The sequence below is a fragment of the Cynocephalus volans genome, chromosome X (assembly GCF_027409185.1).
Source record: "Cynocephalus volans isolate mCynVol1 chromosome X, mCynVol1.pri, whole genome shotgun sequence".
NCBI classification, from domain to species: domain Eukaryota; kingdom Metazoa; phylum Chordata; class Mammalia; order Dermoptera; family Cynocephalidae; genus Cynocephalus; species Cynocephalus volans.
In genome coordinates, this window is record NC_084478.1 from 143,793,582 (window position 1) to 143,937,760 (window position 144,179).

At 38.2% G+C, this 144,179-nt stretch overlaps 1 pseudogene; it reads left to right on the top strand.

Moving 5' to 3' along the window:
* Positions 1-18,229: 18,229 nt before the first annotated feature.
* Positions 18,230-96,651, top strand: LOC134368433 (olfactory receptor 10A7-like; annotated as a pseudogene).
* Positions 96,652-144,179: the final 47,528 nt, after the last annotated feature.

Here is a 144,179-nt window from a genome sequence, read left to right on the forward strand (position 1 = left end):
CCATTTTGAGTTGATTTTAGTATACGGTGAGAGGTATGGGTCTAGTTTCATTCTCCTGCATATCGATATCCAGTTATCCCAGCACCACTTGCTGAAGAGGCAGTCCCTTCCCCAGTGAATAGGTTTGGTGCCTTTGTCAAAGATCAGATGGCAGTAAGTGTGTGGGTTGATTTCTGGATTCTCTATTCTATTCCATTGGTCAGTGTGTCTGTTTTTATGCCAGTACCATACTGTTTTGGTTATTATAGCTTTGTAGTATAGCTTAAAGTCAGGTAGTGTTATGCCTCCAGCTTTATTTTTTTTGCTGAGCATTGCTTTGGCTATTCGTGGTCTTTTATTGTTCCATATAAATGTCTGAATAGTTTTTTCCATTTCTGAGAAAAATGTCTTTGGAATTTTGATGGGGATTGCATTGAATTTGTATATCACTTTGGGTAGTATGGACATTTTCACTATGTTGATTCTTCCAATCCAAGAGCATGGAATATCTTTCCATCTTCTTGTATCCTCTCTAATTTCTCTCAGCAGTGGTTTGTAGTTCTCATTATAGAGATTTTTCACCTCCTTGGTTAACTCAATTCCTAAGTATTTTATTTTTTTGGTGGCTATTGTAAATGGGCAGGCTTTCTTGATTTCTCCTTCTGCATGTTCACTATTGGAGAAAAGAAATGCTACTGATTTTTGTGTGTTGATTTTGTATCCTGCTACTGTGCTGAAATCATTTATCAATTCCAACAGTTTTTTTGCAGAGGTTTTAGGCTGTTCGATATATAGGATCATGTCATCTGCAAACAGGGACAGTTTGACTTCATCTTTTCCAATCTGGATGCCCTTTATTTCCTTCTCTTCTCTGATTGCTCTGGCTAGTACTTCCAACACTATGTTGAATAGGAGTGGTGAGAGTGGGCATCCTTGTCTAGTGCCTGTTCTTAAAGGAAAAGCTTTCAGCTTTTCCCCATTCAGGATGATATTGGCAGTGGGTTTGGCATATATGGCTTTAATTATGTTGAGATACTTTCCCTCTATACCTAACTTATAGAGGGTCTTTGTCATGAATGAGTGCTGAACTTTATCAAATGCTTTTTCAGCATCTATAGAGATGATCATATGGTCCTTGTGTTTGAGTTTATTAATATGGTGTATCACATTTATTGATTTGCGTATGTTGAACCAACCTTGCATCCCTGGGATGAATCCCACTTGATCGTGATGAATAATTTTTCGTATGTGTTGCTGTATTCTGTTTGCTAGTATTTTAGTGAGGATTTTTGCATCTATATTCATCAAGGATATCGGCCTGTAGTTTTCTTTTTTGGTTATATCTTTACCTGGTTTTGGTATCAGGATGATGTTTGCTTCATAGAATGAGTTTGGGAGATTTGCGTCCGTTTCAATCTTTTGGAATAGTTTGTAAAGAATCGGTGTCAATTCCTCTTTGAATGTTTGGTAAAATTCTGCTGTGAATCCATCTGGTCCTGGGCTTTTCTTTGTTGGGAGCCTTCTGATAACAGCTTCAATCTCCTTTATTGTTATTGGTCTGTTCAGATTTTCTACGTCTTCACGGTTCAGTTTTGGGAGCTTGTGTGTGTCCAGAAATTTATCCATTTCCTCCAGATTTTCAAATTTGTTGGCGTACAGTTGTTTATAGTAGTCTCGAATGATTCCTTGTATTTCAGATGAATCAGTTGTAATATCGCCTTTTTCATTTCTAATTTTTGTTATTTGAGTCTTCTCTCTTCTTTTTTTTGTTAGCCATGCTAATGGTTTGTCAATTTTATTTATCTTTTCAAAAAACCAACTTTTTGATTCGTTGATCTTTTGAATTGTTTTTTGGTTTTCAATTTCGTTCAGTTCTGCTCTGATCTTAATGATTTCTTTCCGTCTGCTAACTTTAGGATTGGATTGTTCTTGTTTTTCTAGTTCTTTAAGGTGAAGTGTTAGGTTGTTCACTTGCCATCTTTCCATTCTTCTGAAGTGAGCATTTAATGCAATAAATTTTCCCCTCAATACTGCTTTTGCAGTATCCCACAGGTTTTGGTATGATGTATCATTGTTTTCATTAGTTTCAATAAACTTTTTGATTTCCTGCTTGATTTCTTCTTGGACCCATATGTCATTAAGTAGAATGCTGTTTAATTTCCATGTGTTTGTATAGTTTCCAGAGTTTTGTTTGTTATTAATTTCTAGTTTTAATCCATTGTGGTCTGAGAAGATACATGGGATAATTCCAATTTTTTTGAATTTACTGAGACTTGATTTGTGACCTAATATGTGATCTATCCTGGAGAATGATCCATGTGCTGATGAGAAGAATGAATATTCTGAGGTTGTTGGGTGGAATGTTCTGTAGATATCTGCCAATTCCAATTGGTCTAGAGTCTTGTTTAGATCTTGTGTTTCTCTACTGATTCTTTGCCTAGATGATCTGTCTAATATTGACAGTGGAGTGTTCAGGTCCCCTGCTATTATGGTATTAGTGTCTATTTCCTTCTTTAGGTCTAATAGAGTTTGTTTTATAAATCTGGCTGCTCCAACATTGGGTGCGTACATATTTATGATTGTTATGTCTTCTTGATGGATCAGTCCTTTTATCATTAAGTAGTGTCCCTCATTGTCTCTTTTTATGGTTTTTAGTTTAAAGTCTATTTTGTCAGATATAAGAATAGCTACTCCAGCTCGTTTTTCTTTTCTGTTTGCATGGTAAATCTTTTTCCATCCTTTCACTCTTAGTCTGTGTGAATCTTTATGGGTGAGGTGGGTCTCTTGTAGGCAGCATATAGTTGGGTCCTGCTTTTTGATCCAGTCAGCCAGTCTGTGTCTTTTAATTGGGGAATTTAAGCCTTTAACATTAAGAGTTGTTATTGAAAGGTGTTGATTTATTCCTAGCATTTTATTGGTTGTTTGGTTGTCTTAGGTGTCTTTTGTTCCTTGCTTTCTGATTTACTGTTTGGTTTCTTTGTTTGTTGGTTCCTTAGGTTGTAGATAGTGTTTTTGTTAGCTTGTTTTCTCTTCATGAATGCCATTTTTATTGTACTAGCGGGTTTAGATTTTTCTTAGGTTTTTATGGCAGTGGTAGTTATTTTTCAGGAACCAAACCCAGTACTCCCTTGAGGATTTCTTGTAAGGGTGGTCTTGTGGTAGTGAACTCCCGCAGTTTTTGTTTGTCTGAGAAATATACTATTTGCCCCTCATTCCGGAAGGATAGCCTTGCAGGGTAGAGTATTCTTGGCTGGCAATCTTTGTCTTTTAGTATTTTGAAAATATCATCCCATTCCTTTCTAGCTTTTAGGGTTTGTGATGAAAAGTCTGATGTTAACCTGATTGGGGCTCCCTTATAGGTGATTTGACGCTTCTCTCTTGCAGCTTTTAAGATTCTCTCTTTGTCTCTGAGTTTTGCCAATTTGACTATGACATGTCTTGGAGAAGGCCTTTTTGGGTTGAATACGTTTGGAGATCGTTGAGCTTCCTGGATCTGAAGATCTGTGATTTTTCCTATACCTGGGAAGTTTTCTGCCACTATTTTGTTGAATATGTTTTCAATGGAATCTCCATTTTCCTCCCCTTCTGGAATACCCATGACTCGGATATTTGAGCGCTTGAGGTTGTCTGATATCTCTCTCAGATTTTCTTCCATGTCCTTGATTCTTTTTTCTTTCTTTTTGTCTGCTTGTGTTATTTCAAACAGCCCATCTTCAAGTTCAGAGGTTCTCTCTTCAACTTCGACAAGCCTGCTGGTTAAACTCTCCGTTGTGTTTTTTATTTCGCTGAATAACTTCTTCAGTTCAGCAAGTTCTGCTACATTTTTTTTCAGGACATTGATTTCCTTGTATATTTCCTCTTTCATATCCTGTATACTTTTCCTCATTTCATCATGATGTCTAGCTGAGTTTTCTTGTATTTCATTCAGTTTCCTTAGAATTATCACTCGAAATTCCTTGTCAGTTATTTCAAGGGCTTCTTGTTCTATAGGATCTAGAGTATGAGATTTATTAACTTTTGGTGGTGTACTTTCTTGATTTTTTGTATTTCTGGTGTCTTTTTTTTGCTGTTTATTCATTGTTGCAGGGGGTTTCACAGTCCACCGGTTTAAGACTAATGGCTAACTAGGATGTTGCTGTGGTTGCCAATTTGGTATGGCTCCCGTCGTGACTGCTCAGTTGGCCTCTAGTGTCTTGTGTGTGTGGTTGCCTCGGGTCTTGGGCTTCTCCGGGGATCCACCTTTCTGGTCAGCTTGTACTCTGCTGGGCTGGTGGATCACGTACCACAGGGTGTGTGATCTCTGTTGAGCTTTCACTTTCTGTACAGGACTTCTCCCTGTTCCGTGTGCTCTGGCCCAGGCTGTTAGATCGTGCAGTGGCGACCCCACCGGGTGTGTGGTTTCTGTCGAGACTCCGCCTCCCTGGCCGCACGTCTCCCCCCTCTGTGCACACTGTGCTGGGCTGGGGCGTGTCTTCTGCACCCCTCGTCTATCAGCTGGGCCTTCAAGACCCTGCTCAGCACCGCCTCGCCCAGGAAGTCTACCAGGTTTCTGCTAGGCACAGACGACCGGTCTCTCTGGGTGCCTTTGTAGCACTGTGTAGATCTTTCTCGGGTCTTGTTCACCTTTGTATCCCCCCGGTATAAACCGAGTCTAGTGCCCGCCTGCAGCCTGCTCTCCGGCAGGTTCAAGCGGACCTGGGAACTCTCCTACCACACACTATTCCCAACCAGAAATTCGTTAGGCTTTTTTCCAAACTGGTGGTCGCAGAGATGGTATCTGCCTCCCAGTAACAGGAAGTTTGCCGGGCCGGAGTCCAGGGTGTGGTGGAGTGACAGTCGGCCCGCCCGTACTTCCTAGCCCTCCCAAAACTGGTCGGGACGCCCCACACCCCCAGTCCTGCCAGAGAACCGTGGAGGGAGTGGGAGGGGAGGTCGGCCCGCAGGGTCCGGAAAGCCCCGCGACAGGCCAAGCAAATGGGCTCAGTGATGGCCGAGCAGGGCGGAGCTGCCCGCACCTGGGAAAATGGAGGCAGCACCGGGGCAGTGAGTGGCCTGGTGGTGCAGGCGTAAGCCGCGTGGGCATTCACCCCCCGAACAGAGCTGTGCCAGGGATCACTCACAGTGCTGTGCCAGGTCGGGCGCTCACTCTGTCTCTGGTTTGTTGCCTTCCGTGTTCTCGGCGCTGCCGCCTCGGGCTGTTCAGTCGCGGCGCCGCTCGGGCGCTCCCAGGAATCTTCTTTAATGCCGGCCTGAAACCTCAAATCCTGAATAGGGCAGCTGGCCGCCTTCAGTGCGGCCCCAGCCTCCGGGATCCTGGCTGCATCCACAGCAGCCCTGGGGCCGTGTTCCCTGTTTCAAGACTCGCTTTTGCAGCTAAGAATCAGTTCTTTTCCTGCTCCACACTTCAAAGCTGTTGCCTGTAAATGAGGCAGTCTCTCCTGCCGGGGGCAAAGTGGCGTTGAGCCCCCACGACCGGCCAGCAGCAGCAGTCCTCCCTTAAGAGATGGCCAGAGGAAGGTCCACAAGTTTCCTGGCTGCCTGAGGCCCAGTGGCCACCTTTTCCACCTCAGCTACTCCGCGCCAGCCGCCGCAGCCGCCGCCATCTTGAAACTCCCCGTCTCTTTACTTTTTGATTGTGTCCCTTGCTATGCAGAAGCTTTTTAGTTTGATGTAGTCCCCATATGTCTGTTTTTGCTTTTGCTGCCTGTGCTTTAGAAGACTTCTCTATCAATATTTGCCCAGACCAATTTCTTGGAGTGTTTCCCATATCTTTTCTTCTAGTAGTTTTACAGTGTTGGATCTTACATTTAAGTCTTTATAGATTTTTTTGTTATCGTCAATAAATATTATATTTTATGGACATACTATATTTTATTTATCTCTTCATTAGCTGTTGGGCATTTGGACTGTTTACACTTTTGGCTGTTATGAATAGTGGTACTATGAACATTTTCGTATGAGTTTTTTTGTATATGTTTGATTTCTCTTGGGTAGATGACTAAGAGGAATTTCTGAGTCAAATAGAAACTCTGTGGTTAATATTTTTAAAAAACATCACACTGTTTCCAAAGCAGCTGCACCATTTTCCCATCCCACCAGCAATGTATGAAGGTTTCAATTTCTTTATATCCTTGGAAGTACTCATTATTTTTTGTCTTTTTGATTATAGCCATTCTGGTGGGAGTAAAGTGGTATCTCATTGCGCTTTTGACTTACATTTTGTTAATGAGTCATGATATTGAATATATTTTCATGTGTACATTGGCCATTTGTGCATCTTCTTTAGAGAAATGTCTATTCAGAGACTTTGCCTATTTTTATATTACATATATTTGTCTCTTTATTATCGAAATTCACATTCTTTATAAATATTGGATACAAGTCTTATACCAGAGGTATAATTTTCAAATATTTTCTCCCATCTTGTGGGTTGTCTTTTCACTTCCTTTATGATATTCTTCATAGTACAAAAGTTTTTAATTTTAACGAAGTTCATTTTATCTTTTTTTCTTTTATCACATTTATCCTGTTTTTTTCTTTTATCACTTGTATTTTGATTTTATATTAAAGAAACCACTGGTTATTACTAAAGTCATGAAGATTTACCGCTATGTTTTCTTATAAGAGTTTCATAATTTTAACCTTGCATTTATATATATGATTCATTTTGAGTTAAATTTTGTGTATGGTGTGAGGTAGGGGCTCAATTTAATTGTTTTGCATATGGGTATTCAGTTGTTCCAGGACTACTTGTTGAAGAGACTATTCTATGTCCATTACTTTGTCTTGGCACCCTTGTTGAAATCAAGTGACCATACATATAGGGTTTATTCTATTTCACTGATCTATATGGCCGTAAACATATCCATCACTTCCCAAAGTTTGCTCCTTCCCCCTCTATTGTTATTTTTTTTAGGAGGGTTTAAAACACTTAACATAAGATCTACCCTCTTCAAATTTTAAGTTTACAATATTGTATTAGCTATAGACACATGCTGTATAGTAGATCTCCAGAACTTATTTATCCTACATAACATAAACTTTGTAATATTTGAACAACTTATTTCCACCTCTTCCCTAGACCCTGGCAAGTACTATTCTATGCTCCGATTCTATCAGTTTGACTATTTTGGATTCTGCATATAACTGACACAATACAGTATACGTCTTTCTGCATCTGGCTTATTTTGTTTAATATAATGGCCTCCAGATCCACACATGTCACAAATGGAAGAATTCCATTTGAATCCTTCATTTGAATCCTTCATTTTTAAGGCTGAATAGTATTCCATTGTATGTATGTACCACAGTTTCTTCATTCATTCATCCATTGATGGACAATTAGGTTGGTTCCAAATTTTGGTGATTATAAACAATGCTGCAATGAACATGGAAGTACAGATATCTCTTTGAGATCCTAATGTCAATACCTTTGGAAATATACTCAAAAGTGGAATTGCTGGATCCTATGTGCTATGGTTTGAGTCTACCCATTGAATTTTAACTCCCATTGTAAAAGTGTTAAGAAGGTGGGAAATTAGACTATGATATTTGAAAGGTGGGCCTTTAGGAGGTGGTTGGATTCTGAGGACTCTGTCCTCGTGGATGTATCAATCCATTCATGGAGTAATAGGCTAGTGGTTTAATGGGTTATCAGGGAGTGGTTCTGATGGCTTTACAAGGAGAGCAAGTGAACATGTTAACTTTCTTGCTCATGCCATGCTCACCATGGGATTGCCTGCATCAACATGGGACTTTGTAGAGAGTTCCCACCCAGAAAAGGGACCTCAACACATGTGCCCCCTGGGCCCTGGACTTCCCAGCCTCTCAAACTATAAGAAATAAATTTCCTATAAATTACTTAGTTTCATGTATTCTATTATAAGCAACAGAAAATGGACTAATACACTATGTTAGTTTTATTTTGAATATTTTGAGGAAACTCCATGCTTTTTTCCATAATGGATGTACCAATTTACATTCCCACCAACAGTCTATAAAGGTTTCCTTTTAAACACATCCTCACCAGCATTTGTTATCTTTTGTCTTTGTGATATCAGCCATTCTGACAGGTGTGAGGTGATATCTCACTGTGGTTTTGATATGCATTTCCCTGATGATTTGTGATGGTGTAGACCTTTTCATGTATCTGTTGGCCTATATGTCTTCTTTTGAGAAATGTCTAATCAGGTCCTCTGCTCATTTTTAAATCAGGTTGTTTTGGTTTTCTGCTATTCAGTTGCATAAGTTCCTTAAATATTTTTAATATTAACTCCTTATCGTGTTCATGGTTTTCAAATATTTTCTCCCTTTGTGTAGGCTGCCTTTTCATTTACTTGTTTTCTTTACTGTGCAGATGAGTTTTAGTTTGATGTATTCTCACTTATTTATTTTTGCCTTTGTTGCGTGTGTTTTTGGTGTCATATCCAAAATATAATTGCCAAAACCAATGTCAAGGAGCTTTTTGCTTATGTTTTGCTCTAGGAGTTTTATAGCTTCTGGTCTTATGTTTAAGTCTTTAATACATTTTGACTTTATTTTTGTGTATGATGTAAGATAAGGATGCACTTTAACTCTTTTACATGTGGATATTCAGTTTTCCTGACATAACTTACTGAAGAGACTATCGTTACCCCATTGTGTATTCATGACACCCTTGTCGAAAATTGGTTGACCTCATATGTGTGGGTTTATTTCTCGACTGTAATATTCTACTGGCCTATACATCTGTTTTTATGCCAGTACCATATTGTTTTGATTACTATAGGTTTGTTATACAATTTGAAATCAAAAGGTGTGATGCTTCCAGCTCTGCTCTTTTTTCTCAAGATCACTTTGGATATTAGGTGTCTTTGTGCTTCCAAATCAGTTTTAGGATTATTTTGTCAAAAAAATGCCATTGGAATTTTGAAAACTCCTAGAAGAAAACACAGGAGAAACATTCCAGGATGTAGGAATGGGCAAGGACTTTATGAATAAGACTCCAAAAGCACAGACAACAAAAGAAAAAAAATAAACAAAAGATATTTTATCAAACTAAAAAGCTAATGCACAGCAGAGGAAACAATAAACAGTAGAAAGACAACTACCAACTGGGAGAAAATATTTGGAAACTCTACATCTGACAAGGGATTAATATCCAGAATATATGAAGAATTCCACCAACTGTACAGTAAAACAAATAAAAACAAATAATCCAATTAAATATGGGCAAAAGATCTGAATAGGCATTACTCAAAGGAAGACATACGACTGGCCAACAGGTCCATGAAAAAATGGTCAACATCACTAGACGTCAGGGAAATGCAAATTAAAACCACATTGAGATATCATCTCACCCCAGTTAGACTCGCAGTTATCAAAAAGACAGAGAATAACAAATGCTGGTGAGGATGTGGAGAAAGGGGAATGCTCCTACACTGTTGGTGGGACTGTAAATTGCTTCAGCCATTATGGAGAACAGTATGGAGTTTCCTCAAACAACTATAGGTAGAACTACAACATGATGCAGCAATCCCACTACTGTGTGTATATCCAGAGGATTGGAAATCATCATGTCGAAGGGATATCTGCACTTCCTTGTTTATTGCATCTCTATTTACAATTGCCAGGCTATGGAACCAATCCAGATGTCCACTGATGGATGACTGGGTAAGGAAAATGTGGTATACATACACAGTGGAGTACTACTCAGTCTTAAAAAAGAATGAAATTCTGCCATTTGCAGCAACATGAATGAGCTTGGAGAAAATTATGATAAGTGAAATAACCCATTTGCAGAAAGAGAATTACCACATGTCCTCACTCATAAGTGGGAGCTGAATCCATAAATATACAAATAAACAATAAAGAGAGACAGAGAGAGAAATAAAGAAACAACGATCACAATAATATGCTGAACTTTTAGGAGAGAAAAGAACTGTGGTTACTAGATGTGGAAAAGGGGAGCAGAGGGAGAGAAGGAGGGGGTTAATGAGAAATTGGTTAATGGATACAAAGAATGATTATATATTGTAATGATGAATAAGCTAATTATCCTGATCTGACCATCACACAGTATACACAACTATTGGAAGTCAACTTTGTACCCTGCATACACATATAATAAATTATCTTTAATAAAATAAATAAATTATTGCTATAAAAAAGGTATGGATTGAATTGAATCTATATATTGCTTTAGATAGTAGGTACATTTTAGCAATAATAATTTTTCCAATTCACGAGCATGGGACATCTTTTCATTTGTTTGTGTCTGCTTAAATTTTTCTCCTCAAAGTTTTATAGTTTTCAATTTATAGGGCTTCCACTTCCTTGGTTAAATTCCTACCTAAGTATTTTATTCTTTTTGACACTCTTATAAATTGTATTCTTTTCTTAATTTCTTTTTTGGATAGTTTATTGTTAGTGTATAGAAACACAGCTGATTTTTGTGTGTTGATTTTTTATCCTGCAACTTTATTAAATTTATTTATCAATTCTAAGAGTATTTTGATGAAGTCTTTAGGGTTTTCTGTCATCTGCAAGAAGAGACAGTTTTACTTCTTCCTTTCCAATGTGGCTGATTTTATTTTTCTTGCCTAATTGATTCAGCTAGAACTTCCAGTACTATGTTGAACAGAAGTGACATGAGGGAGCATTCTTGTCTTGTTCTTGATCTTGGAGGAAAAGCTTGTAGCTTTTCATTGTTGAGTGCGATGTTACCTGTGAACTTGTTGTATATGGCTTTTATTATGTTGCAGTACATTCCTTCTATACCTAATTTGTTGAGAGTTTTTATTAAGAAAAGATGTTGATTTTTTCAAAATTTTTTCCTGCATCTGTTGAGATGATCATATGAGTTTTATCTTTCATTCTCTTAATGTGGTGTATTAAGTTTATTGGTTTGCATATGCTAAACCAACCTTGCATCTGAGGGATAAATCCCAGTTCATCATGGTGCATGATCCTTTTAATGTGCTGTTGAATTTGGTTTGCTAGTATTGTGTTGAAGATATTTGCATATATGTTTATTAGAGATATTAGCCTGTAATTTTTTTTCTTGTAGTGTCCTTGTCTGTCTTTGGTATAAGAGAAAAGCTGGCCTCACAGAATGATTTTGGAACTGTTCCTCTTTAATTTTCTGCAAGATTTTGAGAAGGATTGGTGTTAATTCTTCTTTAAATGTTTGGTAGGATTGACCATTGAAGCCATGTGCTCCTGGGCTTTTCTTTGCTGGGAGATTTTTGATTACTGTTTGAATGTCCTTACCTGTTATTGGTCTGTTCAAATTTTTTATTTCTTCAAAGATTGAAGAGTTTTTGTAGGTTGTATATTTCTAGGAATTTATTTATTTCTTCTAGGTTATCCAGTTTGTTGGTGTGTAGTTGTTTACAATAGCCTTTTACGATCCTGTGTATTTCTGTGGTATCAGTTGTAATGTTTCCTCTTTCATTTATAATTTTATTTAGATGAGTTTCTTTTTTTCTTAGTCTATCTAAAGGTTTGTCAATTTTGTTTATCTTTTCAAAAAAGTACCTTTTAGTTATGTTGATCTTTTCTATTGTTTTTCTAGTTTCCATTTCATTTATTTCTCCACTATTCTTTATTATTTCCTTCTTTCTGCTAACTTGGATAGGAAGATTGAAATCACATCAAGTATCTTTTCTGACCATAGTGGTATGTTTTTCAAAGCCTCTTAGGAACATTTCATCTCACAGCTTTTCCTTTGAAGTTATTTGGTCTGCTCTTTCTTTGCTCTGTCTGTTATCATCATCTCAGGCAGTTGAGATGTTGAACAATTGCCACTGATTGTTTTTGAGAAATGCCTCTAGAGAAAAACCTGTTTGCACTGGGAGAGCCCTGAGTTAGGCCGGTCACATAAAGACAAGCACTGTGAGTAATGGTTCCAGGGAACTACCAGTCAGGTCAAAGAATGGCATTTTTCTGGGAATGGTGCTTTTAGGATGCATGAAATCTCTACTGCCCCTCTCCCTGAGTGGTTGATAGCCTGCTAGTTTTCATCTTGATTGCAGGGCTGTTCATTTGCAACATTATTACATGGCTGTTCTTACTGAGAGTCACTCAATTTTTTTAAATGAATGTTTTTTGGATTGCTGTAAGCTTTGGTTAATTTCCAAAATATGAATTCTAAATTTAGTATTGATTCTGAAACCTATTATTGATTCTGAATTCAGAAAATTTTGATTCTGACTATTTTTGCCTACATTTTTGTTACTTTTATGAAGAATCAGATGTTTGAAGGTCCTAACTGCATCATGCTCTCTGACTAATACTATTGGTTCTTACATTTTATTCATTTTATTTATTTTTTATTGCAACATAGTAGATTGTACATATCTGTGGGATGCAGAGTTGAATATCAATAACTGTGTGCAATATGTTGTGCTCAAATCAGAATAATTAGTATATTCAACATTATACAGTGTAATCATTTTTTGCATCCCTTTATTAATTCCTCCCTACCCCCACTCCACATCCTCCTTTCCCACCTCTGGTAACCTCAGTTCTGTTCTCTCCTTTTGAAAGCTCAATGTATTATTGTGATTGTTGTATCTTTCTTTTAAAATTTATTTGTTCATTTTTTAGCTCCCACTTATGAGTGAGGACATACACTTTTCTCTTCCTGTGCCTGGCTTAATTCACTTAACATGATTTTCTGTAAGTTCATCTCTGCTGCTGTGAATGGCAGAATTTCATTCTTTATTTATGGCTGAGTAGCATTCCATTGTGTACATATACTACATTTTCCTTACCCAGTCTTCTGACGATGGACATTTAGGTGGGTTCCAACTCTTGGCTATTGTAAATAGAGCGGCAGTAAAACTGGAGGTGCAGATGTCCTTTCAACATGATGATTTACATTCTTTTGGGTATATACCCAGCACTGGAATTGCTGGATCATACAGCAGTTCTATCTGTAGTTGTCTGAGGAAACTCCATACCATTTTCCATAATGGCTGCACCAATTTACAGTCCCACCAACAGCAGTGTAGGAGGGGTCCCCTTTCTCCACATCCTCACCAGCCTTTGTTATTCTCTGTCTTTTTGATCATAGCCAGTCTAATTGGGGTGAGATGATATCTCAATATGGATTTGATTTGCATTTCTCTGATGATTATTGATGTTGAGCATTTTCATGTGTCTGTTGGCAATTTCTATATCTTCCTTTGAGAAATGCCTATTCAGCTCCTCTGCCCATTTTAAAATTTGGCTCCTTTTTTTTTCTTTTCACTGTTAAAGCTGTTTGAATTCTGTGTATGTTCTGGATATTAGTCCCTTGTTGGATGTATAGTTTGCAAATATTTTCACCCATTCTGTAGGTTGTCTTTTCACTTTCTTGTTTCTTTCTCTGTGCAGAAACTTTTTAGCTTGAAATAATCCCACTTGTTTATTTTTCCTTTTGTAGCCTGTGCCTTTGGAGCCATATTCATAAAGTCTTTGCCCATTCCTACTTCCTGAAGTGTTTCCCCTATTTTTGTTTCTAGAAGATTTATAGTTTCAGGACATATATTTAAGTCTTTAATCCATTATGAGTTGGTTTTGGTATATGGTAAAAAGTACAGGTCCAGTTTCATTCTTCTGCATATGGATGTCCAATTTTGCCACCACCATTTATTGAGGAGGCAGTCTTTTCCCTCATGTATGTCCTTGTTGCCTTTGTCATATATCAGTGGGCTGTAAGTCTGTGGGTTGATTTCTGTGTTCTCAATTCTGCTCCTCTGGTCTGAATGTCTATTTTTATGCTAGTACCATGCTGTTTTTGTTACTATAGCTTTGTAGTATAATTTAAAGTCAGATAGTGTTATGCCTCAGGTTTTATTTCTATTTTTTGGCTCAGGATTGCTTTGGCTATTTGGAGTCTTTTGTTGTTCCATTTGAATGTTAGGATTCTTTTTTCTGTTTCTGTGAAGAATGTCATTAGTATTTTGATGCGGATTGAACTGAATCTGTAGATAGCTTTGGGTAGTATGGCCATTTTCACAATGTTAATTCTTTCAATCCAAGAGCATGGAATGTCTTTCCATCTTTTTGTATCCTCTTTAAATTCTTTCAAAAGTGATTTGCAGCTCTCATTGTAGAGATCTTTCACATCCTTGGTTAAATTTATTCCTAAATATTTTATTTCATTTTTGGGGTGGCTATTGTAAATGGGCTTACTTTCTTGATTTCTTTTTCTGCTAGTTCATTTTTGGAGTATAAAAATGAAACTGATTTTTGCTTGTTGATTTTGTATCCTGCAGCTTTAGTGAAGTTGTTTATCAACTTAAGAGATTTTTGGAGAGTCTTTAGGCTCTCTCTATATAGGATCATGTCATCTGCAGACAGGGACAGTTTGACTTCATCTTTTCCTATCTGGATATACTTTCTTTCTTTCTCTTGCCTGATTGCTATGACTAGTACTTCTAGTACTGTTTTAAATAGGAATGGTGAGAGTGGAAAGACTTGTCTTGTTCCCATTATCAAGGGAAAAGCTGAATGGGGAAAAGCTAAAAGTTTTTCAGTGTGATATTGGCAGTGGGTTTGTTGCATATATCTTTTATTGTGTTAAGTTAATTTCCTTCTATACCTAATTTGCTGAGAGTCTTCATCATGAAGGGATGTTTAATTTCGTCAAATGCTTTTTCTGCATCTATTGAGATAATCATATGGTTTTTGTCCTTGATTTTGTTGATGTGGTATATCACATTTGTTGACTTACTTATGTTGAACCATCCTTGCATCCTTATGATGAAACCCACTAGATCATGGCATTTTTTGATGTGTTGCTGTATCTATTAGCTGATATTTATTGAGTAATTTTGCATCTTTGTTCATCATATATATTGGCTTATATATTTCTTTTTTTGTTGTTGTATCTTTGTCTGGTGCTGGCCTCATATAAAGAGTTTGGGAATGAGTTGAGTCATAGAATGGCCTTTGTTTTAATTTTCTGGAATATTTTGAAGAGAATTTGTATTAATTCTTCTTTAAAGGTTTGGTAGAATTCAGCAGTGAAGCCAGCCAGTCCTGGGCTTTACGTTGTTGGGATACTCGTGATTACTCCTCCAATCTGGTTGCTTGTAATTGGTCTGTTTAGGTTTTCTATGTCTTCTTGTTTCAGTCTTGGTAGTTTGTATGTGTATGGAAATGTATCCATTTACTCAAGGTTTTCATTTTTGTTAGCATTTAGTTGTTGATAATAATCTCCTGATTTTTGTTATTTGGGTCTTCTGTCTTCTTTTTTTAAGTTACCCTTTCTAATGGTTTTTCTATTTTGTTTATCTTCTTGAAAAACTAACTTTTTGTTTCATTGCTGTTTTGTATAATTTGGGGGGTTTCAATTTCACTCAGTTCTGCTCTGATTTTAATTATTTCTTTCCATCTACTAATTTTGGGATTGTACTGTTCTTTTTTTTGGTTGTTTGAAGTGTTGAGTTAGATTGCTTATTTGAAATCTTTGAATTCTTTTGATGTAAGTGTTTATTGCAGCATCCCACAAGTTTTGGAATGATGTGTCTTTATTTTTATTAGTTTTGAGATATTTTTTGATTTCCTTTTTAATTTCTCTTTGGACCCAAGAGTCATTGAGGAGCATGCTGTTTAAGTTCAATGTGTTTGTATAGCTTCCAGAGTTTCACTCGTTATTGATTTCTAGTTTTAATCTCTTGTGGTCTGAAAAGATACTTGAAATGATTTCAATTTCTTAAAAATTTGTTGACACTTGATTTGCGACCTAACATGTGGTCTATCCTGAAAAACTTTCCATGTATAGGTGAGATGAACTTATATTCCATCCTTGTTGGATAGAATGTTCTATAGCTATCTGCCAAGTCCAATTGGCTGAGGTGTGGTTTAAATCTGAACTTTTTCTGTTGATTTCTTGCTTAGATGATCTGTCCAATGTTGAGAGATTGGTGTTCAGGTCCCCAACTCTTGCTGTTTTGGGGTGTATCTCTTCCCTTAGGTATAACAGTGTTTGCTTATATATTTGGATGCTCTGATATTGGGTGCATATATATTTATGATTGTCATATCTTCTTGCTGCATAGACCACTTTATCATTATATAGTGGCTTTCTTTGTCTCTTTTTATAATTTTTGGCTTGAATTCTAATTTATCTGATATAAGAATAGCTACTCTTGGTTGTTTTTGATTTCCATTTGTGTGGTATATCTTTTTCCATCCCTTCCCTCTTAGTATGTGTTTCTTTACAGGTGAGGTGAGTCTCTTGTAGAAAGCATATAGTTGAGTGTGGCTTTCTAATTCAATCAGCCTGTCTGTTTCTTTTGAGTGGGGAATTTCATTTATCTACGTTTAGGGTTGTTACTGAAAGGTATTGTCTTTCTTCTGGCATTTTATAGATTTTCATTTGGATGTTTTAAATATTTTTTTGTTTCTTCCTCTCCATTTTATTGTTTGTCTTTGGCGTTTGTTGGCTTTTGGAGGTGGTAAGATACAATTTCTTTCTCTTTCTCACTTGCATTTTTGTTCTACTAGAAGGTTTTGTTCTTTCTTCTGTATTCATGCTAATGATTATCATTTTTTGGTTTCTAGGTGGAGTACTCCCTTGAAGATTTCTTGTAGGGCTAGTCTTGTGGTTATGGACTCTCATATTTTTTGTTTGTCTGAGAAATACACTATTTCCCCTTCATTTCTGAAAGATAGCCTTGCTGGGTATAGTATTCTTGGCTGGCAATTTCTTTCTTTTAGTATTTTGAGTATATCATTCCATTCTCTTCTGGCCTGTAGAATTTCTATTGAGAAGTCTGCTATTTGGTCTGATAGGGACTCCCTCATAGGTAGCTTGACACTTTTATCTTGCTGTCTTTTGGATTTTCTCTTTGTCTTTGAGTTTTTCCAGTTTGACTATAATGTGCATTGGAGAGAAACTTTTTATATTGAATCTGTTTGGGGATCTTTGAGCCTCCTGAATCTGAATCTGTGTCTCTCCCTATACCTGGGAAGTTTTCTGCTACTATTTCACTGACCTCAATGCCTTTTCCTTTCTTCTCTTTTTTTTGAATATCCATGATTCAGATGTTTGTGTGCTTAAGGTTGTCTGCTATCTCTGTTAGATTTTCCTCATGTTTAAAAATCCTTTTTTTCTGTCCACCTGAGTTGAGGATACTGTCTTCCAGATCAGAAATTCTTTCTTCTGCTTGTTCTGGTCTGCTGCTTAAACTCTCGGTTGTGTTATGTCATTGGATGACTCCAGTTCCATGAATTTGGCTACATTCTTTTTGAAGTGTTAATCTCTTTGGAAATTTCCCCCTTCATATCCTGGATAGTTTTGCCCATTTTTTTTGTGTGTGTGTTGTCTAACTTTGTCTTCTTGTATCTCATTGAGTTTCCTCAGAATTCCCTTTCAGTCACTTCAAGGGTTTCCTGCTCTGTTAGGTCTGGTACTTCAGAGTTATTGTATCCCATTGGTAGACTCATTTTTTTTTTTTTTTTTAAATATTTCTAGCATATCTATGTTGATGTCTGGTCATCTGGTAGAGCAGTTTCTTCTTCTATTACTTTCTTTCTTTAGGCTCTGCTGGTGCCTCTCCTCATGTCAATACAATTGAGTGTTTGGCAGTCCACCTGCACAGTGCCAGTGGCTGCTGTGGCCACTGCTCTGGTAGCAGGCCACCCTTGCAGAGGCAGTGGTTGTGGAGGTGGTTTTGGTGGGCTGCCTGTGTGGCAGTGGTGGCTCCAATGGCAGTAGGCTGCTCACACAACAATTGTGGCTGCCTGGTGGCACCAGTGGTGATAGTGACTGCAGCTGTAGCAGTAGCAGCAGCTGCCTGCTTGGTTGCAGTGGCAGCTGCACAGCTATGGTGTCTATGGCCACAGCAGGGTTACCTTGTGCTGGCAGCAGTGGTGTCCGTGGCTACAATGCCTCCTTTGCATCTGTGGGATCTGCAGTGGCAGCAGAGTTACCTGGTGGGGACAGCAGTGGCACTGCCAGGTGCAACTACCTCCCTCATGTCTGCAGTGTTCTTGGCAACATTAGGGATACCTCACAACAGTGGCAGTGGTGTGGTCAGCTGCAACTGCCTCCCTGGCATCTGTGGTGTCCTTAGCTATGTTCTTGGCGGCAGTGAGGTTACCTTGTGATGGTGGCTGTGATGCTAGAAGCTGCAGCCATATCTATAGAGTCTGCACCATCCTTGGCTGCAGTGGGATTACCTTTTCGGGGCAGCAGCAGCATTGGTGGCTGCAACTGCCTCCCTTGTACCTGCAGTGTCCTTGGTGGCAGCGGGGTTAACTTATTGTGGTGGCAATGGCAGCAGTAGTTGTAGCTACCTCCCTCAAGTCTACAAGTGGCAGGCCACCCACAGGACTGTTGCTCTGCAGGGAGCTTCTCTGTGATGGGCAACAGTTCTGGGACCACACAATGACTCCAGCAACTGTGGCAACAGTGGTGGTGGGCTCTTTTCAATCTTTTGCTGCAGGAGGAACATGCCTTGGGCACCTCTAGTCGGGCATCTTCCCAGAAGTACTGTTGGCTTTTACATTTTGGACCTTGCTCCATTCTGAGTTAATTATTGTGCATGTTGTGAGACAAGGGTTGATGGATTTTTTTCATCCATATTGCTATCTAGTTGACTTTGAATTTATATATATGTATATATCAACTTTATTGAGGTATAAGTTATATAAAATAAAATAAACCCATTTTACATGTCCAGTTTGATGATACAGATTAATCCATTAATTTAACCACTATCATACAGAGGGTGTCCATTACCCCAGAAAGGTCCCTTGTGTCCCTTTGCAGTGAATCCTACGTCCGGTTACAGGCAGCCACTGATTTGCTTTCTAATTTTTCTTGTTCTGGAATTCTTTCATACGAATGGAATCAGAAAGTATATACTTTTTTATGTGAGTATGGCTTTTGTTCAGCATTCATCTTGAAATTGGTCCTTTTTGTTGAGTTTATTAATATTTTATTTTTTTATTACTGCTGAGTATTTCAGCATATAAATATTTCATTATTTATGTACTAACTTACCAGTTGGTTGACTTTTGATTTGTTTCAAGTTTGGGCTGTTATTAATAAATCTCCTATAAATATTCATATACAGGTTTTTATGTAGTCACTCACAAAGTGTTGCTGGCTCATATAATAAATAGTGTGACCAACCATCCTTGTTTGTCTGGGATTGTACCTGAGTTAGAACGTCTCATGTCCTAGGAAATCTCTCAGTCCTGAAAAAATTGAGACACTTGGCCATACTAGTAAAGTGTATTTTGACTTTTCAAGAAACTGCCAAACTGTCTTCCAAGGTAGTGGCAACATTTTGCATTTCCATGAGGAATGAATGAGAATTCCATTTACTCCTAATCCAGGAAAACACAAAGCACTGCAAGTTTTTGTTTTGTTTTGCTTTTAAATAAAAGCCACTCTGGCAGGTCTACAGTGCTATGTTATTACAGTTTTAATTTGCATTCCATTGAGGAGTAATTATTTTAAGCATCTTTGCTTGCTACTCATTTGCATATTTTTTGTGAAGTGTTTTTTCAAATGTTTTGCCTACTTAAAAAAGGTGGATTTCTTCCAATTATTGACTTGTAACAATTTTTATGTATTCTTAATAGAAGTCTTTTGTTAGATATGTGTATTGCAAGTATTTTCTTATTTGTGTCTTTTGTTTTATTAATTGTGTTTTTCAGAGAACAGAATTTTCAATTTTAATAAACTTCTAGTGTTTTATTTTTAAAATTTTGGTTAGTGTTTTTTTTTTTCCCTTATTCGAGAATGTTTCCTACCCTGAAGTTGGATATATACACTCCTGTGCTTTATTCTAGGTGTTTTATAGTTTAGCACTCATCTTTAAGTTTATGATACATTTCTAGCTAACTTTGTGTATGGTGTTAGTTAGGCTTAATGCCATTGGTTTCTATGGATAACTCATTGTTCAGCATCCAGTCTCGATGAAAAGACTACTTTTCCTCCATTGAATTTTCTTGGCAATTTTGTCGAAGGTCAGTTGGCCTTTTATGTTTGTATCTATTTTTTCTCTCTATTTTCTTCCATTCATCTACATCTCTATGATCAAAACAATACCATAATGTCTTGCTGATTGTAGCTTTGAAGTTATGTTATGTATATTCCCCAGCTGTGTTCTCCTTTTAAAAAATTGCTCTGGGTATTCTAAATTCTTTGCCTTTCTTTATAGATTTGAAAATAAAAGTGGAAATTTCTACTTCACATATGCTGACATTTAGACTGAGGTTGCATTAAATATATAGAATAATTTGCTGACATTATTAAACTGTCTGTCACCTTAACAATTTTGAGTCTTTCAGTACATAAACATGGCATAGTTCTCCAATCATTCCAATCTTCTTTATTTTCAGTCAGAAAAATATTTTGTATTTATCAGCATTTAGGTTTTTCATAAATTTGGATAAATTTATCCCTACATACTTCATGGTTTTCAACACTATTAAAAATACGTTTTTTAAATTTCTATTTCCAGTTGTACATTGCTAATACAGAGAAACTCATTTCATCTTTAAATATTGGCATTGTGTCCTGTGACTTTTCTAAAACTTTTTATTTGTTCGTTTATCATTTTAAAGGTAAGCAAAGACATGTCTTCTCTAAACGAAGTCTTTTATTACTTTATTTAAAATATATATGCCTTTTATTAAATATATTTTACTGTGTAATTGTACTGGATAGAAACTCCAAAAAAGTTATGAATAGAAGTAGTAAATGCAGACATTATTGCCTTTTCTTGATTTTAGGAAGAAATATTTTAGAATTTTACCATTAAGTATGCTGTTAGCTATCAGTTTTTTAAGATTTATTTAGTTAGGTTGAGGAAAATTTCTCCTATTCCTAGTTTTCTGAATTTTTAAAAAATCACAAATACTGTATTTTTAACGTGATATTTTTTCTGTATTTATTGAGATGACAACTTAATTATTTCCTTTATTATGTAAATATAGTCAATTGCATTGATTGGTTTCTAAATTTTAAACCAACTTTGTATACCCAGAATAAACCTCACTTTTTCATAATATGTCATCCTTTTTACCTATTTTTGTGTTAAATTTGCTAATGCTATGTCAAACATTTTTTATATAAGAGAAATATTGGTGTGTATTTTTCTTTTGTTGTAATATCTGTTTATGGTATTCGTTTCAGTATACTTTGTCTTCATAAAAAAATTGGGAAGACTTCCTCCCTTCCCTATGTCCTGAAAGAATTTAAATAAACTTGGTATTATTGTTTCTTCCAGTTTTTGAGAGAACAAATGACTAAAGACATGAAGGCCTTTAGTTTTCTTTGGGAAAACATTTATTATTATTATTTATTTTTATTGATTATACATATTCAGGAGGGACACCAAGCCATCAGCACCTATGTCCAAGATGTGATGATCAGATCAATTTTTTTTTTTTTTTTTGTCTTTTTCGTGACTGGCGCTCAGCCAGTGAGTGCACCGGCCATTCCTATATAGGATCCGAACCCGCGGTGGGAGCGTCGCCGCGCTTCCAGCACTGCACTCTCCCGAGTGCGCCACGGGATCGGCCCATGATCAGATCAATACTAACAGCATACCCACCACCTCAAATTGCAATTATGCCTTGTGTCCTCCATCCAACCTCTCCCCAAGCCCACCTTTGCCCTCCCCCCGAACAACCTTAGTTTTGTTCTTTCCCTTTGCAAGTCCAGCGTATCAGTGTGGTCTTTCTTTCCTTCCTTCTTTCTCTTTGCTCCAACTTATGAGTGAGGACATGTGGTATTTTTTCCTCTACACCTGGCTTATTTCACTTAAAATAATTTTCTCCAAGCTCATCCATGTTGCTGCAAATGGCAGAGTTTCATTCTTTTTCATGGCCAAATAGTATTCCACTGTGTATACATACCACATTTCCCTTACCCAGTCATCTGTCGATGGACATTTAGGTTGGTTCCATATCCTGGCTACTGTAAGTAGAGCAACAATGAATATAGGAGTGCATGTATTCCTTCGACATGATGATTTCCATTCCCCTGGGTATATACCTAGTAGTGGAATTGCTGAATCATATGGCAGTTCTATCTGTAGTTGTTTGAGAAACCTCCATATTGTTTTCCATAGTGGCTGTACTTATTTACAGTCCTACCAACAGTGTAGGAGAGTTCCCCAATCTCTGTATCCTCACCAGCATTTGTTACTCTGTCTTTTTGATTATGACCAGTCTAACTGGGGTGAGTGGATATCTCAGTGTGGTTTTGATTTGCATTTGCCTGATGATTAGTGATGTTGAGCATTTTTTCAAGTACCTGTTAGCCATTTGTATGTTTTTTTTCCAAAAAATGTCTATTTCTACAACAAGAACTACGAATCACTATTGAAAGAAATTAAAGAAGACACAAAAAGGTGAAAAGACATTCCATGCTCTTGGATTGGAAGAATCAACATTGTGAAAATGTCCGTACTACCCAAAGCTATCTGCAGATTCAATGCAATCCCCATCAAAATACTAATGACATTTTTCACATAAATATAATAAACAACACTAACATTTATATGGAAGAACAAAAGACCCTGAATAGCCAAAGCAATCCTGAGGGAAAAAAAAATAAATAAATAAAATAAAAAATAAAGCAAGAGGCATAACACTACCTGACTTCAAAGTATACTATAAAGCTGTAGTAACCAAAACAGCATCATTCTGGCATAAAAATAGACACATGGACCAATGGAACAGAATAGAGAACCCAGAAATCAACCCATAAACTTGCAACCAACTGATCTGGCAAAAGGTTTTAATTACAGTGCAATATCTTAAGTAGTTATAGACCTATTGGTATTTTCATTTCTACTGTGTTATTTTTTTAAATTTGTGTCTTTCAACAAATTTGTCCAATTTATCTCATTTGTTGAATTTATTGGTATTACATCCTCTATTTTAGTCCTAATATTTGTAATTTGTGTTTTCTTTTTCTTTCAGTTCAACTAGTCTTGTAAGGATTTTATGAGTTTCATTAATATTTTCAGAAAAACAACGGTTCCTTTTTGATGTTGTGGAGTTTTATTTGTTCTTTTTCTATTTCACTGATTTTCAATCTTATTTTTATTATTTCCTTCTTTCTATTCATTTTGGGCTTAAATCACTCTTTTTATATTAGCCTTTTAAGTTAAAAGCCAAGATAATTGATTCTGAATATTTCTTTCCAATTTAAGCAGTTACATCAATACATTTCTCTCTAAGATCTGTTTAAGTTACAGCCCACATAATTTGACATGTTGTGTTTTTATTATTATTCAGTTCAAAACATTTTCTAATTTCCCTTGTGATATTTTTTGACTTAGTAGATACTTAGAAGGGTGTTATTTTCTAAATATTCAGGGAGTTTCTAGAGATCATTATGTGATTGATTTCTAATTTAATGCCATTATGATTAAATACCACACTGTGTACAATTTTCATACTTGTAAATTTGTTGAGGCATTTTAAATATTGCTCAGCATATGATCTATATCGAGGAATGTTTCATGTGCATTTGAAATGAATACGTACTCTATAGTTCTAGGGTGCAGTGCTCTCTGAACGTCAATTAGAGTAAACTGATTGATAGTGTTGTTCAAATATTCCACAGCATTACCGATTTTCTGACTGCTGTTCTATCAATTACTAAAAGTAATGTTGAAATCTCTGAACATGTTTTGGACTTTTCTATTCTTCCTTTTCATTCTTTAATTATTGCTTTATATATTTTGAACCTCTGTCATTAGGTGCACACACATTTAGCCACTTTTTATCCTTTGTATGACCATTTTAACGATGTCTACTTTTCCTGATATTAATAGAGCCAATTCAGATTTCTTATGCTTATTTGTGCTGATATCTTCTTTCATTTTTTACTTTTAACCTATGTCTTCATATTTGAAGGGTAATTTTTACAGACAGAATAAAATTGGGTTGTAAATTTTATTTAGCCTGATAATGTCTGGCTTTTAGAAGATGTGTTATATTTAATGTAATTATTAATATGGTTAGGTTTAAGTCTGTCATCTTCCTTTTTGTTTTCTCTTTTTCCATATTTTTTTTGTTTCCCTTTTCCTTATGTTTGGCCTTCTTTTAGATAAATTGAATATCTTTTAGTATTGAAATTGGTCACCACTATTGGCTTATTAGCTCCAACTTTAAAAAAATATCTTAAAGTGGTGATCTAGGATTTAGAATGGGCATTTTTAATTTACCACAGTCTACCTAAATAATTTTGTACCATTCCGTACACAATATAAAGATTTTAGAACAGTGCACTACTATTTTCCTCCCCATTCTTCCTACTATTATCGTCATATTTATTTCTACATATGCAATGCACTTCACAAGATGCTATTCTTAATTTTGAGTTAAACAAGCAATTATTTTTGTACAAAACAAAGAGAAGAGTCTTTTATATACATCGCATATTTATCATTTCCATTTCTCTTTCTTTCTTTATGTACATTTTAGTTTCACAGTGGTTTTACTTTCCTGTAGTATAAAGAACTTCATTTGTTGTTTCCTGTAGTGCAGGTGTGCTGGTAATAAATGTTCTCACATTTGTTTTGTGTGAAAATGTCTTTATTTTGTCTTCATCATTAAGTGATATTTTCACTGGAAATTGAATTCTGCTTTGGGTGTTATTTTCTTTCAGTACTTTATTTCATTTCTGGCTTCCGTTGTTTTTAATTATATTTCAAAAACCATTTCCCTTTTTTTTTCTCATGGATATATTATCTTTTTCCATGGCTGAATTAAAAATTTTCCTCTTATCATTGCTTTTTAGGATTGGTTTGGTTTTATTTATTTATTTTTCCTTTCTTTGCATTAATTGAGCTTTGAGAGTTTATTTTTTCAAAAGATTTGAAATACTTTGGGTCATTATTTATTCAAATATTTTTCTGCTCCACCCTCCATTTTGGGGGCTCAAATTTTGACATAAGGTATATTGTTTGATGCTTTCCTACATGTCATTGAGGTCTTGTTTTTAGTTCTTCTTTAAGAATCACTTCACTAGATTTTTCTTTGTTTTTTATAAAACTCTGCTTCAGATATTTTGGTTCCTTTAGTTTTCCATATAAATTTTAAATCACCTTATTCTGTGCAACAAAAGCTGGTAAGATTTTGTTTGTAATTACAAATTACAAATTTGTAGACAAATTGGGAAATCTGTAGACAAATTGGGAAAGAATTAAAATCTTAACAATATTGAGACATACAACCAATTGCAATGATTTTTCTTTCCATTTTTTTTCTTTAATTTCTCTCAGCAATGTGTTGTAATTTTTAAGTGTAAATGTCTTACATGTTTTTCATTAAACTTCATTATAAACTAAGTAATCATTAAACTTATTATAAACTAAGTAGTATATGATTTTCTAACTCATTGTACATGGCATTTTAATTTTCTTTTCTAATTTTTGGAAAATTTGTTTTATGGCTAGTATATGGAAATGCAATTAACTTTCATGTATTACCTTTTATCCTACTCCCTTCTAAATTCACTTAATAGTTCTAGAGTGGTTTTTTGTTGTTGGTGCTGTTGTTCTTGCATTTTTGCAGACTGCTTGGAATATTTTATATACACAATCATCTCATCTGTGAATAATGGCAGTTTTACTATTTCCTCTCCAATCTTTAAGACTTTTACTAATTTTTCTTGGCTTATTGAACTGGGTAGGACCCCCAGTACAATGTTAAATATAAGTTGGAAGAATTAATTTTATTATATTTTTCTCAGACCTCTTTAAGAAAGCAACGAAGATATCACCATTAACTTGATGTTAAGTGTAGGTTTTTGATAGATGTCCTTTATTACATTGAAGAAATTGCCTTCTATTTACTAGTGTTCTGAGAGATTCTCTAATGGATTTTGAATTTTGTCAAATACTTTATCCTACAGGTATTATGCATTCCTTTTCTCATTTTGTTCTGTTAATATGGTGAATTAAAACTGATATTGAAACAATCCACTGATCTTGCTCAGATTTCCCAAGTATTACTTGTTCTCACATGTGTGTGTGTATGTGACTTAGTTGTATACAATTTTATCATGTGTATAGGTTCATGTATCCACTAACAGAGTCAAGATACATAACAGTTTTATCACCACAAGGGTGCCTCCTATTACAGACACAGCTGCCTCTCTCTTACTAGTCTCCTTGTCTTTAACCCTCAGCAACCACTAATCTGTTCTTCATTCAGAAATGTTATATAAATGGAATCATAAGTATTTAACCTATGGGATTGGCAAGTAGCATGTATTGATAGTCTATGCCTTTTTATTGCTGAATATATTATACCACAGTCTGTTTAACTATTCACCTATTGAAGAACATCTGGGCTGTTTCCAGTTCTTGGCTATTATGAACAAAGCTGCTATGAACATTATGTACTGGGGTTCAAGCTGACATATGTTTTCACTTATCTGAGTTAAATACTCAGAAGTGTAATTGCTTGGTCATACAGTAGTTGCATGTTTACTTTTATAAGAAACTTCCAAACTATTTCCCAGAATGGCTGTTACAGGTTGAATTGTGTTCTCCCAAAATTCATATGTTGAAGTCCTCACCCCCAGTACTTCAGAATGTGACCTTATTTGGAGATAAGGTCTTTACAGAGGAAATCAAGTTAAAATGGTGTAGTTAGGGTGGGTCCTAGTCTGCTATGACTGGTATCCTTAATCGGAAGGGGAAATTTGGACACAGAGATATGTATAGGGAGAAGATGATGTGAAGAGACACAAGGAGATGGCCATCTACAAGCCAAGGAGAGAGGCATGGAACAGATTCTTCCCTCGCAGCTCTCAGAAGGAAACAATCACACGGACATCTTGATTTTGCACTCCTAGCTTCTAGAAATGTGAGACAATGAATTTCTGTTGTTTAAGCCACCCAGTTTGTCCTGCTTTATTACAGTAGTCCTAGCAAACTTATACAGGCTGTACCATTTTACAATTTTTACCAGCAATGTATGAGTGATCCAGTTACTTCACATCCTCACCAGAATTTAGTGTTGTCACTATGTTTTTATTTTTGCCATTCTGATAGATGTGTAGTGATATCTCATTGTAATTTTAACTTGTATTTCACTGATGGCTAATGATGTTGAATAGCTTTTAGCGTGCTTAATTACCATCTGTACATTTTCTTCATTGAAATGTTTGTTCATATCTCTGACAATTTTCTCATGTGATTTTTTTCTAATGTTGAGTTTTGAAAGGTCTTTGTATGTTCTAGATACTAGTCTTTTATCAGATAGCTGGTTTGTAAATATTTTCTCCAAATCTGTACCTTAAATTTCATCCTCTTCCTCTAGGCTAGAGGAATTTTTAATTTTGATGATGTCCAGTTTATGAATTATTTTATGGATCATGTTTTTGATCTTAAATCTAAAAATTCATTCCCTAGTCTTAGATCTTGAAGTTTTTTCTATGATTTTTTTCTAAATGTCTTACTGTTTTATGTTTTACATTTAAGTTAATGTTTGTGTGTGAGTTTTCAGTTGAGGCTGTGTGTGTGTGTGCATGTGCATGTATGTGTGCGTGTGTATTTCCAATTGCTCTAACACTATTTGTTGGAAGGGTTATTCTTGCTTCATTGAATTGCTTTTGCATCTTTCTCAAAAATCAGCTGAGCATATGTGTGTGGGTCTATTTCTAAGTTTTCTATTCTGTTTCATTAATCTAGAAAAAAATTCAACTATATGCTACTAACAGGGGGCATACTTTACTTTTATTCTGTTTATTTTTTATTGAAACAATTGATTATACATATTTGTAGGGTATAGAGTTGACTACCGGTATTTGTGTACAATATGTGATGATACAATCAGGATAATTAACATATTCATCATTGCAAAATGCAATCATTCTTTGTGTGCATTAACCAATTTCTTCCTAAATCACAGTTAGTAACCACAGTTCTGTTCTCTTCTTTAGAAAGTTCGACATAGTATTTGTGATCTTTCTTTCTCTTTCTTTTTCTTTGTCTCTCTCGCTAGTTGTGCATAGTGCTAGACATCTATAATTAACAATAATTTATGGTATGTTCTCAAATGGCTAGAAGACAGGAACTCATATGTTCTCATCACAAAGAAATTATACATTTTTGTGATGATGAATATGCTAATTACCTTGATTTGATCATCACACATTGTATACATGTATCGAAATATAACTCTGTACTACATAAATATGTACAATCATATGTGTTAATTAAAAATAAATAAATAAACAAAATGACTGAAACCACACAAAATATAATCTGTGACCAAAATGGAATAAAATTAGAAATTTCTAACAGAATTAAATTTGGTAAACTTACAAATATGTACTTCCAACTGGTTTACCTTATAAGTATCGTGGAGCTACCAGCCTTCTCTTAAGTGGTCACTACCAAAATATGAAGTGTTTTCAGCAATGCCTTAGGCTTGAAGTTTCCCACACACTTTCAAAATAAAACCAGACCCCTTAGTCTGAGCTGTGGAGCTCTATGTTCTTATGTCTTGCCTTTTCTCCTGGGCAGACTTTTTGTGCTATTGCAAGGGAGCAGGGAGTAAGTTCAGCAGCATGCTTTGCTTAGAGTGACACTCTAGCTCTAAAAGCAGAGCTCTGAGTGTGAAGGTAGCCCCCTGGCCTTCTCTTCTCTATTTAACCCTCTTAGTGTGTAACCTCTACCCTTCCATAGAGCTAGGTCAGGTGTGTCCAGGGCAGAGTATACTAAGCCTAGTATGCTTGGAGTAGAGCTATCACCCTATCAGTAGGTATTGGGTGGGAGAAGGAAGACTGGCTTTCTGTAACTGCCCAGAATAGGATTTCTGCAATATGGAACATGGGGTGATGAGTGATGCTGGTGGCCTGCCTCTTTCAGGGTAAAACTGTAGCCCTACAATGGGAGTTCAAATGCCACAAACTCTCATTGTTCTTACCAAGATATAGAAGATTTTCTTAATTCGATGTTTCTCCATTTGCTTTAGGCTCTTAGGACAATTTGTAGATACTTTAAAGGTTTTTTTTTTTTTTTTTTTTAAGATTAATTTCCAGCAGTTGAATGGTTGTTCTGCTGGGGAAAATGTTCACTGTGCTCTCAAACTACCATTCTGGAGGCCTATCCAAGGTTGATTTTTCTCCATATGGATATTCACTTGACCCAGAACGATTTATTCAACAAGCCATTCTTTCTTCAAAGTACTGCAGTGTCTTGTAATAAATCAGACAGCAGTATATGTGGGGATTTGATTCTGGACTCTAAATTTTGTTCCATTAATTAGTTTGCTTATCCTTTTGCCAATACTGCACCTCTTAATTGCTATTTATTTATAATAGAAATTTTTACCTGGTAGTGAATTCCTCCTATGTGCTCCACCTCTACAAAATACTCATTACTTTGGCCCTTTGCATTTTCTTATAAATTTTAAAATCACCTAGTAGATGCTCCAAAAACATGCCAGGATTCTCATTGAAATTTTGTTGGATCTATATTAAGTAGGGGAGATTTCACATCTTTTTTTTTTTTTTTGAGATTTTACATCTTTGCAATATTTAGTCTTCTGATCCATAATATAGTCTCTCCCTCCACTTATTTATGTCTTTACATTTTTTTCAAAATGATAATTTTCAGTGTAAAAATCTTTCATATTTGTTATTAGATCTATTTCTAGGCATTTCATTCCTTTTGCGGTTGTTAAAATATCTGTATCAGTCAGGGTAACCTCTGCCCTGACTGATATATACATATACACACACACACACATATATGTGTGTACATATATACATATATGTGTGTGTATATATATGTGTATCATATATGTACATATATATACTTTCTCTATATCTATCATCTATCTATCTATATAGAGTTTGGCATATGTGAATGTGGGGGGCAAGCATATCTGAATACCACAGGGCAGGCTGACAGGTGGGCTGGAACTCTTAAGCACCAGCTAAATTTGCAGACCATAGGCAGAATGTTTTTTTCTTCAGGGAAACCTCAGTTCAGCTCTTAAGGCATTTTAACCAACTTAATCAGGCTGACCTATGTTATCTAGGATACAGATCCATGTATCTAGGATGTTCTCCTTTACTTAAAGTCAACTGATTATAGATGTTAATCAAATCTACAAAATGCATTCACAGTAACCCCTAGATCAGTGTTTGATTGAATGATTGGGGACTATAGCCCAGCTAAGTGAACACATAGAACTGACCGTTACAATGTCATTAAATATCTTTTTCAGTTGAAATTTTTATTGCTTTGGAACATTCCTAGTGCTACAAAGTGGAGTGGGGGGGAAAGGCGGAGGGGAAGGGAGGTTGGGGGATATTTGGGTGGGGGACATGGGGTACAAAAGTAATTTCTGGTAATGGGTATGCTCCCAGTATGAATCTGGCCCTCACATCATAGGCATGAGGGGTGACAATTAGCTTTGTATGTCATGAATATTCATAATAAAAAAGAAAAAATAATAAATAAATATTTGCAAGATTTAGATTTTAACTGAATAATAATTTTAAAAAAAGAAAAGAAAAATAAATAAATTTTTGTTGCTGAAATAAATTTGATTTTTGTATTTAGATTTGATAAATCCACTTCTTAATTCTAATAGTTTGGCCATAAATCCTTTGGGCTCATTAGGTACTTGCTATGGTTTGAACATGTTCCCTAAATTTCATGTATTGGAAACTTAATCCCCATTGTAACTGTACTAAGAAGTGGACCCTTTAAGAGGAAATTAAGCCATAAGGGCTCGGCCCTTATTAGTGGATTAATGCCCTTATCATGGGAGTGGCCTCCTAATAAAAAGTATGAGTTTGGCCAGATTGTTTCTCTGTCTTTCAGCCTTTCACTTGAATCCAGGCTTATATATCTAAATGTCCACTAAATATCCACACATCTCTCAGATAATTCTCATTTATGTTAAACACTAAAATCATAATCTTCCACCCCAAACTCCCCCCAACACCATCTTCCTATCTTAATGAAAGAAATTCTATCAATTAAGTTGTTAATGAAATAGAGAAAATTATTATTACACTCCGTTCTTTTTCTTACACTCCATCCTTTTTCTTTTCTTTTTTTTTTCTTTTTATTTTTTATTGGTCATGAATATTCGTGGAGTACAAAGCTGCATCACTCATGCCCGTGATGTGATGGCCAGATCCATACTGGCACCATGTCCATTACTGCAAATTGTGATTATACCCCATGTCCCCCACCCACTTAATCCCCGTCCTCCATCCCCATCCCTCTTTCCCCCACTCCACTTTATATCCCTAGGTATGTTCTCTCTCCCTCTGCAAGTCCAAAGCACCACCGCGGTCTTTCTTTCCTTCCTTCTTTCTCTCTTAGCTCCCACTTATGAGAGAGTACATGTGGTATTTTTCCCTCTGTGCCTGACTTATTTCACTCAGCATAATTTTCTCAAAGCTCACCCATGTTGTTGCAAATAACGGAAATTCATTCTGTTTAATGGCAGAGTAGTATTCCATTGTGTATATATACCACATTTTCCTTATTTAGTCATCCATCGATGGACATTAAGGTTGGTGCCATATATTGAGTACTGTAAATAGAGCTGCAATGAACATAGGAGTGCAGGTATCCCTTCGACATGATGATTTCAATTCCTTTGGGCATATACCCAGAAGTGGGATTGCTGGATTGTATGGTAGATTTATCTGTAGTTGTTTGAGAAACCTCCATATTGTTTTCCATAGTGGTTGTACTAATTTACAGTCCTGCCAACAACGTAGGATGGTTCCTTTCTATCCACATCCTTGCCATCATTTGTTATTCTCCATCTTTTTGATTATAGCCAGTCTTACTGGGGTGAGGTGATATCTAAATGAGGTTTTTATTTGCATTTGCCTGATGACTAGTGATGTTGAGCATTTTTTTCATGTACTTGTTGGCCATTTGTATGTCTGCCTTTGAAAAATGTCTATTAAGCTACTTTGCCCATTTTTTAATTGGGTTATTTGTTTTTTTACTATGTAATTGCTTGAGTTCCTTGCATATTCTGGATATTAATCTCTTGTCAAATAAATAGTTAGCAAAAATTTTCTCCCACTCTGTACGTTGTTGTTTCACTCTGTTGATTGTTTCCTTTGCTGTGCAGAAGCTTTTTACTTTGATATAGTCCCATTTGTTTATTTTTTCTTTTGTTGCTTGTCCTTTTGGGCTCTTGTTCATAAAGTCTGTGCCCAGATCTAGTTCCTGAAGTGTTTCACCTATATTTTCCCTTAGTAATTTTACGTTTCAGGTCTTAGGTCTTTAATCCATTTTGAGTTGATTTTAGTATATGGTGAGAGGTGCATGTCTAGTTTCCTACTTCTGCATATGGATATCCAATTTTCCCAGCACCACTTATGTATGTTTTTGTTGCCTTTGTCAATATCAGATTGACCTGAAGGGTGATTTCTGGGTTCTCTATTCTGCTCCACTGGTCCAAGTGTCTATTTTTATGCCAGTTACATGCTATTTTGTTTACTATAGCTTTGTAGTATAATTTGATGTCAGGTAGTGTTATGCCTCTGGCTTTATTTATTTAATTATTTATTTTGCTCAGGATTGCTTTGTCTCTTCAGGGTCTTTAGTTGCTCCATATGAATGTTAAGTTTGTTTTTTCCATTTTTGAGAAGAATGTCATTGGTGTTTTGATGGAGATTGCATTGAATCTGTAGATCACTTTGGGCGGTATTGACATTTTCGCAATGTTAATTCTTCCAACCCAAAAGTATGGATGTCTTTCCATCTTTTTGTGTCTTCTTTAATTTCTTTCATTAGTGGTTTGTAGTTCTCATTGTAGCGATCTTTCACCTTCATACCAAAACCTGTTGGATAGTGCAAAAGCAGTACTAAGAGAGAAGTTTACTGCAATAAATGCTTACATCAAAAGAATGAAAAGACTTCAAATAAATGACCTAACACTATGCCTCAAAGAACTAGAAAAACAACAACAGTCCAATCCTAAAGGTAGTAGATGGAAAGAAAGAATTAAGATTAGAGCAGAACTAAATGCAATAGAGACCTAAAAAATGATACAAAAGATCAACAAAACAAAAAGTTGGTTTTTGAGAAGATAAATAAAATAGACAAACTATTAGCTAGGTTAACAAAAAAAGGAAGAGAGAAGTCCCAAATAACAAAAATCAGAAATGAAAAGGGAGACATTACAACTGATACTACAGAAATATGAAGAATCATCAGAGACTATTATAAACAACTGTATGACAACAAATATGAAAACCTGGAAGATATGGATAAGTTTCGGGACATATACACACTACCCAGGCTAAACCAAGAAGAGACAGAAAACCTGAACAGACCAATAATAAGCTACAAGATTGAAGTGTTAATCAGCAATCTTCCAACAAAGAAAAGTCCAGGTCCAGATGGCTTTACAGCTGAATTCTATCAAACCTTTAAAGAAGAATTAATATCAATTCTTCTCAAACTTTTCCAAAAAAATGAAACAGAAGCCATTCTCCCAAACTCATTCTATGAGGCCCACACAACTCTGATACCATAACTAGATAAAGATACAACAAAAAAAAGAAAATTACAGTCCAATATCATTGATGAACATAGATGCAAAAATCCTCAACAAAATATTAGCAATCAGAATACAGTAATATATTAGAAAAATTATACACTGTGATCAAGTGGGATTCATCTGAGGGATGCAACGATGGTTCAACATATGCAAGTCAATAAATGTGATACACCACATCAACAAACTCAAGGACAAAGACCATATGATTACCTCAATACATGATGAAAAAGCACTTGACAAAATTCAACACCCCTTCATGATAAAGATTCTCAACAAATTAGGTATAGAAGGAAAATATCTCAACACAATAAAAGCCATCTATGACAAGCCCACCACCAATATCATTCTGAATGGGAAAAAAACTGAAGGCTTTTCCCTTAAGAACAGGAACAAAACAAGGATGCTCACTCTCACCACTTCTATTTAACATGGTAGTGGAGGTATTAGCCAGAGCAATCAGGCAAGAGAAGGAAATAAAGGGCATCCAGATTGGAAAACATGAAGTCAAAATGTCCTTATTTGCAGATGACACGATACTATATATAGAAAAACCTAAAGACTCTATTAAGAAAACCCTTAGAACTGGTTAATAATTTCAGTAGCACTGCAGGATATAAAATAAACGCCCCCAAATCAGTTGCATTTATATTCTCCAGTAATGATCTAACAGAAAGAGAAATCAAGAAAGTCCATTTACAACAGTCACATACAAAAAATACACTCCATTGATATCCTACAGCACATCCAGAAAGTCACTAATCTCTCTGATCCATCTATTCTCTATCACCACTGATACTGCTGCACCATCTTCTGTTTTGGACCCTTTCAGAAGCTTTTAATTGGCCTTCTTGTCTTCAATCTTGCTCTCTTTAATTTTCCCTTCATGTAACTGCCAGGGTATCTTTATAAATTATAAGTCTGTCTTATTACTCCTCTGTTTAACGCCCTTAAATTGCTTCTTATTACTTGAAAGATGTATTTCAAACCTCTAAGCTTTTCAGTAATATCCTTTTTTTCTGGAGCATCTTTTTGTATTTCATGTTGCTCTTTTTTGTCCAGTCGAAAACGTCTTTTTCATTTTGCAAGAATGAGTTCAAATGTCAAGTTCTTTGCTCACTCTTCACTAGAATGGAATACTTCTACCATTGTTACCTTACTATGTGCAATATGGCCTTCTATCACAGAAACTTTAAAATTTTATTTTACTTAATTTTACAAATGTCTGTGACACCTACCCATACCCAGGCTAAGAACAATTCAGCGTCAAAAACTCTGGTTTATCTTTGTAGAATTTGGTATTGAACTTGGCACATACTAGACATACAGTCAATGTTTGTTGACTGAGTAAATATAAATTTGAAAAACTACATGCGGTTTGCTATATTTCATTCTTTTATGTTAAAAATCTTATCAATGTTAACAGTCAACCTATTAATCTGATCATTTCCTATCTTTGATCAGAAACAACCTTATTTTGTGAATAGCTGTATTCTGTCTGTAGAGTACTAACTGCTGTAGGCTATGTCTGGTATTTCAGTTAATCAATTAAGCTACCATGGGAATAAGTGAGAGGATAAATGATTTAGACAGAATCTTTTATGTGACATCCCTCACAAGAACTGCTTCTTCATTTTACAATGTAGCAGAGCAGAGACTAAAAACAACCACATAGGGTGATCCTGAGAATAACTGTCTTTAGAAACCCCACAGGCTAAACTCATTGTCTTTCCACAATCTACTCTTTTTTCACATTTTTTTTCCTCATGGTGAGTGATATCACCATTTATGCAATTACAAAATCAAATAACTTAGGGTCACTTAAAAACTTTCATTCTTTCCTTCAGTCTATACCCCCAATCCGTCACTAAATCCTACTGATCTTTTCCCAAAATATATCCCAAATCTGTCCATATCATTTTATTTTTACTGCCACCATCCTTGTCCAAGACATTATCATCTTATAGCATTACAAGTGGTAATTTTTTACCCTAATATTTATTGTAGATTTCATTCTTTGTTGTATCTCACCAATAGACTATAAGCTCCATGAGGGCAATGTATATTTCTGATGCTCTTTCCTTTGGGAACATGTTGCCATCAAATCTGAAAATGGATGCTAATAGTTAATATATTACTTTCTCCCAAGTATTATATTTGCACTTTAACAGTGGCCTATCGGAGATAATGCTTTAGAACAATGGTTCCCAAATGGTGGTCTGTAAAATGCTAGTCGGATATTCCAGGTTAAATAACTGGGGAAGATACAAACCTTATGTCCTTCATAGATAATTTTAATACCCATTTACTATATCAAAGGTCTTAAGACATGCTACAATAAGGAATATAGTTTAACTCTATATAATCCAGCATTTTCCACTTATTTGACCAGAGAACTTCCTTTTCATGGTATATCTATTAATGTCCTGCTGAACGGTGTATTTTGGACACAGTCTATAAAATCACTCATAAGACCAATTTCAGACAGCAACTGTCCAATGTAGGAAAGTTATAAATGGTAGGAGGGGCTTGAGTTAGCCCTGATGTCATCTCGGAAGGTTAAAGATATCTCCCCAATGACCTCAACAACCGCTTAATAGCTTGGTACGATGATGCCATCCAAAGATCCACTCTTTAATCTGCCTTCTGGTCTGTCCAATGTTGTTTCATCCCAGAGTACCTGAGTACCCTCAGCGACTTTACACAACAATGTATCCTTGGGAATGACAGGTGATCCATCTCGTTTCTTTTTTTCCTGATAAAAATGAAGTCCTGTTTTAATTGCCAGTCTCACTGTTGCTCATTAGTTTTGTTTGATTATTATTTTCTGTATAGAAGGAGAAACTTTTGAGTTGCACTACTGCATTGCCTTTCTTCAAACTTGGCATTTCTTAGGGAAGAGCATTCCTTACCATCATAACAAGGCTCTGGTTCTCTTACAGGTGTGTGTGTGTGTGTGTGTGTGTGTGTGTGTGTGTGTGAGAGAGAGAGAGAGAGAGAGAGAGAGAGAGAGAGAGAGAGAGAGAGGAGGAGAAAGAGGAGGAGGAGATATTGGTTTATAAATTTAGCTTCTTTAGCCTTTGTGAAAATCACAACATCCAACAAGTTGGAAGCATTCATGGCCCATGGGAAACCCTTAGTGGCCGTGTCTCTCTGTGGCTATTCCTTACGAGCTACTCTACCGCTGAAGCAAGGCCATGCGTATCTTGCTTCACTGTCTTCCAGCCCCATTCTTACAACTGTCCTGTCCACCCCCTTAGAAGACCACTGGCATCGCATCTGTTTTCACAGTGGAACTCTTCTGGCAGCTCTATCACCCTTTGTTAGCTTCTCCTACCAAGAAAGAGATGCCTTTCTCTTGTATAATACAAATTCTTTTCCTGAAAATCTCTTGTCTTTCAGATTCTGAGGGACCCTGCTTTTGTATTTTCCATATATTTACATACTATTTGCAAATATTTATTAAACACCTCGTATTTTCCAAGAACTGCCCAGGGTACTGGGGTTTACAACTGAGAACGAAACAGAAACTATCCATGGAGCTCACCAGTTCAGATCTTGAGTGCCTCCCTCTTCACTGCCTCCTTCCCCTCAGTCTTCACAAATGTACGGGAGTCCCCCATATTGAGAAAACCAGTTTTCCTCTCAATGGCGACTATCTTAGTTCATTTTCTGTTGGTGTAACTGAATACCCAAGAATGGGTAATCTATAAAGAAAAGAAATCTATTTTTTACAGTTCTGGAGACTGAGAAGTCCATGGTTGAGGGATTGCAGCTAACGAGGGCCCTCTTGCTGTGTCATACATGGCAGAGGGCAAGAGCATACCACGGTGGCTTTTATAACAGAACCACTGTCATGATAACTATGACCCACTCCCTCAATAATCCCTTTAATCCATTAATACATCAATCCATGAAAGAATTAATCCATTCACAAAGGCAGAGCCCTCATGACCCAATCATCTCCTAAAAACCCCACCTCTTAATAGTGTTATATTGGGGATTCAACATGAGTTTTGGAGGGGACAAACATTTAAACCATAGCAGGCATCTTGTCTCTTGTCTTACTCTGCTCCCACTCATTTTCTCATGGTTTGTAACATGATCTTTCTATAGCACAGATTTGACTAGCTCTCACCCTCACTTAAAATCCTCCTATGATTCCCCATCATATAAAAGCTCAAGTCTCAACTTCTTGGTAAGATGCACAAGACCCTTCATAATATAACCCCAGTCTGGGGTTATTAGTCTCTTGATCTAATTTCTGCCAAATCCCCATTACAAACTCTGTGCTTATGGCTGGGACTAGAGTGAGGTGCCTAGGACATAACTCTAAGAAATAAGCACCTCGTTAAATATTGTGTCCTAGGTGCTTCACTCAGTTTCCTTCAGTCCCAACCCTGCTTGTATTGGAGCCACACGTGATGAACCCTGTGTCCCCAAACACACGATGTGCCTTTATAACTCTGTATCTTTGCAATGTTTCTTTTATTTTTACCACCTCTTCTTTCTCTCACATCATTAAATACAATTTGTAATTTTTTACTTATGTTTGTTTATTTGCTTCATGACTAAGTAGAGTATAAGCCCCAAGAGAACAGGGGTTATGTCTGTGTTGCTCCTTGTTGGATTTCTAGCATTAGGAAAGGGAAGGATAAAATTAATCCAGCTCAAAAGCCACTTTCTTCTTGGAACCCTCCCTGACTCTTCTGTGGAATATTCAGCTGCTTCTGCTTTTGTGTTCATACAAAGATATAATTCAGTTAAGGCTTTATCACATTGCATGATATTTACTCTAAGTATTTCTCTCTGACTATATTATATATGTATGAGTATATATATATATGTATGTATGTATATATATATATATATATTTTTTTAATAAACTTTGAAATTTTAAAACAGTTTTAGATTTGCAGAATTATTACAAAGATAATACAGAGAGTTCCCTTATACCCCACACCAGTTTCCCTTATCATTAATATCTTATATTAGTATGGCACATTTTTCACAACTAATGAACCAATATTGATGAATTATTATTAACTAAAGTCCATACATTATTCAAATTTCCTTAGTTTTCTCCTCATGTCCTTTTTCTGTTCCATAATATTCCATCCAGGACACCACATTACATTTAGTCGTCACATCTCCTTTGGGTCGTGACAGTTTTTCACACTTCTTTTGTTTTTGAAGACTTTGGCAGTTTTGAATGTTACTGGTTGAGTATTTCATAGAATGTATTTTGATTCTTTTTTTTTTCTAATGTTTTTCTCATGGGAAAATGTGTTTTGCGGAGGGACACCTCAGAAGTAAAGTGCCATTCTCACCACGTTTTAGCAAAGGCATACTACCAGTATATGTTAACCTTGATCACCTAGCTTGAGGTAACATTTGTCAGGTTTCCCCATGGTAAATTTACAATTTTTTTTTCTCTTTCCACATTCTGCTCTTTGGAAGAAAGTCACTATGTGCAGCCCACACTTAAGTAGTAGGGTTTATACTTCACCTCCTTAAAAATGGAGCATGTGAGTAAATTATTTGAAATTCTTCCGTATCTGAGATTTGTCTATTCTTCCCCATTTATTTACTTATTCAGTACTTTATATCAGCTTGGACTCTTTGATATTTATTTTATATTTTGGGTTTCAAGCATATTTTATTTATTTTGTTGTTCAAATTATTCCAGCTTTGGTCACTGAGACCTATTTAAGTTGGTTTCTGTATTCCTTTCGCGTAGTCCCAAAATTTTTAAGCACTTTTTAATTTCTTGCACTACAAAATACTCTGAGATCATCTTGTGTAATTTCTGCTCTAGTGCTTGAACCAGCCATTTCTCCAAGGAGTCCTGGTTTCTTTTATTGGCTACTAGTATTAGAAACAAAGATCTGGGTGCAAGGTGTGCTCATTGATTTTGTCAATGCTTCTTGACTCTCTCAGCTAACTGAGAAAGGAGACATAATTGTGATACTTAACCCATGTGTATAGATGTATCTATAGATATTTCTATATGTAAATATCTGAATCAATATTAAGCTAAATGAGAATTCTTAATGATGTCTTTTCTCTAATCCTCACCATATGGATCAATTTAGCCTTCTCCCCTTACTTGCCTGTAAACTCCCATTCTTGCAGTGAGAAACCTGGCTCCCACCATTTGCTATCCATTTACTTAATTCTTCAGTTCCAGCATACCTGTATAGCAGTGTCAAAATTGTTAAGTCATACTCCCAAGGGAATCAACTCTATTGCTAGAATAGAATGTTTATGTAGTTTCTTTTGCTTTTAGTCTTACAGACTGCACTTATTTCCAGAGTTACTCAGGTCAGCACATTGTTCCCTCCACCTGTGTTTAACACACTTGTAAAACATTTTGATCCTTTTGTTATTCTGCATTTCATTCCGGGATTCCCTGGCCTCCTGAATATATTTTTTTTAATTTGCGTACATTAATGTTCACTTTTTGTCTTGTAAAGTTCTATAGGTTTTGACAACGTTTATTGTCCCGTATTCATCATTATTGTATCATGTAGAATAATTTTATCACCCTAAAAATTTCCCTGGGCTTTATCTATTTAACGATCCTTCCCTCAAAACCCGGGGAACTTCTGATCTTTTCACTATCACTATAGTTTTGCCTTTATTAGAGTGTCACGTAAAATCATGCAGTGAGTAGCCTTTTCAGACTGCCTCTTTCACTTAGCAATATGCATTTAATATTCATCCACGTCTTTTTGTGGCTTTACATAAAAGTCTTTTTAAACTATTGAGTAATATTTTATCGTGTGGATGTACCATAGTTTGTTTATTCATTCACTTATTGCAGTACATCTTGATTGCTTTCAGGTTTTGGCGATTATAAATAAAGCACCTATAAACATTCACTTGCAGGTTTTTGTGTGGGCACAGCTTTTCAAATCAGTTGGCTAAATACCTAGGAGCACAATTGCTGGATCGTATGGTGAGATTTTGTTTAGCTTTATAAGAAACTGCCAAACTGTCTTCCAAAGAGGCTGTACCATTTTTCATTCTCATCCGCAATGAATGAGAGTTCTTGTACTGCTTACTTGCCAGCAGTTGGTGGTGTTCATTTTTTGGATTCCAGCCAATCTAATACATGTGTAACGGCATCTCACTGTTGTTTGAATTTGTATTGCAATTCTTTAATGGCAAATGATGTTAAACATCTTATATACTTATTTGCCATCTGTATATTTTCTTTGGTGAGGTGTTTGTTCAGATCTTTTGCATATTTTCCCTTTCTATATTTTTAAAAAGTGTTTTAATGAAATATCGCATACACATCCATGCAAAAATCATAAGAGGCCACTCACTGACCTTTCATAAAGTAAACATAGCTAGGTAACAAGCATCCACATCAAGAAAAAGAACATCACTGAAACCTCAGAAACTCCCTTTTGTGCACTGTCACATTTATTGCCCCCGATAGTTTTCCTGTTTTCAAATTTTATTATGAATGGGATCACAAGTCCATATTTCTTAATTTTTTACTTATTTCACTCAACATTATGTTTGAAGATTCATTCATATTGTTACATGTGGTTTTAGTTTACTCATTTTCATTGCTATAAGGTATTCCTTTATATTAATTTATTGATCAGTTCTGTTGCTGATAGACCTTTGTGTGGTTTGAAGCTATTATGAAGAATAATACAACAAATATTCTTGTATATGTGTTTGTGGCACACATGTATGTATTTCTGTTTGGTGTATATGCAGGAGAGAATTGCTAGACTATTAGGTAGGCATATATGCAGCTTTAGTAGATACTACTGAACAGTTTTTCAAAATGGTTTTACCAATTTACACTCCCACTAGTGTAAAAGAGTTCTAGTTTCTCCACATCCTTGACTACACTTGGTATTGTCAGACTTTTTAATTTTAGACAATTTGGTGGTTGTTTATTCACTATGGTTTTAATTTTCATTTTTCTAATGACTAATGAATTTGCATATTTTTTCATGTGTTTATTGAACACTTGGATATACTCTATTGTGAAGTGTCTGTTTAGGTTTTTTGCTCATTTTTCTTTTTCTTTTTTTTTAATTTGTAAAGAAAAGAAGTTTATTTGGCTTACAATTCTGGGACAGCTGCATCTGGTACAGGCCATGGTGGAAAGCAGCAGGCAGCCAGCAGGTACAAGCAGATCACATGGTGAGAGAAAGCGAGAGAGAGAGAGAGAGAGAGAGAGAGAGAGTGTGTGTGTGTGTGTGTGTGAGAGAGAGAGAGAGAGAGAGAGAGAGAGAGAGAGAGAGGTTGCTCATTTTTCTATTTGACAGTCTGCCTTTTTCTTACTGATCTGAATTAGTATTTCATAGGTTCTTGATGTAATTTTTTGTTGAGTGTATATATTGCAAATATTTTTCCTGAATCTATGTATTGCCCTTTCACTTTTTGAACTGTGTCTTATCATGAATGGGAATTTCTAATTTTAGTATAATCTAATTTATCAAAATTTTCTTTTATGGTTAACATTTTTTTGTGTGTCCTATTTAAAAAATATATTTGCCAACCACAAGGTAATGAAGAATTCTCTGTTTAGTTCTCATAGCTGTATTGTTTGACCTCATGATATGAGAAATGAGTCAGTATTAATTTCTAATAGATGAATGGCCAGTTGACGCAGAAACATTTATTGAAAAGACTCTCTGTAATATATTACAGTGTCACCATTGTCATAATAAGATGACTCTATATGTATGGATCTATTTCTAGACTCTTTATTCTCTTCCATTGGTATATTTTCAATCCTGGCACACTATCTTAATTATTATATTTTTATAATAGGCCTTGACATGTGTTAATGTAACTCTTTTAGCTGCTCCAAATAGCTTTTGTGCACCCAAATGTAGGTCTGCATTTCATTTTATTTTTTTCTTTTCTCATGCCCCAACTTAGTGTCTGGCATAGACAAAGCTCTCAGTAAATAACCTAGCCTTCTTTATACCACCAAGCTTTTGGAGTAAATGATTTTTATATGCTTCTTTTACTTCCTTACTACCCACCTCTCCTCTATACCCTGTCAACCAACCTTCTGCACTTCCATGCCAATAAAATACTATTTTCTAATATCACAATTTGTAGTGAACAATGTTGGTGCTCCAACCAGATATCCTCAGAATTTTTTTTTTTTTTGTGTGTGTGTGTGTGTGTGTGTGTGTGTGTGTCTCCTCCGATTTTGGTGTGCTTTTTGTTCCAGTAGCCAAAACTTGCATCTCTTTTGTAGGTAACTTTTGGACTATCAAAACCCCTTTGCTCACATGCATAGAAGGCCAGAAGTGCCTGTTAGTTTATGACCCTCCTGAACCTTAAACAATCATTAATGAATGAAAAAGTATGAAGGTTTCAGCTCTCTTGCCTCAGACTAGGACAATTCTGGTACATAATATACTCCAAAGTTCCCCTGTAGGATTAGATTGAAGCTACCTTTGGGGTACTTTGCCTGTATGTATCTTGAGGCTACTTGATAAGAGGGCACTAGCATATAAAGCTGGATAAGAGAAAGAATTTGTAAGGCTATCTGGAACCAGACTTAATATTGAGATGGCTGTGGATAACTTCTGGAAATGTGAGGGGAAATGTGGACCACATTAAATAAGGTGAGATGCTTGAACTGCTTTGTCAGAGTGTTAAGAAAGACCCCAATAGCCCAAGAAATACTGAGCAAAGAAAATAAAGCCAGAGGCATTACATTACTTGACTTCAAAGTATACTACAAAGCTATAGTAACCAAAATAGCATGGTACTGGCATAAAAACAGACACATGGACCAGTGGAAGAGAATAGAACCTCGAAATCAACCCACATACTTATAGCCAACTGATATCTGACAAGGGCAACAGGAGCATACATTGAGGAAAGGATAGCCTCTTCAGTAAATGATGCTGGGAAAACTGGACATCCATATGTAGAAGAAAGAAACTAGAGCCATACCTCTTTCCATATACCAAAATCAACTCAAAGTGGATTAAATGTAAAACCTGAAACTATAAAATTCCGAGAAGAAAACATAGGAGAAACACTTAAGGATGTTGGACTGGGCGAAGGCTTTATAATAAGACCTTAAAAGCACAGGCAGAAAAAGGAAAAATAAACAAACAGGAGTATATCAAACTAACAAGCTTCTGCACAGCAAAGGAAACACTCAACAGAGTGAAAAGACAACCTACAGAATGGAAGAAAATATTGGCAAACTATACTTCTGACAAGCAGTTGATATCCAAAATATACAATGAACTCAAAACCACTTAGCAGTAATAATAATAATAATAATAATAATAATAATAATAATCTGATTTAAAAATGGGCAAAGGAGCTGAATAGATGGTTCTCAAAAGAAATATATGAGTGGGCAACAAGGATATGAAAAAATGCTCAACATCACTAATCATCAGGGAAATGCAAATCAAAACCACATTGAGGTATCACCTCACCCCAGTTAGACTGACCATCATCAAAAAGTCAAAGAATAACAAATGCTGACGAGGATGTGGAGAAAGGGGAACTCTCCTACACTGTTGGTGGGACTGTCAATCGGTGCAGCCATTATGGAAAACAGTATGGAGTTTCCTCAGACAACTACAGACAGAACTACCATATGATCCAGCAATCCCACTACTGGGTTTATACCCAAAGAAATGGAAATCATCATGTCGAAGGGACACCTACACTCCCATGTTCATTGCAGCTTTATTTACAATAGTCAACATATGGAAGCAACCTAAATGTCCATTGACAGACGAATGGATAAGGAAAAGTAGTATGTATACTCAATAGAATACTCCTTAGCCATAAAAAATGAAATTCTGCCATTTGCAGCAACATGGATGAGCTTGGAGAAAATTATGCTAAGTAAAACAATCCAGGCACAGAAAGAGAAATACCACATGTCTTCACTCATAAGTAGGAGCTAAAAAGAAAGGAAAGAAACAACAATCACAATGCATTGAACTTTCAGTTGGAGAGAACAGAACTGTGGTTACTAGAGGTGGGAGAGGGAGAGGGGAGAGGGACTAGTGAGAAATTGGTTAATAGACACAAGGAATGATTACACTGTACTGATGAATATGCTAATTATCCTGGTTTGATCAACACACATTGTACACAGGTATTGATATTTAACTCTGTACTCCACATATTTGTTTAATCAATTATTTTTTAATGAAAAAGAAAGGTATCAAAAGCCTCTTAGAAATTGGTGTGTTAGAATCGATCTATTTTATAAAACCTGAGAACCCACAAAGTGACTCTGTTCCTTAGGAAGGCCCAGAGGACATTCTCTTGACTAAGGGGAAAAGAAATGTGCTAATGAGGGGTGGTTCCAAAATATTCAAGAAGCTCAGAAGTAGATGTTCTTTGCTCTTCTAGGCTGAAACTAAATGTAGGAGATATAGTTAAGGAACTAAGCTCCCTAACGTTAGTGGAAATGATAAGATTTCAGAAGAGAAGTTAGGTGGCAGTGTATAACCATCAGAGGCCAGGTGAATATAATTATTATAATGCTCAACAAGATCCAAATGGCAACCAGGGGGCCCTGCCATGCAGGAATCTGTGGTGATGACCAAGAGATTATGGTGTTTCTGAGGCAAGTTACATAGTTGGTCAACCAGGGTATTGCTTGAGATATGTAATTAAAACATCAGAAGTGGATGAATGGAGGTTAATCTATACTACCACAATGAAAAGTCAAAATATTTTGCCTGGTTTCCATACCTGAAACATTTCTCAGTCTCAGAAGTCCTCAGTTGAAAGAAAGATTGAGTACCCTTGAAGAAGGACCTTGAAATGTAATAGCAAGTATTTATAGTATTGATTCTATTAGTCCTTTCCCAAGAGAAATTTATTGACATTTATCAGTACAAATGTACATTGGGAAAAGGGTGATTGCCAATATCTTCTGAGGGCTGTTGGATACAGAGCTTGAGCAGACGCTGATATTAAGGAACCCAAAGCACGATAATACCCTTCCCCCATTAGAATAGGTACTTATGAAATTCAGTCCCTGCCTTGGTCCACCTTACAGTGGGTCTAATGGGTCCACAGACACACTCAGTGTGAGTTTTGGATTGCTTAGTCAGAGGGACATACTTAGCATGTGGAAGAAACCTGACTTTTGGTTTCTAGACCCATGGATTAAGAGCTATTATGGTAGGAAAGCACAAGTGAACATCTGTGAAAGTGCTACCTCCCCCAGGCCAAAATACTAAATCAAAAACTATACCACATCCTAAATGGAATGGTAGAAATTAGTGATACTCTCAGATACTTAAAGAAAGCAGGGGTGATAGTCCAGATTTTGTTCCCATTTTCCTTGTAAAAACCAGATGTACCTTGGAAAATGATGATGAACTAACACAAACTTAAAGAAATAACCCCAAGTAAAGCTTCTATGCCAAATATGGTATTCTTACTTGTAATGGATCATTATCAATATAGTGTATGGTATTTGACAAGTGGCTTTGATGTGGCTAAAGGAGGCAACTCTAAAATACACATAGTAGTAAGGGAAAATCTTTCAAGTGTGCAGAGCTGGTCAATTATTCCCTTTGAGTGAAGACATAAATGGCTTGAGGCAGTCATGTATATGGACTTCTGGGCTGGTTTGGTTTGACTGGTTGGTCATGTGGTTGGGATGCAGAATTGAAAGATGAATGATAGAGGCCAAAGAAAAGACATGTGGATGGATCTCTAAGAGTGGACACAAAGTGTGAGAATCTTTACATCTCACAGTAATGGCCACGAAAGAGCATCCATTGAAGAAGCGCTGAACAATGGGTCGACAGGGTGACTTGTTTGTTAGATATCAGTCAGGCTCTGTGTTTGTTGTACCACTTACACAATACACCTATGAGTGGAGTAATCATGATATCAGAGTTAGAAACTATGCATTGAACCAACAATATGGGCTCCCTCTTACCAAGGCTGATTAGCTACTATCACATAGTATCATGAGTAAATATCTTCCTGATCTTTCAGTACCAGAGACCAATGCCAACCCCTCAGTACAGTACTGTCCCCTGAAGAAACAAACCAGCCTCTTGATGGAGAATTGATTACATTCTGCCCTGGAAAAGGCAATTACTTATCATAACTGGGATTTACTTGTATTCTAGATTTTCCTTTTCTGCCTTCAGTGTTTCGGTCAACTCTACTATCCGAATTTTCACAAAATATCTGATTTACCAACATGTGGTTCTGTATAATGTTAATTTGCATTAATGGATTTACTTTATGACAAAGAAGGCATGACGATGGGTGCATAACCATAGGATCCACTGGTTCTACAGTATACCACATTACTCAGAAGCTTCCAGCCTAGTAGAGTACTGACATGGTCTCTTGAAGGCACCGATAAAGCAACGTCTTGAAGACAATGACTGTGATTGGGGGATTTTGTTCTTCAACAGGCAATCTATGTCTTAAACCAACAGTCATTATATGGTACTCTATTTTCCATAGGTAGAACACACAGATCTGGGAAAAAATGGGTGGAAGTAGGAATGGCCCCACTCACCATCATTCTCAGTGATTCATTGAAAACTTTTAAGTTCTGTGGTTTCCACAGGGTGGATGCTTCCACTAGGGGACACTGTATGATTCCTACCAAACTTAAAGCTATGGCTGCCACCTCATAATTTTGAGTTTCTTGTGCCACTAGTGCAGCAGGTAAAGAAAGAAGGTAACATACTGGCATGGCTAATTGACCTTAATCATCATGAGCAGGTAGGGTTGCTGCTCCCATACTCATTTTTAACTGTGAATGGGCAATGGTCCTGGGAGGAAGGAGCTGGAGCATAGGGAGGCAAGTCGTCTTTCTGCCATGTCCAGCCTCCCAGAGATATTGAGCTCCTCAGCACTGATTCTAGCTCTATAGCAATGAACACAGAATGTGGCAAGAAGAGAAGGCATCCCCACAGTGACCCACGCTCATATTGCACTTCCAGAAGGCACCAGCACAATGCATTCCCAACCATGACAAGACCTACAGATTGGCTACACTCTCAGGGAAGGAAATGTGTTCATTAACTATGGGTCAAGGAGGAATACTGCAAGAGTGCCAGGAAATAGTGCCATAGGTGGAATTGGATTGCTTATCCAAATCTAAATTGAAGGAATGTTCAAATGTTCAGTGCTGGCTGAAAGGGCACTTCTGAAGCTTGTGAGGGTTTGACTCCATTAGGCAGAGGAGAGATCAGCTTGCTATATCACAGGGCCTATCCAAGGCTTCATTAGGAAATTGGGTTCTTCCTTTGGTCTATTCCTGTTTCTGTGCCCTATCGCTTGACACTTATTATCCTTCACATTGTCCCATATCTATTCAAAGTATCTTATTTGCTGAGTGCCCACAATATGCCAGGCCCTATGGCAAGTTCAAGTAGTGGTGGGATTGGGGAAGTGGGATCGGGGGCTGGGTTAAGGTACAAGGTTGAATTAGCAAGGGCATTTTCCGTTTAAGAGTTTGAGATCCAGCAGGGCAGACAGAACATTGATCAAAAACTGTGAAAGGTGATAAAGCAGAAGACTAATCACAGTGCCACGGACTCCAAGGGAAGAAAAAGTTGTTCAGCTGCCTGGAAGTCAAGGAAGTCTTCACAAAGGAGAGGACACTTGAGTGAAGGCTTGATTAACAAGAAGTTTGCTAGGTTGAGAAGAGGGAGAAAGGTCATTCTGGGCACAGGGAACAAAGGCACAAAAATAAGAAATATGGCTATTTTTGTGGAATAGTGAGTGAGCCTTTGTGGGAATCTGATCCATTACAAACAGTTCTGCAGGCTATTTTCTGTATAAGAGTGCTTGGCCAAGAGGTCACATAGGAACTGATCCCCAGCTTAACATTCTGCTTGACAAGTCAGACATTCTGAAAAGCTGTGTCTTCCTTGAGAAAGAATCTTATTCTACATGTTGTTATTATCAGAGTATTCAGCCTGTCCACTATTTCATTCTGTCTTTGAGCTTCATACCAGAGGACGATAGAGAATGACAACCCAAGATATTCTCATCCTGGTATCAGATGCCAGTGGTAGACTTCTGTGAATCTCTGCCAGGACCTAGGGTTGATGGCCCTTGCTTTTTTCTAGAACACTTGAGACATTCTGGGAAAGAACAAACTAAAGATGTTCTCTTCAAAAGGCTCCTTGTGGCTTCGGAGAACAGGGTGCCCAAGAAGTTCAGAGTGATTCAAGGGAGCTGGTGGTGGGGAAGGCAGGGTAAGAGGGAGTTGGTAGCTAACGAAAAGGAAACTAATTCTGCCTGTGGCCCATCAATGCATTTAATATTTAATTAGACTCAAGCAGCAACACCTTTTCCTCCCACCCCCAACTATAAATACACACACACACACACACACACACACACACACAGAGACTTCCAGGGAAAAAAAAAGAAAAGGAGGCGGAATTAGAAGCTGATGCCCTGTGTTCCAATATCTTTCAGCTGTAAGCAAGAAAATAAGCCCCAATAGGAATGTAAAACCTCCTTCCTGCTTCCTTTCACCCACCCTACCACTTTCCTCAGGATTTTACCAGGTTTGCCCTAGGAGTATTGGTGCTGGCTGCCAGATATCAAAGCCTGTCATGCCCACTATAGCCACTGCCCCTTCTGCCTCAGATGTCACAAGTTATTATTGCTCTTTGACCATGAGTACCCCCAACTTGGAGACAAGGCAACTTTGTGCTTCCTTATGTCTTTGTGGAGACTCCTCAGTATTCCACATCCCAATTTCTATGACCTTGACCAGTTCACCTATCAACATGAAGTCTGTTTCTACATCTCTGAGACAGTAATGATATTAATAATACCTATCACAGAGGATTATTTATAAGGATTAATGAGATGTTTCAGATAAAGTACCCAACACAGTGCTTGGCACATAATACTAGCCCACTAAATATTACTGATTAGCATCTATTTCCTGCAGATGCACTTCAGTCACACAGTTAATAAAAGACTAAGTAGGAACTTGAACCAATGTTTTATGACTTGGTCCAATTTATTAGTTTATTAATCTTTCCTCTTATCTTGGAAGGGAACTTTGTGTTCCTTTTCAATTTACCTTCTGAGTATCTACTGTGTGTAAGGTACTGGAGATACCAAGATGAACATGACATTATTCGTGCCTTTGAGGAGCTCATAGTCTCATAGGGGAGAATGGTGACCAAATAGATAATTGTAATGCAAGGAGACAGTGCTGTTATAGGTGGATGAAAAACTCTGTGGAAGCACAAATCAGAGGCAATTGGTTCAAAGTGAGGATAAAGGGAAGAATTCCTGCATGAGATGTCATCTGAGGTGAGTCTTGACAGATGAGTGAGAGTTGGTGTTGTGAAGGGGAGAGGCATGAGTGTGTGGCTGGTGGGAGTTGTGGATGGGGGTCTAGGTCCAGGCTAAGGTGCTCCAATAAGTAAGATCCTAGTACAGAGGGGACCTTAGGGTCGAAGCATAAGGGAGGAGGGAGGGGATGAAGCTAGAGAGTTAGGTAGGGCCTAACTACCCAGGTCTGAGAATTCTTAGACTCCAGGTTATGTAATTCTCTCTTGGGAGTAATGGGGAAAATTGATTGGTTTTAAATGTGAGAAGGACATAATTGGATACAAAGTTTAAAAAGATTTGGGCAGGCACACCAGACAAGAGATTATTGTAGTAGTTCAGCCTAGAGATGATGTTGGCTTACACCATAGTAGTAGTAGTGGAAATGGAGAGTATATATCTGATAGAAGATATCTTCGGGAGATAGAATGGACAGGACAGGACAGGACTTGTTGATGGATTGGATATGAAGGGTGAGAAAAAGAGAGAAGCTCAGGGTTACTCTAAGAATTTTGGCCTAAGTAACTAGGTAAATGATGGTGGCATTTAGTGAGATTGGGAACACAAAAGAAATTTTTCCTACTCTCTCACTTAAAAAAATAAATAAATTGAAACATAATTGATTATACATATTTATGGGGTACAGAATCGACTCTCAGTGTTTGTGTACAGTATGTGATGATCACATCAGTATTATTAACATATTCATCACTACAAATTAAAATTATTATTTCTACCCTCTCTTTTTGCACGTGAGAAAACTGAGTCCCCCAGAGGCAAAGTGATATGCCCATGGTTGCACAAAAAATTAGGGACAAATGAGAGACCAGGACTCATTTATTATTTAATTTGTGTCCAATACGTCTTCCACTGCACCAGAAAGTTTCTCAGCTCAGCAGTCTTTGTACCTTAGTAAGAGATAAATGAATCAAATTAATATCAGAAGCCCAATATCGAAGCAGGGAGGGTAGATGCTTGGGTCATAAATCTACAGTTTTGTTAACATGACTCACTTTAAAGAGAATTTATTCACTAAGCATTGATTTTTTTCTTTAGTATTGGAATTACAATGACTGATTTCATATAAAGGAAAACACACTACCCTTTATATTTAATGAGAGAAGAATCACAGCCTACTCAGGAGGAGACGTGGTTCCCAACCACGATGAAAGGCTTGACTGATGAAGAAATAGTTTTCATGCTCTAAGGAATCCCAGTCTTCAGCAGTTCCCAGTATGCGTAAGGAAATATTCATTTATCCAACATAGATCTATTGAGGGCCCACTGTGTTACACGCACTATTCTAGGCACTGACGATACGTTGGTGAGCAAAACAGATGCAAGTAACTGACTTAACTGAGCTTTCATTTTAGTGGAGGAGAAAGAAAACGAACAGTAAATGTAATGCATAAGTAAAATATATGTGTTCAGTAGAGATAAATGTTAAGGAAAAATATAAAGCAGATGCTATGGGCTGAATTGCATCCCTCAAAAATTCATATGTTGAAGTCCTAACTTCCATACCTCAGAATGTGACTGTGTTTAGATATAGGGTCTTCAAAGAGTTAAACATAATGGTGTCATAAAAATAGACCCTAATCCAATATGACTAGTGTCCTTATAAGAGGAGGAAATTTAAACATGGACATTCATGGAACTGATAGGTGGGAGGCAAGAATAGAAGCAAGGAGATCAATTAGAGGCTATTTCAATAATACAGTTGAGAGAAGATTGTCGCTTGGACTAGATTGGTAGTGGTGGAGGAGGCGAGAAGTGACTGAATAGATAATTGAAATGTGATGAAAGTAGAGATAACAGTTTTTCCTAACAGAAAAACTGGATGTCCGAAAAAGAGAAGCGTCAAGGATTTTGATTTGACCAAGTGGAGGAATGAAGTTGCCATCAGCTGAAGAAGGAGCATATTTGAAAAGAAAGATTAGGAGGTGTGTGTTTGTATTTTGGACGTGGTGAGTTTGAAATACCTATTAGACATCCAAGTGCATGCATATGTTGAATAGACTGGTGGATGTAGGCATCTGGAGCTTGGGTGAAAGGTCTGGGAAGGAGATATTAGTTTGGAAGTGTTCACCATGTAGGTGATATTTAAAGCCATGAGACTTGTTAAGATCATAAGAGATGGTTCTCCCATCCTATATAGACTGTTTGGTCTTTCTCATTGTGGAGCCTCGATTCTGGTAGAGGAAACATGGTTTCTTTACTCTAATGAGCCCTCAACTTTTAGGAAGATATGGTCTTCATCTGTAGGGAAAAATTGTTGCTACGCTGATGTATCCTCAGTGTGATGAAGAAGCAATGGTCTACTTACTCTAAAGATCTCCCAATCTGATTAGGGAGACCTTGACCACCCACTCTAAGTAGCCCCCAGCCTGAGGAACAAGACATTGTTCCCCACTCATCCTTCCCCAGTCAGAGGAATGCATGCCCCCTACTCCAGGCTCTCTAGTGTTTATGCCTGCTGCCCTGAGGAGAGGGCACAGAAAGCCCAGGCAGCAGCACAAGCTCACAGACCTAAGGTTAACAATGAAGAGATGCATACATGTTACAGCCCAAAGCTGTGTCCATGTCTGGGAAGAGCAATTAGAGTTCATTAATTGAGTTGCTGGTAATACTGCCATTCTCAAGGTTAATTATCCTTAATTGGAGTTGTCTACTTTGATAATAAGCATTCAGTTTCCTTCCATTCAATTTAACAATGTTCCAGGCACTACGCTAGACACTTCAGGGAGTACCATACATTAAAGAACTCAATGTTTAGTCATGGGATCAGTCTGGTACATAGATAACTCTAACTTAAGGCAGAAGATAATGAGTGCTGTAGAGAATTATATGCTAGAGTTAGAGCAGCACAAGGGTGGGAAAAATTAATTCTGCCTTGGTGGGGGGAGTTGGATGGAGCTTTATAGAAGAAGCAACATTTGAGCTGGGTTTTAAAAGAATAGTAAAATTTCCGCAGGTAGGAGAAAGGCATTCCGTGCAGAGGGAACAGAATAAGCAAATGATTGGAGGCCTGAAAATGCAGAGCATATATAATTACTTATCTATGTATACATTTGTTTATTTATATGACTTATTCATTAATTTAGCAAATACTCACTGAGCATGTATTATGTTCCAGGCACCCTCCTAGGTTCTTTGGATATAGCAGGGAATAATACAAATACCCTGTTCTCATGTAGCTGAAATTCTAGAGGACTGAGATGAATCACAAACAAATAAGCAAGTGAATATTTACTTTGTTAGGTAGTAATAAGTGTTTTGAAAAAAATAAAGCAGAAAAAGGGAGTAGAGAGTGAAGGGGGAGGGGTTTTGCTATTTTATATAGGGTGATCAGGGAAGTCCTCTCTGTTAAAAAGTCAATTGAGTAGAGAACTGAATGAAACAAAGGAGTGAGTCAAATATATGAGGGTACTTCAAAAAGTTCATGGAAAAATTCTTTTCTTTTTATTGAAACATATTGATTGTATATATTTGTGTGGTACAGAATTGAATTTCAATACACGTATATACTGTGTGATGATCAAATCAGGGTACTTAGCATATTCATCATTACAATACTTAATCATTTCTTTGTGATGAGGACATTCGATCTCTCTTCTGGCCATTTGACAATATGCAATAAAGTATTATTAATTATAAATGCAAAAACAATATTAAAACTGACATTGTTTCTTCAGCCACTAACCACTGTCTGTCTATCACCCAGTCTCATAATGTCGTGTCCACTGATGGGTGAGGGTTGGAGGAGAGAAATGCTTAGTAAAGAGGAAATCCAAATTTCTGAATCTACTCTGCCACTTATTGACTGTGGGACCTTGGGATAGTCATGTCATCTCCCTGAGTCATGTCATTTCCTCACTGGTAAATGAAGACAATATTAATGCCTCACAGGGTTGTTTTAAGGATTAAATGAGATATAGCATGGAAAAAATCTTGAAAGAAGTAAATGCTTACAAAATTTTGGTTGAGTGAGACTATTAATAATGCATTAATTTGAGCACCTCCCAGGAGCATCAGGGAACTCCAGATGGGGAGCTGCAAGCCAGGCAAAGCATGCCTTGGGCACGAGTGGTGAGTGGAAGTAGAAAGGAACTTCATGAAAGTTCTTGACTATTCCCTAGAGACTCTAGAAATTTGGGAGGTGATCTTTAGGAAGCACTGTGGGGAGTTCCCACTCACCCACATGCCTGAGCTGGCTTGCACATGCACAGCATGGAACCAGCTGGGACCCCTCTCTATTGGACAGGCCTGCTGTTGGAATGTCTGTGCCAATTTTCCCAGGAATGGAGCTGTCTCTGGGGACTAGGTGGGGTTCACGGGGGAAATAAGAGGCAAAGAACTAAGGGCTTGGTGGCTGAGTGGATCTGAAGTGACTGGGCTGGGGTAGATGGAAATACATAGAAAGGGAGAGGATAAAAGGGGATATATAAAATCACAGCAGTAATATAAGAGAGAGAGAGGAGAGACAGAGAGAGATTGAGACTAGAAATAGAATGAGAAGGTAATTTCCATTATAGCAGTGCCTGTCCGAGCTTAGCAGAGGACCTGACACTTGGTACGTAGGTAGTGAGTATTTGTTGAATGAATGTATGAATGGAGTAGGAGGCAGTCTGGGAGGAGAGAGAGAGAGACAGAAAGAGAGAATTGTATGAGTGGTGGAAGAGTGAATCTGTAACTAAAATCAATTCGGCAAACACATAGGAGGCTGGAAGCACAGTGCTGAGTCACAAATAGCTTCAGGCCCTAACAGGCTGGTGACTGTGTAGAAATCATTACTGGAAATTGGTCACTGTTCTACACCATCCACAGTGTGTGGGTGTCCTCCAGAAAGTCCTTACCCTGCCTGCTTTGGGGGTGCCTTAGTGTCCCTGTTTCTACTATATGTCAATCTCCAGAAAAACCAACAAGCATGTTTTAATATCAGTTATTAGCACATAAAACTGGAAGGAAAACTCAGGTGTAAGGCCAAGCACTGTCACCTAATTTACCTCTTTCGATTCTTACCAGAACCCTGAAACATAGGCATTATTATTCCCATTTTAGACATGACATACCAGAGGCTCTTAAGTAGAATGATTTGCTCAAGATCACATGGTAACAGAGCCAGGTTTCAAACCTAGTTCTCCTGTTTGCTGATCAAGTGCTCTATTCTCTCACCCTTGGCTGCCCTCATGAGTTCTGTACACATCCAGACTCCACACCACTTTCCAAAGATTGGATAGATGAAAATGCAGGTATCTGAAGCCAGCATACATTGAACAGAGGCATATACTGCACAGGAGGAATCTTGGCTTTAGTATAGATCTTACATCAGGAACTCTAATATGAAAAGGCTCCCAGTGCAATTCATTCATTCACTCACTCATTTCTCATTTACTCATTCAATCACTTACAGATTCACCTATGCTTCGAACATAGGTTGATCTCATGCTATGTGTCTCAGACGGTTGTGAGTACAAATAGAAGTAAGTCAGAAATAGTGAGTACCTGGAGAATTTCTTGTTTCCTTAAGTGATGGGTAAACCAAGGATAATAATGATAATAGCTAACATTTACTGAATGCTTACACTGTTCCAACTACTTCCAATGGTGTAACTTCTTTTATCCTCAAAATATCCATATAAGGTGTAAGTACTATTATTTTCTCCATTTTATGGTTAAGGAATGGAGATTCAGAGATTATACAGCTTGCCTAAAGTCACACAGCTAGTTAAGTAGGCAGAACCAGGATTTGAACCCAGGAAATATGGCTTCAGAGTCCCCCAAATGATAATTCCTGTCTGGGATAAATGTTAAATTCTCCATCCTCTTCTCTCAAACATTCTCATATTCCTTCTCCTCTAGTGAAAGGGGCTCTCTCCCCCTTTCCTGCATGCCCATCATTTTGTTTCTTCTGCTACCTTTGCCTGGAGTGCTCTCCCCACTGCTTTATCTTCCCCCATCCAACTGTCCAAACTCTTACCATACTTAAAATGACAGGTCAGAGGTTTGACAACTCCTTCCTGAAGCTTCACATGAACCCACTTTACCACTGTGAAATAAGCTCTTCCTCCTTTTCTTCAGGAAGCCATGGTTCTTGTTTTAGATCTTTTGCAGCACTTACTATGCTCTGCTTATATTTTCATTTTTATATTGTTGTTACTTGTACACTATCTTTCTTCTCTCCATCCTCCTCCCACCAACTAGTCTATAACTTTCTTAAGAACTAAGTCCGTGTCTGGAGCCCTCAAAATGTTTAGCATGGTGCTTAGGGGTTATAGATGTCTATACAGAAGTAAGTTATTTGATGCTTGGTTTTCCAGTTATACATAAGCTTCATGTGCTAAGTCATAGTCTCTGGTTATTTTCTCTACCTTCTTCCTAAAGTTATTTTTCACATCCTTGTTGCAGGCCATAGATGATGGTGGGGAGCATGGGTGTGATTATGCCATACAAGGAAGCAATGAACTTGTTTTTATTTTGAAACTCCTGTGAATGAGATTTTAGGTATATAAAGATGGTTGCACCATAGAAGATGGCCATCACAGCCAAATGGGAACCACAGATGGAAAAAGATTTGAGATGGTAAGATGCATAAAGAAGAGCAAGGAGGCAGTCAGGAAGGTCCAAAAGAGGTGTGGATGAAGTGTGGTATGGCTGCCCACCAGCAGCAGCAGCTCACTGGGGCTTGCGTCTGTAAATTCCACTGTCTGGATTTTAGAGGTGAATAGGTTGAAAACATTGGATTCATAGTAGAGTGATGACATGGTGAACATGAAGACTCCATTGAAGGTGTTTGTTAATCTTCCAGCAGCGGGTCACCAGGTAGCCCCAGGCAGACTCTCTCTACATGAGTGGGTAATGTAGAGTGTTACAGATGGCTACACCCAGATGTAGGCCACTGGGAGCTGGGTGGAAGCACTCCGTGATGCCTGGGGTGGGGAGGGGGAGTCATCTGGGAAAAGTAGTGGTCCAGGAAGAGGGTCAAGGTAGTAGTTAGGTCATTGGCTGCTGCTACTTCAGTGATATGTGTCCAGGAAGGAGAGATTGCTGAGGAAAATATACATAAGACTGTATAGATGTGTTAAGCCAAATGAAGATGATGAGGAGGACTTATCCAACCAGAGAGATGAGATAGACAAGCAGGATAATGCTGTTTTGTAGTAATCAGATAGGTCCAGGCACAGTCATGACTGTGAAATTCTCTGTCTGTTGCCCTCCCCAGGGTTGGCTTTCTGGGGGAAATTATCATGACCATAGTATCTTTTGGGGCTGTCTGGACCAAATACCCCTTAGATGCTGGCTACACACTAAACCCTTGAAATGGCCACCGTTGCATATCCTGAACACAGACGAAATCCTTAACTGAGGGAGTTGCATCCAGTCTGAATTTGAAATGCCTTTGCTCACATTTCATCAAGACTTCTTTTCTAATGTTGTCGTCCCCTGTACAGACACGGATACTATTGCAAGAACTCGCAGCAGGTGTGGTCTCTTCTACAACTTCTTTCTCCCAAGCCATCAAAGTGCACAAGAAGGAAGTAGTGACTTGGTGAAGTGAATGCATGAATTAAAGAATGCAGGGGGCTCTGAAATTGTTTAGGCCTTCTCTGGAGTCAGATATAATTTTTGAATACAGCCCATTTTTATGCAATCTCCATCTACCTTCCAAAGTGTAGTAACCTTCATGTTGGTATTTTTGTTTGTTTGTTTGATTGGTAATGTCTGCATTTTATTTAGGGAACTTAAGATTTCCAAGGACGTCACTGTGGAGGTGGGGAAAAAGGAGAAAGGAGAACAAAAAGATCAATTGACCAAACTAACCAATTCAATCAATTTGGTTCAAATACAGGAGTGAATTGATTAGAAGTTATATTTGATTATCTAGGATCATAGGGTCATGGAGATAGAACATTTTACTTTCCAGCTATTCATTGTTGATGTGTGAGACATGGCCAAGGAATCAAAAGCAAAGGCTTGAAACTAAATCAAGGCTAGGTTTGTAGTCACCCAAGTAACTAGTTGATTCAATGATAAAAATTCTACCAAGCCAGTTGTAGTGGTGGGATGTGGACAGAACTGAAGACCTTGACTTTCAGCTTGTCCTTGAGTGGAGTGGCTGGCATAATTGCAATTGAACTGTACTCTGCTTGAAGACAGCATGATAGGTGAAAATAAGCCTGCATTCTGTTGGTGTGTTTTCAAAGGCTTTGATTTGTAAAAATAAAACAACCTGTCTACCAGAGTTCTGGGGGGAGGGGAACATGCCTATTACATAAATTAAGAGGGAACCATCACCGAGGAAGTATTGACAATGACTGACATTCCCTTATTATTCCAGATCTCAGCAGCTATTTTCTAAAGAAACTAAGTCTAAAACAAAACTTCAGGGAAGCCCCAATCTCACTTAATAGGTTGTTAAAGGACCTGAGGAAGAAAAGCAGATAACTCAAAAGCAGTTACATCGGTTGAAATTCTGTGGTATCAATATTCTTGGAACAGTCCATAATATTTGCAGAGCGAGAAGAGATGTTTGTGCTAGGGGATATCTAGTACAAATGTCACCTGAAATTCTTCAACAGAGATGGGATGAGGCAGGATATATACGTTGGTCTCTTTGGAAAATGTTGGTAGGTGGAAGAAAGGGCATCCTTACTTCTGAAAACTGGTAGAATCACCACCCAGCAAATAGTTTTAAAAGTAGAAGTGTGGGAGGTGAGAAATTTATCTCCTAAGTCATCAAGGAAAGAGAAAATGACTGCTTTAGAAATCTGGGCACTATTTGAAGACAGGAACGATTTCCCCATGTCTGCCACTGAAAACTTCGCGCTAGTCTAACCTAGATTTTGAGGTATTTCAGTTCTACCTCAAAGCAGAATTCACAATCTAGAGGAAAAGCTGCTTCGGCATTGAACCAATGAAAAGCTGCACCATGGTTATGCTCCAGGACTCTAACCCATGCCTACTGCAGCCTCCACTCTTTGAAGCAGTTTAAATCAACCACTTAGGGCCCATCTTGAGCTGTTGTCTGCTAGGTTCCTACATCTTTGATAGGTGTAAATGTTGCTGCCTGAGTTTATCTCAGGATCTGAAGAGCAAAGACTGTTGAACGGAGACCAGTCTCTTCAAATTTTCTAGACTACTCAAGGCTAGATTTTCTAGGGGTCTGGCTTCCAAAGGAAAAATTAGAACATAATGGGGGATCTTAGAGGGAAATGTAAGGAGTCACTGGAAGCAGCCAAAGTAAAGGTTAAAAACTCCTTTCTGTTCCTTTCTCTCTTCTATTCAACTCTCGGCAGCCTATAGCCTCTGAAACTCATTGATGCCCAGTTTACCTATTGTTTGTAATGGAGAGCTCATTAATGTACAGACATGATATATGTCAGAAAGACTAGTTGCTTCTAGTTAATCCCTGGAGCCACACAGAATAAGTTTAAACTTTCTTTGAAATGACAGTTTTTCAAATATTCAAGATCACTCTCTTGTCCCTCATCACCTAATATCTGAACTATTCAATATATTCCCCAACTGGTCCACCAAATCTCTACCCTTCTTTCTAATCTATCCTGCAGCAATGTAATTTCTATAAAGGATCCCTTTCATCCCACCACTTTCTAGCTCAAGAGTCTAGCATGCATTCCTGCTATTTATTTTGGTTACCCTTTCTTATAAATCAGGTCTACTGGGGTATTATATACAGTAACATTAACCCCTTTTTAGGTGTACAGTTCTGAATTTCAACATACATATAGAGTAATTTAACCGCCACCACAATGATAAATGGAATATTTTAATCACACTAAGAGCCTCCACATGCTTGCTCTTTTGCAGCCAGTGCCCTCCATCCAATCCCAGCCTCACAACCACTAATCTGATCTCTCTCTTTTCCAGAAAGTCATATAACTAAAATCATAGAATATACAACCTTTTGTATCTACCTTCTTTCACACAGCATAATGCTTTTGAGATTCATCCGTGTTGTGATATGTATCAGCAGTTTTGATCTTTCATTGGTAATACTGTTCCGTTGTATAAATGCACACAATTTAATCATCCACTCACTACTTAACGGAAATTTGGATTTATCCTGTTTCATTCGCTATTTTTGAGTAATTCTGCTATGAGCATTTTCATATAGGTCTTTGAAGACATATGTTTTTATTTCTGTTGGATAAATACATAGGAGTGAGATGATTGGGTCATAAATTATGTTATATATTTAAATTTATAAGAAATTGCTAAACTGTTTTCCAAAGAAGCTATACTATTTTGCTTTCCCAACAGTAGTGTGTGTAAGTTCCAGTTGCTCTCCATCTTCATTAGGTATTCTCAGGGTATCTTTGTTTTGTTGTGTTTTTGCCATTTCGGGAAATGTGTACTGATATTTTATTGTGGTTTTAATTTGAATTTTTCTAAAGAAAAATTATATTGGACATCTTTCTTGAAGTGTCTGTTTAAAACCTCTTGATTTTTATTGGGTTGTTTTATCATTATTGAGTTGTGAGAGTTATTCATATATCCTGGAAACAAGTCCTTTATTAGACATGTTTTGTGAAAATATTTTCTCTCTGCCTGTGGCTTGCCTGTTGCCTTAATACTGTCATTCAGATAGCATAAGTTTTGAATAATGATAAAGTTGAACTTACCAATTTTTTCTTATGTTGCCTGTGCTTTTTGTGTTCTTTCTAAGAAATCTTTGCCTGACCCAGGTTACACTGAATTTCTCCAGAAGTTTTATAGGTTTGGTTTTACATGTAGAACTGTGATCCATTTGGAGTTAATTTTTTTAATATAGTATACAGTATAGGTTAAAGTTTATTTTTATGTATATGGTGGTTCAATTGTTTCAGTATTATTTGTTGAAAATACTATCCCATCTCCATTAAAGAACTTATCAGTTTTGTAGAAAATCAATTGATCATATGTATTTTAGGTCTCTTTCTAGACATTCTATTTTGTTACATTGATCTGTATTTCTACCCTTTTGCCCATCTCACACTTTCTTGATTACTGTAGACTTATAGTAAGTCCTGGAAGAAGGGAGTGTAAATTTTCCAGTGTTGTTCTTTTTGAAAATTGTCTTGGCTATTTTAGACAATATGGCCCAATATAAAACAGAACCTTTAAATATTGAAACCAATTATCCATGACCTATTTAGAGAAAGGGTGATTATCCTCACTACTCCATTTAACAGCCGAGTTCAGCCTGTTCTTTACTTGGAAAGACTGAATGGCACTTCATAATGGGTTATCTTAGCGTTAATGCTTGATCCCACACAATAAGGCCCCTGTATTAATTTCATACTGCTGCTGTAACAGATTACCACAAATTTAGGGGCTTAAAACAAACTTTTTTCATCTTATAACTCTATAGGTCAGAAGTCTGACTCAGATCTCTCTGGGCTAAAATCAAGGTGTTGGTGGTACTGTGTTCCTTTCCAGAAGCTCTAGGAGATAATTTGTTTTCTTGTCTTTTCCAACTTCTAGAGGCTGTCCCCATTACTTAGCTTGTGACCCCTTTACGTCTTCAAAACTAGCAATGGCTGGTTGAGTCTTTCTCATGTCACAGCACTGTGAAAATGACTCTTCTTCTGCCTCCCTCTTCTATGCTTAAAGACCTTATGTTTTCACTTGAGCCCACTGAATAATCCAGAATGATCTCCCTACTTTAAGGTCACCTGAATAAGGAATTTAAATTCCATCTGAAACATTAATTTTTATCTGTCTGTCTATCTATCTATCTATCTATCTATCTATCTATCTATCTATCTATCTATCTATCTATCTATCTATCTATCTACCTATCTACCTATCCATCCATCCATTCATCCATCTACCTAATCTGCTATGGTCTGATTGTTTGTTCCCTCCAAAGCTCATGTGGAAGCTTGATACCCAATGTGGTAGTGTTGAAAGGTGGGGTCTTCAGTAAGTAACTGGATTGTGAGGGTTCTGTCACCATAAATGGATTAATCCATTCATGTATTAATGGGTTAATGAATGAATGGGTTATCACTGGAATGGCACTAGCAGCTTTATAAGGAGAGGAAGAAGCACATTAGTGCACTGTTGCTCAGCCCTCACCATGTGATACCCTACATCATCATGGGACTCTGTAGAGAGTCCCCACCAAGAAGAAGGGCCTCACCAGATGTAACCCCTGGACCTTGGACTCAGCCTCCAAAACTGTAAAAAATACATTTTATTTCTTTATAAATTACTCAGTTTCAGTTGTTTTGCTATAAGCAACAGAAAACTCACTAATGCACTATCTATCTATCATCTACCTATCCAATAATATATTCACAGGTTCTGGAGATTAGAACACAGACATCTTTCTGGGGCCATTATTCTGTCTACCACAATCATTTCATGGTACATTTTTCTTTGTATATAAGAGGTCTTCAAAAAGTTCATGGAAATATTCATATTATCTTTCAATTCTATTTTTTCACGAACTTTTTGAAGTACCCTTGTATATTGCTGGATTCAATTTGTTAAGATTTTCTTAAGGCTTTCTGCATTTATGTTCCTGAGGGATATTGTTTTGTACTTTTCTTGATGTGTGATGCCCTTGTGCAGTTTTGATATTAGAGTAGTGGTGGCATATCAGAGTAATGTGTTGGACAGTGTCTCTCACACTTATATTTTCTGGAAGAGGCTGTTTATAATAGATGCTATTTTTTCCTTAAATGTTTGGAAGAATTTGTCACTGGAGACATCTGTGACTGAAGTTCGTTGTTGTTTCTGTTGGTTTATTTGGAGGTTTTTAACTACAAATTTAATTTCTGGTTGTTTATTTTTTCTTAAATGAGCAGTTGTAGTGTCCTTAAAGGGATTTGTCTATTTTATCTAAATGATCAAATTTATTGGTACGAATTGCTCAAAATAGTCCTTTATCATCCTTTTTATTTTCTGTAAGACCTGTACTAATGCCCTTCCTTTTTCTCTAACATTGGTAATTTTTGTCTTTTCTTTCTTCTTAACCCATCCTGGTTGAGGTTTATACATTTTATTGTTTTTGTTTCAGAACCAGGCTTTGGTTTTACTGATTTTTAATGTTTTCCTGTTTTCTCTGCCATTGATTTGTGCTCTCTGTATTTTCTGAACTTCCTCTGGCTTTGGAACTTAATTTTGCTCTTTTTTTCCTGTTTCTCAAGAAAGAAGTTTAGCTAATTGATAGAAAACTTTCTTTTCTGTATATATAAGCATTTTCTGCTGTAAATGTTCCTCTAAGCATGTTTTGTGTGTCCCATATGTTTTGATATGATGTGTTTTTATTTTAACTAAATTCAAAATATTTCATGATTTCTTTTTTTAATGGTGTTGTTTAATTTCCACATAATTAGATATTTTCCAGAATATCGATTTCTAGTTTGAGTTTGTTGTGGTAAGAAAATGCTTTCTGTGATTTCAATTATTTTAAATTTATTGTGTTTTCTTTTATGGTCTGGAAAATAAGCCATTTTTGGTGAATGTTCCATGTGCATCTAAAGCTGACACGTATTCTGTTGTTGAGTGGAGTGTTCTATAAATGTCACTTAGCTCAAATTTCCTGGTAGTATTGTACTGGTCTTTTATGTCCTTAATTAATTTTGTCTACTTGTCCTATTGTTAAATGAGAGAGAAATGTTGAAGTATCCAACTGAAGTCGTGCATTTGTCTTTTTCTCTTTTCAGTTCTAACAGTTTTTGGTTCACATATTTTGAAGTTCTGTTGATAGTTATATACACATTTAGGACTATGATGTCTTCTTAACGAATTGAATCCCTTATCATTGTGAAATGTCCCTCTTCATCTCTAGCAGTAGTATTCTTTGTTCTGAAGTATTCTTGGTCTGATATTAATTAGTACAGCCATTCGATCTTTCCTTTGGTTAAGGTTTACATGATACATCTTATTTTTCTTCATTTTACTTTTCATCCATTGATGTTTCTTGGTCTGGCTTTTATAGCCAATCTGACAAGATCTGCGTTTTCTGTGGTTGTTCAGATGATTTACACTTAATGAAATTATTGATATGGGTACATTTACATCTATATATTGTTTGTAATTTTTTGTTCATTTCTTCTGTTCTTTGTTCATTTTTATATTTTCATGTTTTCTTTTGAATAAATTGAGTAATCTTTGGTTTGATTTTGTCTTCTCTATTGACTTATTTATGCCTCTTTTGAAAAAAATTTTAAATTTGTTTTGCTATGGCTTACAATATGAGGGTACTTCAAAAAGTTTATGGAAAAATGAATTAAAAGATAATACAAATCTTTCCATGAACTTTTTGAAGATGCTTCATATACATCTCTAATGAGTCCAACTTCAAATAATATTTATTATACAACTTTACATACAGTATAAGAACCTCACACCAATGTTTCTAATTCTTCTTCACATCTGTTCTGCTATTGTATAAAATGCATACATTTTATTTATACATATGTTATAAACCCCACTATACATTGTCACTATTTTTTTCTTGAAACTGTCTCTTTCATTGAGATTAAAATATTCAAAGGATGCCTTTTATGTTTACTTTTATTTTTACTATTTCTGGCATTTTTCATTTCTTTCTATAGATCCAAGTTTCCATTTGGTATCATATTTTTTTCTGCCTGGATAACTTCTTTTAACATTTCTTGTAGCACAGGTTTGCTAGAAGTAAGTTATCATAGCTTTTGTCTGAGAAATTCTTCATTTTCCCTCTGCTTTTGAAAAATATTTTTAATAAGTATAGATTTCTGGGTTGACAGATTCTTTCAGTATTTTTCAAATTTCACCAATTGCCTTCTGGATTGCATAGTTTCTGATGAGAAATTTACTTTGATTCTAATTTTTGTTCCTCTGTGTGTACTGTTTTTTAGCCATCAATTTTTTTCTATAATTGTTTTTCTATCTTGATGTGTGTGTATCTGTGTATATTTATCCACATTCTGTTCCTCTGAGCTTTCTGGATCTATGGTTTATAGTCTTTCATTATTTCTGGAAACTTCTCAGTCATTATGTTTTCAAGTACTCCTACTGAATTTTTTTCTGCCTTCTTTTTAAGAGACTTGAATTACTTGTATTTGAGTCAACTATTTGTTGTCTCACAGCTTTTGAATAGATTGTTTATTGTCTTCCACTTTTTTTCTCTTTTTAGTTTGGATAATTTTTAATGACCTATCCTCAAGTACACTGATTCTTTCTTTGGCTATATCCATCTATTAAGGAGCTCATCAAAGGCATTCTTCATCTGTGTAACTTCATTACAGCATTATTTTGTTATTGTGTTTTTTAAAACATATAGTATTTCCATTTCAATCTTTCATATGGTTTTGATTGATATGCTAAAATTCCCCATCTGTTCATGCATGCATTTCCACCTTTTTCACTAGGTCGTTCATCATAATATTCATAGTTATTTTAAAATTTTCTATCTAATCATTTCAATATCTGCATCATCTCTGAATTAAATTTGGTTGACTGCTTTATTTCTTGACAATGGGTTGTTTTTTCTTGCTTTTGTGCTTGTCTCAAATTTTAAATTTAATGCTATACAATGTGCTTAGAAGAATAGTGGAGACTAAGGGAAATTGTAGTTATCCCTGGAAATGACCCTTCCTCTTCTTATAGAAGGCCATCTAATTGTGAATTTGAGTTAGTCCACTCAAAAGTTGCACAGGCTTTGTGATTTGTGCTAACATTACCATCAGTGCACCACAGATTTGGAACTCCTCTAGTGGTGGGTTTCTACTACCATATACTTGGAGTGGAAATTGAGTTTCCAGAGGGTTTTTCTCAGTGCTCCTGCTTCCTCCTCAGCTTTCAGCTGCCCTTGCATGCCCGGGCCACAGAGGGGAGTCTTTCTCTATGTTCTTGCCCCTCCTCCAGAAGTAAAATGCTGTTACTCTACTTCTTCAGTCTGGGAAGCCAACCCTAGACTTGCTGAACTGAGGCACCCTGGCCAGAGATCAGATAGGTGGACTCTCCTCAGGTGGACTGTCCTCCTATCTTCCCGCCCTACCAGCTGACTGAGTTGTGTGCATCTTAGCCCCCAACCTGGAAAAGCAGCTCACAGTCTGTACCCTAAGGAATATGCCCTCAGGCCAGTGGATATAAAGTGCATCTGCTCCTCCCAGACAAGTGGCCAGGGAGTTCCCTCCTGAGCAGTCCCACTTAGCAGCCCTGCCAACAGTCACCGAAGCAGCTGCACCAGCGCCTTCATTGCAGGCTTGCCTAGTGGCCCTGCCCACTGCCCAGAAGTAGCTGGAAAGGTCACTTCACTGCAGGCCCACCTAGCAGCCTTGCCAACAGTCCCAGAAATGGCCACACCACTCCCCTTACTTCAGGCCTGTCTAGTGGCCCTGCCACTGCTCAGAAGTGTCTGGATGGATAACTTCACTGCAGGCCTGAGTAGGGACCCTGCCAGCCACACAGAAGTAGCCAGATGTGTCACTACACTGAAGGCCTGCCTAGTGGCCCCACCCACTGCCTAAGAAGTGGCTGGACAGGCATCCTCTCTGCAGCCCTGTCTAGTGGCGTTGCCTACTTCCTGAGAAGTGGTTCAACATCTCTGCCCTTAGTAGGCCAGCTCCCAAGCCACAGAGGGAAGCACAAACTCTCATCAGGCCTCAAGAATTGGCACAACAGAAGGGCCACCAGCAGACCTGCACTCAGCTAGCTGAGCCAAAGGTCACCCATATCCCGTGCTCAGAGAAACATCTCAGCTGTCATGCCCCTGGAAGAGACACCACTGAGTCTTTGAGCCATCACACACATACATCCTAATGAGAAACAGCTTGGCTGACGTGCTCCTGGTGGGCCTTCCCCTTATTAGAGAAGCAGAAGAATGACCTCGCTGCTGGGAAACCAGTCCCAGGGACCCTGGCACACATTATGCCCACACCCCAGTTTGAGAATCAACCCAGAACATGAATCACCAGTCATCCATCTCCTGACACGACTCACCCACAGGGTGCCAGTGCATACCCACAGCCTGTGAACCAAACCAGTGATAGTGATACCTCCCCTGGTAAAGCTGTGCCACCACTGCCACAAACCTTCAAAGCATAGGTCACTGAGTCACTCACACACATAGAAAAAGTGGATTACAGCTGAAGAAACTACACAGTCTACACTACAGCATCCATCCAGGACAAAGCCATTGCACTCTACCCAGTTGACACCCAAGGACACATTTGCAGGTGCAAGTATTTTCCCATGCAAGCCACTCTACAAAATTCATAAAGGAGACTATCCCACCAGATGCACAGATGTCAATGCAGAGACATGAGAAACATGAAAACACAAGGTAACATGACATAATCAAGAAAGCAAAATAATGCTCCAGTCACTGATTCCCAAAGAATCAGAAATTACTGACTTGCTAGAAAATAATTCCAATTGATCTTAAGGAAAATCACTGAGATACAAGAGAATACAAAGAGTTCAATAAATTTTTTTTTTAAAAATTCATGATCTGAATGAGAAATTCAACAAAGAAATAGATATAATTTAAAAAATCAAGCAGAAACCTTGGCATTGAAGAATTTATTGAATTAAATAAAAAATATGTCTGAGAGTCTCAACAACAGACTAGATCAAGCAGAAGAAAGAATTTCTGATCTTGAAGATAGCAGTTCTGAAATAACACAGGAAGACCAAACCAAAAAAAAAAAAAAAAAAGTAAAAGAAGAATGAACAAAGCTTACAAGATCTATGGGATACTATTAAGCAAACAAATATTTGCATTATGGGCATTCCAGAAGGAGAATAAAACAAAAAAGATAATAAAAATCTATTTAAAGAAATAATAGCTGAAAACTTCCCTAGTATTAGGAAAGATGCAAACATCCAAATCTGGGAAGCTCAAAGGTCCCCAAATAGATTGAACCCAGATAGGTTGTCCCCAAGATACACTGTAGTCAGACTATTCAAAGTTAAAGACAAAGAGAGAATTCTTAAAAGAGCAAGAGAAATACATCAAGTCACTTATAAGGGAATCCCCATTAGACTAACAGCAGACTTCACAGCAGAAACCCTAAAGGCAAAGAGAGAATGCGATGAGATATTCAATGTACTTAAAGAAAAAAAACTGTCAGCCAAGAATAATATACCCAGCAAAGCTAAGTTTTAGAAGTGAAGGAGAAATCAAGTATTTTCCAGACAAGCAAAAATTAAGGGAATTGTCACCACCAGACTGGCCTTACAAGAAATGCTTATGGGAATCCTACATCTAGAAGAGAAAGAACAATAACAACCATCATGAAAATACCTGAAAATAGAAAACTTACTGGTAGAATAGATACACAAATTAAAAAGAGAAAGGAATCAAACCCTACTCATACAGAAAACCACCAAACTGCAAGGATAAACATTAAGAGAGGAAGAAAAAAACAAAGGATACACAAAACAGTTGGAAAACAACCAACAAAATGACAAGAATAAGACCTCACATATCAATAATAACCTTGAATGTAAATGGATTAAAGCCTCCATTTAAAGGACATAGACTGGCTGAAAAGATTAAAAAACATGACCCATTCATATTCTGCCTACAAGAAACACACCTTACCTACAAGGACACATGCATCAGTGAAGGGATGGAAAAAGATATTCCATGCAAATGGAGACCAAAAGTGAGTAGGAGTAGGTATACTCATATCAGATAAAACAGACTTTAAACCAAAATCTGTACTAAGAGACAAAGAAGGGAACTATGTCATGATAAACAGATCAATACAGAAAAAGGATATAACAACTATCAATACATGTGCACCCAACACTGGAGCACCCAGATATATAACACAAGTATTATCAGATCTAAAGGGAGAGATAGACACCAAGACAATAATAGTTGGGTACTTTAACAACCTACTCTCAGCACTGGACAGATCATCAAGACAGAAAATCAACAAGGAATCATTGGGTTTAAATGGCACCACTGACCAGATGGACCTAACAGATATACGCAGAGCATTTCATCCAACAGCTGCAGAATACACGTTGTTTTCCTCAGCACATGGAGCATTCCCTAGGATTGACCATATGTTAGGCCACGAAATAAGCCTCAACAAGTTCAAAATATCAAAATCATCTTAAGTATTTTTTTCTTACCATAATGGAATAAAACTAGATATTGATAACAAGAGGAACTTGAGAAACTGCACAAATACATGGAAATTAAGCAACAGACTCTTAAATGACCAATGGGTAAAAATGGAGATTAAGTAGGAAAGAAAAAAAATTCACGAAACTAATGAAGACAGAAACACAACACACCAAAACTTATGAGATACAGCCAAAGCAGTATTAAGGGTAAAGTTTATAGCAATAAAGTTCTATATAAAAAAATAGAAAGGTATCACTTGAACAGTTAACAATGCATCTCAAAGAACTAGAAAAGCAAGAACAAACTAAACCCAAAATAAATAGAAGAAAAGAAATAATAAAAATCTCAGCAAAACTAATAAAATTGAGACTAAAAATACAATAGAAATAAATCAATCAAATGAAAAGTTGACTCTTTAAAAAGATAAGCAAAGTTGAAAAACCATTATCATACTAACTTAAAAAAAAGAGAAGACCCAAATAAATAAAACGAGAAATGCAAAGGGAGACATTACAACAGCCCCAAAACACAGAAGATCATCAGAGACTACTATGATCAACTATATGCCAATAAATGTAAAAACCAAGAGGAAATGGATAAGTTCTTGGACACATATGCCTTACCAAGACTGAACCAAGAAGAAATAGAAAACCTTAATAGACCAATAACAAGTAATGAGATATAGTCATAATAAAAAGTCTCCCAACAAAGTTTCCCAAGCCCAGGGCCATATAAATTTACTGCTGAATTCTGCCAAACATTTAAAGAACTAATGCCAGCACTTCTTAAACTATTTCAGAAAATTGAAGTGGATGAAATTCTTCTAAACTCATAGTATGAGGCCAGCATTACCCTGGCCAAAAAGGGTAATGAACAAACAAAACCAGACAAAGGCACAATGACAAAAAAGAAAACTACAGCAGGTCAATATCCCTGCTGAACAGAAATTCAAAAATGCTCAATAAAATGCTACTAAACCAAATCAAACAGCACATCAATCAGATTATATACCATGATTAAGTGTGATTTATCTCCGGCATACAAAGACAGTTCAATATACACAAATCAATAAATGTAATGTATCACATCAACAGAATGAAACATATAACCATCTCAACAGATGCAGAAAAAGCATTTGATAAAATTCAATATCCCTCCATGGTAAAGACTCTCAACAAATTAGACAGAGAAAGAAAATATCTTAATACAATAAAGGCTATATATGACAAACACAGCTAACATCATACTGAATGAAGAAAGGCTGAAAGCCTCCCCCCTAAGAACTGAAACAAGACAAGGATGCCCATTCTCACCAATTCTAGGCAACATAGTACTGGAAGTCCTAGCCAGAGTAACTAGGTAAGAGAAAGAAATAAATGACATCCAAATTGGAAAGGAGGAAATCAAGTTGTCCCTGTTTGCAGATGACATGATTTTATATGTACGGAAACCTAAAGACTCCTCCAAAAAACTCCTAGACCAGGTAAACAAATTCAGTAAAGTTGTAGGATACAAAATCAACATACAAAAACCAGTAGCAGACCTATACACCAACCACAGTGTAGAAGAAAAAGAAATCAAGAAAGCTATACCATTTACAATAGCAACAACAACAACAAAATACTTAGGAATAAATTTAACCAAGGAGGTGAAAGATCTCTATAATAAAAGCTGTAAAACATTGATGAGAGAAATTGAAGAGGAAAAAAAAAAATGAGAAGACATTCCATGCTCATGGATTGGAAGAATCAATATCATCCAAATGACCGTATTACCCAAAGTGATCTACAGATTCAATGCAATTCCCATCAAATTACTAATGACATACTTCACAGGAATAGAAAGAAAAAAAAAACAGTTCAAAAATTTATAAGGAGCAAGAGACCTCAAATAGCCAAAGCAATCCTGAGTATAAAGAGAAAAGTGGGAGGTATCACTCTCTCTGTCTTCAAAATATACTACAGAGTGATAGTAATCAAAACAGCATGTACTGGCACAAAACAGATACATAGAGCAGTGGAACAGAATAAAGAATTCAGAAATAAATCCATGTACCTACAGTCAACTGACTTTTGACAAAGGAGCTGAGAACATACATTGGGGAAAGAACAGTCTCTTCAATAAATGGTGCTGGGAAAATTGGAGATCCATACACAGAAAAATGAAACTAGTTACCTGTCTCTCACCATATACTAAAATCAACTCAAAATGGGTTAAAGATTTAAACGTAAGACCCAAAACTATAAAACTTCTAGAAGATAACGTAGGGGAAACACTTTAGGACATAGGTCTGGACAAAGACTTTATAAATAATACTTCAGAAGCACAGGGAATAAAGGCAAAAATTAACAAGTGCGATTATGCCAAAGTAAAAAGGTTCTGCACAGCAAAGGAAATGATCAACAGATCTGAAAGACAATCTGCAGAATGGGAGAAAATATTTGCAAACTATTCATATGACAAGGGATTAATATCCAGAACATACAAAGAAGTCAAATGAGTCAAATGAAAAAATAAATCCAGAAATAATCATGTTAAAAATTGGGCAAAGAACTCAATAGACATTTATCAAAAGACAACATACAAATGGCCAACAGGCATATAAAAAAATGCTCAACATTACTAATCATAAGAGAAATTTGCAAATTAAAACTACAATAAGATATCATGTCACCCCAATTAAAATGGCCGTTATCAAAAAGACAGAAAATAACAAATGCTGGTGAGAATGAGGAGAAAGGGGACTCTTATACACTGCCAGTGGGGATGTAAATTAGTACAGCCACTATGGAAAACAGTGTGGAAACTTGTCAAACAACTAAAGATAGAACTACCGTATGATCCAGCAATCCCACTACTGGGTATATATCCAAAGGAATGAAAACCAACAAGTAGAAGGGACACCTGCACTCCCATGTTTATCACAGCTCTATTCACAACCGTCAAGAGTTGGAACTAACCTAAATGTCTTTCAAGGAATGATTGAATAAAGAAAATATGTTACATATACACAATGGAATACAACTCAGCTATAAAAAAGAATGAAATGCTACCATTTAAAGAAACATGGATGAGCTTGGAGAAAATCACATTAAGTGAAATAAGCCAGGCACAGAGAGAAAAATACCACCTTCTCAGTCATATGTGGAAGCTGAAAATGTGGATCTCATAGAAGTAGAGAGTAGAATAGTGGTTACTGGAGACTAGTGGGGGGAAAGAAGAGAGGGGATGGGGAGAGGGTGGTCAGTGGATATAAAACAGTAGAGAGATAGGAAGAATGGGATCTAGTGTTCTATAGTAACCTAGGGAGACTACAGTTAGCAACAAAAGTAGTGTGTATCTTTGAATAGCTAGTCAAGATGAATGTTCCTAACACAAACAAGTGACAAATGTTTGAGGTGATGGATACACTAAGCACCGTGATGTGATCACTGCACACAGTGTGAATGTAGCCAATTATCATATCGTACTCCATAAATATATACAATTATCATGGGTCAATTAAGAAAAATAAATTAAAAAGAGAGAAACAGAGAATAGAATAGTGGTTCCCAGAGGCTGGGAAAGGTAGGAGAGTGGAGGGGCCGGGGAAAGATTAGTAGACAGTTACAAAGTTACAAAGGTACAGTTAGGTGGGAAGAATAAGTTCTGGTGCCCTAGGATGAAAATAGCCAATAATTTTGTATTGTATATTTCAACATAGCCAGAAAAGAGGATTTTGAATGCTATAACCACAAAGAAATGATAAGTGTTTAGGTGAGAGATATACTAACTATTTTGATTAGATCATTATACAATATATGCATGTATTGAAACAACAAATTATATCCCATAAACATGTACAATGAAAAAAATATAAAATGGATGGAAAAATAAAATTAATGATTCAACAACAAAAAAGTGTGTTAAGCTTCTCCTGTGTCACGTTCACTGTAACAAAACAAACACAACTGTTTCAGTTTTTTTTTGATTAGTGTTTGCATGGTATTAGCCTTTTAGCAAATTAGTTTGACAAATTAGCTCTAAAAGGAAGTGTAACGTTGCAGAAAGAGCATAAATATTCAAGCCCAATCGCTTCGGATTGCAATTTTGGCTCCACCATTTATTGACCATGTGACTTTTGGCAAGTTACCTAACTTCTCCTGAGGATTAAATGAGGTAATATTGTCTACTTTGGCATAGAGAAGAAGATCCAGGGTGAAGAGCCATAAAACAGGTAAGTTTGCTGGGGGCAAGAGGGAGAAAAATTCTACAGTGTTGCTTGGATAGGGCAAAGCCAGAATAGGGCATTTCTTTTATTTATTTATTTATTTTTGTTATTTTTGTGACCGGCCGCACCACTCTCAGCCAGTGAGCACACGGGCCATCCTTATATAGGATCCGAACTCGCGGCGGGAGCGTTGCTGTGCTCCCAGCGCCACACTCTCCCGAGCGCACCATGGGGCTGGCCCCAGAATAGGGCATTTCTCTCTCTCTCTCTCTGTCTCTGTCTCTTCTTTTTTTTTTTTTTTTTGTGACCGGTAAGGGGATCGCAAGACCGGCCATCCCTATATAGGATCCGAACCCGCGGCGGGAGCACCACTGCACTCCCAGCACCGCACTCTCCCGAGCGAGCCACGGGGTCGGCCCTCTCTGTCTCTGTCTCTGTCTCTCTCTCTCTGTGTGTGTGTGTGTGTGTGCGCGTGTGCGTGTGCGTGTGTGTGTGTGTGTGTGTGTGTTGGTGGTGGGGGGAGCAGTGTGTGGGAATGGCATGGATTAAGACAGTGGTGTAGTTTTAGAAGTATTGGCAGCAGTCATAAAAATCTAGGTTCAAGACCTACCTCTGACGCTAATTAGCTTCGTGGATCTTAGGCATGTCACCACTTCCTCTGGAACTTCAGCTTCTTTATTAGTAAAATGGAAATGGTCGTTAAATCTGCTTGGATAACTTCAGAGAACTGTTTCAAGGACCAAAAGTAATTCTGACAGGGCGTTGCAAACTATAAAGAGCTCCACAAAAATGTGTGGGGTTTGTAATGATGGCAATCCGGAGGGTGAAGCAAACAAGTTCTCTGCACCTTCAACATTGTTCTTGGCAAAGCTAATGTAACTCAAGTTGCTACCAGCTCAATTCCTGCCCAGACTGAGACTTGGGGAAATGATCACAAACGTGATTTAGGATCTTAATTTTCTGATCTTTCTTTAATCCCTGTCTCTGATCTAGTGTTGCTTCAGGGAAGCTGAAGTTGTCTGCTATGGTTTGAATGTTTGTGTCCCTCCAAAATTCATATGTTAAATTTAATCCACAATATGATAGTATTAAGAGAGAGAAAACTTGGGAGGTAATTAGATCATGAGGGCTCCACCCTCATGAATGAAGATTGTGCCCTTATAAAAGAGGCCTGGGGGAGGTTGTTAACTCTTCACCCCTCTGTCCTGTGAGGACTCAGCAAGATAGCACAATCTTTGAAGCAGAGAGCATCCTTCACCAGCCATCGAATCTGTCAGTGCCTTGATCTTGGACTTCCCAGCCGCTAGGACTGTGATCAATAGATTCCCTGTATAAATTAGCCGGTTTAAGGTATTTTGGTGTAGCAGCCAGAACAGACTAATACATTGTCTCAACAGGGGAAAGACTGTGGCAAGGATTTGGGAAATGCCAATTCCAAAGTGAAACCTGGTTCCAAAAAATTTCAATCTGGCCAAGGTAGCTCGTGGACAGTGCAGTGTGATGTAGGGAGTATGTTTCACTATTTAATAATATAATGAATGAGAAAATTCTGGTTTTTGGAGGTATTTTTCTATTTGCAGCTCTGAGTCTTACTTTATTCCAGAGAATGGTGTTTTTCAAGTAAACACTCTAGTAGTCCTCAAACTCCAACTGCCTAGTATAGGCAATAAAATGTATTGGGAGTTGTCACAACAACTTTTGTTTTTAATTGAACAAGTTATGGAAAACCTTAAGTGCTGGGACAGGTAAAAAAAAAAAAAAGGGTGAGGAGTAGTAGAAAACTACCACTTTGGGAACATTCAGTTTGTCCAGTTAGCCCAGGAAATGTGATTGTTGTGTCTAAAAGTGTATTTGTAGTGTGTGTGTGTGTGTGTGTGTGTGTGTGTGTGTGTGCGTGCGCGTGTGTGTAATCATTTGTTTTTATCCATGCATGTTTGTAGATTTGTTTCTGTGTGATAGTATGTTTCTACCTGGTTGTTATTGTTACTTTTTGCATATGTTGGAATTTATGTGTGTATCTTGTGAACATTTAAGTTTGTATGTGTACATGTACTTATGATAGTTCTGGAATTCCTTTAAGGCTTTGATAATCTATGGACTCTTTTTTATAAAGTAAGCTTGGGCTGTTCACTCTGATAAACTTACAGGCTGCACTGGAATTTGCTCTGACATTTCAAGACCTTGATCAATGCCTCCTCCCTATCCCCACTCCTGCAACCCATGTGGTCTTCTGATTGCTCTGACCCCCACTCAGGCCGTTTCTATCCAAGGGATAGGGTTCTGGTGAAGGATGATTGGGACCATTCCACATCTTTCCTTTGAGTGAGTGGAAAATGAAGTGTCACCAGAGCATGGGGCTTTGTTCTCCATCCCTGCTCCCCCTCTGTTATTGAAGAATTGCAGTTCTGGCCTCAGTTCTTTTATATTTGCCTGCTTGGAGGTCTGCCTTTCGTTTTTTTCTGGCAAATTTCAGAGTGGGCACAGAAATTGGGCTTTTTTGCTCTTGGAGAAAGACTTTGCCTCCTTTGGAGAAAGCCTCTGGCTATAGGCTAGAAGGTGAGAAATCAAACTTGCCAACAATGTTTATGGGCTGCTTTAGAAACTCAGTCCTATTCTTGTGTTCCAGTGAGAGGGCAGGGAGACCTTTCTAGGCAGGCCTTGACTCTGATTCATTCATTCAGCAAATGCCTGTGAAGTACTTGCTATGCATATGTCCAGCTCCAGGATTAGAATTCTCCTTTGCCAAACTATTTCTTTTGACAGGGTCCTTTGGGAGACAATATCCAGTAGCGACTTCTGGTAGGGATTGCAAAGTAGCCCGTGGGGAAGAGCAGTGGCCTTTAAGATCCCACAGTGAAGGTGGAACCCTGTGCAGTTCTCTAATCCCCAAAGCTGGGGCTGTCCAGAGGTGATGGTTCTGCTTTTGTTTCTGCCTTTATTTCCAAGTTGGCTACCCCATCATTGTGAATCCTGTGGACTCCAGCTTCCCTTTCTTTCCTTCCTCCCTCCTTCTATTTCAGAAAATGCCCCAAACCATTTTCTGAAACTCCTAGAGAGCAGCATCCCCTGCACCCCAAGGTGCTTCTATGAACTACAGCCACACAGTTTGAATTCTGCTCTTCACTTCTTCTAATGCAAGGCTGAGAGCTGCTTTTTCTGAGCCAGCCCCTTAAGAGTAATACGAACACACACACTTGGGAGGGGGGACACTTTGGTTCTGGCCCAGTCCTTGCTAGAGAGCCAGTAACAAGTATATCCCTGCTCTATCCACTGAGGAGTTAGATGTGAACAATCTCTAAGGTCCCTTCTGCTCTGACATTCTATGATTACTTCTAAAAATGATTGCTTCAAGCCTCTTCGAACTGCATTACTAAGCACTAGGGAGAACATGGAATAGATGTCTTCTCTGAGAACTGGAGTTCTTGTCATTTCCTTATAGATTTGAAATGGAAGGGAGCTGACATTTATTAACTGTGCTGTGAGCCAGGCACTTTCTTTTATTGTACATTATTATTTCATTAATAACTTATAACTTAAAGAAATTTGGGGAGGATGGAGTGAGTGTATAAGTGAAATACTGAATATGATGTCGGGCAGGAAGTCCACACTCAATAAATGTGGTTCTCTGGCTCGTGTTTCAGCCCCTCTCCCCCAGATCACCACCCTTTGAAGAAATGAATAAACAAAAACTCAGAGAGAATAAGTAACCTACCAAAGTCACCCAGATTTCTAGCTCCCAGAGGCCATGTGCATCCAGTTACATTACACAGCTTCTACACTGTGAAGTCTGCACTTATTTCCCTTGAGGATCTGCTCCCTTAGCAGATGAAATTTGAAAGATTTGTTTGGAGGCCTCATACTCTTTGACCCAGTTCCTTTTTGTGATCCAGGGCCTGCGTTTGGGAGGTGGCCGCCCAGAGATTTCAGGTCCAGCACAGATTTCCCTATGCAGAATTATAACTGGTCGGGCGAGCCCGTGGCGCACTCAGGAGAGTGCGGCACTGGGAGCGCAGCGACGCTCCCGCCGCGGGTTCGGATCCTATATAGGGATGGCCTGTGCCCTCACTGGCTGAGTGCCGGTCACATAAAAGACAAAAAAAAAAAGAATTGTAACTGGTCTCACACAGTCTGAATCCTCCATCTAAGCCTCATTAACATCAAAATCTCATTCTGGGATAACCACTCCCTAGGGCAGTCCTTGGGTCACCCAGGCAAGAATTCCCTGGAACCCCTGACTTCCTACTCTGTTCCCCTGATGCAGGTATGGGAAGATGGCTGGATGAGAAAAGAACCAAAGGGGCAACTTTTAAATAAGAGAAAAAGTAAGTTTGCTTGCTCAGGATTGAATTCAGAAAATCATATCATTAGCTGGCAGAATATTGAGAACTAGAGCAAGAGTGGAGGATAAGGGAGTAGCTACAACCAGAGAGGAGAATGACCACTAACCCTAGGTAAGGAAGCAGGTAGGCTGGGGCTTGCCTACCCAGAGGTATAGTCACTGGCCCATGGATTATTAGGGTTAAGTAGGGTATGTTGCCAAGGTGAATGACAGAGGACTGATTTTGGTGGCAACTTCATAACCTGATAATAATCTTATGAGATCCATCAAGTCCATTTGTTCTACAGTAGTCTTTCCTGTATTGTGCTTTACTTAGCAAAAGAGGCCATGGAGTTCTATTTCTAGTAGTGGAAATAGTTTCACGTGGAGCACATCCCACTCTGGTCTGGTACCCACAGTACGCACAGAATAATCCTGGGTTTAGGATGGCATCGATATATCTTTGGTATGAGGTTAGGCAGGTAGTTCAGAAATGCTCTGCATGACAGCTAGACTTGATGGTTTCTTGTGGTCCCTTTCACCTCCAGGGTGGCCAGCATTATGGATCACTTTCTCTCCTCCCCCCCTTCCCGGTTACAGAAGACACTCTCACTCCTAGGCTACAAAGATCAGTCCAACTAATAGAGCACTAGTGCTGGGGACGAGAAATCTGGGCTTCCTAATGGTGTCCAGGATGATTCAAGATGATTCAAAATATATTGCTTTGCATACAGGGAGCATAATTTGCCTTCTAGAAGTAGCGCAATGTTCTGGAAAGAGTGCAGGCTTTGAAGACAGGCAAACTTAATTCTGAATCCAGATTCTTCCATTTCCTAGCTCTATGGTGCTGACCAAATCAATTTAACCTCCTTAAGTCTCATTTCCTCATCTATAAAATGGGAATCATCCCAGTACCCTTCTTTTAGTTGTGTTGTGAAGATTTACTGAGATAATTATGAAAAGAATTTAGCTCAGTGCCTGGCACAGAGTATGTGCTGAAAACATATTTGTTGAATGAGTGAGTGAATATTGGTGTCTTTCTTTCTCTCCCTCCCTATGATGAAGTGCTGTTAAAAAGGCTTTTTCTATCCTTTAATTAAGTGGCAAGAAAATGGATGTACAATTTATTCAACTCAGGGTCTGCTGCATAACTTTAGTTAGCAGTTTTAAAAAGTAGTTAAAAAATTGTCTGAGCCCTAGTCTCCTAATGCATAAAATCTGGATAGCAAGGCCAAGTGTGCAGGGATGTTGTGAAGATTAAAGGAAATAATGTATGTGATAGCACAGGACCTGGAATGTGGTACGTGATCAATAATGCTAGATCCCTTTCTCTGCTTTTCCCTGGGCACATTCACTTATGTGTGCTCGTTTAGTCCTCAGAACAACCATGTGAGATATGTATTATCATCATAATGAGATAATGTATGTGGAGGCACCTGGTACAATATGCTGCAGGTGGTCAATAAATGTTTGTTTCCTTCCCCTTCTTTTCCTTAATTAAGCCAATTATTATCTTGCCAACAATCGTGCTTTTGCATGAACTATGTGAATATTTTTAAAAATGAGGTGTTAATCTTATATTGTTATCAATTTAGAAGGCAGTCTGGACACCTGGCCTGCAATCAAAATCATGTTGATTTAAATAAGATGGCAAAAGATCACAGAGTTTATAGATAGAAAGTGCTTTTCTAATTTCTGCCTTATTATAGTGAGTTATGAATAGATTAATTTGATATTTCAAAATGTAACAAACATTAGAAAAATTTTCATATAAATTGTAGTTTTACATATTAATGCTGTGCTTTTCTTAGCATCTAAAAGTACTGTTCTTTACTCACCATGCTAAGGAAAAAGTTTTGAATTTATGTTTAGAACTGAGGATTGATTGAGGATCAGTTCCTCTGACTTTAACCTGGTCTCTTATCTGGTTCCCCACCTTACCCTCTAATATCTACTAATTTGTATGTTAGAATATGATTTGGATAGGGCTAGAGAGTAGATTATATTTGTGGGGTAGAGAATTTCATGGCAAAATAAAATCTGATCTATGGACAAATTACTTAACATCTTTTTACTTTAGTTTTGTCATCTGAAAAATCAATATAGCATTAGTACTTACCTCATAGGGTGTTTTGAAGATTAAATAAAATAATTTATGAATAAATAAGTTGATTTACCTAAGTCAGGCACAGAAAGAGAGATACCACATGTTCTCACTTATTTGTGGGAGCAAGAAATAAACAAATAAATAAATATACAAACAAATAAAGGGGGGGGGAAGAAGACACAACAATCACAACAATTCCTTGAACTTGTTAAGACAAATGAACAGATATGATGTAGCGGGGGGAGGGGAGGGGGAAAGAGGAAAGGGTAAAGGGACACAAAAATCAACTACAATGTATACTGAGAAGTTAAAATTTAAAAAATAATAAAATATAAAAGTCTTTAACATAGAGATCAATTTGTAGTGAAGGCCCAATAAATGTCAACAGCTGCCATTGTTACAACCACTACCACCACAGGGAAAACGATGAGACAAAACCATTGCAGAACAGTTAAAAAATTAGGTGTTCTGTTTCATGAGGTATTCCAGATCTCTAAAGGGTAGGCTGTGAACTTTCTTAATTTCAACCCCTATTTTGGAAAGCTTTCCAAGGGGCTTTTGTCCACACTGCTTGAGTTGCTATGGAAAGTCTGGATCATCACTGAATCTTGATGCATTAAGGCTCCATTAGGGACATGGGGGATCACATACCCTTTGCTACCATTGTCCGAAGCTTCTGCTGCAGAAGGTGTTGGTAACTAAGGTGACTATAATTTGAATGCAGGAAAGCCCTTGAAAATTTTTGTAATTTGAATTGTGATAGCTTCTGTTTTAATTTTTCTTCTCCAGAGTATATTAAACTTTTTTAGTTTTGTTGAGTTTTATCTAATCAGAATTTTATAAGAGCCTTTTCTCTGTCTCTAAATAAACCACAAAACTTGTCATATAGAGAAATTTATCTAGATGCCATGCATATTCAAGGAAGTAGAGAGAATGGAATACAAATAGGTTGATTGAATTATTTTTCTTTTGAAAACCAACCGATTGTTTGGCTGCCCTGGAGACGAAATTAATCCAGGTAAATTTCCTAAGTAGAACGTTGATAGCTCAGGTGGGAATAGTGAATCTGGGTATGTAGTCTGGAAATTTTCAATATGTTACAGACCAGTGTGGGATCATGACTTTACTGGCAATACAAATGGGAGGCAAAGAGAGCCATGGAGACTTTTGTTGAATGAATTTTCAATAATGGAATAATAAGTGGTTCAGATAATCTGTGTTGAATGCAGGCTAGACACCAGTGGTCTCTTTTGGTCCCTTCTACCACCAGTAATGCCTTACTCCAGCATTACTCCTTCTTTAGATGGTTTTCTTACAAACTTCTTTCCTTCCTTCCTTCTTTTCCTCCCTCCTTCCTTCCTTGCCTTATATTTCTTATATTCTTCCTTCCCAAAACATTTATTGAGTACACACTAAATGCCTAGGCAGAGTTCTAGGCATTGGTGTACAGCATAATCAAGACAGACACCACTGCTACTTCCATGGGGTTGACAATTTATAATGTTCTGGGGTGTACTCAACTCAATAGTAGGAAAAAGACAGCTCCTCAGTCGTGCTTGAGTTTTATCTCATATAAACACAATACCCTATGACTAAGTTTTTCTATTTTTTCTTTCTCCCTTTTCTTGTAGGATTTAAGATCTTAGACAAAAGGAGCATTTTTAGACTGGAGATGACCAAGTTGAGGTGGCAGAGAGCTGGGGCTGGGGTGCCTCTGATATAGCCTCCTAGCTTAGGCAGCTCAAGGACTCTCCTGCTTGCTTTGCTCACCCAGATTATAGACAGGAAGTGAGGTGTGTATAATTAAGACAAGCAAGCAAGCAAGCAAACAGGATCACAAAGAAAAACAAAACACCAAACCAAACAAAAACCAAAAAGAAAATAATACACAAAACTCTTCTTTCTAGTTGGCCCTGCAGGTTTCTTTCTTTGGCTTTGAAGGCTCAGTTTATTTTTCATTCAGTCATCTGATTTGTGATTGAGGCTGCAGCATTAACATCTAGTAAGTAAATAAGTGGTCAATCCACTTGCTTTGTCTAAAAGAGAGCTTAGGACCAGGCTGCCTGATTCCCACCAGCTCCCTCCCTTGCAAAAGGAAAAAAAGGCGAGAAAAGATTTGTCTTGGCATCAGTTACTGATACTGTCTCCCAGAAGTTTGTGAAATACCCTCCTAGAAGAACAGAGGCACAAAGCCAGGTGTTCTGTCAGTATAGGCTGGAATCAAGGCTGCAGATCCTGGGATCATCATGCTGGAGCCATAGAGCAGGACTTGGGAACTCTGGGCCGTTGTGCTTAGCAAAAAAAAAAAAAAAAAAATCTATAACAGATTTTCCTCCACTTATTCATGAGTACGTCAAGAGAATATTAAGCGCTACTAGAACTGGGAAGAAAAGAGAAAACCCAGACATCTTTCACTTTTTCAAACCCAACAAAGACCATTTCCATGTGTTAGCAACCTCAAAAGGGGGCAGCAGCCATCAGTCAAGTAAACAATAATGTTGAGAACACAAGTGTGAGTCCAATGATATTGTACTTTTCCTCTTTTTAAAGAGCTTCTCAACTGACTAGTTTTCTTTCAGCCCAGAGAAGAGAAAACCTAAGTGTGGGGGTGGAATGAGACCACAACATCTCTTTAATTGTTACAAAGGCTACATATAGAAAAAGTGTTAGGTTCATGTTATATCGAATCAGCGAGCAGACCAGGGGATGAATAAGCAGAATTTAAAGAGATTCTGGTTTTGCTTATTTCTAATAATTAGGGTTTATCAAATGTGTAATATATGTTCTTGGGAACTAAGGATGATGATGATGATGATGATGGTGATTGTTATTATTATTTTCAATGTATTTTGCATAGTTCTTTAAATAATTTTTAAAACACTATGTCTTATTTAATCCTCAGCACTCCTTCTGTATATCAGTCAAGGTAGATAGCATTATCCCTGTTTTAGAGATGGAAAAACTGTGTCTCAGAGAGGTTAAGAATACCATGCAAGGTCACACAGCTAATATGGGATAAGCTGGAACTCAAATCAATACCCGTTGATTGGTCTTGAGGGAGTGCTTAAGGAAGGATTTCCTTCCTTGGCTTGTTTCAAAGTGCAAAGAAGCTGTCTTCAGACAGGGAAGAGTCAAATGGCAGCTCAAAGTTCCAGTGAAGCAACAGACATTCACCAGGCCAGAGTTCAGTGAAGAACTATGCTCTGCAAACCAATCTGGATGAAAATGAACTATTTCGTTTATTGCTATTTCTATTTTAAGGTTCTGTTCTCTGATTTCAATGTGAAAATGTAGGTCTGGGCTGGTGGATGGCATCAAGTACACTCTTCGATGCTCATCACAGCTACGGTCCCACCATCTCCAGTGTGCACAAATGTATGTTTGTGTGTGCATGCAAAATTACTTTCCTGGGCCCGTGAAAACACACCAGTTTCAGAATTTGCCTAAAACAATAAAGGTCACAATCAGAAAAAGAGGCAGGTTTTGCCATTTTCTGCATACAAAACAAACAACAGAATTAATTCATTTGATTGGCTTGTCCATTTTCCCAGTAGTTTTCCTGCCATGTGGAAGACAACTTCTCTGTGAGCACAGACTATATGTGTGTGTGAGTGTGTGTGTGAGGGCCACCCTATAGCCCTGTTTTAAAAAATTTCCTTCCCTTTAAATATGTTTTTCAAAGTTCTGCCTGATAATTGTGGATTGTATCTGGAGACCCACTCGCTAAAAGCAGGTTGAGTCATAAGCAGGTTGTGAGAGTCCAGGAGACCTGCAGCGATGACTAAGAGAGTCATTATTTGATAAAAAGGGGAAAAAATAGGTATTGGTTTGAAAGGAAGGCTGGGGGAGCACGAAGAACTTCTTGAACAGGGAAAAAACCACTTGGAAGCTAGCTGGCAGGGTGAGCGGGGACCGGAGAAAACCGGTCTTGTGCGGTGGGACTTGCTGCTGCATTTTAATCACATCTCTGTGTGACTGGTGTTTTTCCTCTTTCTGTTTTTTCATCAGGAGAGAAAGGACACAGAAGGGATTCAGCAGTAACCTAGCTCTTTCAACTTTGTACTGTACTCTGCCCTCTTGAACATTTTGAAATTGACATCTGGAAATTTTTCATTGTAAGTTCAAATAGATGGAAAAGCAGTATACTCTCTGTCAGCTTGTAAATATTGACAGGCTAAAATTAAACTCTTGAACCCCTTTTAACTTCTTCAGTGGATTTTAAGTACTATAAGATTTTGATATTCACTGTCACCCATTGAAATATAAATGGACAAGTTCCCTAACAGACAATTAACATCATTACCTTTTTTAAAAAAAAATTGTCTTGCAATGTTTTATTAATGTAATCGCCTTACACATATGTAGATGTGGACACAGATACAGATGTGGATAGACATATAAAATGTATGTATAGAAAGATGGCGACTCTTCTGTACAGCACTATGCCAGGTACTGTGTAGTATTTTAAAAATTGTTGTTTCCTAGAGTTTAAATAATGTTACCAAAACAAGACAATTACACAGCCTTGTATGTGTTTATTTACACTTTTTAGGTAGTTTGAACATAGAGATTAAATATATCATGGTTTTAAAAAGTCGAGATTTGGGCCGAGCCCGTGGCGCACTTGGGAGAGTGCGGCGCTGGGAGCGCAGTGACTCTCCTGCCGCGGTTCGGATCCTATATAGGAATGGCCGGTGCACTCACTGGCTGAGTGCCAGTCACGAAAAAGACAATAAATAAATAAATAAATAAAAAGTCGAGATTTGATTTTTTATCAAAAAATTATAGACTCGCAAACACTTTGTTCTTATTTGTTTTTAATTTTTATTTTAACATTTACTTGTACATATTTGGGGGATTCAGTGTGTTGTTTCAATACATGCCTACACTGTACAGTGATTCACTTAGGCTGGATAGCAGAGTTTTATACCTATTAGTCCACCACTTCCTTCTCCCCCTCCCTGGTCTCTGGTAACCATTATTCTACTCTCTGTTTGTATGAGAACCACTTTTTAAAATTTTTAGATTCCACCTATGAGTGAGATCATGCGATATTTGTCTCTCTGTAACTAGCTTACTTCATTTAACATGGTTTCCAGTTCCATCCATGTTGCTGCAAATGATAGGATATATTATTTTTATAGCTGAATAGTATTCCATTGTGTAAATATACCACAGGGTTTTTTTTATCCATTCATCTGTTGATGAGCATTTAGGTTGATTCCATCTCTTGGCTAAGTGCAGGTATCTTTTTGATATATTAATTTCATTTCCTTCGGGTACATGCCCAATAGTGAGATAGCTGGGTCATAAGATAGATCTATTTTTAGTTCTGTGAGGAACCCCCGTTCTGTTTTCTACAGTGGCTGTACCAATTTACACTCCAACCAACAATGTGGGAGAGTTCTCTTTTTTCCACATCCTCTCCAGCATTTGTTATTTTCGGTCTTGTTGTTAACAGCCATTCTAACTGGGATGAGATGATATCTCACTGTGGTTTTAATTTGCATTTCCTTGATGATTAGTGATTTTGAGCATTTTTTCATGTGCCTGTTCGCCATTTGTATGTCTTGTTCTGGGAAATGTCTGTTCAGGTACTTTGCCCATTTTTTAACTGGGTTATTATTATTTTTTTTTCTGTTTACTTGTTTGAGTTTCTTATATATTCTGAATATTAGCCTCTTGTCTGATGTGTACTTTGCAAACAAACACTTTCTCCCATTCTGTACGTGTCTCTTTACTTTGCTGATAGTGTCCCTTGCTGTGCAGAAGCTTTTTAGTTTGATGTAGTCCCATTTGTGTATTTTTGTTTTACTTGTCTGTGCCTTTGTAGTCTTCCTCTAAAAAGCACTGCCCACTCCCATTTCACGTAGCATTTCCCCTGTTTTCTTCTAGTAGTTTCATAGTTTTGATCCATTTTGAGTTGATTTTTGTGTATGGTGAGAGATAGGGGTCTAGTTTCAGTCTTTTGCATATGGATATACAGTTTTCTCAGCACCAGTTGCTGAAGACGCTGTCCTTTCCTCAGTGTATATTTTTGATAACTTTGTAGAAAATAAGTTGGCTGTAAGTGCATAGGTTTACTACTGGGCTCTCTATTCTGTTCCATTGGTCTGTCTGTCTATTCTTATGTCAGTACCATGCTGTTTTGGTTACTACATATAGCTTTACAGTATATTTTAAAGGCAGGAAGTGTGATCCCTCCAACTTTGTTCTTTTTGTTCTAGATTGCTTTAGCTATATGGGATCTTCTGTGGTTCCATACAAATTTCATGGTCATTTTTTCTAATTCTGTGAAGAATATCATTGGTATTTTGATAGGGATTGCATTGAATGTGTAAATTGCTTTGGGTAATATGGACATTTTCATGATGTTAATTCTTCTACCCCATGAACAGGTGATATCTTTCCATTTTTTTGTATCCTTTTCAATTTCTTTCACCAGTGATTTATAGTTTTCATTGTAGAGGTCTTTCATCTCCTTGGTTAAATTTACTCCTAGGTATTTCATTTTTTGGTAGCTATTGTGAATAAAATTATGTTCTTTATTTCTTCTTCACATATTTTGTTACTGGTGTGTACGAATGCTATTGATTCTTGTGTGATTTTGTATCCTGCCACTATACTTAATTCATTTATTAATTCCAGCAATTTTCTGGTGGAGTCTTTAGAATTTTCTACATATATCATCATGTCATCTGCAAATAGGGATAGCTTGACTTCCTCCTTTCCTAGTTGGAAACCCTTTCTCTTGCCTTATTGTGCTGGCTAGAATATCCAGTATTGTTGGAAGTAAGTCGGCATCCTTTACTTGTTCCAGATCTTAGAGGAAAAACCTCCAATTTTTGTCCATTCCGTGTGATATTAGCTGAGTGTGTGTCACCTATGGCTTTTATTGTTCTGAGGTACATTCCTTCTATACCCAATTTGTTGAATGTTTTCATCATGAAAGGTGTTGGATTTTATCAAATGCCTTTTCTGCATCTATTGAAATGATAATGTTTTTTTTCCTTCATTCTGTTTGTGATGTATCATGTTTATTGATTTGCATGTTTGCATGTGTTGAACCAACCTTGCATACCTGGGATGAATTCCACTTGATTGTGGTGTACAATCTTTTTAATGTGTTGATGGATTCTCTTTGCCAGTACTTTGTTGAGGATTTTTTCATCTGCATTTATTAGGGACATTGGTCTGCAATTTTCTTTTTCTGTTATGTCCTTTTCAGGTTTTGATACGAGAGTAATGCTGGCCTCGTAGAAAGAATTTGGAAGTCTTCCCTCCTCTTCAATTTTTTGGAAAAGTTTGAGAAGAATTGGCATTAGTTCTTCCTTAAATGCTTGGTAGAATTCAGCAGTGAAGCCATCTGGTCCTGGGGTTTTCTTTGTTGGGGGACTTTTTATTACTGCTTCAATCTCATTAGTCATTATTGGTCTTTTTAGGTTTTCCAGTTCTTCATGATTAAACCTTGGTAAGTTATATGTGTCCAGGAATTTATACATTTCTTGTAGGTTTTCCAGTTTGTTAGCATACAGTTGTTCATAGCATTCTCTTATGATCTTTTGTATTTGTGTGGTATCAGGTGTAATGTCTCCTTTTTCATTTCTGATCATATTTATTTGGGCCTTCTCTATTTTTTCTATTAGTCTAGCTAAAGGATTATCAATTTTGTTTATCTTCTCAAAAAAAATAAATCTTTGTTTCATCAATCTTTTTTTTTTTTTTAAATCTCTAACTCATTTACTTCTACTCTGATCTTTGTTACTTCTCTCCTTCTAGTGATTTTGGAGTTGGTCTGTTCTAGTTTTTCTAGTTCCTTGAGGTGCAATGTTAGATTGTTTATTTGAATTCTTTCTTCTTTTTTGATGTAGGCATTTATTGCTATAAATTTCCCTCTTCGAACTACTTTTGCTGTATCCCATAGGCTCTGGTATGTTGTGTTTTTATTTTTGTTTGTCTCCAGGATTTTTTTTCCTTTTTTAAAATTTTAATTTATCAATATACAGTGTAGTTGATTTTCATGTCCCTTTACTAATTACTTTTTCCCCCCACTCCCTCTCCCCATTTCCAGGAATTTTTTAATTTCCTTTTTGATGTCTTCTTTGACTCATTCATTGTTTAGGAGAATGTTGTTTAATTTTCATGTATTTGTACAGTTTCCAGTGTCTCTTTTGTTGTTGACTTCTAGTTTTATTCCATTGTGGTCAGACAAGATGGTTGATATCATTTCAGTTTTTTAAATGTGTTAAGACTTGTTTTCTGTCCTAAAATATGGTCTATTCCAGAGAACGTTCCATGTGCTGCTGAGAAGAATATTTACTCTGCAGCTGTTGGATGAAATGTTCTATATATGTCCATTAGGTCCAATCAGCCTAGAGCATAGATTAATTCTGATGTTTCCTGGTTAATTTTCTATCTGGGTGATCTGTCTGTTGCTGAAAGTGGGGTATTAAAGTCCTCAACCATTACTATTTTGGAGTCTATCTCTCCTATTAGGTCTAACAGTTATTGCTTTATATAAATGGGTGCTCTGGTGTTGGGTGTGTATATAGTTAGAATTGTTACATCTTCTTGTTGAATTGATCTCCTTATCATTCTATAATGACCTTTCTTCTTCTTTTTTTTTTTTTTTACTTTCCTTCGCTTGAAGTCTGTTTTACCTAATATAAGTATAGCTATTCCTGCTCCTTTCTGGTTTCCATTCGCATGAAATATTTTTTTCCATTCCTTCTCTTTCAGTGGATGTGTATCTTTATAAGCAGAGTGTTTCTTGTAGGCAGCATATTGTTGGTTCTTGTTTTATAATCCATTCAGCCACTCTGTCCTTTAATTGGGGAATTTAATCCATTATATTTAGAGTTAGTATTGATGTATAGGGACTTGTTACTGCCATTGGTTATTTTTGTTTTGGTGGTTTTGTTGATCCTTTTTCTTTTTTTCCAGTCTTACTGTCTTCCTTTGTGGTCGAGTAGTTTTCTCTAGCAGTACATTTTGATTTCTTGCCATTTATTTTTAGTGTATCTCTTGTGTGTTTTTGTATGGTTACCATGAGGCATACAAAAAGTATGTTATAGTTGTAACAGATTATTTTAATTACAACTTAATTTTGACACCTAAGAAAAATGTAAACACCAAAGCCAACTGTATCCTTTGATGTTATCTCCCCACAACTTTGTGATATTTTGTTATTTCAAATTACATCTTTCAATATTCCCTATCTATTATATGGTTGTTGTATTTGTTATTGTCTTGTTAGGTTTGTCCTTTAGTGTTCACACTAGGGATATAAGTGGTTTATTCACCACCCTTACTACATTGGAGAATTCTGAGGTTGTCTGTGTATTTACTTTACTAATGAGTCATGTACCTTCAGATGTTTTCTTGCCACTGTTTAGTGTTATCTTCTTTCAGATTGAAGAGCTCCCTTTATTTTTTCTTCTGAGGCAGGTCTAGTATTGATGAATTCCCTTAGCTTTTGTTTGTCTGGGAAAGACTTTATCTCTCCTTCATATTTGAAGGTTAGCTTTGCTGCATACAGAATTCCTGGGTGACAGTTTTTTTTTTTTCCTTTAGAAATTTAAATACATCATCCCATTCTCTTCTGGCCTGTAGGGTTTCTACTGAGAAATCTGCTTAGAGATGTATTGGGACTCCATTGAATATTATGTATTTCTTTTCTCTTGCTGTTTTTAGTATTCTTTCTTTGTCTTTGGTTTTTGATACTTTGATTATGATGTGCCTTGGGGGTGTTCTTTGAATTGAAATTGATTGGTAACCTCTGAACTTCCTGTACCTGGATGTTGTCAACTTTCTCCATACTTGGGAAAATTTCAGCTATTATTTCTTTGAGTATGCTTTCTAGGTCTTTTCCTTTTTCATTGCTTTCAGTTATGCCACTTATGCAGAGGTTATTTCACTTGAGGGAGTCCTACAATTGCTGCATTTCTGTTTCATTTTTTTGTATTCTTTTTTCATTTTGCTTCTCTGATTGAATAATTTCATAAGTTCTGCCTTCTAGCTCACTGATTCTTTTTTCTGTTTGATCAAGTCTGCTGTTGGAGCTTTCTATTGAGTTTCTCAGTTCAGATAATGTATTCTTTATTTCTAGAATTTCTGTGGTTTTAAAAATTGATTCTACTCCTTTGTCAGGTTTCTCATTCTGTTCTTGACTTGTTTTACAGATATAGTTTACATTCTATCTGTATTTTCTTGTGACTCCCTGAACATCCTTAAGAGGGTTATTCTGAATTCTCTGTCAGACATTTCATAAATTTGCTGTTCTTCTGGGTCCGTTGCTGGTGCTTTGTTTGTTTCCTTTATTGGTTGTCCTATTTCTCTGTTTTATCCTGGTCTTTGTGTCCTTACACTAATTCCTGGGCATTTGAGAAGACAGCCACCTCTTCTAGGTTTTTTAGGTATTCTTTGGTGGTGTTAGACCTTTACTGGTTAATATCAGAGCTTTGTGCTGGGTTTGTGCTTTTTATTTTTCCATTCTGTGGTGGATTAATAGCTACTACCACTACTTAAAATCTGCACTGAAACTAATTTTCTGTGCTGTGGTTAATTCCCCAATTAGGGAAAACTTCCTGTGGGGACTGGAAGTTAAGCTCTGTTCTCGAGCTACATTGTTGCTTTATTGTTGTTTCTCAAACTGCAGAAAGCTTTTTGAGGGGATCAGATTTTAATTTTTGTCCTTTTAGTCACTTTGGGGTCTTGTGAGGTCACCACAGACACAATTGGGTTGTGTGGAAAGTTTGTCCTGGGACTGAGTGTTTCCTACAAACTGTCCCCTGCAGTTCAATCACCCTGACCAGTCTCCACTGTGTGGGGCCCATGCTGATAGGAAGGCAGATCAGCTGTTTATACTGTGCTCCAATGTTACCCTGATAGGTCACCCTCCCCTCCCCCACCACTCCAATGTTTCCCATGGGGCAGGCCATGCACAAATCCCCAGCAAAGACTCACCAACCTGTAGGTGGTTTCTTCCTCCCATCAGCTGTGGCCCCTTGCTCCTATGCGGGTCCAGGGGAAGCTTGGTAGTGGATTTGCTGGCCTGGGAGATGGAATGGTGCACTTGAAAGCACCTGTCTTTCCTGAAGACTGCAAGTAGCTTCACACAAAGGGTGCTGCGGCGACTTTCCTGTCTCCTGGTAGCTGCTCCATGTGCTGCAGCTGCTCCTTGCCTTGTACCACATCAGCCCCAGAAGCAGCCAGGGCTTGGAATAGCTGGAGTGGTCCCTCCTTCCTCTCACCACAGCTGGCCTTTCACACCTTCACAAACTCTGAAAGTCTCTCCTCCTCTTCCCCTGAGCTCCAGCGATCTCAGGATGGCAATTTTTGTACTTTAATAGTTGTAAATTGATAGGTTATTGGGGGGGGAGTAATACCAAGGATCATCTATTCCACGATCTCAATTACATCACTACCTTTACTTCTTGAGCTCACATTTCCATTCACTTTCCTCACAGAATTTTATCCTAATGTCATACATATTTTTATACTTGAAAGTCTTCTCTTGATCATCGTATCATACACTTGAACAAAAATATGTATATTAAATGAAATTTTAAACTAAAAAAAAATCCCTGTGACCAGAAGTCTCCGAAGTGTTAAAATAAATAAGTAAATAAATAAATAAATGTTACACGGCTGGTGGGTGACAGAGCAGTAATTATAGCATGAAACTGTGCTCCAACTTTGAGATTTTATCCACTGTGCTCTGCTGTACTCTGGGACCTCAGAGAAGAAAGTGACTGCATCCACAAGATGCCTGACAGGTAGTCTTTTCTCTTATGACATGGGAGAAGGGTAATTGTGAAAAGAGAGGTGAGAAGAAGACCCAGGATGATTTGTCAACCTCAGGCACATTCATAGCAGATCACTTTTTGAGAACTGTCCATATACAAATTGGGAATTAGTATTCTTAAAACTCTCCCTGTTTGCATACCTCCCTGGGAAGTCATTGGGTACCTCTAGGGAAGGGTTCCCTAACAGTAGCATTATTAATATTTTAGGCCAGATAATTCTTCATTGTGGGGGCTTCCTGTTCATTGTAGGGTGTTTAGCGCTATCCCTGTCCTCTACACACTAGATGCCAGTAGTAGCTTCCCATCCAGATGTGACAACCAGAAATGTCGTCAGATATAGCCAAATGTTCCCTGGGGGTGGGGGCAAAATCATCCTCAATTGAGAACCACTGATCTCGAGTTATGCATGCTACAATTTGAAGACTGATTGCTTATCTAGTTTGTTAAGAATGTGAAAAAAGGCCCAAATCAGTTAAATGTGTTATTTATGCTTTATTCAGGAAAAGGGCAAAATCTGGTTCTTTGTGTTTAAATTCCCTTCCTACATGAGTGGGGAGTTGTTGAGCCTATGGGATAGGAGATTGCTGAATCCATCTCAAAGGTTTTTGGGCCTGACCAAACACTGGGTCTTGAGGGAACCAAATTTAGGTGAGGATAAACTATTTAAAGATACCAGAGAAAGGAAAGAATGGAGAAGTGGAATGAAATCACTAATAACAGAAATCATAATGAAAGCTACTATTTACTTTGTGCAAACCATTATGCTAAATGCTTTATATGGACTATCTTGTTGAAGATAATCTGGGAGGTAGTTATTTGCTAGTTAGGGTACATGTTAGATTGCTGTAACAAAAAAAAAACTTTTAAAATCAGTGACTTAGACAAAATAGTAATATATTTATATCCACAAAAAAGGTCAGGCAGGCTGTTTAGGGTTCCTCTGGCATACCACGTTGAGGATCTGGGCTGCTTCTGTGCTGTTGCTCTGCTATCTCCAATACTCAGCTTCCACCTCATGATCCCAGATGGCAATTCTGGATTCTGCTATCAGGTCTGCATTCCAGCCAGTGGGAAATATGGGGAAGGAGAAGATATGTAGTTTTCTTTTAAGGGCACAATCTAAAAGTTAAGCACCTTGTTCTATTCACATCCTATTGTCTTGACCCAGCTGCAAAGGAAATGTGCACTTCAGCTGGGCAGCCATGTATCCAGTTACAGGGTCACCAAACTACAGTCTGAGGTCCAACAATCTTTCTTTGGTAAACAACGTTTTATTGGAATGTAGGCACTCCCATTCATTTACGTATTATCTATGATGGTTTCTCGATAGAATGGCATTGATGAATAGTTGCAACAAAGACTGGATGGCACATAAAGCTCAAAATATTACTTTCTGGACTTTAAGAAAAAAGTTTGCCAATCTCTGGTCTGGAGGAAAGAGAGAATGGGTATCTGGGGACACCTAATGAGCTCCGTTGAGATTTTTATTTTACAAATGAGAAAACGTAAGCACAGAGAGGGCATATAAATGGCCCAGGGTCACATACTGATGAGTGGCAGAGCTAAAGTCTGAACATGGCTCTGTTTGGCTCCAGAGGCAAAGCACTATTCATTCTATCATACTGTCTGACCGATTCATTCAGCAAATATTTATCGTGTCTACTCTGTGCCAGGCAATGTTCTGTGTGCTGAGGATTTAGTAGTGGATAAAAGAGAGGAAATCCCTGCTCTCGTGGAGCCTACCTTAAAGGAGACAGACTATTATAGAGATTTAAGTAAAATATATTGTATGTTAGAGGTGATAGGTATTATAAATAAAAATAAATCAGGAGAGAAGGGAAGGCAGTGAAAGAGTAAGAGTAGGGATTCATTTTTTAAAAGAAATGGTTAATGATGGCCTCAGTATTGGGAAAACCAAGGAAAATGAACCTGAGTCAAAGCACATGAAGAGGAGTTGGGATCTTGAGCTGAGAACACCCAGTAAAAAACCCCAAGTACCCCCTCAAAGAGGAAGTCAAACCAAGGGTCAGGAGCTGAACAGGAACTGGAGCCAAAAGAACAAAGACAGCAGTGTGGGTGCCCATGGCTTGTGTGTGATGGGTAACTGGTACGAAGTGGGTATGTAGGAAGTAGTCTGGCTTAAAGGTTCAAGGTTACAGCGGAGAGTTTGCCTTTAACTCTTCTATACAGAATTCTAAAAACCCTTTGCCTATCAACAAAGAAGAACACACAGACACATACACACATGTGTTTAAATAATGGCAGATCAGGAAGGCAGGCTCAGAGGACCCTCCAGGGGCTGAGCCCTTCAGGAAAGAGCACCCGAAGTGGGACAGGACTTCCCCAGAGTCGGGAGTGAGTTGGTTTGTGTGGTGAAAAGATCAGGACTGCTGGAATCAGACAGAACTGTGAATCTCAGCTCTGCCACGTGCTCATTTGATGACTTCAGACAAATTGTTGTTAGTACTGTTATTAGCCGCAATTTATTGGGCATTTTCTTTGGGGTAGGCACTTTATGTACATGATCTCATCTAATCCTTACATAACGCGTGTTATCTTAAATTATCTTCAGCTTAAATTTAGTGGTAAAATTCAGTGGTGATACGTAACAGTTAAGAAGTAATGAGAAATGTACAATTTTCTTCCTGTGCATTTATATTGCTTTACCTTATTTAAGTACAGTGATTAGTAATGTTGGTTAATGCTTCTGTGGGACAGTTTAATAAAAAATTTTATTTTGCAAACAAAAACCTTTAATGCTTATATAGAGCTTACTATGTGTCAGGCACTGTTTTAATTATATGTACTTCTCAAAACAACACTGTGAGGAGATGCTCTTATTATCCTCTTTTTTTTTCCAGAGAAGAAAACTGAGGCACAGAGAGGTTAAGTAAGTTTTTCAAGGTCACACAGTCAGTAAACAGGAAGCTAGGATTTGACTCCAGGCAGTGTAGCTCTGGAGTTTGTGTTTAATCATTGCATTACACTGCCTTGCAAAACAGACCAATAACAAAATTAAATGATAAAACATGCTAGTTTCTCTCCCGCTGCTGATGATGCATATGGAAAGCTCAGCTATTTAGACCTTGTGATTTAACCCATGACCACCACCTCTCTAATATCAACATACCTGAATTGCAGGCAAAGCCCCATGGAGCAAATATTCCATTTCTAGAAGACTGATCTGAAAAACACAAATTTAAAAAGTGATGGCAAAAGTGATAGCATGTGTGTCTTTTCCCGTAGTATGTGTGACTACCTATAAATGTGTTTGTGTGTGTTTAGATGTGTGTATATGAGTTCAACCAGTAGCTTCAGGTGTCAGTTATTAGGCTTTCTCCCCAGAAGCCTAAAATCCAGCCTTTTATGGAACAAGATTTAAAAATAAGAAATCCTTGTTCTGTTTTAGGATGTATGCTTGGTTTTCCAGAATCTGTTCTCTCCAGCAACTGCTGTTCTGCTACCTCGGGGATGTAGCTACCTGACAAGCATGGATGGTCCAGTAACACCAATGGAATGATTCTCTGCTTCAGTCCTGGCACTTCAGCCCTCATTTCATGTTCTGATCAAGCAAGTCAATTATGTTGATGGGTGGGAGGGGACAGAGGGAGAGGGGAGGGAGGAATCTGTAAAGGGACACGAAAATCAACTACATTGCATATTGATAAAATTTTTTTAAAAAGAGAGGAGTAGAAATGGAAAGGAAAGGCAATTTTAAGAACTGTTACTTAAAGTGCATTTTAAATTAGATCCCCATTAATGTTGCTAGAAAGACAAAAGTAAAGATGGAAGAGTAAAAGTTTTTTCAGTAAGTGTTAACTACGTTTCTCTGAATTTGACACTTCTCTGAGACTGAACCACAAGGGGCACTGGCATGTGTGTAGTTACAAGCATTAATCAATTAAAATAATTATTTGAAAAAAAAAAAAGAAAGTCAATTATGATTTGCTGCCTGGTCCACCATTTCTTTGAATTGTCAACATTTAGTAAAGATTTTCCTTGTGAATTTCTTCTGTTTAAAATGGCCTAAAAGATTCCAAACACGCACTCTACACATCTCCTTTCAATGTGAATTTGTGGGGCTTAACCTGCTACCAGTACAGTCGTGTTCTAAATTGTTTCCGTAGGGATGGGGATAGATTTGTACTGAGTCCTTCCTTCTCTCATTTAGTCTCCTCATCCCTATTCCACTCTCCGACCAGATGATAGGTTCACCTAATTTCTAGAAACAGTTTTCTAAGGGCAAATTTCACTGGCTCTGTTGAGGACCAATCCTCAGTCAGTACAGTGCTCTAACCACTGATAGAACTGGACTGTTTGGGAAATCTAAGTGGTAGAGTGATCTGACATATTGGTGTGGAGAAGCTGACACTTCCTCAGGAATTTCTAACTTCTGTGGAGCCAGGAAATACCACTATGATGATGACTGAGTTTATCATACTGGGGTTTGGAGACCTCAAGGAATTGATTCCCTTGCTCTTCCTGCTGTTTGGCATTGTCTACATAGCCACCGTTTTGAGGAATCTTCTCCTCATGGTCCTGGTGAGCACTCATCGGGGACTCCAGACTCCAATATACTTCCTTCTGGGGGACCTCTCATGTCCAGAGAGGTTCCAAAATTCTACCCAGGATGCTGGTGGACTTGTTGAGGGAAAACAGTGATCTTCACTGTAGGTTGTATTATTCAGCTCTACTTCTTTGGGCAGTACTGAATATTATCCACTGGCAGTGATGTCATCTGACCAGTACCTGGCTACCTAGCTGTCTGCATGCCCTTGCATTATCTGACACTAATGCATGGAACCATGTGTGTGGGGCTAGTAATTGGTCATGGGTTAGTGGCTTCACAGTGGCAGCTGCATTCCAGGCTGCTATCGTATCCAGCTTGACTTTCTGTGGTGGCAATGAGATTGATCACTTCTTTTGTGACTTGAAAACTCTACAGAAGCTCTCCCGCTCAGATCCCCATCTGGTCAATCTTGTCTGCATTAGTCTTAACATGCTGGCAACCCTGGTTCCCTTTGGTCTAACCCTAATCTCCTACTGGAAGATTCTTTCAACAGTTTTGCTTATACCTTGCATGACTGGTAGGCAAAAGGCAATCTCCACTTGCTCCTCTCATCTAGTGATTGTGATTTTGTTTTATGGAAACTTTATTCTGACCTATGCTGTGCCCATGGCTAGCCAGGTGTCAACTCTCAACAGACGCTTCTCCTTGTTCTATATTGTTCCCATGTGTAATTTGCTTATCTACAGCCTCAAAATGAAGATTTCAAGGAGGCTCTGAAGAAGCTGAGAATTTGATTCTACAGTGATGTGTTCCATGCCACAGAGAAAAAATGATGGCAGTCAAGGCACTGTTTTCATCCTCAGGGAACTCCCAATCTGATTAGGAAAACACAAGATAGATTATAATTTTTATAACCCCAAACATTGACTAATCCCCAAATCTTATGATTTTAGGGGAAGAGTTGGTCCCAGTCTCCTTGAAATGATCTAGTTTTCCTAGACTGTATTTACACTGAGAGAGGGGAAAAGTACTCCCTAGTTGATGGGAGGGAAACCATTCTGGGATACATAAATAAATAATTGCTGCATACAATCCCCTTAAAGCTCAATCTTGAAGGTAAGAATTGGCAGGTGTGCTTTAGTTGAGTTCAATTTTCTGTTCTTTAAAAAAAAAAAAATATATATATATATATATATACATATATATATATATATTAGACTGGGAGATCCTGGTGTTGGAGGGGAGGTGATAACTGTATTACCCCTATAAGAATTGGAGGTATCCCAAGGGAAGAGACTATATTTATTTCCCTTAAAAAAAAAAATATATATATGTATGTATGTATGTATACTATTGTTTTCATTTCTAGACTCGAGTTCCAACTTGGAGACTGACTGTGATAAATGGCAAATAATAGTACTGGACCTCTACTTGGCCTGGGATTAAAAAGATAAAGATGAAATCTGATAGAATATGGGAAAACCCACTAGTAGACTAGTTTGGGAGAAATGTGCATTAAGCACTCACAGCAATTCGTTAGACATGTGGATTTCCTCAAGGCACTTTTTTCTAGATTGCGTTTTTCTCTAGCATTTACAGCTCCCTGTTGCATTTTCTTTTTGTCCTTTCTGTTCCCCTCCCAGAACCTCCTTCTTCTGTGTACCTGAGTTTGTCTTACTGACCTCATTTGTGCTTCTGTTTCTTGTTTTCCAGTCTGTTACCAGCTACCTAATATTATCAACTAGTATATTCAAGCTACACTCCAAGTAAGAAGAAAAGAAAAAAAAATACTGCTCTGAAAAGGGAGACAATGCATGTATTCATTTAATCAATGAAAAATGATTATTGAGAGCCTAATATTATCCAGGCATTGTGCTAGGTGCTAGCAATAGAATCGTGAACAATGTAGATACAGCTTTCAACCTCAAAGATATTACACGCTGGTGGCCTTGGTGTTCAAATTGCTCAGAATTTGTATTTTTACATTGTGTATAGATGTGGACCTGAACTAAATATAAAGAGAATCTCTGCATGTAAAATTCCAATATTCTTATTTAATTTTAAGAGTAATTATATAATTAATGTGAAATAATCTAATGTAAAGACCTAACAAAATTATTAATGGGACATATGAACAAACAGAAATGCTCAGGACGTCCCTTGCTTAGCTAAACCCCTCATTTTGTCCTTTAAGATCCAACTCAAGTCATACCTTCCTATGGGATTGTCTATGACTGTCTTGCTCACGTCATTTCGCCTCTGAGAAGTCCTTCATTACTCTTCATTTGACATGTAGCATGCATTGCTCTGCATATTTTATGCATATGCCCTATCTTCCCATGAGACTGTAAACCCTTCAAAGACATAGACAGAAAGTCACTTCTAGCTGTGCCCTCAAGTATCCAGCATAATGCCCTGCACACAGTACACATTTAATATCAATCTTTACAGGATAAAATCCAAACTCTTCAGCATGAGATTTAAGGCCTTTCATGACCCTGTTCCTGCCTCCTTCTCCAATCTTATCTCCCACCAGGCTCCATTTCACAATTTACCATATCACACCTGTGCATTCTTATTTATGTCCTCTACCTGGAATAGCCTGCCCATATTTATATTTTACCTGGTTAATGCCCCTTTATCTTTTAATACTCAGATCCATTATCATCTTCTCCAGGAAGCCTTGCCTGACAGCCAAACGATGCTCCCCTGTGTCTCAGTGGGATTCACTGTAGACCTAGGTTTGAGCAATTATCACATTACCTGGTGGTGTGCCACTGTGTCTTGAGTACTTAGAAGAATGCTTAGCAAATAATATACACTCAATGAATATTTTTTGAGTGAGTGGCTGAATTGTGTAACATGTTTTGCTCCTTTATTTCCTTGGCTTCAAGTGCCGCCTATATCCTGACAATCCCTCAATAATTTAATAAATTAAATTTATGAAGAAAAAGTACGGGCCGCTAGGAAGGCATATAACAAGGGTACCTAATTTGGATTGGGGTGGAAACATCAGAGAAGGCATCACTGAAGATATGACATTTAAACAGAGATCTGAAAAATAAATGGGAATAAGTCAGGCAAAGATAGGGTGGGGTAGGGGGAGATTTTGACAAAGGAATTAGCTAGCAATAAGATCTGCAGTGGTAAAAACCTTGGAGTTTTGGGGAATAGAGAAAAAAAGTTAATGTGGTCAGAATGTAGTGATCAAGGGAGAAGACATTGTAGATGGGGGTGGGAAAGTAGGCAGATAATACAGGCCTTTGCTGAATTTATTTGTAAGTGAGATTGGAATTCTTGAATGGTTTTTAGTAGAGTGACAAGATCCATTTTATGATCACTCTGGTTGCTATGTGGAGAATGACTTTTGATGGGAGCAGAGGGCTAATAGATGTTGGGAAATAAATTAGGACACTATTACAATGTTACTGGTGAGAGATGATGGTGTGGACTAGGAGACTAGTGGCAGAGATGGAGAGAAAAGAATTGAACTCTATATTCAGAGGGAGAATTGATAGGGGTTGGTAATGAATTATAGAAGGAAGCATCAATAATAACTTTCTGGTTATTGGTTTGTGAACTGAATATGTGCTTTTGCCACTCACTGAGATCGGGAGAATCCTGGAATAGGGCCAGGATTGGGATAGAGAAGAAATGATAACACCAATTTTGTACTAGAGTATTGTGATATGGTACTAGATGTCAAGGAGGTAGTAAAATATACTGATTTGGAAATCAGAAGTGATATCTGGGCTAGAAATATAAATTTAGAAGCCATCAGCATGAAGGTGGCATTTAAAAACATGAAAGTGAGTGAAATCATGTAGAGAAACAATTTAGAGGAAGAAGAGAACCCGGAATGAAGCCCTGGGAATCATTTAAAGGGCATGTGGAGGAAGAATGGCCAGGAAGTGAGGAGGAGATAGAATGATAGGAAGAAAGCCATGAGGTCGTATCATGCAAGTAGAGTAGAGAATGTTTCAAGGAGAGCCTGGTAAACTATGCTGAAGATTGTTGAGGGGAGGAAGACAAAGAAGAGTCCACTGTTGCTGATCACATGGAGGACATTGATAACTTCAGTAAAAGCACTTTTGCAAGAGTGATGAGTGCACAAGCCGTACTGGAGAGAAAAAGGAAAGAATAAAAGATGAAGAAGAGCAGATACTATGTATAGATAATCCTTTGGAAAAGCTTGGCTCTGAAACTAAATAGATTTGGTGAGAGCTGGAACAGGAAGCTTAAGAGAAGATGTTTGTTTTACAACGTAAAATAATAGAAAATGTTTGAATACTACTAGGAAGAAGAATTCATTAGAAAGGGAGATGGTGAAGATGCAGTAGACCAGAGGGATATGGTCCCTGCAAAGGCAGGAAGATCCAGGGTCCAGAGCACATGTGAAGACAGTGGCCTTTGATCAAAGGTGTGACACTTGCACTGTGACAAATGTGTACTGAATGTCGACTCTGATCTTGGTTTTGTTTATATATTTTTAATTATTTCATTTTATTTATTTTTATCTAGCCATTTTTAATTTTTTAAAAAATTTTAACTTCTTAATATACTTTGCAGTTGATTTTTGTAACTCTTTACCCGTTCTTCTTTCCCCCTCCTTCTCCCCTCCCCCCCATTTGATTGTACTTATTTGTGAGGGTACAGAGTTGAATATCAACACCTGTGTGCAATATGTGATGCGCAAGTCAGGATAATTAGTATATTCAACAATATACAATGTGATGGCTTTTTGTACCTCTTTGCCAATTTCTCCCTTACTCTCCTCCCCCTTTCCTACCTCTGGTAACCTCAGTTGTTCTCTCCTTTTGAAAGTTCAACATATTATTGTGATTGTTGTACCTTTCTTTCTTTCATTTATTTGTTTACTTTTTAGTTCCCACTTATGAGTGATAATTTGCAGTATTTCTCTTTCTGTGCCTGGCTTATTTCACTTAACATGAATTTCTCTAAGTTCATCTGTGCTGCTGTGAATGGCAGAATTTCATCCTTTTTATGGCAGAGTAGTATTTCATGGTATATATATACTATATTTTCCTTATCCAGTCATCCATCGATGGACATTTAGGTTGGTTCTAACTCTTGGCTACTGTAAATAGAGCTGTGGTAAACATGGGAGTGCAGATATCCCTTTGACATGATGATTTCCATTCCTTTGGGTATATACCCAGCAGTGAGATTGCTGGATCGTATGGCAGTTCTACCTGTAGTTGTCTGAGTAGCTCCGTAACATATTCCATAATGGCTGCATCAATTTACAGTCCCACCAACAGTGTAGGAGGGTTCCCTTTTCTCCACTTCCTCACCAGCACTTGTTATTCTTTGTCTTTTTTATAATAGCCAGTCTAATTGGGGTGAGATGATATCTCAATGTGGTTTTGATTTGCATTTTCCTGATGATTATTTATGTTGAGCATTCTTTCATGTGTCTGTTGGCAATTTCTATATCTTCCTTTGAGAAATGCCTATTCAGCTCCTTTGGTCATTTTTAAATTGGGTTACTTATTTTTTACTGTTAAGTTGTTTGAGTACCTTATATATTCTGGATATTAATCCTTTGTTGGATGCTTAGTTTACAAATATTTTCTCCCACTCTATAGGATGTCTTTCCACCCTGTTAATTGTTTCTTTTGCTGTGCAGAAGCATTTTCGTTCCATATAATTCCATTTGTTTATTTTTCCTTTTTTTGTCTGTGCTTGTGGGATCATATTCACAAAGTCTTTGCCCAGTCCTACATCCTGAAGTGTTTCCCCTGTTTTCTTTTAGGAGTTTAATAGTTTCGGGTCTTATATTTAAGCTTTTAATCAATTTTGGGTTGATTTTGGTATATGGTGAGAGGTATGGGTCTAGTTTCATTCTTCTACATATGGATGTCCAGCTTTCCCAGGACCATTTATTGAAGAGGCAATCTTTTCCCCTATGTATGTTCTTGGTGACTTGTTGAAAATCAGTTGGCTATAAGTTTGGGGGTTGATTTCTAGGTTCTCCATTCTATTCCATTGGTCCAAGTGTCTGTTGTCTGTTTTTATTCCAGTACCATACTGTTTTGGTTACTATAGCTTTGTAGTATAATTTGAAGTCAGGTAGTGTTATGCCTCTGGCTTTATTATTTTTTTTTTCTCAGGATTGCTTTGGCTATTTGGGGTCTTTTTTGTTCCATATAAATATTAGGATTGACTTTTTTCTACTTCTGTGAAGAATTTTTTTCATATTCAACTCTAGGGAAACAACAATGAGTAAATCATGATCCCTGCCCTCATGGAGCTCACAACCTGATGAGAGAGACAAGCAATCAGACAATTATAATTAGGTTAATTAATGTTATGATAAGTGCAGGGTCCTATGGAAGCATTGGAGAGAGGCATTGTTATGGGTTGAATTGTGTCCACCAAAGAAAGTTATGTTGGGGTCCAGCTGCCCAGTGCCTCAAAATGTGACCTTATTTGGAAGTAGGGTGTTTACCGAAGTAATCAAGTTAAGATGAGCTCATTAGGGTGGGCCTTAATTCAATGAGACTTGTGTCCTTATAAAAGGGGAAATTTGGACACAGACACAGACATGCACAAATGGAGAATGCCATGTGCACCTAAAAGCAGAGATCAAGGTGATGTATACATAAGCCAAGGAATGCCAGAGATTGCCAGCCAACCAACAGAAGCTAGTAGAGAGGCATGGGACAGATTTTTCCTCACAGGAATCAACCCTGCCTTGATGTTAGACTTTCCAGCTTCCAGAAGTGAGAGAAAATAAATTTCTGTTGTTTAAGCCACTCAGTTTGTAGTACTTTGTTACAGCAGTCCAAGAAAACTAAAAATAGAGACCCAAACCAGTCCAGGTGGCGGTGGTCAGGTTAAGTGAAGACTTTCCAGAGGAGGTGTTATCTGAGCTGAATCAAGTTAAATAAGTCGGATTTCATGGGTGGAACCTGGGGAGGACATTCCATGCAAAGTGATCATCATCTGCAATGGCTTGGAAGTGAAAGAGAGAATGCGTGTCCAAACTACTGCAAGTAACCCAAGGTGCCTGGATGTAGATAGAGTGTGTGGGCAATGGTGGTGACCACTGAGACCTGAGAAGCTGGAGCCTATTCATAAAGGGCCTTCTAGTTCAAGCCAAGGAATTTGGACTTTATTCTGAAGCTAAGCATGTGGCCTTTAAACGTTCATTCCCTTCTCCACTATTCACCTGCCTAACTCCATTTTTCCACGAAGCCTTCTCTTATATCTGTTGTGGCACTTATCACACAGAGTTGTGAACAAGAACTTGCTTCTTGGTTTCTTTGAATATACAGTGAGCTCTTTGAGGGCAGGGGTGATATCCTGTTTACTCAGATATGCCCAGTGTGGGGCAAGTGCTTGGCATAGATTAGGCCCTCAATAAATGATGGTCTGGTATATTTTTAGAGACAGCATTGGGACTTCCTGCCTTACTTTGGAGTGTTATTCTAGGACACTCCACATTTTCCATTTACTCTTCTCTCTTCTTACTTCCTCTCACTGATGATCCAGTACCCTCCACACTTAGCTCTTCTTTCACTTCTCCATTTGGTTTTCCCTTTGGACCAAGGCCCATGGCAGCTTTGGGGTAGGCTTCCCTATGCCTCCTCCCAAATCAGCAGTCACCACTTCAGGTAGCCTCTCATGCATCCAGGTTCCTACTGTCCCCAAGGAAGCCTGGTTCACACCATGCAAAGCCCTGCAGTCCAACCTTGTCATCTTGCTCCTGCCTCTAGTTCTGCCAGGACTAGCGCTTAACTTAGCCTAAGCAGGATCAGTAGGTCAGTTTCAAGGAAGTAGCTCTGGCCAGAATGGACCAAAGAACAGGTGGCAGCTCTGGCAAGAGGATGCTGTTGAGGCTACATGATGGGCAATGGGGTTGCTGGACTTGACGGGAGGGCAAGATAAAATAATCTGAGCAATCTCCAACTGAGCCAAATTTGACCTATGGGATTCCCATCAAAGAAGGAAGACAGAGAACTGGAACAGGAAACCAGGAAGAAGGATGGTCAAGGCAAGATGCTAAGCAAAAACCATGTGTTTGCATTAGATTGAACTCATTCAAATGTACATCATCTCATGCCTGCCATCTGTACATGCATAAACACACCCCGACTTGAGTGATCTCACATATATACACACACACACATCCCACAGACACAAAATGATGATACAGACCCATACCCTCGCTGGCAGAACCTAGTGTGATATGCTTTGGTTGGCAGATACTGTAATATCTGGCCTGTTTGCAGTAGGCAGGGAAGGAGATGCTCTATATAAGTACATGTACCAAGTAATAGAAGCATCCCTTTAAGTGGCCAAGTCCTTTTCATGGTAATTGTTTCAAATGGTTGGCTTTCTGTCTTCTTATACCAAATGAACCTGATACAATTTAACTTTTTTCCAGATGATTCCAGGCCATATTTATGGACATTAATTACTGGGGCCTGGGCTAAAATACAGGGTGTCCTTAGGAGCTATCTTGAGGTACATTGGACTCTATCTCTCCACTAAATGGCCCCAGTGTAAATACCCTATTCACAAGAGACACGTATTACACTTACACAAGTGTACGTCAAAGTTTATGGAAAGATTCTTATTCTTTCAGTTCTACTTTCCGCAAACTTTTTGAAGTACCCTTGCATATGCACTGATACATATGGGTATGAATACACACACACACACACACACACACACACCATCTTTCATGTAAATGTCTTCATACAAAACGTACACACAAATCATACTGTATAGATAGATACACACACAGCGCAGTTACTTACAAGCTCCCTAGCACTACCTACATTTGTAAGTAGCTCTCTTATAGCCAATAGCTTGCTTCTTTCATCATTTCATCCTTTTTCTGCACACTAATTATTGGGATTAAGGAGTTAGCACGCCTCTTTCAATGCAGAGCTGATGGTTTTAATTGGTCGCACCTGTAGTTAAAGAAGGCATTTTTAACTACAAAGGACCTGACTGGGAGATGGACTCAGGGGGAGTTATTAAAAGCAAGTTTATAACAGCTCCTTGGGAGGTCATTATTTTGCACTTCTCTGCCTGCCTCCCCTAGAAGTCATGTTTATTATTGGTAACAAGGTGAGAGGAAATTCCCTGACTTCATTAGAAACTTGGAAAAGTAACTTTTACTTGCCAGTACCTTCCTTTCTTGCTGGAACACACTTCTTCTGAAAGGTGCTGTGGCAAAATGGCCTGCCCCAAGCATCCTTTTTGCCCCGCCCAACACACACACACACACACACACACACACACACACACACACACACACACAGAGCAGAACAGCCACCTCGTTAACTCAAAGTTGAAAACAACTGAGACACCACCTAGACTAGTGGTATTCACATGTGTCCCACCTTAGGGAGGGGAGAGAAAAAGTTTCACAACATTGACTAGCATCTGTTTTATATACACATAAACAGTGTGTTCATCACAAACCCTTATCTGTTCATTGAAGCCAGGCTGGAAGAACCTAGTATGCATGCTTTGGTTGGCAGATACTGTAAAAACTAATCTGTTTGGCACTGGCCAGGATGGAGATGTTTGCAAGTGCATGTCCCAAATAATAAAGGCGTCCCTTGTAGTAGCCAATTGTTTCAAATGGATAGGTCTCTGTCGTTTTATGCCAAGTGAACCTGATATTATTTTCCTTTTTCAGGTTGATTTCAGGCCTTTTTTACAAACACAAATTATTGAGTTGGGCTGGGATGTAGTGTTGTCCTTAGGAGCTATCTTGAGGTGTATCAGACTGTTTAATCATCCACTGAATGGCCCCAGGCTATTTTTTTCAGAAGTATTCTGTCTTCTTTCTTATGTCTTTGCTTGCTGGTAACATTGTTTATGCCTCTAGTAGTCCTTTGACATTTTCTATTCTACCTTAGGCTCAGAAACCAAGCAGACTTACAGTTGGGTATAAAGTAGGATGGAGAGCCTTAGGGTTTTTTTCTATAAGTACTCTGCATGAGTTTCGGTGCATAGATTTTGTATCTTTTCTTTTGTCTGCCCTAAGGTTTCTAAAGATAATTTTTGTTTTTTAGCTCTGTGAGTACAAGACAATTATGGTTTCCATGAAGGGGACTTCTAGATAAGTGACATATCATTATATTTAGGGTTAATATGGATAAAGTAAACCTCACTAAATTGGACTTCACTAGTTTATGATATGGGACTGCCTAATTTATAGACTAGGTTTAGAGTTTATCATTTCACCAGCTACAAAAAGAAAGAATATGTTTGGAAAAACTAATACCTTAAACAAAATTACAAGAGTAACACAGGTTTCATTTACATGTGAAACATTGATTATGCTTATCCATTTATTAATATGAATGCCATTAAGCCACCTTCTTGGTAATACAATTCATTGTCTATACACGGAAGTAACAATAGCAAGCAATAATATTTCAAGTAATCAATCCATTGAGAATAAAGTTCATATGAAGAAAGTCAGCCTACCCAGGCTGGAGACATAAAGGATAAATGGAAGCTCTCAGATTTTGCCTAGCAGCAGTGACAGCTGAAAAAAAGAGAAAGCCAAGTCCTTTTTAGTAGGGAAGCTAAAGGTCTGTAGTGTCTTCAGTTCAGGAAAAACTGGTGTGAGGTCATGACTCAAGGAAACAGAAATACATCTCACAAGCCTGAGAGAGCTACAGACTCCCTTTGGAGTATGGCTGGACTAGAATATTGTTTCTGACATTACTCTGTAAAGAAAGTTTCTGAATAAGAAGAGTCAATGTTAATAGAGGTATTACATTACAGCTTTCAAAGATATCCTGACTTTTCACTAAGTCAGACTGGTCTTCCCACCAGTTAATAGTAGATAGCTCAATATGTGCCAGGTACCATGCCAAGTGTTTTACATGTGTTATTTCATTGAATCCTTGTGAACTTTGCAAGTGGATATTTCTATCATGTAGATAAGGAAACTGCAGCTCAGTGAAAGTAAGTGATTCACTTGACCAAGTTAGTGAATGGTCAAATTAGGTTTCAAACCCAGTTCTAATTTCTGAGCTGGCTTAACCACTACCATATACTGTAATGACTCAAGAGATAGGATAAGACAAGTATTCTAGGGTGCTAAAATAGGTACATGTCAGAAACTAAGCTGAGACTCAGGCTGAGAGGCCCTTTCATACCCTACTTACCTACCTTCCACATCCATGTGGCAATGACCTTCAGCTACCCCTGGATGGGATAATAATTATAAAATATATAAAAGAGAAAGAACAATATGTGTCTTATTTTCTAAAATAATCATCCTCAAGGATATATCTATACTGCCCAAAGGGAAATTGTTACTCATTGTTTGTAACTATGACCAAGACCAAACTAGCAATATGTTTTAACTTTCAGGAACAAACCTTTCTAAGTCAGCTAATCAGTCTTGGATTAGATAGCACTGGTGGTGAAATGCATGTTATTTTCATATCACCACAAAAATGAGTGGCTATTGTTTAGAGAAAAGAATCAATATCAAATATGGTGCAAAATAAATTTGACAGTGAGATACTTTATGTGTTAAGAGATGTTTATAAAGGGATGAATAATATCAAGAGCAAGAATTGGTACCGTCACAAAAGGTTTCAGAAAAGTATCTATGATGATGCATGAATTGGTCATCTAGTCATCCACAGGGCTGATGGAAATATTGAAAAGTTCAGAGACTTGCTTCATTAAATGTCTTTATGTCTTGCGACTGTAAGAATGATAGCCAAAGAATCCAATTTGGATGAAGAATCTGACGTGTTCTGGAAGAAACCTTAAACACAAGCAAAGTTTCTGTAAAGATGTCAATACATTCTGAGTGATGAATGAAAACAGTGAAGACTTGACATTTGTTTTGAACTTTCAAGGGAAGCTGTACAAAACAAGGTATGCTTGAGCAGAATAGTAACCACGGTGGAAAATGATTTTTCTAGTATGACCAAGAAACAAAAGTGCTAGAATCTTTAGAGGCCAACTTTGGCATGCCAGAGACCCAAAAATGCATGTAGAATCCAACTACAGATGATGATAATGGAGTTGTTCTACTTTGCTACCAATCACGACACTGCCCATATAGAATTTATCCTTCAAAGGCAGCCCGCCAGGCCAATAAGATAGATATTCTAAAGCACTGGGGGAATTATGTGATTGGCTTCTTTACCACAAGAGTGCTGTGGCTGACAAATCACTTTTGCAATTTTGGTTGTGCCTGGGGACACTCAACAATCCCTGTGGGTTCAGCTCCATCCTAGGATCTTGGAGCAATCCTTGTCTGACACAGGGAAATATCAGAAATACAGTCTTTGACATGGGTGCCCACTCTCACCACTCCTATTTAACATAGCAATGGAAGTACTAGCCAGAGCAATCAGGCAAGAGAAAGAAATAAAGGGCACCCAGACTGGAAAAGACAAAGTCAAATTGTCCCTGTTTGTAGATGACATGATCCTATATACAGAAAAACCTAAAGGCTCTATCAAAAAGCTCTTAGAGCTGATAAACAAATTCAGTAGAGTTTCAGGATACAAAATCAATATACAAAAATCAGTGGCGTTTTTATCAACATCACGCTCTCCCAAGTGAGCCACTGGCCAGCCTGCAGTAATGATTTTACACTCCAACAATGAACTAACAGAAAAAGAAAAGAAAGAAAGAAAGCACATTTACAAGAGCTACAAAAACAACAACAACAACAACAACTAGGAATATATATAACTAAGGAGGTGACAGCTCTCTACAATGACAGCTACAAATCACCTCTGAAAGAAATTAAAGAGGACAGCAAAAATGGAAAGATATTCCATGTTCATGGATTGGAATATTTAACATTGTGAAAATGTCCATACTACCCAAAGTGATCTACAGGTTTAATACAATCCCCGCCAAAATACCAATGACTTTCTTCACAGAAATAGAAAAACAATCGTAACATTCATATGGAACAACAAAAGACCCCAAATAGCCAAAGCAATCCTGAGCATAAATAAATAAATAAATAATGATGGAGGCATAACACTACCAGACTTTAAACTATACTACAAAGCTATAATAACCAAAACAACATGGTACTGGAATAAAAAACAGACACACAGATCAATGGAATACAATAGAGAATCCAGAAATCAACCCACACATCTACAGCCATCTGATCTTTGACAAAGGCACCAAGCCTATACACTGGGAAAGAGACAGCCTCTTCAGCAAATGGTGCTGGGAAAACTGGATATCCATATGTAGAAGAATGAAAGTAGACCCATACCTCATGCCATATACCAAAATCAACTCAAAATGGATTAAATACTTAAATATAAGACCCAGAACTATAAAATTCCTAAAAGAAAGCACAGGGGAAACACTTCAGGAAGTAGGTCTGGGCAAAGACTTTATGAATAAGACCTCAAAAGCACAGGCAACAAAAGAAAAGATAAACAAATGAGATTATGTCAAACTGAAAAGCTTCTGTACAGCAAGAGGAACAACTAACACAGTGAAAAGACAGCCTACAGAGTGGGAGAAAATATTTGCCAACTATATCTGACAAGGGATTAATATCCAGAATATACAAGGAATTCAAACAACTTAACAGTAAAAGTCAAGTAACATGATGAAAAAATGGGCAAAGGAGCTGAATGGACATTTCTCAAAGGAAGACATACAAATGGCCAACAGGTACATGAAAGAATGCTCAACATCAGAAAGCATCAGAGAAATGCATATCATAACTACATTGAGATATCACCTCAAATCAGTTAAACTAGCAATTATCAGAAAGACAGAGAATAACAAATGCTTGCTAGGATGTGGAGAAAGGGGATCCCTCCTACACTGTTGGTGGAATTGTAAAATGGTGCAAGCATTATGAAAAACAGTACAGAGGTTCCTCAAAAAACTACAGATGGAACTGCTATACAATCCAGCAATCCCACTGCTATGTATATACCCAAAGGAATAGAAATCATCATGTTGAAGGGATACCTGCATTCCCACATTTATTGCAGCTCTATTTACAATACTCAAGAATTGGAACCAACCTCAATGTCCACTAACAGATGACTGGATAAGGAAATGTGTTATATATACAGAGTGGAATACTACTCAGCCATAAAGAAGATGAAATTCTGCCATTGACAACAACATGGAGAGCTTGGAGAAAATTATGTTGAGTGAAATAAGCCAGGCACAGAGAGAGTGAGCTAATAAATAAAGAAAGAAAAAAGAAAAAATGAAAGATAGAAAAAAAGAAAGAAACAACAATGACAATAATACATTGAACTTTGAAAAGGGAAGAACAGAACTGTGGTTACTAGAGGTTGAAACAGGGGAGGGGGAGGTGGGTTTGCAAGTAATTGGTTAAGGATCACAAAGAATGATCACGTTTTGTAATGATTAATATACTAATTATCCTGATTTGATCATCACATTATACACAAGTGTTGATATTCAACATTGATATTTAACTTATTGGAATGATATCACTCAAGTTAATCTCCAAAGTTATTTATCAGACCAAGGTCAAAAAGACTTTCAGTTATTTGTAGAATGCAAATCTATCCTCAAAAGATGAAGTTAACCTCAGCTGAGGAAAGCCAAAAGAATGCATCTAAAGATCTAAAGAAAATACTCAAAAAGAAGTTCTAGTGATTTTTTTAAAGCATCACAGAATAAGTGTATAGTTTCCCAGGAGACTTCTGTGAAGGGGATAATTTTCACTTGGATATATAAATTCTGATGGGTTTGTCACACAATCCTTCTTATTACTTTAGTATTACTGTGAAACACAGTTTGATATCAGCTTTGTTAAACCCCAATCTTGGCCTGCCAAAAGAGTATTGAGACCTGACAGCATGTCTCCATGCCATTTGTTTGTTCGTTCATATTTATGCCGGCAATGATATTGCACTACAGATGAAGTTGGAGGTGAAAGGTGAACTTGGGAAGCCTGTAGAGCTTGAGAAGAGGAAGAAGCAGAGAATGGATTAAAGTTTAAAAATTTTGGAGACCCTGCCAGGATGCCCTGAATATAGTTTGCCTCTATTTTCGGTCTGTACTGCATTTAACCTCTGAACTCTGATTCATTTGGCTGGATTCCTGATACCTGCTGAACTTTTGGCAGTCTCCTCTTCCTAAGGTCTTGGATTCTGTCTCTTGGTCCTCTCTCTGGAGTTCTGCTTCCAGGCATACTGCTCTGAGCACAATTAGAGACTTTCACCTGAAAATGGCTAGTACCACTCTCCTGAGAGCAATGCTGCCTTCCCTACTTCCTACCTTGGCCCTTTTGTATAGAAATGCTAATATGAACAGGCCCCTGATATTGAGACAGGCACTGTTGGCAACCTTCCTTTAAGGCCAGGCCTGAAGACTGTTTTACCTCTTCTTGTCCCAGCCTTGCCCATTCCATGTTTCCTCTCCTTTCCTGAGCAGCTGCTGAGGTACTAGCAAACCATCTGGCTAAAACAGCAGGGGCTAAGGTACAAATTGAAACTGGAGCTCTTCTAATCTAGTATGACAGTTTGTGCTGATCAGGTTAATAGGGATAATTTCTCTTTGGCTTGTTCAGAGACATGAAAATTTAACCTGATTTGCTATTAATTACTCTGTCCAATCATTAACATAATGTTTCACTAAATAGAAAAAATCTGTTCATATTGCAGAAGCAAGTGTATCAACCAAAGCACAATAATAGAAAAGTGTTGTCTTTTGCAATAAGCAGGAAAGCTATACAACACTGTGAGCAGGACATGCATTTTGACATGCTTCTCACCATTAGAGACGGGCTGTCCTGAGCCATATACTCATCTCCAGTTTCCTCTAGGGAATTGCACACATTTTTGCGATGATTGGCAGGGGATATTAAGGTACACTGTGATTTTAGGAACAGAGTGAAACTAATTGGCTCATAAGAAGATTAAGTAACCACATCTTGAGTAAGAGCAATATAATACTTTATCAAACAAATAAAGTGACTTTAGATGGCTTTTTAATTCTTTTATTAACAAATATCTGTTGAATAATTATTCAGTGTTAAGTGCTGTGCCAGGAATATAGTGTTCAAACAAAACTGACACAGATGCTGCCTTTGTGAAGTTTGTAGTGCAGGTAGAGGGTATATATATATATATATTTTTTCAGATAATTATTTAATTGCAATTGTGAGAAAGTTATAATGAAAAAGAGTCAGTGTGTTGAACAAGCATATCATAAAGGGATTGGATGGTACCCAAAGAATTAGCCAGATGAAAAGTGGGGTGGGGAAGTAGAGAAAGAACAGCGTGTGTGAAAGTTCTGAGAAGGCACGCAGGTTTGAGGAACTTAAAGCTAGAAGGCAGGGGTTCAGAAAGCAAGAAACAGGCAGAAGATGAGACTGGAGATGTAGGCAATAGTCTTTATCTTTGTAAGCCATGCATGGGCTCTAGATGGGCTACATGTCCATGGATGTTGTGACAGATAATGTTGGTCACTTTCATGGAGCATTTGGGATTTATTCTAAGGACAATGGGAATTCATTGAAGGTTTTTAGGTTTAGTTAATCTTGGGCTAGTAGATATATATTTTTTTAAGTTTCCCAGTGGCCAACACACTAAACAAACCACTCAACCTATTTCAGAAACCTGGACTCAAAAAGAAAAAAATAAATAAAGAGAAAAAAAGATACATATCGATGGAGCAGATGAGGCATTTCCACTCTACATCTGCACAGAAGGCTAGGCAGAACCCCTGAGAGGCTGAAAAGTAATTACTACTTTTACTCTGGATCCATGTCTTAACCACAAGAAATGCGTTCTGCAGGCTCTATTTCATAATTGAGGCTAATTACAAGAAGTTAAAACTAGATTAGAGACAATTAGACCTTATAAAGCAGGGAGCTCTGTGGGTGGTCGGGAAGAGAGTAGGGAGAACCAGCAGGAAAGTGTTTCCCAAACTGCTTGGCATTCTTTGACATATTGTAAGTGGAGGTTTTGGGGTGTCTATCTGTGCTCGTGGTGTCTCTTTATAGCTGGAGAGGGTGGACAGGTGAAAGGAGATAAATGTGCACACGCACCCCCCCATCACTGACAGCCAGTTAAGATTACCCTTTTCTTCAAGCCAAAGGGTTTCATAGGCCAGAAGCCAATAAATGGAAACAAAGAAGAAAGGAAGGTGAAGATTGCATTACAATTCAATTGAAGATGTCTTATTTGAGCAACCACTTTTTGTCCTGCTCTGGATCTAGATATGGTGGAGGAGACATGGCAAGCATCCAATCTTGCCTTTAGGGAACTTGCAAGTCTACTTGAGAAGTCTGGTGCTTTTGGAGCACAAAGTGGAGGAAGAGGAATGGTAAGGGGTGAGCTCAAGAGGTGGCCAGAGGCCAAGCTGAGGAGCTCTGACTCCATACCAGGAGCACTGGTGAACCATGGAGGGTGATAAATAGGGAAAGGACAGGGTCAGGATTGAATTCTAGAAAGATCCATCTGATCACTGTGAGAAGTGTGGGAGAGGTATGGAAAGGAGCAAGGTTGGGAGCTCAGCTGGAGCTGCCTGTAGAGGGTGTCTATGACCATGAGGAGGAGAATGAGGAAGAGAGGCCAATGTAGGCAGGAAAAAAGTGACTTGTTTTGCTCTCTTTATCCACCACACATCCATTGTTTTGATTAGTCATTGATTCATTTAATCAACAAATAATTATTGTGTGTCTACTCTTTGCGCAGAGCACCATGTTAGAGAAAATTAAGAGGAATAAGGACGACGTTATTCTGGTCTCCAAGGGCCTTGATTAACTGTTCGAGTGGAACAGTCAATAGCTGCTCTAGGATTTTAGAGATGGTTCAGATCAGTGGAGAGGCAGATGATCTCAGAAACAACAGAAAGTGAGATGTAGCAGCTAGAATGCACGTGAGCCCTGACGAGAAGCACAGTGAAGGGCATTGTTAGGCAGAAGCTAAGAGGATATAATAGGAAGTACTGAAGAATAAGGTTGAATGGGTAGGGTACTGTAACTATTATGTATGTGAGTGTGTTTGGGGTGTATGTGTGTATACACATGGACGCAAGTACATAATGCAACCCCAAATCCTCAGCACCAACCTGTACTTCTATAACACACACATGCAGAGAGAGAGAGAGAGAGAGAGTCTTTTGTGGCATGAAGTGCGTGCTGCAAGCTTGGATTTTTCTAATTTCTTCTTAAAAGGCATCTGTATAGTATACGGTGATAGAGCCTGATGAAGTCACATCTGTCTTGGTAAAGTTAATCTTTTTTAATTTTAACATTTACTTGTACATATTTGGGGGCACGGTGTGTTGTTTCAATACATGCATATACTGCACAATGATTCACTTAGTGTAGACAGCATAGTTTTGCACCTGTTAGTCCACCCCTTCTCCTCCCCCAACCCCCTTACCTCCCAGCCTCTGGTCACCATTACTCCACTCTCTACTTCTATGAGAACCACTTTTTTTTTTTTTTTTAGATTCAACATATGAGTGAGATCATGTGGTTGTTATCTTTCTGTGCCTGACTTACTTTACTTAACATGATGGTAAATTCAATCTTACCATGCAGGGATTAACTTGGAGATCCTGAGGGCATTGGACCTTAGGACTTGAGAGAGGGCCCCTGCTCTGCTGGCCATTTCCCTGGAAGGAGGGCACAACAGTGGTCTGAACCCCCAAGTACTCAGTCTAGTGCCTGGACTCCTTCAGAGGAGCCCAGGCGGCTGAGAAAAGGAGCTCCCTGGGGATGGTGAGGGCCATTAGACCTCCTCAGCATATGCCTACTGACTCGTGAGTCTCTTCACTGCCTTTTAAACATTCTGTGCATGATGGGACTGGTCATGGGGGCGACTACAGTGTACAGTAGGGAGAAGATCCAGTTCAGGGCAGCAGCCTGGATTACTGTTGGAAAGGCATACACTGTTGTCAGTGTTCTGTAGTACAGAGTGACCACAGTGAGGAGGGGAAAGCAGGTGAAGAAGGCCCGCTGCTTTTCCTGACACTAATGAGATCCTGAGGACAGCAGCAGCAAAGTGGATACAGGAGGCCACAGTGAGCAGGAATGCACAATGATGACAAAGGTTATGAGGAAAGTGGTTTTCTCCACTGTCTCAGGATCAAAACAAACCAGCTTCAGCACAGGAACCAGCTCGCAGGAGAAGACGCCAGTCTCAAAGGCTGCACAGAATGGCAGCTGGAAAGTCAAGGTGACAGTGACCACAGGGGTTAGGAATGCACCCGGCCAAGACCCACCTTCAAGCAGGACACGTGTATGGAGGTTCACGAGGGATGAGTAACAAAGGGGTCTGAAGATAGCAAGGTAGAAGTCATAAGACATGGCTGCCAGCAGAAAGCACTCACCTGCTGCCACGAACCAAAGAAGTACAATCAGGTACCACTGTCTGCAAAAGAAATCCCCTCAAAACCTAAGAGAAGGGTCTGTAGTATCTTAGGGGCAATGGAGGTAGTGTACCAGATAGCAAGGAAAGAGAAATTGGACAGAAGTACACGGGAGGTTGGAGGCTGCTGTCAATGGAAACAGCTAAGGATGAGAATGTTCCCCACCAAGGTCCCAGAGATATCCCCCAAAGGAAAAACTGTAACATATGGAGACTCCTAAATCCCAGGAAGAGAAATTATTTGATCATGGTCAGATTATCCATATCTGTGAAATTCAGGTGTCAGAGCTGAGAAAAAGAAAGAAATATAGCCAACTGGAAAAAGAGCCGTGCTGCTGGAGGGGAACCATAGCACCAGAAATGCCATCTAGCACATAATTCAAAGGCCCTCTCTTTTCTCTCCTGCAATGCATATTCTATTTTGTTCTACTAGGTGTATTTGGTGTATTTACCTAATAGTTGTAGAGGAATCAGAACTACGCCTTGGAGAGTGAACAGAGAGGGCATCTCTGTTCTTTTCCACTCTTTCCCTTGATGTAACTGGTGATGAATCTACCTTCGGCAGTATCACAGTGGGAGGCAAACACCTCCTAATGGGGACATGGCGCAGAAGCTTCTCTGAACTTAACAATGCCTGAACTTTAGAAACTTGGCTTTTAAGACTCAACAGAAATGTGAGTCCAGACTCCTAAAACAACATTGGAATTCAGACCACCCTATCTCCCACTGAACCCCTAAATTAGGCTGGGTTTCACCAGGAACATAATTGGAGGGAGGACGGGAATTCAGAACTATTGATGTTAAAGTACCTGTAAGAAAAATAAGAGTTTCTGCCAGGCTCTGGGGATATGTAGCTGATTGCCTCCATGGCGTCAAATTCCTATGGAAATTGGGGGGAAATGTATGTAAAGTTATTCACTTGAAATGTTAGAGAAAAATAATGTTCCATCCTTCATAAATGAAAATGACATTCCTGACTCACAAGCAGTAGGATGTGCATTTAGAGTTATTTTTCTTTCTCCAGCAGTGAGTCATGGATGTAGCTTCCCCTTCCCCACAAACCCCCATGGTGCTCAGAGACCCATATTTGTGAAATGGCTGTCTGGTCTTAGTGCCCAGGCTACGACAGGATTAAAAGTCAGTCTGTGCTATGGCCTAAATTAGGGGAAAGCGTGAGGCCAGAGTTAGGGGCTTGGTTCAGTCGGCGTTCTAGGATAAAGGCTCAGTCTGTGTCCAGGGAAAGCAAAGCCATCTTTGCCGCTTTGTTTTGGATAATCACAGTGTGCCCCTAAAAGGTTAGAGATAAGTCATATTTTTGTAAATGAATTCCTATTTTCAATACACTCAGGGAACTGGCTATTCAAAGGAATCTTATTAAGAATGCTTCTTATTAAGAACACTTCTTCATAATTTACCCTTTGAACCAATCTGGATTATTAATACACTGGACTTGTATAAAGGAAGGTCTGCCTAACTGGGGGGCGGGGAGGAGAATCAGGCTGCCTAAGGCAGTACTGATTATGATTACAGTGTATAAAGAAAATCAGTCAGCAACTAGGGTTGTCTCTGGAGGTGACAGCTTATTCCTTACTGGGGAATTAAACTGCATTGTCCTCTTACCATTTTACCTCGTCTTCAGAGGTTGCCAGCCAGCATTCAGAACTGACATTAACATTGTTATGTTTTTATTATTCAATCCCAAGTCTCATTAATTAGTAATGGAATAAATTTCATTTTCCCTTTTGGTTTACAGGCATGCTCCTTGGTGCCTCCAAACTCGGAGGCACACCAAACCTCCCTAAATCCTCCCCCATCCTCTCTTTTCTTGAAGTGAGGAGAGATTAATGTAGTTGCAAAAGGAAGGCTTCAGCTCAGGACTCTACTGAGTCTTTCATTCATTTAATTATTCACTCACCACTCATCATTGGACATATACTATGTATCATATGTTGGGCTAGGTAGCCGCTGGGGATAAAACCATGAAAAAGGAAGGCATGGCCCCAGTATGCCTAGTGCTTATATTCTAGTGGTGGAGGTAGATATTAAACAAATGATTTAACAAATAACTGTAAAATTACTATTACCATAAATAGTATGAGGGAGAAATATGGGGTCCTGATACAAGGACCAATATGCATGGAGAGGTGACCTACTTTTTGTAAAATGGTCAGGAAAGGTTTCTCTGAAGATGAAGTCATATATAAGCTGAAATCTGATGGATATGGAGTAGCCAGCTATGAGAAGAATCAGAAGGGAGGTACTATGGGTAGAGAGGCAGCATGTGCAAAGGGCTTGAGTAGGACAAGCATTTGGACCACCAGAAGAATTAAAACAAACAAGCAACCAAACAAAAACAACAACAGCAGAACAACCACTGTGGCTGAAGGGCAACAAATGAGGCAAGTGAGAGAAAGAGTGGTAGGAAGTGAGTTTGTAGAAGGTGTGATCTCATTTATATTTTGAAAAGATCCCACAGGCTTCTATGTGTAGAATGGTCTGTAAAATGCTAAAAGGGAAAGTGGGAAAACTGGTGAGGAAGCTAATACAGTAAGTAGTCCAGGTAAGAGATGGTGGCTAAAATCAAGCTGGGATAAAGAAAGGTGCATTAATTTTAGGGCTTTTTACATAGCAGCATTGATATGTCTTTGCACAGTTTTCTGCATTATACTTTATTAAAAAATTGAACAAAATGACATGGATTGCAGATAAACTGCATTAGAGAGGGCACGAAGCACAAGAAAAAACCAAGTATGAACCCCAGGTTTTTGGCTTAAACAACTACATGGATAATCATGTTTTGTCTTAAAGTGGGAAGACCAGGTGGGTAATTTAGCTTGGGAAGAATTTTCTTTCTTTTCCCCTCCTTCCTTTCTTTTTTACCTTTTGTCAGATTTGTTAGGTTATGTCCCATTTCTGGGATGACAGTTTCCATCCTCATATGGATGAGTAACCCGATGACAGACAGAGCTCTCCCCAAGAGACAGAGCTCTCACTGTGGGTACAAAACAGGGTCTTAAGCAAAAGTCTCACGAATTCTTGCCCTTGGTATCAAAAGGTCAGTATAACCTTTACTTAATCTGTAGAAATTGCTCAGAGCTCAGGGTTAGCAACTGCATCTCATGAACATCCTTCTTGCATATGAATTGCAGGAGAGCAGATTTCCATGGAGACTGTTAGACTTGCTTCAATGTGAGTCTCCACAAAACCTTCATTAATGGCAATCCAACACCCAGAGCTTTCGATTATCTGAGGTTTTTTGTTGTTTTGTCTCATTTTGCTTTTGCATGAAAGATACATACGACAATGAAACAAGCTTAGTCAAGAAAACAATTTTCAGGGGATATCCTGAGGTCAGAATACATTCAGTCCTACTCTTTCTCTCTTCTCCATCATCATTTATAGTCTGGACAATCAGAATTAATGCTCAAAATGATGGCTGGAGGCTCTGAAAGGTCCTCAATCAGTAAAGAGTGATTCAAGTACATCATTATATTCGATTTACTAAGTAGGGACAGTAGATTCAGATATCTTAAAATTTCTTTCAGAAAACACAATGGAAAACAGCTTTGTTCTCAACCTTCAGTTACCCAGAAAATCAAATTAACCATATCTCCTCTACTCCTTTCCTCTGATATTCCTTTAATGAGGATTTGCTTCAGTGATAATTCTCTTACGTCGTTATAATCACCAAAAGGTACTCGTTAGCATAAAAAGCTGTTTGGTGGACAATGTAAAACTCCTAAAATTCATGTCCTCCCACCACTTCCAAGGTTTTCTTTTTTTTTTCTAATTGAAACATTATTGATTGTACATATGTGTGGGGTACAGCATTGAATATCAATACCTGTGTGCAATATGTGGTGCTCAAATCAGAATAATTAGTATATTCAACATTACACAATGTTTTCATTTTTTGTGGCCCTTTACCAATTTCTCGCTAACCCTCCTCCCCGTTTCCCACCTCTGATAACCCCAGTTCTGTTCTCTCCTTTTGAAAGTCCAAAGAATTATTGTGATTATTGTATCTTTCTTTCTTTTCCTTTTAAAAATTTGTTTATTTTTTTAGTTCCCACTTATGAGTGAGGACATGTGGTATTCTCTTTCTGTGTCTGGCTTATTTCACTTAACATAATTTTCTCTGCATTCATCCATGTTGCTGTAAATGGCAATATTTCATTCTTGTTTATGGCAGAGTATTATTCCATTGTGTACATATACCACATTATCCTTTTCCAGTCATATGTCAATGGACATTTAGGTTGATTCCAAGTCTTGTCTATTGGTAAATAGAACTGTGATAAACATGGGAGTGCAGGTATCCCTTTGACATGATGGTTTCTATTCCTTTGAGTACACACCTAACAGTGGAATTGCTGGATCATATAGCAGTTTTATTTATACTTGTTTGAGGAAACTCCGTACTGTTTTCCATAATGGCTGTACCAATTTATAGTCCCACTAACTGTGTAAGAGTGTTCCCCTTTCTCTGCATCCTTATCAGCATTTATATTCTGCCTTTTTCATTATAGCCAGTCAAACTGGCACGAGACGATATCTCAGTGTGGTTTCGATTTGCATTTCCCTGATGCTGAGTCATGTTGAACATTTTTTTCATGTACCTGTTGGCCATTTGTATGTCTTCTTTTGAGAAATATCTATTCAGCTCCTTTGCCCATTTTTAAATCAGGTTACTTGGTTTTTTACTGTAAAGTTGCTTGAGTTCCTTGTATATTCTAGATATTGATCCCTTGTCAGATGAATAGTTTGCAAATGGTTTCTTCCATTCTGTAGGATGTCTTTTCACTCTGTTGTTTCCTTGGCTGTGCAGAAGGTTTTTCGTTTCATATAATCCCATTTGTTTATTTTTTCTTTTGTTGTCTGTGCTTTTGGGGTTTTATCCATGAAGTCTTTGCCCAGTCCTACAACGTGAAATGTTTCTCCTATGTTTTCTCCTAGGAGTTTTATAGTTTCAAGTGTAGCAGCATAAGCCGGAAGTGAGAAATTAGCTAGAGAGCCCGAAATCATTACCTCTTCTACAGTCAAAAGGAAAAACAAAAACTCTTAGAAAAGGGGGAAGTGAGCAAAAATCTGAACAGCTGAAGGTTGGCTGCTAGAAAGAAGAACTGTATAGCTGATAAGGAAAGCAATGATCTGTCTGTACCAATCAGGTACTGAGTGCTCACTCTTCCTCCCAATGCCCACCCTCTATTCATTCAAACAAAATTGAAGCAACAATCACATAGCTCAAGTCTGCTCTTAGATCTTTATTCTTTTCAAAGTGCAAACAACTGATATCAGGGACAATTGTTTAATAACAGAGATTAGGGGTAGTTGATAGTTACCAAAATCATCTTCATAGCTGAAACCTCACTATTTAGATCAACTCTTGGTCCGTGTATGTATTAACCTGTTTCTGAAAGTCATATCTGACAGAGACTAGAATGGTGAGCAGGAAAACTACCCAGAGACAGAGTCGTTGAAAGGGCAGAGAAGAGAAATCCTTGACTGGTAGGTACTATACTGGCTCTCATACAAAAAGAGGGAGTTAATTTTTTTTGTCAACTCTCTCTAAAAGTGGTGCTTTTCTCGAATAATTTAAGTTTGTGCCATGCAACAGGAAAATTTGGTGAGTTTCTTTTTCCTTTGGAAACAACTTGTGGAACATTATAGACAGCTCACTTTTAAAGAAATTGCACATTAATGTGAGAAACCCCTTGGTGTCCATAGGAATGATTCTGTTATTTGTGTTCTTGCACTTTGAGACCTGGAGACAGGCATTATTAAGACCTGGAGACAGGCATTGCTGAGATGCGTCAGACAAACATTATTGAGACCCAGACACAGACTGGGAGATAGGTATTACTGAGACCTGGTGAGAGATATTTCTATTTCAAGTATATTCTTTGGTGCCAAATACTTTTTTTTTTCTGTTTTGTTCCATTTGTCAACATGACAATGAAACAGGCCAGGAAATATCTTGGGAAAATGATATGTGATGTGTCATTATGTGACATACCTAGCCTGAATGTGAAGAATGGCAACAATTATCCAGGTAAGCTGTATAAAGAATAACGAGCTCAAACTTGTTGGTCCCATCTTTCCCAAATATATATAACTATATATATGAATATGTGTATGTATAACTATAACACTATGTGCATACACACAAACACACACACACACACACGTATGTACATAGTTGGCCCCAATTGTGAAGATATCGTAAACAAAAATTTGGGGGATCTAAATAATATGTATAAATACCTAATTTTGTCATTTTCCCTACAAATATCAATTCTAATTATGGGTATTATTTTATCGCAAAAATTTGAAATTGTTGGAATTCAGAAAACATTCAGTCAATAGAAATTTTAGGAAAAAAAAGTGGCCTCCAACAATTCCAAATACCTGGCTTGACGGAGTTGACTTTTTAACCAGTTACAGTCTTCTAATTGGCTTCTGTTCTTCTTGCCCTCTGAGGCAAGAAATAGCATTTGCTAGACTTTCTATGCCCGCTCTATTCCCTCATATCTAGGAGAACTGTAACATCCAGATTGATCATTCTAATGCTTATCTGCTCATATCTTTATGCTGTTAGGAATTTGAATAGTGGGAACATTTATTTTCTTTCATCTTTCACTTTTTGTCCTGGTGTTTGACTCTGATGATGGAGAATATTTCAGTACCACTCCTACACTTGCTGCTCTCTAATCTCTGTCCTGTGGCATTGAAGGGCTCTATGTGTTACCACTCATATTTTCTTTTTGAAGCTTCCTGCTCCTAGACTCCTATTCTTCTCTGATGGTGACAAATTTACGATCGTTAGGAAGCTGCAATAGTCACAGTAACATGGTGTTTTTGGTCTGTACTAGAGGATTTATTATGTCACGGGAAAGTAGTATGTTGTAGTTATTAAGAGCATGGGCTTTCATGTCAGACAGACTTGAGTTCGAGTCAGGGCTCCATCCCATTCTATCTGTCTGACTCTGGGCAAGTAACTTAACCTCTTGGTGCCTTGATTTTTTCAGCCATAAAATAAAGAATAATTATAATAATAAGACTACCTCATACTTCATAATGTCTTTAGGATTGAATGATATAATCTATAAAAATTGTTAACGAGGTACCCAGCACTCCATAAGTGCTTGATCTTACTCTCATTTTACAATGTGTACGTGTGTGTACATAATTACCTTTGTTTCATGTTGTCGTCTCCTTCACAAAATTGTAAGTGCCTCAAAAGTAGATGCAATGGTGGAGTTTTTCTATTGTTCTCCCCTGATTTCTTTCACATGTCTAGCACAAGAAGTGAGCGTCCAGTAGGACCTTCGTAAGTAAGTGTTTTTTGGTATAACTTTTCTCCCATTCCTGCTAAAATCTGCAAGCTCTATTTTGGTCACTGCGGGCAGAACTCCAGATGGATTTTTCTTTCCTCTCACTGTCCTTTTCCTCCGCAGAAGGGCAGGCCACCATGACCTCATGGTCTGGATGCTTCATTCATTCTGACAGAGAGTCAGGATCCACCTTCAAGAGCATTCTCAGTCTGGCTGCTACTCTAACTGCCCATCTTAATATCCTGCTGTAACTTCCTCCCACTGGGGAGTCAGATCCTGCCTGTTTGCTCAATATGTTGTTCTCATGAAAATCAATTTCCCTTGAATCTGTTTCCCAAGGGTAATACTTCCCCCCTCCACTGAGAAAGTTAAATAAAATGGTAGAGTATACAAAGAGCATCCAGATTGTGTCATGCCAACAAATTTTTCAACAAACTCTGAGTTCTGAAGTTTGTGGGTTCAGTTACTACTCTGAAATCCAAACTTTTCTGTTGTAATGAACAGGGCCAACCCTAAGCAACACTGGGATATTGGGAAAAATTTGTCTGTAGCTACATTTTCTCTCTCTCTCTCTCTCTCTCTCTCTCTCTCTACTTATTGACATGTATTGATTGTATATATTTATGGGGTACAATGTTATATTTCGATACATGTATACAACGTATGCTGCTCCAATCAGAATAATTTGCATATTCATCATCGCAAAAACTTAGCATTTCTTTGTGATGAGAGCATTTTAGCTTCTCTCCTTTAGCCAATTGAGAATATACTAAAAATTGTTCTTAATTATAGATACCTAGCACTACTCTACACCACTAGAATTTATTTTTCCTATCTAGCTGTAATGTTGTATCCGTTAGCCAACTTCTCCCTTTCTCTACCACATTCTGCCTTAGCTGTTCCCATATCATACTGTTTCTAAATCCTTTTGCCCTCTCTCCACCTGTAGTTCAGTACTCTTAGGAGTTTTTTTCAAAATATCATTTTCTCTTTAATTTGTAGTTAAATACACTTTTTTTAAAGGAGAAAGCTCACTTATTATAAAACTGAATATAGACCTGTGGTGGAAATCTTTGCACACAGTAGGCACTCAATAGTTGTTGACTAAAGAAAATAAAGATCTAGAAATATAATTATTTCCTCTTGAGTATGTTCAGTAATAAACCAGTGGGTAACAAAGTGTTTCCAACTTCTATCCACCTCCCCCCCACCTTGGTTCAATACTTTTAAGACACCCCTTAAAAATGTCAATCTCTCTTTTCAGACTTTGATTTATAGTTAAATGTCTTGAACTCGTTATGAATTTGGGATCTTCTGAGTGAGGACCTACAGAGCCTCACTACTGAAAAACCTACAAAGGAAGAGTTTACTTGAGCAAATTACTATTGTAAACAAGGTTGCAGGAGTCATGTTTAACTTCCTCAAGAGAACTGAGCACACATAGTATAAATCAATACTACTGATTACAAATGACTTATGTCTATTCATTATAGCAGATACCTCAGCTCTTTGACAACATTTTAAAGGTGTTAATTCAAATGATTGAATATACTCAATAGGAAAATAACTGTATTTTAGATTCTCATCCTATTACTCAGTCAGAAAATATTTACTGAATGCCTACTACATACTGCTATATACTATCTCACTATGGATATATCTTGAATTATATAATGAGTGTGATCCTTAAAAAAGTGTATGTCTTTAAACTGTTGTAAAACTACTTCAATTTTAAATGCATTAGGGGAGTTTTCTAATAAAAGAAGTCCTTTACGAAATTTTGGAAGAGTGACAAGTATTTTGTAATATGACTACTTGTCTGGTTCCTATGTCTCTATTTCACAAATTTAGATTTTTGAAGAGTAGATTTTCTTTAAGTGAGTCATCCCGGTAATTTAAACTGTCCTTTACTTCCAATTACTATGATCTGATAATGTGGGTCCCTAGATTTTTCTGGGCTTCAGATAGCATCAGACAAACACCTACCACCATACCCCTAAAATCTCTTTGGTAAGACGAATTCAAGGAGCCGTCTTAATTTTGCCCAGTACTGTGGAACTCTTTCTCTAAGGCAGATGTTAAGAGCAAAGGTGGGTTTCATTCTTCCTACAATGCATCCTTGGGGGATTTACTAGATGCATGTTTAGGGCCTTTCCCATATCTCTGTTTCTTAGGGTAAAAACGAGGGGATTCAATCTGGGGGGCAATCACACAGCAGAGAAGACAGACTGTCAGGTTCCCAAAGATGCTGCTCACACCGAGAACCCCATTCAGAGGAGACTGGACAGCTGAAGAGAGCATTCTGACTTCCACTGGTGATGGGAGATCACAGAATGGGGGTAGTAGTGTGGACATTTGATACCACTGTCTGTAGGAAAAAACCCACATCCACCATGCAAGTGGCAAGAGAAAAGGATTCCTCTGGAGTACAGGTATTGGTTTGCACTGGAGTGGTAGTGGAGTGGAGTGGAGAGAGCACATGCTTTGATGTAAGAAAAAAAAACCCATGAAATTCCAACTTGGCCTCTCTCTTGTTGGATGACAAGTGCGAATTGCTTAAGTTCAGTGGACTTTAGCTACCTCATTTGTAAAATGGAGACAATACTTACCTAATTAAGTTGTTGTGTGGCTTAAATGCAAAGTGCCTACTAAAATAGATGCTCAATAAATATTGGTTCTCTCTCCTGTCTCCTCTTTTGTTTCTTTGATGAAAAATGAAAAAAAAAAAAAATGTATGGTCGACTTCTTGCACTTCAAAGAAAGGCAGTCAGAATGCCAGGGTGATGCTGTAATTAGGATTCAGGAGCTGAGAAAACCATGATTTCTTGTCAAGTGGCATGTAAAATTCAAAGTTCATAGAAGCCTCATTTACTAGACTATACATTTCTTGGGGGCAAAGTGCTGACCATATCTTATTTGTGTCTGTATTCACATGGTTTGCTGCATTGTTGAAAATTCAAAGGACAGCAATCAAGCTTACAGGTTATCCCACATGGGCACAGCTTTGCACTTAGCAGGACTTATTTAGGAGATGCCAAGGAAAGAACTTTTGAAAATTGGATGACTAGTTCTCAAAGTTTAGTTGTAGACTAAAAGCAAAGTTTGGGCTAGGCAATCTTTAAGAGCTGAAGAATGTTATCGATAGAGAGTAGTGATTGGTATCTGGGCAGGCTAGTAAGTGCCATTACATAAAGGAGTCTAATTTTCAGCTCTGTATTTTTATCATAGGTTCCAGATGGAGAATTGGATCATAAGTTTAATGAACCCCTCTTGTAAAAATTTGTAATAGGAGGGTGGTTTTCATCAAAACTTAAGTGGTAAGGACAAAGGGACAAGATCTGAGGTTGTCATAGGAACCTCTTTCCCCTCAAGGGCCAGCAGCAGTATTAAATAATGGCCATGGTGCACATGGGAAAGACTAAAGACCATGCAGTAGGGTGAAGAACAACATGGAAAAGAAAATGAGTGGGCGTAGGAGATGGGAAAGAAAGAAAGAAAAGAAGGGGGTGTTCATGCCACTACTAGCAACTTTAATCACTACATAGTTATGATTAACCAATCTCAGAACCCTCTACCTTTTCATTTCACCATTTGAGCATGTACTCTTCACCACAGTCAGGCAACAAATACAGTCTGTCGTCCATGTCCGCAGGTTCCACATCTGTGAATTCAATCAAGGGTGGATGGAAAATATTTGAAAAAAAAAACCCATAAAAATAACAACAGCAATAAAAAATAATACAAATAAAAAGAAGTACAGCATGACAACTACTTACTTAGTATTTACATTATATTAGGTATTATAAGTAATCTAGAGATGATTTCAAGTATACAGAAGGATGTGCATAGTTTGTATGCAAATACTATGCCTTTTTATATCAGGGACTTGAGCATCTGTGTATTTTGGTGTCTTCGGGGTCCTGGAACCAATCCCCCACAAATATCGAGGGACAGCAGTATTTACTAAGTGCCTGTTCTGAACTACGCACTGTGGTAGGTACTATGGGTGATACAGACATAATCAGAACATTGATTAGAGTGCAAAGGAGCTCTGAGTCTGACACAGAAGACGAGGGCTTAATGCCAAGAGAGGGGTTCAAGCAAAGTGCTAGAATTAGAAGGAGCAGAGACGGTTTCTTTGGGGAGGTAGCATTTGAGATGTTCCTTGAAAGGTGCAAAGGACTTCAGTAAGTGCGATTGGGAGAGGACATTCAAGGCAGAAGGAATGAACTGAGCAAAGAAACAGAAGAGTAGGATAAAATAGGGATGAAATGATAGCAAACACCTTTTTTTTTCTGTTTTCTATGCACCAGGCACTGTGCTAAGCACTCTAGATACATCACCTCATTTAATCCTTATAATAACACTATGAGGCAGGATTCCACTATTACCTCTATTTTATAGATGAGAAAACTGAGGCCAGAGAGGCTGTATAAATCGTCCAATGTCACATACCTATGAAGTGGCAGAGCCAAGTCTATGACTTGAGCCTATCAAAGTCCAGAACCCATGCATGCAATTAACCAACACACGACTTGCAAGTCAGGTCATGGGGAGGAATGAAAGCACAGTATGGAAGGAGCTCACAGCATGCTGAAAGAAGGAATGGGAGAGGAGAATGGAAAGGCAGTTGCAGCCAAACTGTGGAGCATCTTTTCTGGCAGCCTAAGGAGTGAAGGCTGGATCTTGTAAACAATGGGACACCAAGGGAAGTTTTAAAGTACTGGAGTGACAGTCAAAGTGGTGCTTGATGAAGATTAATCTGTCAGTAGTGCACAGGGTGGATGAGAGAACGAAGTGACTGGAGGCAGTTAAGAGTCGATTGCAAAACAATAGTCTGGGTGTAGCCTAGTGTATTAAGCTCTTGAACTAAGAAAGCCGAAGTGAGGAACAGACAAAGTAGACACAATGTGAAGGGAAAAGAAAAATAAGTTCATGACTAACTGGATATGGGGTGGTGTTGTAGTGGTGGTGGTGAGGGATTGGGAGAGGTAGGAATTAAATAAGGGACACTGAGGTTTGGAGCCTTTGTGACTAGAAGACTAATGATGCCAGTCACAGCATTGGGGGACTGGTACCATGGAAAGAAGTTTGGACTCAAGACTGAAGTGAGGACAAAGTGATCCTGGAAACAATGGAAATGAATGAGATCAACTTTGGAAGAGAGACCAGCCAAAGGTGAAAGCTTGGGGGGTGACTCCACTGACTTGGTGTGGCAAAGAGGGACAGTTAGTAATGGGGACAGGCAAAAGAAGTCACGGAGGAAGGGGGATAAACAGGAAATTATGAGAAAGGGATTTCTAGAATGTTGAGTGATCAACATTGTAAAGAGAGAGGGGTCAGAGAGAAAGGAGGATGAGAAAATATTATTGCTTTCAGTGATTGTAAGATCTTTAGTGATCTCCAGGGGGCAATTCCAGGATAGAGTCAAATTTCAGGGAGTGAAGAAGGGAGAGAGCAGTGGTGACAAATTTGTGACAGTGAATGTAGAATATGGTCAGAAGAATTTTTGTGGTGAAATTAAAGGAGCAAACCAGATCCCCAAAGGATGCTAGGAATATGGAAAGGTCATCTTAGGGTAAGGATGACCTTACCACATTTGTTAGCTGAAGGAGAATGCTTGTTAACTAACATCAGTTAGTGAAGATGTAGAGCTTAAAAATGTGGAGGGAAGTCAGGGGTAATAGTGGTTGGATCAAGATCCTGATGATGGTGAGAAGGGGTAGGATCAAGAGCTAGGTGGAATGGTTGCTTTGGCAAATATGGGGCAGTATCTTCCTTGGAAAATGAAAAGAGAAAAAAGAAGCCAACTGAAGAAATAGAAATATTTGGAGATGAAGAAATAGAGAAGTAGAAACATTCTGCCTTTTAAAAGAAATTTGTGCATCATGCACTGGCTGGTCTTGGTTTTACTGGTAGATGATCTGCAGAAGGGAAGGTGAGTTGATGTGGGACTGAGAACTTCAGGAGTATGTGTCCCCAGCAACTGCACAGTACCTGGAACACATAAAGTGCTCAATAAATATTTTTTGGAATAAATAAGTAAACAAGTGGACAAAAGAGGTCATGGAGGAAGGAGGAAATGCAGGAAATTATGAAAAAGGGATTTCTAGAAGGTTGAGTGGAGGGGTCAGCGACAGAGTATAATATAAATATTTTTTGAAATAAGTAAGTGGACAACATTTAAAACTGCCACTATGAGACATGATCTTTGATGCTATAGAAAGTGAATAAAAGGATTGCAGAACATCCACTAGAATGCTTAAGATGAGAAAGAAATGATACCAGAGTTGGTGAGGACATGGAATGACTGGATTATTCATACACTGCTGGTGGGAGAGTAAATTGGTCCAAACACTGTGAAAAATTTTGGCAAACCATATCTACTAAATTAAACGTATGCTCATGATCCAGCCATTTCACTTCTAGGTATATAACCAAAATAAATGAGTGTGTTAGTTCACCAAAAGACATAAGCAAGAATGTCCATAGCAGGACATAGAAAATTAATGCACTCATAAAGTTTAAATAGCCTGCCTGAATTCACTCAGGTCATATGGCAGGATTGAGATTTGAACTCAGGGCTTTCTCACTACAAAATGATTTTGTTTTTGTTTTTGTTTCTTTTGCCTGTCAACCACATTGCCTTCAAAGGCTACTGGATACCATTTATATATCCAGCACATTACATATATTGTTGCTAATCCTCGAAATCTTGCAATATGTGTATTATTACCCTCATTTTAAACTAAGGGTCAGGAACTGCTTGCTCAAAGTCATTTGCCCAAAATGGTGGATATATTTTTCCCAAGAGTTGAGATGTGAACTTAATTTTGCCTGGCTCCAAATCCATGCTTTTTCTTTTCTATCAAAGAATGGAGGCTTTTCTCAAGTTTTGACAAGTTTTAAGAAGGAGGAATGGTGGTTTGATATAGGAAACATGGGAAGGGTTCAGTGAAAGGGTCCTGGCTTGCCTGGTCTTCACTGCTTAAAAGACAATAACCAAAGCCACAACTAAGTAATCTTCTCCCCTGTTTTCCATCTGTGACCCACTCACTTTATTATAAGGGCCTGGGAGTCAAGGATGTCTCTAGGCACACTTGTGAAGTAGTAACCACTCACCTCCTTTTCCAACCCTGTCATCTATTGTAGGCAACTTTTTAACACATATATTTAACACATGTATATGTACATGTATATGCACACATGCACAGATGTCTAAAGCTGGTTCCTTAACAATCTGACTTTTCATTGCAGAAGAATTGCTAACTACTCACAGACTGTTTATGTCTGAGGTAACTGAGGGCTTCAGCCATCCAGTTCAGGGATACAGATCAAGAACTAATACCACTCACCTGTGTTCCTGTTCTAATTCCCTTCTCAAAGCGGGTGCTCAGAGGATAGTGGCAAGTATCTCAGACTGTAGTTCTTCCTCATGCTGAGAGTATCAGAACACCCCTATTTCCCCCACATCCTAATATTTTCTCCCCTAGGAGCCTCCTCCCTGATCTTGCATCATTAATCTTTAATAAAAGCAATTCTGGGGGGAGAAATCCTAACCGAGGTGGACTGAACCATAGAAAACACATTTTGAGGACACCAAATTGGTTGTAGAGGCTCTGACTTTTGCCAGGTCTTCCCTTACTCCCAAATCAGAACCTTGCAGCACAAACGCTGTTGCTCTGTCCCTTTCCTTCCCCGCCCTCCCCCAAGTCAGGTGTCTCAGGCTCAGAAGATGAGAATTAGTTGTCATGGTAACCTGTAACTGCCTGATAGCCTCTTCTCTCAACCAGTTCTAGGCTCTGGACATCTGTTCTTTCTTCACCTCTTCTAATGTTCCCAAATCTAAGCCCAGGACCATATGCCAAGTTGCACAGTATCTGTGTGTAAGTGATGAAGAGGGCTTCACCTGCATCCAAGGCAAGAGAAACAAGAAAGAGGGAATAGAGGAACAGGAAACAGATTTTAAAAGGAGCTCTCTGGGGACAAAAAAAGGCCAGAGCTACTAAATAAAGTTAATTAAGGGCTTACTATCTGCCAGCCGCAGTAATGTCTCATCCCTTGTTTCATTTAATTCTCTTAAACAATGTTGTGATGTAAGTATCATTATCCCCACTATACAGATGAAGGAAATGGAGACTCAGAGAGGCAAAGTGACTTGCCTGACATTGAACTTAGCCCTTCTCTGAGTTTCTAAAACCCAATCTCCTTGGATTATGCTGGTTTATAGTTCTTCATTTTTTGGGGTGGGGGGAAGTACAGAAAGAGCTGTAGAGAAATCTTTCCTCAGTCCTGTGGAAAATTCAGTCCCTGTGAATCCCTCATAGCCTGTCCTCAGAAATAGGCCCCCTCATCCAAATTCCACCTCTCCTCAGACACTTCTCCATAGACTCCTTCCTTTCTCTTCAGTAACCTTTTCTCATCCTCCTGAAGTCTCTGCAGTTTCCCTCTAACCAGATCCCGGCTTTTCACACTTTCTCAGGTGGATCCCTTTTGTTTCCCTTCCTAAAGGGCATCTGTTATGGCATGGGAAGGAGAGTAGGACAAACTAATTTTCTGACATAGTCAGAACAGAGGATACCTGTATTAAATACCTATTGCTGCTATAACAAATTGCCTCACATTTAGGAGATCACACGCCCCATGGTGCCAGCGTGTGACCCAGAAGGTAGACCTCACCACTGCCGGACTCCATCTCCAGCCCAGCCAAGTGCACGCTGACCAGAGAGGGACCCCACCGGAGAGGTCTGTGGGTCTCTGTGGAATCCACAGGCCCTGTGGTGCCAGCGTATAACCCAGCAGGTAGGCCTTGCCATTGCCTGACTCCATCCCTAGCCTGGCTGAGTGCACACCAATCAGAGAGGCACCCTGCCAGATAGGCCTGAGATCCGAGGAGACCATGTGCCCCACGGTTCCAGTGCACGACCCAGCAGGTAGGCCTCGCCACCGCCAGACTCCATCCCCAGCCCGGCTGAGTGCATGCAAACCAGAGAGGCACCTCCCTGAAGAGGCCCAAGACGCAAGGTGACCATGCACTTGAGGCATCAGTGGGTGACCAAGCAGACACTGATATAGTTGTGCCAAATTGGCAGCCCCAGTAGCATCCTAGCCAGACAATAGTGTCAAACAAGTGGACGGTGAAATCCCCTGCCACAATGACTAAACATCAAATGAAAGATACCAGAAATATGAAAAATCAAAAAAGTACACCACCAAACGGTAATAACTCTCAAGCTCTAGATCCTATAGAACAAGAAACCCTTGAAATGTCTGACAAGGAATTTCGAGGGATAATTCTAAGGAAACTAAATGAGATACAGGAAAACTCAGCTAGACAACACAATGAAATGAGGAGAAGTATACAGGACCTGAAAGAAGAAATGTACAAGGAAATCAATGCCCTGAAAAAGAATGTAGCAGAGCTTGCCAAGCCAAAGAATTTATTCAACAAAATAAAAAACACAACAGAGAGTTTAACCAGCAGGCTTGCAGAAGCAGAAGAGAGGACTTCTGACCTTGAAGATGGGCTGTTTGAAATAACACAGACAGACAAAAAAAAGAGAAAAGAATTAAAATCATTGAATAAAATCTAAGAGAGATATCAGATAACCTTAAGCACTCAAATATCTAAGTCGTGGGTATTCCAGAAGGGGAGGAAAAAGGAGATTGCATGTAAAGCATATTCAACAAAAAGTGGCAGAAAACTTCCCAGGTATAGGAAAAGACATAGATCTTCAGATTCAGGAAGCTCAAAGATCCCCAACTGTATTCAATGCAAAAAGGTCTTCTCCAAGATATGTTATAGTCAAATTGGCAAAACTCAAAGACAAAGAGAGAATCTTAAAAGCTGCAAGACAGAAGCATCAAATCACCTGTAAGGGAGCTCCAATCAGACTAACATCAGATTTTTCATCACAAACCCTAAAAGCCAGAAAGGAATGGGATGATATATTCGAAATACTAAAAGACAGAGATTGCCAGCCAAGAATACTCTACCCCACAAGGCTATCCTTCTGAAATGAAGGGCAAGTAGTATATTTCTCAGACAAACAAAAACTGTGGGAGTTCACTACCACACAACCACCCTTACAAGAAATTCTCAAGGGAGTACTGGGTTTGGTACCTGAAAAATAACTACCACTGCCATAAAAACTCAAGAAAAATCAAAACCTACTAGTAAAATAAAAATGCCAACAATGTAGAGAAAAAAATTTTTTATCTTCAACTGAAGGAACCCACAAATACAGAAGACAAACAGTAAATCAGAGAGAAAGGAACAAAAGACAAGACATCCAAACAAAAATCAATAAAATACTAGGAGTAAATCAACACTTTTCAATAGCAACTCTTAATGTAAAAGGATTAAATTCCCCAATCAAAAGACACAGACTGCCTGACTAGATTAAAAGGGAGGACCCAACTATATGCTGCCTTCAAGAGACCCACCTCAGTTATAAAGACTCACACAGACTAAGAGTGAAAGGATGGAAAAAGATTTACCATGAAAACAGAAATGAAAAATGAGCTGGAGTAGCTATTCTTATATCTGATAAAATAGACTTTAAACCAAAAACCATAAAAAGAGACAATGAGGGACACTACTTAATGATAAAAGGACTGATCCATCAAGAAGACATAACAATCATAAATATATACACGCCCAATGTTGGAGCAGCCAGATTTATAAAGCAAACTCTATTAGACCTAAAGAAGGAAATAGACACTAATACCATAATAGCAGGGGACCTGAACACCTCCCTATCAATATTGGACAGATCATCTAGGCAAAGAATCAGCAGAGAAACACAAGATCTAAACAACACTCTAGACCAATTGAACTTGGCAGTTATCTACAAGAGCATTACATCCAGCAACCTCAGAATATTCATTCTTCTCATCAGCAAATGGGTCATTCTCCAGGATAGATCACATGTTAGGTCACAAATCAAGTCTCAACAAATTCAAAAAAATGGAATTATCCCATGTATTTTTTCAGACCACAATGGATTAAAATTAGAAATCAATAACAAATGAAATTCTGGAAACTATACAAACACATGGGAATTAAACAGCATTCTACTTAAAGACATATGGGTCCAAGAAGAAATCAAACAGGAAATCAAAAAATTTATTGAAATTAATGAAAACAATGATACCTCCTACCAAAACCTGTGGGATACTGCAAAAGCAGTACTAAGGGGGAAATTTATTGCATTAAATGCTTACTTCAGTAGAATGGAAAGATGGCAAGTGAACAACCTAACACTTCACCTTAAAGAACTAGAAAAACAAGAACAATCCAAACCTGAAGTTAGCAGATGGAAAGAAATCATAAAGATCAGAGCAGAATTGAATGAAATTGAAACCCAAAAAATGATAAAAAAGATCAATGAATCAAAAAGTTGGTTATTTGAAAAGATAAATAAAATTGGTAAACCATTAGCATGGCTAACTAAAAAAAGAAGCGAGAAGATCCAAATAACAAAAAGTAGAAATGAAAAAGGTGATATTACAACTGATACCTCTGAAATACAAGGAATCATTAGAGACTACTATAAACAACTATACGCCAACAAATTTGAAAATCTGGAGGAAATGGATAAATTTCTGGACACACACAAACTACCAAAACTGAGCCAAGAAGATGTAGAAGATCTGAAGAGACCAATAACAATAAAAGAGATTGAAGCTGTTATCAGAAGGCTCCCAACAAAGAAAAGCCCAGGACCAGATGGATTCACAGCAGAATTCTACCAAACATTCAGAGGAATTGACACCAATTCTTTACAAACAATTCCAAAAGATTGAAACAGAGGCAATTCTCCCAAACTCATTCCATGAAGCAAACATCACCCTGATACCAAAACCAGGTAAAGATACAACTAAAAAGGAAAACTACAGGCCAATATCCTTGATGAATATAGATGAAAAAATCCTCAATAAAATACTAGGTAACAGAGTACAGCAACACATATGCAAAACTATACACCACGATCAGGTGGGATTCATCCCAGGGATGCAAGATTAGTTCAACATATGCGAATCAATAAATGTGATACACCATATCTATAAAATCAAACACAAGGACCATATGATCCTCTCTATAGATGCTGAAAAAGCATTCGATAAAATTCAGCACTCATTCATGATAAAGACCCTCTACAAGTTAGGTATAGATGGAAAGTATCTCAACATCATTAAAGCCATGTATGATAAACTCACTTCCAATATCATCCTGAATGGGGAAAAGCTGAAAGCTTTTCCTTTAAGAACAGGAACTAGATAAGGATGCCCACTCTCACCACTCCTATTCAACATAGTGTTGGAAGAACTAGCCAGAGCAATCATAGAAGAGAAGGAAATAAAGGGCATCCAGATTGGAAAAGATGAAGTCAAACTGTCCCTGTTTGCAGATGACATGATCCTATATATCAAACAGCCTAAAGCCTCTACACAAAAACTCTTGGAGTTGATAAATGATTTCAGCACAATAGCAGGATACAAAATCAACACACAAAAATCAGTAGCATTTCTTTTCTCCAATAGTGAACATGCAGAAAGAGAAATCAAGAAAGCTTGCCCATTTACAATAGCCACCAAAAAAAAAAATAAAATACTTAGGATTTGAGTTAACCAAGGATGTGAAAAATCTCTATAATGAGAACTACGAACCACTATTGAGAGAAATTAAAGAGGACACAAGAAGATGGAAAGATATCCCATGCTCTTGGATTGGAAGAACCAACATTGTGTCAATCTCCATACTACCCAAAGTGATATTCAAATTCAATGCAATCCCCATCAAAATTCCAATGATATTTTTCTCAGAAATGGAAAGAACTATCCAGACATTTATATGGAATAGCAAAAGACGACACATAGCCAAAGAAATTCTGAGCAAAAAAAATAAAGCTGGAGGCATAACACTACCTGACTTTAAACTACACTACAAAGCTATAATAACCAAAACAGCATGGTACTGGCATAAAAACAGACACACTGATCAATGGAATAGAATAAAGAATACAGAAATCAACCCACACTCCTGCAGCCATCTTTTCTTTGACAAAGGCACCAAGCCTATTCACTGGGGAAGGGACTGCCTTTTCAACAAATGGTGCTGGGATAACAGGATATCAATATGCAGAAGAATGAAACTAGACCCATACCTTTCACCATATACTAAAGTCAACTCAAAATGGATTAAAGAATTAAATATACACCCTGAAACAATAAAACTTCTTAAAGAAAACATAGGAGAAACACTTCTGGAAGTAGGACTGGACACAGACTTTATGAATATGACCCCAAAAGCACAGGCAACCAAAGGAAAAATAAACAAATGGGATTATATCAAACTAAAAAGCTTCTGCACAGCAAAAGAAACAATTAACAGAGTTAAAAGACAACCAACAGAGTGGGAGAAAATATTTGCAAAATAAACATCTGACAAAGGATTAATATCCAGAATATACAAGGAACTGAAACAACTTTACAAGAAAAAAACAAGCAACTCAATTAATAAATGGGCAAAAGAGCTAAGTAGGCATATCTCAAAGGAAGATATATGAATGGCCAACAGACATATGAAAAAATGCTCAACATCACTCAGCATTCGGGAAATGTGAATCAAAACCACACTGAGATACCATCTCACCCCAGTTAGGATGGCTAATATCCAAAAGGCTGTGAACAATAAATACTGGTGAGGTTGCGGAGAAAAAGGAACTCTCATACATTGTTGGTGGGACTGCAAAATGGTGCAGTCTCTATGGAAAATGGTATGAAGGTTCCTCAAACAATTGCGGATAGATCTACCATGTGACCCAGCTATCCCACTGCTGAGAATATACCCAGAGGAATGGAAATCATCAAGTCGAAGGTATACCTGTTCCCCAGTGTCCATCGCAGCACTCTTTACAATAGCTAAGAGCTGGATCCAGCCCAAATGTCCATCATCGGATGAGTGGATACGGAAAATGTGGTATATCTACACAATGGAATACTACTCTGCTATAAAAAAGAATGAAATACTGCCATTTGCAATGACATGGATGGACCTGGACAGAATTATATTAAGTGAAACAAGTCAGGCACAGAAAGGGAAATATCACATGGTCTCACTTATTTGTGGGAGCTAAAAATAAATAAATAAATGCACAAAAAAACGGGGCAGGGAGGGAAGAAGACACAACAATTACAATTCCTTGAAGTTGACACCAGAAGCAAACAGAAAGGACATTGTTGGGAGGGGGGTGAAGGGAACAGGGAGGGAGGTTTCAGTAATGGGCCACAATAATCAACCACATTGTATATTGACAAAATAAAATAAATTAATTAATAAATAAATAAAAATTAAAAATAAAAAAAAATTTAAAAAATTAAAAAAGAGAAAAACTAAAATCATTACAAAGGACATTATTGAAAGAAAAAAAAAAAGAAACAAATTGCCTCATATTTAGTGTTTTAAAGCAATACAAATTTGTTCTTTTACAGTTCTGGAGTCCAGAAGTCTGCAATCAGTTTCACTGGGCTAAAGTCCAAGGGTCGGCAAGCCTGTGCTACTTTCAGAAGCTCTAGAGCTGCCTTTTCCGGCTTCTAGAGCTGCATTCCTTTTATTTCTTGGCTCATGGCCTTTTCCTTCATCTTCATAGCCAGCAGCACAATATCTTCAAACACCTCTTTGGCTCTGTTGTGTTGTCTTCTCCTCTGCAGTCAAATTTCCTTCTGCCTCCCTCTCATAAGGACCTTTGTGATTACATATATGGGCCACACAAATAATCCAGGGTAATCTCTCCATCTCAAAATCATTAATGTAAGTAAATATGCAAAGCTCCTTTTGCCATATAAGGTAAAATTTGGAAGTTTCAGGGATTAGAACCTGGATATCTTTGGGGACATTATTCAGCCTACCACAATATCCAAGACACGTAATTATACCCTTACAGTGGGAACTATTTGTATGAAACAGGACCTAAGGGAGTTAGGGATAGAGTAGAAGGTGTAGCATAGCTGAAGCTAGGAGGGTTATATAAACTTGAATTTTGCTGATATGAGGCCAAGTATGGAGCAAGTGATTTCAGAGAGAGGTCTTTTTACTTGCATTCTACCCCTGCAGAGAGAGGTAGACAGGAAGGTAGGACTTAGAGGTGAAGACTTTTTCTCTTCCCCTTTCAAAAATGTTCTCTTATTTTTTTCTTCTCTTTGGCGTGGGTGGTTTCTCTGGCAGAGAAAAGTTGAGGAAAGGGTGAGACCCTAGCTCCAGAGACAAAGGGAAGAGGCTAGAACTCCTCTCTAAATGAACTTGACTCTCATTCTGCACCTCCATAGTCAATCTCCTCTTTCCCATCCTTGTTATCAACCAGAGACCTCCTTCTCATTGAGAAGTGAGGCTACAATAAGTGAAGCCGAGGTTAATGAATAGAGAGTGGAGAAAAGGAGAAGGATTCTTTAAGAGAAGCCCTCATGTCAGCCCACCCCAGGCCAGAGAAAAGCCTTCTCCATCAGGCAGTCTTAGGGAGGTGTGGGATTTGGGAGAGCTACCAAGCAGGGTGACCAGGACTTATAGGGTCATTCCTTGATAACTATTCACTTCTCTTCCTTGGCACTGACTATTGCTATCTAGTATGTGCCACTTTCCATAAGGTTCTCTGCCTGATACTTCCCTTGAGAAACAGCTTTAATCACACCTGATGGGTCTGGGCTAAAGCCCGGTAAAGAGAGTAGAAAATTGGCATGTGGTGAGCTCAGATTATGTAAACCATGGAAAGACCAGTTGGGATGGGAGCATGGGGGCATGCCTGGTCCCCAACTACATTTTCATTGTCTTGGAGTGTCAGCAGTAGCACCACAAGCTCAGTGAGGTTTTGATTTATGAGTACCAGATGCAGAGTTGTGAACTGACGTTTTTTTTGTAGAGTTAGCAGCTGGCTCCCCATATTTTGTTCCTGTTCCAGGACATCATCTATTATGTCGTGCAATGTTCCTCCTTATATAAAAACTCACGACAGATTCTTCTCCAAGATCAGAGCCAGGAAAAGTTTGTTTCTCCTAGTGAATGTGTCTGCTTTCTTCTGCCAGACAATGAAAGCAAGAAAAGGCACCCCCCCACACACACACCCCAGCCAGAGGGTTGACATAAATTCTCTAGCTGTATGAGTTTTGAGTCTGCTGAGAGGAGGAGTATCAGGGGAAATCAAGAGGATCACTCAGAGCTCACTCAAAATTTGGGAAGCAGGGAAAGCCACACTTCTGAAGGGAAGGATTGACCACCATATACCAAGACCAAAAGGGGAATCCAGAGAATTCCCAGGCAATGATCATGATACCAACAAATTCCAAACTGAACCATGCTAGGAGGTTCTCTACCATAAAATTAAGAGCTGGGCATGGGTGCAAGGGTTAGGGAGAGCTAGGAACATGTAGGAAACACATCTCAGATAGGTCTTCCCCTTGAGTATCATTGATTTGAAAAACCAAGAAGCTCTGGAAAGTGGTGGCACCCAGGCAGAAAAGAGTCTGTTTGTCCATGGGATATCTGGAAAGATCTACTGACATGATAGCTCCACAGAAGTGTACTGAGCTCTCTGCAATGGGGTCCAGGAAATATCTGACTTTCTAAATCCCACTAAGTCCCTAGACCAGTTCGATTATACTTTCTGCAACCTATTTTCATCAATTATGAGACAAATGGGTCACATCTTGTAGAAATCCTTATGAAGGCCAGCACGAATGGTATTATCAAGACAAGTGCAAACATCATGTTTTGATTTTCACCTTGGTTGCTAGGAAATTCAGTTCTAAATTGTATGCTTGATTAAGCAATCTGGAAGTATGGTGGAGCAGGGAGGGTATTCAGTATATTTAGTTTGTCCCCATTTCCTTCTTTTTGCACTGGTTTTATTCTTTTGTAACAGATTTTAGTCCAACTGTACCAAGAATTAACCAATTGTAAACCACCTCCAATTCTTTTTGAAAGTAGGCAGGGAATAAATAAACATATAGATAGGAGCATATGATATTTTCTTTGTAAGCTTGTCAAATTGCTCATATGCCCTTCCTTGGGTTTAATGTGGTAGGACTATTGACCTTGACACAAACTATACTCACCTTTGCTCTTCAGATTTGTTGCTATTGGCCACGAGGGAGTCCGAGCTAGTGTATGTCCTGCTAGCAGTCGATAGAGTCATTGCTGCAAAGGAAGGAAAGTACCTCATTTTGTTAGATGCTTTTATTACCCATGGCATCGCAATAACACTTTCCTCAGGTTTCTTGCCTTGGGAACACCTAATGGCAAGATGCTTTTGATACCTCAGTAACTAAAGCTTCTTTAATGGGGTCCATGATGGACCTGCCTTGTTTTGTTCTAGAGTGAAAAATGTTATAAGGAAGTTGCAGTATATATTTTGTTGGTAACGATGCCTTAAGCTATTAAGGCCATTTGTTATTTTCTGAAAGCAAGAGAGATAATGCTCACTAATAAAATTCACTGCACTGCAGGTAGCTCTAAGTTTCTTTCCTACAAAGTGCTCCATTGCTCTTGTAGGTCTGTCCCCCTCCTTCATCTTTCTTATGTCCTTATAGGATGGGGAAGGGGCATAGCTCTTTTAGTGTTGAGGAATTGGATTCTGTCTGACTTACAAAGAAGTTACAAATAAAAGCTGGTGCAAACTGAATCCCCTTTTTACAGGCCCCTCTCCTGGTCTTGGCTCCCCTGTTTGCCTCTCCTCGTCTCCAGAGTCCAGCCTCCCTGGGCCACTGATCTTGGCAGCTCGCTGAAGGCCCTGCCCTTTACTTTATTCCTACTCCTTGTCCATGATTCAGGCACTGAAGTTCTCCTTAACCCAATTTCTCCCCGAATTGAAAATGCAAATGTGCCTGCTTTATTGTCTGTATGTATTAAGCTTCTAAGAGGTTTTGTGCTAGGCACAATGCTCTGTATGAGGAAGTACAGGAATGTGGGGGTGGTGGCAGCAGAATGGCCTCTGAACTGCCACCGGTCAGCAGCTGGAGTGCTTTGTACTATTCAAGCCTGTGATTGGGGTGAGGGCAGCAGAAGGGCTGGATGGCGACAGAAGTAAGAAGTACTGTGGGTGCTCCATCATGGAGCTAGGCTGAGTTGAACTGGAGAGTTGAGAGCCATCTCAGGGAGAAGAAGCTGTGATTTCTATCTCACCGCAGATGTCTGGGCACAAAACTGTCTTCGCAATTCTACTGTCATAAGGAGTTCAGCTCCCAGTAGTGGGAGAAAAGCACAGAAGGAAACAGCAAGAGAGAAAGGCTGTGGGTTTTTCATCTCCCTTTCAGAACAAATCTAAGACATCAGGAAAACTTACCTTTCCTAACATAGTCATACAATGCTTTATGATGTGACATACACAGCATGTCATATAGAACTGAGGCCAGTTCTATATGAGTAGGTCTCTTTGACAACCTCATGTGCTAACAGTTCATCTCTAATACTAATTGAAGATGTTTATTTTTCTAGCTTCTATTTTTAAAAGCCACTGGAAGTCTGATAGTATAAAAAGTTTTACCTTTGACATATAATGGATTAAACCCATTTTAGAGGGCTGAAATTTTATAATCACCATCTGACTGGACTCGTGCATATTAAAAACAGGTTTTCACAGGGGCAGGCAGGGATGGTGGTGGTATGCAATCCATGGATCGACAATTGGCTTCTTTGGACAAAACATAGAAGCTATTTCCAGCTGAAATTCTCAGAAACACTATAGGAAATTAATATAACTGATTGATGTGATCATATCTAACAGAAATGGAAATTGAAGCTTTATCCCTCTAGAACAGGTGATTAGAGGCAAATAAGGGGCAGGTTCCCATGGCAACCATTTGGCTATCTCAGACCCAAAGGAGGCCTCTGAAGGGGAAGATTTGAGAAGGAATATGGTTTTTCAAATGGAAGAGATATTAGACCTTTGTCTTTTAGGACTATGCTGGAGTGGTTAGGAGATTAAGGTGACATGGGGCACATCTAAAGTAGTTCTGTGAGTGCTGGGGACAGATATTAGATACTGTTCCAGTTCCTTGAAGCCAGAGGATCACTCCTCCACTTGATTACTCCTCTATGTCCAACCTTGTGTGAAGGGAGACAGTACTGAAAGGAAGCAGAGTGTCTCTGGACATTCTGACAAGACTGCTCGGGGACATGGTGGTTGTGGGTGTCAGGTGAATGCAGCATGCCCAGAGCCTTACTTTCTCCTCTCAAATATGCCCTTTCCTTCTTGAACTCTTATATCCAACCATTCTTGCCCGTGATGAGCCTGAGACTATCTTTGGGGTAACAACGCCTGTGCTGAAGGAGGTGTAGCATCAGACCTCCTTATGTGAAAAGGTGTGGCTGACAGCTTTCTGTTCACACCCTTTTAGGAGATTAAGGTCCTATTTCATGGCAGCCACCAGGGGTCAGGGGTACAAGTCAAAACCAAGGGGTACTGCTCCTCTTATTCTGGGGATTTTTCCAGTTTTCTCTGATTACTCTTAGACTACAACTTCTGCCCTACCAACCTCTCTCTCCCTTCCTCTTCCTCCTCTCATAAGTATTACAAGGTCTCCCTGTTATTTTCTTTCCCCAGATATTTTTACTTTTCCATGGATCCACTGCCTGCTCCTATATGCCATCCTCCTTCTCCTCCCACATACCCTCAAGGCCTTTGCTGACAACTGAGATGTCAGATTTGATGAAATATCTGTTTGCCTTCCCTTGGAATCTCAGAGGCACTAAGAGATTCCTAATCTAGGCCAAGAGAACTACTGAAGGAGAAGGATAGTGGATAGGGTGTAACATTAGAAAAATTCCTACTATGTGCTTTCACAGATGTGGACCCACTGAATCTGCAAAAGAGTCCAGCAGAGTAGAATTTTAATCATTCCCATTCTGCAGATGAGGAAAGAGGCTCACAAGATTCAAGTGACTTGCCCAAGGGATTAGCTTGTAAGTGGCAGAATCAGGATTTGAATTCCAGTCTTCTGGCTCCAAATCTGGTTCTGCTTTCACTCCATTAGGAGAGTAGGGGGGCTTGAGGATCTCTTGTTCCCAGGAGCAGATGATATCATTGGCTTCTGAAGGCTGCTGGAGAGTGGGAGGGGGATTTTTGAGGACTCATTCTGTTTGACTTATACAACCCCAGGGGCTTTGTAGTGGGGCTTTGCAGCAGTGCTTTATCATCAGTTCTCTAATCTGCTTTCACTCAGGGTGATGGCAAGTAACTCATTCTCAGTCTTGCACTGGAAGCCATAGCTTCCGCTTTTCTGTAGCCTGTAGTCTCCTGAAAGATACAGAAACTTCAGTAGATGATGGCAATGTAGAATGGTAAGGAAATGATAGAGCTATGGACTGATTTGCAGCATGGAAACTGAACAGACTGGGGGATGAGGACAGTTGTGAGGGGTTTTCTTTGCAGGAATCAACCTTTCTTGGCATCCAGGAACATCCCGCTCCATCTCCATCCCTCTCCCCTCTCCCCTGCTTCCTTCTCCAGGTTCCTATGAGTAACAAATACTCAAAGTCACAATTTTATTTTAAAAATAGGGTGGCTGTTTTTGGTGGGAGGTAGGGAAGTATGTTCATATGAATCATCAATTGGAGTTTTTCAAAAAGAATATAATGCTCAAATGCTCTTTCCAATTGAAATTCTGGGAAATATTATAGGAAATTAGTCTAACAGAAATAATTCCATACAAATATATACAACGAGTGTAGAAAGCTTAGATTGCCTTGGTACATAAAGAAGTAGAATGCATTTTTTGATTAACCTGCTTTGTAAATAAATGTCCTTGCATTAGAACATGATCTTTAAGTGCTGTCCTCTACACAACCCTCTTCCTGTGTCCTTCCTCCTAGGGGTGGGTGCCCATGTGCATTGCAGTGACCTTTTCTTCTCTTTAATCTCCTTCTTTGAAAGCTTGTTTTCTCTGGTTGTTTTCCTTGGAACAGAACTGATATAGAAATTCACACTGTGGTGTGAATGGATGAAAACAACTTAGTGCTGTACCCTTTCTAAGGTAATCACATTTTAATGAAGACCGACCACTCAGTTTGGAGATGTAGGTCTTTCTTTTCAGATTCCCATGCCCACAATCAATCTGTTTTTAAGAAACTCTTGCACAAGCCCCAAATTCCAGGTCTTGTAAACTTAAAATTTTAATGGAAAAATTTTAGGCACCTTCGGCCCTTGGGGAATTATTTTAGAGTAGAAGGGACTCTCTCTTTTCTGACAAGTCCCAACTTTGGCACAGTTGCATAAGATGACATTTGTAATTTCTCCTCACTTCTGGAAGTACTTTTGACTCACCTCATCTCTTCCTCTTTTCCAGTCAGCCATTGAACACTTCTAGTCCATGTCAAGTGGAATTGAGAAGTGAAGATGGGCCTCCATTGTCTTTGGGGTATGAAGTCAGGAAAGATGCTATTATGGTGCTGTTGGATGACATCGACCAGATTCTGGTTGGTTGTTAAGAATCACTAGGCCTCTTTTCATGCATAAGTTCTGTGGGCAGGCAAGCTTATATGTCAGTTCATGCATGCATGAGACCACATGTGCTCTTGCACATATTTGGAGATAAAGGGGTTGAGGGGGAATTGCGGAA